Raw genomic sequence first — 144,179 nt, 5'->3', positions numbered from 1 at the left:
AACAGCAGCTTCTACCTCAAGGCCTGTCCTAAGGAAGGGGGCTTGACCCTTGTCCTTGGAAAAACCTACAGAGCACTCCTAAGCACATACTCACCCTGCTGAGTTGTTTGTCTGTAAATAACAGGAGAGGTCTGCGGTGCCAGGTGTCCCTGACTCAGTTAGGCTAGGTGAGGACCCATAGCAACCCCCCTAGCAACCTCCAATCAGCATGAGACAGGGAGAATACCTGGAATGCCAGATGACCCCCAAGTAGTTTATGGTGGTTGATAACAAGTTGGGAAACCATGTAGTTCAGCACATACACCCCTCATGGCCTAAACCAATCAGTGCAAAGGAATCCTCTTCTTGTACTAACCAATTACCCCTACCCATCTTGTTCCCGCCATTGAATGTGCTAATCAATGTTAAGAGTTATTGTTTGATTTTCCCACGGTATGGAATGATTTGCTGTGTGATGTAGTGACGTATAGAGTATCCCCAAAAACCTATAAAATCTCACTGAACAAAGGACGGGAACTCACTCCCTGGGACCGCTGCATCGGGAACGGTTGTGAGTCTAGGCTCGAGCTTGCAATAAAGATTCTTGTGTGATTGCATCAGATTCGGCTGCTGGAGATCTATTGGGGTCCCACGAATCTGGCATAACAATACTACAACTAGACCCCATTGAGTGCTCATCTTCTGGTGCCCAGGTTCAAGAGTTTTCCCAGGTGTAGGCTGGAGGTACAACTCCTGGGTCATTGGAAATGCACATACCCAACTCTCTTGAGAAATGTCCAACTGTCTTCTAAAATGGGTATACCAATATCCACTCCCACCATGTGGAATTCTCATTGTTTTGACCTGTGGCAGATAGAATAATTGTCCTATTCCTTGGAATCCATGAATGTGTGTCCTTACATGATAAAAAAGGACTTTACAAATGTGATTAGTTAAGGATCTTGACATAAAAAAAAATCTTTTCTAGCAGGCACAAGGTGACCATAAGGGTCCTCATAAGAGACAGGAGGGTCAGAGTCAGAGGAAATGTGATGCTGAAGTGGAAAGAGTGAGAGAGCTTTGAAAGCCACTACATTGCTGGTTTTGAAAACAGAGGAAGGGAACTTCTATAATTTAGCTCTTTCTTTTTTTTTTTTTTTTTTTTTTTTTGGTACCGGGGATTGAACTCAGGGGCACTCCACCACTGAGCCACATCCCTAGCCTAGCCCTACTTTGTATTTTTTTATTTAAAGTTAAGGTCTCACTGAGTTGCTTAGTGCTTTGCTATTGCTGAGGCTGGCTTTGAACTCATGATCCTACTGCTTCAGCCTCCCCAGCCGCTGGGATTACAAGTGTGTGCAGCCATGCCAGGCTTAGTTTAGATGTTGAGTGTCCCCCAAAGGCCCATTTGTTTAAAGGCCTGGTTTCCAGCTTGGTACTACTGACACAGGTATTCTACTTATCACAGATTAAAACAATGGGAACCCCACACATTGCTGGTGGATATTGGTATAACCATTTTAGAATACAACTGCACATTTCCCAAGAGAGTTAAGCATGTGCATTTCCTATGACCCAGGAGTTGTGCCTCCAGCCTACACACAGAAAAGCTCTTGCACTTGGACACCAGGAGACAAGTCCTCTCCTGTGTCTGCTATTTCTCAAAATAATCAGTTGAAACTAATCCCCATGCCAAAGAGATAAACTTTGGGTGGCATGTTGCATCCCCTATAGGCATATTCTGTGATGCCATATTCTGGTCTCCTACAGATATATTTTGGGCAACATATTCGCTTTCAGACCTCTTTTACCTCTCTTTAATATCCTCCATTTAAATATCTTACCTTTCTCTTCAAAAGATACCTAGAACCCTTGTATGTCTCCCAATTCATATCCTGTCTGTCTCTTACCACTTAATCAGGCTTATTTGCAGAATTATGTCCTCTCCTGTGGCTGAAGGTGTAGCTCAGTGGTAGAGTGTACACTTAGCATGTGCAAAACCCTCTGGGTTCGATCCCCAGCATATATTCTTTGCTCCTGATTTCCTTCAAATCTGGTTTATACACAAACATTGCATTAAGACCTTTCCCTTTTGTTTGTTTGTTAATTCTTTTGAGGTGCTAGGGATTGAAAAATTCAAACTGTTCTTGCTGAGCTAGGCAATGATTCAACAGGGATTTCAAACACTTAAATTTGATAGTGTTTGTTTGTCACTTCCTTGAGAAGTGACAGTCATTTTCCATCACAGTTAGGATCAAGAAAAAGTTCCATTAATGTTAACAATTTGCAACACTTGTCCTTTTGTCAAAAATAAAAGTGTAATGTTATGAATTTCAATAACTCTTTTCAGGAGTTTGCCATGGGATGACCAGAAGACCTCTCTATATATAGAGGAATCTCCTGGTTGTTCTCCATCTCATCACAAAGGACATTAATATTCAACTATTTGAGTTTCCACTCCAGTGCAGGAGCAACTTATAAGTTGCATTCCTATCCTAACAACTAAAAAGCTGAATGGGCTGAAAAACCAACAACAGGCAAATCACTATCTTAAAAATTAGGGATGCAGACAGACAGGTAAAAGGAATCATAATTTATCAGAGCAGAAACCTCCCTGGGAATCAGGGAAGGGCAGGGAATTCTGAACTGTAACTGACAAATTTCTGTAGGCTCAACATGAAGAAGCCAGAGAATTAAAAATTCCAGGGAAAGCCAGTCTTAAAGGGTGCCCACATACTTGTGAGTTTTACTTCCAGGAGCTTTACCAAAGTGAATATTGGTGAAAAATTCCCTCTGGAAAAAAAAAAAAGAAAAAGGAGCCATTTTTTAAATACGTCAGTGCTTCCTATTCTTATCAAAGTCTGCCCTCAGGAGAAACTATTGTACCTCAACCTGCTGGAGTTTTATCAGAGCTGAACTAACCTGGGGAAGAGAAATAAATACTCAACTCCTGCTTCTCTAGCCTTCTTGTCCCACCTAAGGAGAAAGAAAAAATAATCTGAAAAGCACTGGTAAATTTCACAACCCAGAAGCATATAAACTTACCAAGACTGAAAACTGATAAGAGGGCTTGGAATTCTGCCCTCTCTTGCCAGTGCGCCACTAAAAGTCCCTTCCCAGAAGTTCCTTCCACCCAGTATATCATGTCTAGATTTCAACAAGATATTGCATGTGTCAACCACAAATGAAATCAACCTAGTTGAGAACAAAGAAAACTATTTGGGGGCTAATTACGACTGAAATCCTGGAAAACACAGATTTAAGCAACCTTGAAAATGTGCTCTGATATTTCACAAAATGACAGCTGTATTTATAGCTTTTAACTACAAGGGGATTGGAAATTATACAACTTATTAGTCAAGAATTATGATTGATGCTGGCAAAAATTAAGCCATCTTAGAAAAAAGGGATTGGGTGCTATTTCAAACTGAATAGTTTGGGGAATAGCTCTGTTGCACAGAAGGTCAGCAGAGGTCAATAAACAGTGTTTCAGGAAACTACAGTTTGGCCCAGTCTGATTGTCAGCTCACATTGTTGGGAGTGGGGGACAAGTCTTCAGCCCATTTCAAAGGTTCAACTGCAGACATGTCTGAGACCTAATGTAATGATGGCCTCTCAACTCCATTTCAAGTGGCCCAAACCAATACCACTCCTGTTCAATTTTCTTACTTGACATAAAACATACTAAAAGGAAAAAACATAGTTTAAAGAGACTGAACAAACATCAAAACCAGACTGATGTTGGATTCCAACAACTAGCAGAGATGTTGAAATTATCAGACCAAGAATTTAAAATAACAATGACCAATATGTTATGGGCTTTAAGGAAAAAGTGGCAGCATGCTAGAACAGATGACCAATGTAATCAAAGCAATGGAAATTCTAAGGAAAAAAAGAAAAAGAAAGATATGTTAGCAATCAAAAAACTCCATAACAGGATACAAAAATCAACATGCAAAAATCAACAACTTTCATATAAACCAATAATGAATTCACTGAAAAAGAAAACAATCCTATTCACAATAGCCTTAAAAAAATCTTTTAACTGAGGAGGTGAAAATTATAGAAAGCTGAAGAAAGAAATTGACGAAGATACTAGAAGGTGGGAAGACTTCTCATGTTCAAGAATAGGCAAAATTAATATTGTTAAAATGGCCATATTACCAAAAACAATATATAGATTTAATGAAATCCCCCATCAAGATACCAATGATATTCTTCACAGATCTAGGGAAAAAATTCAATTGGAAGACTTGAAGACCCAGCATAGCTAAAGCAATTCTAAGCCAAAAAAGTGATGCTGAAGGCATCACAATACCTGACTTCAAATTATACTGCCAAAACTGCATGGTACTGGCATAAAAAACAGTCACATAGACCAATGGAACAGAATAGAAGACACAGAGACAAACTGTTACAGATGTTCCTTGACAAATATACATTGAAGAAAAGACAGCCTTTTTTTTTTGGGGGGGGGGGTTACTGGGGAATAAATCCAGAGGCACTTTACCACTGAGCCACATCTTCAGCCCTTTTTATTTTTTATTTTGAGACAGTGTCTCACTAAATTGCTTAGGACCTCACTAAGTTGCTGAGGCTGCTCTTGAACTTGCAATCCTCCTGGCCTCAGCCTCCTGAGTCACTGGGATTACAAACTTGTACCGCCACACCCAGCAAAAGACAGACAGCCTTTTTTAACAAAGGTGCTGGGAAACTTGGTTATCCACATGTAGAAGAATGAGACTAGTTCACTATCTTTTGCCCTGCACAAAAGTCAATTCAAAATGGATTAAAGACCAAAAATTTTGCCACTCCTAGAAAAAAACAGGGTCAACATTCCAACATATAGGCACAAGCAACAACTTCCCAAATAAGACTCCTAAAGCTCAGGAAATAATATCAAAAATTAATAAAGGAGATGGTGTTAAATTTAAAAGCTTCTGCACAACAAAGGAAACAACTAAAAATGTGAAGAGAGCTCTCAGCCTTAGCACTATCTTCATGGAAATCATGAAGGCCAAAGGAATAGAAATAAGGAATTCCAGAGACATTGGTACAAGTTTTTGGACTACCTCCTAATGTCCAGATTTTGTCTGAGTGGATTTAGAATTTACATTGCCATTCTGTTGTCAAGACCCCCACTGAGAGAAGACCCACTTTGCTCATAACAGCACCTATTGATCGTTTGCCCAGGACCTTTGGCATTCTGGATTAGTTCATTTCTCAACTGTGGCCAGTATAAAATGAATACAATAAGTCATCCCTTCTGCTGTTTTAGCTGAAGAATCAAAAAAAAAAAAAAAAAATGAAGAGAGAACCTACAGAATTAGAGAAAATCTTTGCTAGCTGCTCTTCTGACAGAGGATTAATGTTCAGAATATATATTAAAAAAAACTTACTACCAAAAAAAGAACCCAATTAATATATGAACAAATGAGCTAAACAGATACTTCTCAAAAGAAAAAACACAAATGGCCATGAAAAAATGTTCAGCATCTTTAGTAACCAGGAAAATGCAAATCTCACTTAAGTAAGAATGTTAGCCATGAAGAATGCAAACAATAATAAGTGCTGGAAAGGTTGTAGAGGAAAAGGAACACATTTACACTGTTAGTGAGATTGTAGATTAGTACAACCACTATGGAAATCAGTATGGAGTTTCCTCAAAAGACTAGGAATGGAACTACCACATTACCTAACTATGCACTCCTCAGTATTTATCCTAAAAAATTATAGTTGGCATACCATAGGGATACACACATACACATGTTTATAGCACCACAATTCACAATAACCAAACTGTGGAACCAGCCTAAGCCTGTCCATGAATGAATACATAAAGAAAACGTGTATACACACAATGGAGTTTTATTCAGCCACAAATAAAATGAAATTACGTCACTTGCAGGAAAATAGATGGAATTGAGGGCATTATGTGGAAGCTAGAGAGGAAAAAGAAAACAAAAAGATGGAAGAATCTCATGAAAATTGAAGAGATACCAGTAGAGGAAAGGGACCAGAGAGAGAAAAGGAGGGACGGAAAGGGGAAATACTGAGGAACTATACTGACCAAATTATATTGTTATGTCTTATGCATGTATGAATATGCAATAATGAGCACCACTCTTAGGTATAACTAAAATGCACCAGTAAAAATATGGAAAAGAATTCTGTAACATAACTATTGCATAGTATGCACCTTTGACAAATTAACAGGGGTAGGAGGAGCTGGAAGGTAGAGGAGGTTGAGCCCTTTGAAATGTCCTCAAGCTACACTTTTCAATTCATCCCACCTGCACCCATTCAAGGCTGTTGTTTAAAAGTTTCTTGGGTCATGGTTTCCAATGTAAATTTTAAGGATCCCTGAGGAATGGGATGAGGCTGAGGGCAAGGCCCCAGGGATCCCATTCCCACTTCACCCAAATAGCTCTGTGAAAGGATCTATTCTAGGAACACAGTCCAGATCCTGGTCAGACCTGCATGGGCAATATAAGCATAATCAAGACAGGGACATTCTTGTGGGAGGGGTGCAGGTGCTTCTGAGGTTCAGTCCTCATCCTGAGCCACAAAGTGGAGCAGAGCCAGAAGGACCCTGGCCCAGAAGTGGTGGGAAATCCAGTTCCAACTGTACCTGAAGAATGTCCGATTTATTTCATTTCACAAGAGTAAGGATTGTTTTATTACATAAAAATGGAAAGAGAACATCAAAGCAACTCTTATTTACTGCAAAGGCCAAGACTGATATACTTGTTCCTTGGAAAGCTTCTGCCTCTGAGGGGGTCAGGGAGAGGAAGTGCACCCTTGCAGCTGTCCTACACAGGAAAGATCCACACAGGGCCTCCGCACCTACTTCTTTTCATTAGTGCATTACAGTTGTACATAATGATGAGATTTGTTGTTACATATTTGTCCATGCACACAATGGAACAGTATAATTTGGCCAACATCACTCCCGAACACTCTCACCCCCCCATCCTTGTTCCCTCTCCTGTACTGATCTCCCTTTGATTTTCATGAGATCCGCCCCCACCTTTCTTTTCCTTTTTTCTCTCTAGCTGCCACATAGGAGAGAAAACAACCCTTGACCTTCTGAGTTTGACTTATTTCCTCAGAACCTCACTCAGCTATTTATGAAGATTGGAAAACCTATTTAGCAGCCAGCCTCAAGGAGATGGGCTATTAGCACCAGGCATATCAGGTGTCAAACCAGAAGGAATTCCTTACTTACATCAGGAAGGGTTAGGCTGAGGAAGGGTTGCGCCTAAGTGCTTTGTGAGTGCTATAGGCAGTTAAGTCCCCTGATCAGCACAGCCAGGACTATCTAGTTGCACCTTAGGGGCTAGGAGACCAAACATTTGGAACAAGTTGATGCTGTGGGAGGGTTAGGGGCTAGACAACCTCCCTGAAGGTTGTACACAATGCATTCCCCCAAAATGGCCAACTTTGCCTTACCAACGCAGATTTGCCTCGTGGTTCTGCCTCCTGGCTTAGAACATGTCTCCCTCTGGTTTTCATACTTAACGGTCTTGATCCTGGACTGCTGTATTTTCCAAGGACCCCTGGCATGGGAATGGAAATGCCTCTACTGGTCTACCTTTCTATAGAAAAATCCCCAGAGCAACAAGAGTTTTCGCAAGAGAAGTTCCCACTGGGATAACGTTGCCCCCCATTCCTGTACAAGTTCTAACACAGCTCTACTGTGGTCAGGGTCAAGGCCACTTGAGTCAAAGTTCTTTGTTCCCAGCATCACCCAGTGATGCAACACACTTCTTCTTTGCTTGCTGAGGGGTACAGTCTACTGATCTTTTCCATATTCTGCATACGCTAGTCGCTTTTTGCTAACCTCTCTTTTCTGATCATCACCGAACACTGGCGTGGGTATTACTGTTGTTCCCATTTTGCAAACAAGAAACTGGGACTCACGGGCTCTTACAGCTAGTAGGTGGTGGTTCTTGGAACTCTAACCCAGGCCTTTCTCATGCTGTTTCCTGTGCCATGTTGCATGGTTCCAAGGGCAGAGGTCTCCTGGGACAAGGATTTGGGGGTAAAAGACACACTACAATGAACCCCAGTACCTGTCTCCTCTAGGCTGTGAGAGTTCATTTAAGATTTGGGGGGTTGGGCTGGGGTTGTGGCTCAGTGGTAGAGTGCTTGCCTAGCATGTGTGGGGCATTGGGTTCAATTCTCAGCACCACATTAAAATAAAAATATTGTGTCCACTTACAGCTAATAAATAAATAAATATTTTAAAAAAATATTTGGGGGTCAACAAACATGAATTGTGCTGGGTTTACCAGGTCTCTGTGTCCTGAAGCTGAGAGTGCAGTGAGGAATGCTAACCTGAATGCACATAGAATTTGAATTATTCAATTCTATGATCTTAATCTTTCTTGGCCTGTTTCTCTCCCTGTCTATGAGGGGGCATGACAATCATGACAGTCAATCATAGCACTGTCCAGGGTATTAAGTGAGAAATTCCACTGAAGGACACCCAAAACAAACATGACCCTCCTTCCCGGCTCCCTGTTGGGGACCTGTGACCTCAACCTAGTCCTGCCAGACATGGAGTCACCAGCAACTCTCCAGGAAGGTTTCTGAGAAGGCTGACAATGAGGGCCACCTGACCTTGTGGCCTTCTTTGGAAGCCAAGATGGCTCTTAGCAAGAGGACCATTTGGAACCTACACAAAGCATGGAAATTTGCAAGAAAGTACTGGGGTTCTGAACTAAAAGGTAAGGGGGTCCCTAGCAGCACCAGCAGAACAGAGAACTCAGAGATGGTCAAAGCTAACTTTAGTCCCAGTGCTGCCACTTACTAGCCGTGTGAATGTGGGCAAGTTCCTAGTGCTCTCCAAGCCACCCTCTCAACATCAGTAAAGTGGAGTAAACTGAGTCCTCCTCATCAAATGAAGGAGAGGTAACATGTATAAGACACAAGGGAGACACACACACACACACACACACACCTGTACACACACGTTCGTGCACACAAAACCTCCCCAGCCCAGCAGGGCAAGCTCTCAGAGACTGGGTTTTGAATAATAGAAACATTTGTTTGAGAACAATTAACTAAGAAGGCTCAAAGCATTTCTTGGGAAGTATGGTTGGTGTCCTGCCTCCCATACAATGTATTGGGCCTACTTGGGGGATTAGTTGCTATGGTTTGGATATGATTTGAGTGGCTCCCTGTTTAAATAAGTTTTTTTTTCACTGTGACCAAAAGACCTGACAAGAACAATAAGAGGAGGGAAAGTTTATTTGGCTCATGGTTTCAGAGGTCTCAGTCCATAGATAGTCAACTTCACAGCTCTGGGCCTAAGGTGAGCATAGCATCACGATGAGATGGCAGAGAAAAGCAGCTCAGCACAGGGTAACAGGAAGCAGAGATCTCTGTTCACCAGGGACAAAACATAAACCCCAAAAGCATGCCTCCAGTGACCTACCTCCTCCTTCCATACCGTACCTGCCTACAGTTACCACCAAGTTGATCCATATCAGTAGATTAACCCACTAATTAGGTTTCAACTCTGATAATGTAATCATTTCACCTTTGAACATTCTTGCATTGTCTCACATATGAGTTTTGGAAGACATCTCATTTCTAAACCATAATACTCCCAAAGGTTTGTGAGTTAGAAGCTTAGTTCCTAGAGTGGCAGTATTTGGGAGGTGCTATAGACCCATTAAGAGGTGGGGTCTATTGGGAGGTCTTGAGTCATTGGAGACCCTGCACTTGGAAGAGGTTAAGGTAGATCCCAGGAGAGGGTTGTTATAAAAGCTGGAGCTTGTCCCCGCTCAGTCTGCTTGCCTCCTGTCCGATGATGTGATCACCTATTCCCACAGAGCTCCCAACATCGTCATCTGCCATGATGTGATACAGTTGAGAGGGCTCTCTCCTGAACTGAGTTAATGTGAGTGCTATGCCCCTGAACCTTCAAAACTATGAGCTAAATAAACCTCTTTTCTTATAAAATAGACTGTCTCAGGTATTTTGTTATAGCAACTAAAAGCTGACTGACACTGTAGGGTTTGGTTGGTCTTGAAGAGGAAAGAACATAGTCATGTGGACAATCTAAAGATGCTCATAGTCTATGGAGACCTCCTTTTTGTTTTCTCTTTTTCCCTCCTCCATTCTCCACTGGAAAGAGAAAAACAACATGCAGAGGGAATACGTGTGCTATCTTGCTGCTAATTGAGGCGGAAAGAGTGTTGAGCACTTTTGTCTTTCCAGAGGTTGATATGTTTGTCAAAATACAACTGCTGTCCCTCTTCATAGATTAAATGACTCATTTCTGCTCGAAATTTAGAGAAAAAAAAAACTCTATGTGAATAAAAAGCTCCTCGTGGGTGCTGTTGTTAACAATATTTGCTTTTCATCTAAATAGATCATAACTGTTTAGAAAGGTCTCTCAATCCTTCTGATTTCTCAGCTCTGAAATGTCAGCTTCCAAGAAGCAGCCAATGGGATCTGAGTTGGAAGTACTCATAAATTAGAGAAGGCCAGGGGGGTGGTGAAAGCATATCCGAGAAGCACTTCAGAGGGCTGGGCCTGGATTGTGTTGCCATGCCCCAGTTCACAGTGTGCTGCCCAGCTCACGGCAGACTTTCAGGGTGTGTTCATTGAATGAGTTAGCGAGTCAATGAATGAATTAGTGGAGGAAGCCGGAGCAGAAGTGGGAAATGCAGAGAAGCACCATGCTTAGCTGGGAAGATAGCAGTCATTTTCAGGAAAAGAGACTGGAGTGTGAGGTGGGGTGGCGGCTTGACTTGTTCATAACAGACCCCCAGCCATTCTTCCAAATTGGACCAAAGAAGGTACTTCAGTCAGACCCTGGAGAGGGTGATTCCTGAACCCCAGCCCCAGAGAGACGAGGGACAAGAGAGTGAGTATCCTGCCTCACCCAGGGTGGATGGCGATTTTGTATGAGAAACCTGTAGGCAAGCCTCTACTCCTGATTTTCTACCAGGTGTGGCCCCACCCGACTCTAGGTCCCCTCAGTCTGCTTGCTACCTATCTGGTGATGGGGTCACCTGTTCCCACAGAGCTCCCACCATTGTCATCTGACATGATGTGTCATCTGCCACCTCCAGGCTCCTGAAGTTTCCTCCCCTGCTGGCCAGGGGAGTGGACCTGGCCTAAGGAAAGCTGACTTGAGTCTGCCTCCCTGCTCTTCTCCCAGCACACTGAGGCTGATGTGATGATGCAAGAAACCCAGCTGGGGCTGAGGGATAAAGAATTCCTTGAGAAAGGGCAGGAAAGAGTAGGGAAAGGTGAAGAAGCAGCAGAGCTAGCTATGTGGGAAAAAAGAATAATTCACTCTTGGGGAGGATCACAAGCTTTCTGTGGGGGAGCCCAGGTGTGTGCCCGTCTGTGTTGGGCACTTCACAGGGTGGAGGCCAGCTTGCTGTCTCAAGAGTGCACACATGGGAATAAGGCATGTGAGCCATGCACACAAAGAGATGCACGTCCAAGCTACCAGTGCATGTGGACACATGTCCACCACAAGACCCCAAGAATGGTAGGAGTTTCTGGAAATCTCATAGGGTTGGGACCCAGGATGCTAAGGCCTTGGCCTTTTCTACTTCTGTGAGTTCCTCCAGGCTCTGGCTGTCACCAATAGGCCAGTGTGTTACAGGTACCTTCCATCTTGCTTGCCAAGAGTTTATGTGGGTAGTCTCAGACATCTAAACAGACCTCAAAGTGCCATTCCAAATGTGCCCCATGTTCATTACCATGGTGACTTCTGGAAGGAGAAATAGTATGCTCATTTACCAAAGAGACAATGAAGCCAAGTAGGTCAGTTTTCTAGTCCCTTATAGCCACAAACTGGTGAAATAACAAAATATCTTAAAAAAAAAAAAACAGGTGAAGACGTCTACAAATTGTGGGTTATATTCAAGTTTTCAAGACTTTGAAAAAAGGAAAATAGGAACTTATAAGAATCAGGATACTGATTTTGGGACCTCTTCATTTGCCCCAGGATAGGATTAGTAGGTGTGGGCACCTGGACTCAGAGGTCATAAGAAGTCTGAGCAACTCTAACAAGGAACCCCTACCCATACGGCCACACTGACCCCAAGGCTAGCCCCTGCCCCCATGTTCCTTGGGCAGGGGGCTGCAAGAAGAACTAGAATGTTCTGCACTGGGTAAACAGGAAATGGTAAAGACAAGGATGACCACACAGTAGTGAATCACTGAGATTTAACACACACCCAAGGAAAATAAACACCACACAAGAGGAAAATAGAACACCCAATGGAAAACAACATTCAAGTACCCAGAGTTAATTGAGCAAACAGAATAAGACTTCGGAATAAGTATAATGAATATCCCCAAAGAGATGTGAGTGCATAGGAAGCCAGAAAAAATATTCAATTATAAATTTTGACAGCATTCTTGTTGGAAAAAAGCTAAAACTATCTCTGCAGATGACATGATCTTGTATATAGAAAAATCCTAAGGAATACACACACAAAAAAATATACGCACAACTATTAAAGCTACTAAATGAGATTATCAAGATTACAGGGAACAAAATCAATACACAAAAATCGCTTGTTTTTCTTTTCTTTTTTTTTTTTCTTTTTTGGTACTGAGGATTGAATCCAGAGTTGCTTTAGTATTGAGCTACATCCCCAGTCCTTTTTATTTTTTATTTTGAGATAGTGTCTCACTAAGTTGGTTAGGGCCTTGCTAAGTTGCTGAGGCTGGCCTCAAACTTGCAATCCTCCCGCCTTAGTCTTCTGAGTTGCTGGAATTAAAGGTATGCACAGCCATGCCTGGCATCAATTGTATCTCTATACACTAGCCATGAATAACCTGAAAATGAAATTAGGAAAACAATGTTGGTTTGCTACATAACAAAATGCTACAAGCCTGGTGGCTTAAATGGAAATGTATTATCTCACTGTTCCAGAGTCCAGAAGTCCAAAATCAAGGTGTTGGCAGCGCCATGCTCCCTCTGAAGCTGCTGAGGAAAGATCTGTTCCAGGTCCTTCTGTCATCTTCTAGTAATTTCTCTCTGTGAGTGTTGCAGTGTAACTTCAATCTTTACATTGCATTCTCCTTATGTGTTTGTATTCACATCTGAATTCTCCTTTAATATAAGGAAACCACTCATGTTGGATTAGGGCCCATCTTGCTACAGCATGACCTCATTCTAAATCAATTAATTACATCTGCAGTGACCCTACTTCCAAACAAGGCTATATTCTGAGGTACTAGGGGTAAGGATTTCAACATGTGAATTTTGCAGAGAAACAATTCAACCCACAGTAAATTTCATAAGCAATAGCCTCAAAATGAATAAAATATTTATGAATAAATTGAACCAAAAAAGTTCAAGACTTATACACTGAAAACTGTAAGCATTGGTGAAATAAAGAAGAAAAATGAATGGAAAGACGTCCCATGTTCATGGATTGGAAGGCTTAATATTAAGAGGGCAACATTCCCCAAAAAGCAAATATAATCTCTTTCAAAATATCAAGTGAATTCTTTACAGAAATTGAGAAGCTGTTCCAAAAATTCAAAAAAACCCAGAATAGCCAAAACAATCTTGAAATAGATGCACAAAGTTGGAGGACTCAAATTTTCTGACTTCAAATGATACTTCAAAGCTACAGTAATCAAAGATGTACCATACTGGCACAAGGACAGACATATAGATTGATGAATACAATTGAGAGTACAAAAATCAACCCTTGCATTGACAAGCAATTGAGTTTTCAAAAGGTGGTCAATACAATTTTACAAGGGAAATAATAGTCTTTTCAACAACTGATGTTGGGAAACCGAATGTTCACATGCAAAAGAATAAAGTTGGATCACTACCTCTCATCATATTTAAAAATTAACTGGAAATATATCTGATGCTTAAATGTAAGAGCTAAAATTACAAAACTCTTAGAAGAAAACATAGGAGGGAATCGTTGACATTGAATCTGGCAAAGATTTATTGGTTTAAACATCAAAAGCACAGACATTAGAATCCTCATACATGGCTAGAAGGAATGTTAGACTGGTACTGCTACAATGGATAATAGTTTGGCAGTCCCGCCTCCCCTGCCAAAAAAAAAAAACCCGACATAGAAATAGTGTATGCCCTAGCACTTCTGCTCCTAGGTACATACCTAAAGGGACTAAAAGCAGGGACTTGAACAGATAGATACCTATTGACCAATGTTCATTGCAGTATTATGCACACACAAAGCCAAAGAATGGAAACAACTCAAGCATTCATCAGCAGGTGAATGGATAAACAAAATGTTTATCTACAATAGAATATTATTCAGCCATATGAAGGATGACACATGTTATATGGTACAACATAGATGAACCATGAAAACATTGTGCTAAATAAAATAAGTCAGACACAAAAGGACAACTATCATATGATGCCACTTATATGAGGTACTCAGGATAGCAAATTCATAGAAACTAAAGTGGATTAGAGACTACTAGGGGATGGGAACTGGGAAGGGGGAAGGATAGAGGATGTTTTGTTTCATTTTGGTTTGGGTAGTGCTAGGGATCAAAACCAGGGCCTCTAGGGCAAGTGCTCTTCACTGAGCTACACTACTAGCCCTGTTTAGGGAATTTTGTTTCATAAATACAGAGTTGCTGTTTAGCATAATGAAAAGGTTTGGGGAATAGACAGTGGTGATGTTTGTACAATATTATGGTTAAATTAATGCCACTGAATTATACTTTTTAAAATGGTCAAGATGGCAAATTTTGCTATATATATTTAACCATAATTTTAAAACATTAATAATGGCCAAGCACAGTGGCACACCTGTAATTCCAGTGGCTCAGGAGGCTGATACAGGAAGATAGCAAGTTTTTCAAAGCCAGCCTCAGCAAAAGTGAGGCGCTAAGCAACTCAGTGAGACCCTGTCTCTAAATAAAATACAAAATAGGACTGGGGATGTGGCTCAGTGGAGTGCCCCTGAATCAATTTTTGTGAGAGTGCCCCCTACAAAAAATAAAACATTAATAATATAATAATGTAATATGTTTAAATCATTTAATTGTAAACTATGTAAATTTTATACTATGTGACTTATATGGTCAATAAATCTGTTTTTGAAGACTGATAGAAAAATCAAGAGAAATTAAAATAACTGACTTCATAATGGGAATTTTTTCATACACTTCACTGAGAAATCAAGAGATCAAGTAGAAAAGAGGCAAGTGTACATATATGTGTGTATATGTGAGTGTGTGGAGAGAAAGAGAATGATAACTCCATTAAAGTTTTAAAGATTAATAAAATTAATCTTTGAAATGACACAAAAATTTCCCAAGATATAAACTCTTAAGTTTTTCTTTTTTTTTTTTAATTTTAAGTTGTAGATGGACAAAATACCTTTATTTATTGATTTTTATATGGTGCTGAAGATCAAACCCAGTGCTTCACATGTGCTAAGCAAGCACTCTAGCACTGAGCCATAATCCTAGCCCCTCAAGTATTTCTTAATCAAGTCAAAAAATTCAATTCATATTCACTGGCCTCAAAACAATAAGGTTAGAGATTAGTGACTCCCAAAATTACAAAACACACTTTAAAGTAACTTTCCAAAGAACATCAAAACAAATTACCAACCACTTAGAAATGAATGGCAGAGTGCTCCTCTTTTTTGAACTTCTGAAATATTTTCAAAGCGGTATCCAGAGACTTAAATACATTTATTTGAGAAAAGGAAGATTAGAAATGAATGAATTACCCTCCTAGTTCAAAAACATGTCTGCCAACATTAAAATAAGCCCCCCCAAAAAAACGTCAAATAAGTGATTGGTAGAGAAGAAAGCAGAAAGTAATGAAGTAGAAATCAAATATTCATTAGGAAAATTAAAATACCTCATACCATTAATGCATTAAAACCAAAGCAAGGCGCTGGGTCTGGGGCTGAGCCGTAGAGCACTCGTCTCACATGTGTGAGGCCCTGGGTTCCATCCTCAGCACCACATAAATAAAATAAAAAGGTATTATGTCCACCTTGAGCAAAAAATAAAAGCAGGCCCTTGGAACACAGTGGCACTGTGAATTTGAACAGATGCTGGGCAAGACTCTGCTGCAAATGCAAGTTTCCGCCTTGGTTTGTGCAACCTGGTCAGGCCCTTGGAAGCAAACTAGAGAAGACAGAAACAGAAAGTATCAAAAAGGTGAAGGAGGATAAAGGAAATTAAATAAGTCATGGTAGGCCAACATATATGTATTATAAAAAGGTTTGAAATCACAGTAATCATGGAGACATTTATAGGAAAACATGACTTATCAAAATGAGCAAGAAAATACCAGTAGATGAAGAATTATGGGAAGGAAATGCATAAAAGAGTACAAGGTTTACCCTGAAATGTTGCCTAACTTTTTCAGACAATGTGAATTTCTATCTAGAAAATTGAACTAATAAAATGTAAAAATAACCAGGACAAATTGAAAGTAGCAATCCCTACTACGTATCGGCAATGATGAATTATAATAATAGGACATATGCCATTCATGATAGCAGCACTGTTGCAATACTGGAGGTAAACCCAACAAAATTGGGCAGGATTTGTATGGAGAAAATTGCAAAATATGGTGTCTCTATTTTAATCAAAAATAAAAAAATAAACATGATGTATTCCTTGTTGGGAAGATTAAATATGGTACAAATGTCAGCTTTCCCAAAAATTTGTGTGGCATTTAAATTCAGCATCAACTACAACTAAACTGGATATTTCCTATGAAATTGACAGGCTAATATTCAAAGAAAAAAATACGCAATAATAGTCAAGACAGTTACAAAAAAAGGAAAGCAATGAGGTAGGAATTTTCTGTGGTACACAAAAAATATATAGTAAACTACTATAGGAGATGAAAATGTAAGGATAAATAAGTGAAATAGATATTCATTTTGAATGAGAATAGTGTCCTAAAACTGTTCCATTCAAGGAATTTCCTATAAACTAAAAGACCTCAAAAATATGGTTTATTCAAAACAATGGTACTGGGTTAACTGAATACACACTTATAATATCATAAAGGCAGGTATCTATCTCACAAACTAAAATCCAGATGATATGTTTATCAGAACTGTCCTAAAAAGTTTATAGAATTTAAAGAAAGGAGTTTAAAATATATTCATAAGTGAAGAAAAATGTATTGAAATGGGCACCATGACACATGCCTATAATCCCAGTGGCTCATGAGGCTAAGGCCAGAGGATCGGAAGTTCAAAGCTAGCCTCAGCAACTTAGGGAGGACCTAAGTCACTTAGCAAGACCCAATTTCTAAGTAAAATATTTAAAGGGCTGGGAATGTGTCTCAGTGGTTAAGCGCTCTGGGTTCAAGCCCCTGCACCGGCCCCTCCCCCCCCAAAAAAAGGAAAGAAAGAAAGAAAAAGAAAAAAATGTATTGAGGTAGAAAAGTCATTCTTTTTTAAAAAATACCTTTATTTTATTTTATTTTATTTTTATGTGGTGTAAGGATCAAACCCAGGGCCTTGCACGATGGTCGGCGAGCGCTCTACCACTGAGTCACAACCCCAGTCCAGAAAGTCATTCTTAATACACAAATCACTGATCTATAAAATATCCAGAGAAAAGATGATAACAGTTGAAATATGCCAATTACCCTAATCTGATCATTACACATTGTGTACATGTATTGAAATATAACACTGTACCCCAAAATGTGTACAATTAATGTATTTTTGTGAAAGAAAAAATAATTTGTATGATTATTATATGTTCATTTTTTTAAAAATAGTATGTCCAATAAAAAATAAAGGATTAATAATTTGTCCAAATCCAACTAAAAACAAGAAGTTTCTCTGTGATGAAAGACTAACTGCAAACTTAAAAGACAAGTTACAATGTGGAGACTACATAGCCACATTTAAAGGGCAAAACAGTCCTCCATAGGTCAGTGATGAAATCCAGCAACTCAGAGGTAAGAGGATGTGGACAAGCAAGTCAAAGAAGAGGAACTACAAACAACCAAGAGAAATGAAAAAATGTGCACCCACAAGATACAAGATACGTTTCTCACTCATCAGTTTGGCAAACACTGTAAATACTAATGATATTTAGAACTGATGGGAGTATTGTAAGTACAGTATTTTTGGAGACAAATGACCATAGCTACTAATATTAAAATGTGCAATCTCTTTGACCAAAAAATTTTCACTTCCAACACATATACATAAAAAAGGTTATACAAGGACGTTTATTTAGCCATATCTCTAAGAGCAACACAAATGTATAAAATAAAAAAACTAATGTCTATCAACATGGAAAAATGGAAATAAATGTTCACTATTCTATAGTTTACAAATGAGGTCATCCTATCTGCATTAATATAGATAAGTTCTCCAAAAATAATACTGTCTTAAGGAAGCAAATTGCAGAAGCATGAACATGTAGGACACAATTCACGTTAACCATTTTTGTTAATTCATAGATGAAGCCCAAAGCATGCCAAAGCAAATTAACTAAAAACAGTCAAGAGGGATGTGCACACCAAGCAGTAACCTCACCACCTTCGGTGAGACCTAAGGCTTGGTGACAAGGAGCAGGTGGCTAATGCAGTGAAATGCAGTAGGACTTCTGCTGCATCTGTATGGGTTCCTTGCTTTAAAAAACAGAACTGGACTGGGGATATAGCTCAGTTGGTAGAGTGTTTGCCTCGAATGCACAAGGCCTTGGATTCAATCCCCAGCACCACCACCAAAAAAAAATTGAAAAAAAAAAAATGGGGCTGGAAATGTGGCTCTCAAGCGGTAGCGCGCTCGCCTGGCATGCGTGTGGCCGGGTTCGATCCTCAGCACCACATACAAACAAAGATGTTGTGTCAGCCGAAAACTAAAAAAAAATAAATATTAAAATTCTCTCTCTCTCTTAAAAAAAAATAAAAATAAAAAACAGAACATGTTTGTGTATTATTTTTTTTCTTAGAATATAGTTGAATGTAGTAGAGCTGGGAATGTAGCTCAGTGGCAGAGCACTTGCATAGCATGCTCAAGACCCTGAGTTCAATCCCCAGTGACACATAGTAATAATAATAATAACAACAGTAACTTTTCTAGGTGTTGTGGCCACACACCCGTAATCCCAGCAGCTCAGGAGGCTGAGGCAGGAGTATTTCAAGTTCATAGACAGCCTCAGCAACTTACTGAGGCCCTAAGCAGCTTAGTAAGACCCTGTCTAAAATTTAAAAAATAAAAAACTTTAAAAGACTGGGGATATAGCTCAGTGGTTAAGCAACCCTGGTACCTCCCTTCCCCAAAAAAGGAAACACAGAGAGAGAGAGAGTGAGAGAGAGAGAGAGAAAGATCTGACTTGGTTCAGAACATAGTACAGGTGTATATTTCAAAAGCACCTGATGGTCTTGACGCTGTTGAATATGGACTCTGGGCTGTTTTCCCAGGTCGTGAAATCCCTAGGAGGCATTAAAAAAAGGTGAGAATGCAAGTGCTCTGCCAGTTCTTAGGAGGTACCATGTCCTTTTGGCCAAAGAAATCCTTGTCTTGTCTTTCCCCAAAGACACATTTCTCTTCCTTAATATCAATTGTTTGTGTGTGCGTGCAAAAAAGAAAGAGAGAAACAGGGATGCCGATGTTCATTTTCTAACTCTGAGACATCAATGTCCAGGTCTTTCCCATGACGCTGTCCTCTGAGCCAGTAGGATTGTGGATGATGCAGCATTTTGGAACAGAACATCTTTCTCTAGGTTCTTTGTACCCAAGGCAAGATCTGATGCTGACGTTTCTCTTATCTTACCAGAAGGGGTCAGCAGAACGTTTCTGACACTGCTCAGGACTCTGGTTTCCTCCTCAGGGTCCCTGGGTGATTTGTTGATGGAAACAATAAAGGCCTCGGTCAGTCCTCCAGTCAAGCTCCCAGGAGAAGCAGAGTGACAGTCCCTTCAGGGGTGCCACCTGGCCAACAGAAAACTTAGACCGATGGAGAGCCTCTGCTGGGATGTGAAGTGTGTGGTTCAGGAGGGAGTGTGTTGTTTCTTTTGCATCAACCTCAATTGCCAAGGTAAGTAGAGATTCAGTGGGACAGGAAAGGACAGTATATTCCTCTCATCACTCCTCTGTGGTAGAGACAGCTCCACTCCAATTTTATGGATTCTCAGAGAGATTGAGTCAATTCCCCAGGGGCACAAAGTCATGAATGACAGAGGCTGGACTTGAACTTGGGACATACAGCTCTGAACTCAGTCCTCATTTTCTCTGCTACATGTCTAAGGGAGCCTCCCTGGAGGTCTGTGTGTGCATGGTCTCCTGTGAACTCCTGAGGGCCCTTGGAGCTCTGTGTCTGGTAACTCCAGGAAGCAGTTAAGCTTCCTCTTCCAACTCATGGGCTCAAGGGCCTAGTGGCTGTGCTTGGACTGAGGAAGGGAACTCTTCCTACCTGGGGACCCTGGACCCTGGAGAAAGATGTTGCTGAAGTTCACTGAATGAACTGTGGCTGGTGAGGGGAGTAGCCCCAACAAGTCCAGGGAACACCCATAAAGCAGAAGCCTTTAGCCTTGGGACAGTGGATCCTGTCTCCTACATTTGGGCAGCTGGGCCACCTTCTAGAAATCCTGAATGACAGAGGAGAAACAAGAATGAGAAGAGCAGGTCTCTTCTACTGTTACCGCTGTTGACCGGTGACGAGTCCTTGCTTCCCCAATGTTGAAGAATAACACCAAAGAAGCACGCCGAGGCAAGGTCAGAGTAGAAATTAGAAGTTTATTAAAGGACAGCAGAAAAGACTTCTCCCGGAGGAAGAAGGGGACCCAAGAGGTGGAATCCGTGGAAGTGCGGTTGTCTCTCCATTTTATAGTTTCTTTCAGTGATGGAATGTAGGTGGGAAGGCCCGAGGGGTGGGACACAGGTGGGCCAAAGAAGTAGTCTGAGCAGGAAGGACTTCATTAACACTTCTTTGGGATGTACTTTGGCCTAAGGCCTTTTCAGGACTTCATTAACATTCCATGAGTTGTCCTGCATTTCCTGGAATCATTCTCAGCATGGCCTCCATTTTAGATTTCACTCGGTATTAGACCCGATTTATCCAACTACACTGACTACCTAACTTTAAATCTGGCTTCACTACCATCAGAAAAGTCCTCCCCAGATCCTGAGAGAGGCTGGTGGGAGGTGGGGAGAGGTGAGCCAGGAGGGCTTTCCAGAGCTGCCAACTGTTGCCTGCAGGGCAAGAATGGTCCACCAGGGATATTGTGTCACCCTCTTCCTGGGGTCCCACATGCCTCCTGTGGACACTCCATCACTCTTTTGGTCAATCTGAGATAGGAATTTGGAAAAAAGAAAAATAGACTGAGTCTCAAAAAAAGAAGTGCCATTGGAATGCAGGAAATGCCCATGAACTTTTGAAATGCAAAACAAGCATTGGAGAGCAGCCAAGCCCACACCCGTAGGCCACACCCTTGACCCATGCCCTTGCCTGCAAAAAGTAATGTGAGCCATACTCAAGCAGAGGGAAAACTGGCATGGAATTGTATAACTCCACCCTGACTCTACCTCTAGTCCAGTCCTAGAACTGTCCCTCTATAAAAACTAACACCCCACACCAAGGTGTTGCTGTATCTCCCTCTGGAAATAGCCAGCATTCTTCCTTGAATGTATTGAATTCCTTGCTCTACCTTCAAAAGCTGCTCACCCTCAAGATGGCCGGCATCTCGCCTTAAATGTGTACTTATTTTCCTAAATAAATCCATGTCTCTGACTGGCACATGCTCAGATTCCTTTCTTAACTGAAAGCCAAGGACCCCATTTGTCCACAAGCTGAGATATCACTCTCCAGGAACTCCTCGAGTGACAACCCTACCCTACCTTCTTGTGGGCTCCCTGCCCCTCCTGAATAGTCTCACTGTCACCTGAGCTCTCCTGCCTCCAAGCCAACTCCTTGAGCACTGTCTGTCCCTCTGCTTACCTTGCTTATGGCTGAGATCTCTGTAGAGTGCCCAGGTCACTCTGGTCCCAATCCATGCTTGAATAGATTGCTACTCACCTGGTCCCTGATTTCTGTCTATACCTGCATAATGGAGTTGCCTCTCTCATGGGGCCCAAAGGAATCAGCATAAGGAAGCCCCAGCCCAGGAGTGGCCTGTTGTGAGTTGTGTGAATTGTTCAGGGTCTCTGCTATCCCTCCAGCAGCCCTCCCCCATCAATATGGTACTTCCCACGCATGACAGAAAGCTGGAGATGGTGTTGCTTTGGCCAAAGAAGAGTTCTGAGTGGAAGTGGTCTCTGCCTCCCCCACCCCCAAGCAGAATATGAAGAGCTGTTATGCTCATCTTGTGTCACTCCTATCCCCCTTTCATGAGCCCATCATGTCCCAGGTGTAGTCTGCCTCTTTATCCAGAGTCCCTAATGATGCAGACCTCAGCAGATCTGAGGCCGACTTGCAGTGGACTTTCAATGTGGGTGAGAAAAGATCCTCTGCATCATAAACCACTGAAGTGTGGACTCATTTGTTCCAGCAATACATATTAGCCTGAGCTGGCTATAAGCATACAGAGGACCATGCTATTTCCTTCCCATCTCCCCTTTAGGGATGAGGAGTTCATTGTGTATAAGACTACAGATCTCAGAGGCAGAGAAGAGTAGGGTCTTTGACGAGTAGCAGCAGCAAGGGGCAGAGGTTGGAGTGATGGGGAAGGGATAAGCAGAGGAGAAAACTTGGATGTCAGGCTGGGGGTGGAGACTTTACCCAGAAGTCTTGGACCCCTCCAACCCTACTAACCCCTGCAGCAAAAAAGTTTACCAGTAGGTCTGAAGGTGATAGGGGCATGGGTTGACAATCTGGCAACATTAACTGAAATTGCATTCTTGGCTGTGTTTGCATATAAAAATAGTGCCCCTTATATCATCTTCCAAGATTTTCAGTAATGATGAAATTTTATGGGTGCCTTATTTGGGAGGAAAGATCAAGGGTCCCATTGTAGATGTGCAGGTGGAGGCCATGCCCACTATCCCAGGGTTTTATAGCACAGGCATGAGGCCCAAGGCAGGTCCCACGAGTACTTGGTTGGAAGCAGATGGTGTGAGTGCGACAATCAGAGGCTGGAGGCTGGGTGCACTGATTAGGAGTGGATGGGGTAGACCAGAGTCGGGCAGAACCACAGAGAGAAGGCCTGCATTTCCACCCCTGCCCCATGCTCCTCCACGGCAGTCCAGGCAATGGAGCAGGTCAGTTACAAGTAGGCTATACCTTTCTTTTCAGAGAATTAGAAGGCATCTCTCTGTGTGGTCTTAGCCTGCAGGAGGGAGATTTCCACTCAGTCCTCAACTGTCAGGGCTGGAACAGCAGCAGAAGTCTGCACTTTAACATTAACAAGGAATATCTCCCAGAAGGGATGCTCCCCTTAGAGGCACAGGGTAACCTCTTGAGGGACATTTATCTCAACAAACATGAAGCCCAGCCACAGAGATTGGAGTGGAAGGAACACAGACTTTTGCTCCTTGTTAATTTCATGGTTGACTTAACCTTTCTTAAGTGATTACAGCGCTGATGATGAAGTGCTTGGAAGGCTCTTACTTTTATTGCCAGCCAATCCTTCTCTTTCTTTATCCCAAAGGATTCTGACTCTTACTATGAAGCTCAAGGTCCCTTCATGGGCATCATCATTTGTGGGAATGTGTTTATTTTGCCTGAAATAGGATGTAGAGCATCAGAGACAGGAGAATGAATGATGATGGTCATGGTGAAGATGATGAAGATGATGATCACCTGCTTTCCCAAACAGTGATTGTGAGTCAGGCTGGGCTGTGTGTGCTTTTCATGTATTGTCTATTGAATTCTCTCAATAGCTCAGGTGGACACAGCCACCTGAAATGTGAGCTCCTGGGCAGTTTTTGTTTGTTTGGTTTTTTTTTTAGTGGTGGGGTGTTAACAACTGTAGCCAAGTGTTTGGAATAAGGCCTAGCATATAGTGGGTGATCAATAAATACTTGTTTTTCTTAAAAGAAATGTCATTATTATGGGAGACCAATCTTGCACCTGAGTCATTCCCAGGCTGGGTGATTAGGGCATCAGCAGCAGCCATGCCAGACTGCCCCACCCTTCTTGGGTTCGAGGCATGGACGGTGTGTTTTTGCATGGGCGTATCTTCCTACAGCCCCATGGGTGGAGCTATGCTCACCTGTTCCTTTGTAATATTATCCCTTGCCCTGTTTGGAATAGAATGTTCCATGGAAACACCCTTTTCGTGTCCCCTTATCTTACTCTGCCCTTGGGTGTGGCCTTCCTAGATGTCAGTCAACCTGCTGACAGCAGACATCATGAAGCTAGACTCAGCCCCCTGAAACCTGACCCCCTGCCTCATCTCATTTGAATAGCTTCTCAGTAAAAGGGGTCAGCATGTGTGGGCACGCTCTCTCTCTCTCTCTCTCTCTCTCTCTCTCTCTCACACACCCCCCCCCTTAAGGTTAGAGGAGCCGACCCTTAAGGTTAGAGGAGCCGTCACAGCAACCCCAAAGAAAAAAGGTATTTCTGTCTCTTGTGTGGTTGTTTCTCGCAACCCAGTGAGCCCAGTTCCCCTGGAGTAACCCCTGAGTGTTTTAGTTTCGAGCAACCCGGAACATTATCATCCGCATTTTATTTTATTTTAGAAACATGGGTCCTATGTTGTCCAAGCTGGTCCGAATTCCTGGGCTCAAGCAATTCTTCTGCTTCGGGCTCCCAAGTAGCTGAAATTACAGGTGCAAATAGCTAAGACTATAGGGATGCACCAGAGTGCTCCATTCATAATTTTAAAATGATGAAAATAAGACTTGGGAAATTAGGATATGTGCCCAAGGCCCCTTAGTTCATAGGTGGCAGAACAGGAATGAGAACTCTGATCTGTCAGATCCAAAAGGTTGAAGTCTGCCTTTGCAGGTGGGAATAATTCTGCCTCGCCTCATTGGTCAAGTTGGATAGAAAAGTTAGGGAAAGCATTTATCAATGGGATGGACTGTGATTTAGGCTGCACATTCATTTAGGAGCGCTTGCAGCAGATTACATTTTCAAAGGTGGCCACATGTAATAAGGTCATTCCTCCCTTGACCTAGGAGGCCCTCAGTAACTGCCATAACCAAAAATCTGTGGCTTCTGAAACAGGTCCTACAAGAAGACGTCTGATTCTGCTGACACTTGATAAGACCAATACTCAAGGGACAGAGTGATAGGAGAAGAAAGAACTTTATTCAGCAAAGAATAAAGTAGCAGGAGCTCTTGTCACAAAACAGCTTCTCAACTTCAGGGAATAGAAGAGTATAGATATGGATGAGAATAATGAGAGACAGAGACTGGCTAGTAAAAGGGAGGGATATTCATGTTTTTCCCTGGATTTGACAAGGGATCTTCCAGGAACTCAACTGCCACCTCTTTTCATCCTTTTATGGTCTAGTGTTTCTGGTCATGGTGATTGGTAGGTGTCTTACACCTTGAAGAGGAAGAAAAGAAACTAGGCAATTCTAGGTCAAATTAACCCCATATTATAGTTCTGAACAAAATATTTCTCAAATGATTGGCATGTCTACATGCCGAGCTGAGTAGAATCTGACCCAAAGGTTAAGACAGCATAGGAGACAGATACAACATAAATCTAAATATACCAAACATTTTCATCCCATTCCAGTCAAGCACAGGACATCTGAAGGCCCAATCAGTGTTTTCAGCAAATGTGTATTTTGAGTCCCTGAAAAGTAACCTTAGGTAACCATTAACATCATAACCCACACGTCAGAGGCATTATCTACAGAAAAACTAGTTGGAGATTAGTAGTATATTGCTCAGCTCTATGACCTCCAAAATTAGTGATTTTAAAGTCAATTAAGAACAAGTGAAGCTAGACTTTTTATTTAGGTGTTTCCATGGTAACTGTCCTACAAGACAACATGGCTTTGTCCTGGACCTCCTTCTCAGGACATCATGCATTTTGGGAGTCTGAGCTCACAATTATGAAGTCTGTCTCCACTGAGGTCAGTTTTTTCTTCTCCTATCACTCTGTCCCTTGAGTTATTGGTCTTATCAATTGAGGAATCAAGGAGTGGCCACCAGATGTAGATGCCCAAGGATGCCCAATCCTAAACCCAGCTGTTTTGGGATGGGGGCACTGTCATATGTGGAGAAAGAAAGGGAGTCATCCCCAGCCGTCCCCTGACTGATGTGGAGTGGAGAGAGATGGAATGGCTGCACAGAATCTGCCCAAATCTATGAGCCACCTAAGTGTTATTTCTTATGCTCTTAGTGGAAGTGTAGGCAGGTAAATGGAGCATGGACAGCTGCTCCACATCCTGCTGCTGTTCGAAAAGTCCCAGCCTCAATGCTGAATGAATTCTTTAAAAATCATGTTAGAGCATGTATAAATATACAACAGGGGACTTCCCCTTTAAGCGTAGGTAGAAAGAACCAATCAGATATAAATTAATAGGTGAGAGAAAGTAAATCTAGTAGAGCAAGGAGAATGGGAGAGGGGAAGGAGGAAGAGAGGGAAAAGGGAGAAATCATAAACTGAAATTGAATTCAGTGCATGTATGAGTTTGTTGGGATGAACCCAACTACTATGTATAAATATAAAGCTCTAATTTCAAAAAAAGAAGAAGAAAAGTTCTAGCCTCCACAGGATTCCTGGTAGCTGGATTTAACACCAGCACCTCACTACCTGTCTGCCCCACCTGTCTGCCCCACCTGTCTCCTTACGTCCCACACAATGGGCAACACCAGCCCTGGGGTAGCTGGCTTCCATCAGGATCCCTCCCTTTTTTTTTTTTTTTTTTGCCTCTGCAGTATCTTTTTCCATCAACTGGGTGGTCAACATCCACCTTAAACACTCTGTGCTGTGGGCTAAATATTGGTGTCCGTCTGAAATTCATGTGCTATAGTCTAATCCCTAATGTGTTGGTATTGAGGTGGAGTCTTTGGGAGGTCAGGAGAGCACAGCCCTCATGAATGGGATTAATGCTGTAGTGGCACCCCCTCCTCCACACACACACACAAAAAGAGTCTTCACTAAGCTTCTCCAGAAATATTCACCATAATTGATTTTAAAACTATAAGCAAAAGAGTTTCTACAAAAAAGTTCAATGTAGTTAAACTTCCTATTTTCCTGTAGCCCTATTTCACTTGGCCACTGGCTGGGAAGAAATCAACACTCCAGGTGCTGAACACCCCTTTACTTGTTTTTCACAAACATGTACCCAGTATAGTAGTTTGTAGAAGTGTGTTTGCAAATGCAAAATGTGATAAAAAAGACAAATCCTTTAACAAGGCCTCTGGCCTTGAGCTGGGCTTCACAGAGATGTCTACATTTCTAAGATAGAGAAGTTACCAATTGGGCTCCACGGTAACAGCTGGCAGGGGAGGAAAGAAGGGGGAGAAGAAGCTTTCCCCTTCTCAGGTGTTGTCCTTGAAGAGTTAACTTGCCCAGAACAGTGAAAGAAAAAGCTGCTTTTATGTGAACTTCTGAGCCCCTTCCCTTACATGTTGGGTATAAAATTCTGAAACTATCTGAACTCGGGGTTCGGGGGATTAATTGATTACAGCAAAAGCTGTTCCCTCTGAACCTGGCTGCAGCCAAATAAAATTGTTTCCTGCTATCTTCGGTGCCTTGCCTCCTCTGTCCCTTCAACAATGGCTATTATGGTTTGGATCTTAAATGTCCCCAAAAAGTTCATGTGTTAAAGACTTGGTCCCCAATGCAGCAGTGTTCAGAGGTGGGCCTTTGGACGTGATTGAATCATGAGGGCTTTGACCATTGGTGGATTAACAGTTTAATCTGTTGGTGGGGAGGGCTTTGTTATAAAATCAAGCTCTTTCTTTGCTTCCTGGTTGTCATGAGCTGAGTAGCTTTCCCTCATCACGTGCTTCTGCCTCACCACAGGCCTAAAAGCAACTGGTTCAAGTAAACATAGACTGAAGCTGTGAGCCAAAATAAATATTTCCTCCTTTAAGTTGATTTCTCCCAAGTATTTTGTCACAGTGACACAAAACTGAGTAACACAATGCCCAAGTAAAGGGGGTCTGAAGGGGATTTTTTGTTTTCTTTTGTGGAACTGGGGATTGAACCTAGGTCCTGCATGTGCTAGGCAAGTGCTTTGCCACTAAGATACAACCCCATCCCTTTTTAAAAAATAATTTTGAGAGAGGGTCTCAATAAGTTGCCCAGGCTGGACTCGAACTCATGTGATCCTCCTACCTTAACCTCACAAGTAGCTGAGATTACAGGTTTGTGCCACCACACCTGGCCTGAGGGGGATATTTTGCTCCTTCATAATGGGAAAACACAAGAATGCCCTATCTTTAAAGCAGAGAGAGAGGCTTCACCAGATTCCAAATCTCCTGGCACCTTGATCTTGCACTTTCCAGTCTCCAGAACTTGAGAGAAAAAAACTGTATTGTGTGGGGCTGGGGCTGTGGCTCAGTGGTAGAGCACTTGTCTAGCATGTGCAAGGCACTGGGTTCAATCCTCAGCACCACATATAAATAAGTAAATAAAATAAAGACCCATGAACAACTAATAAAAATATTTTTAATTGTGTATAAATTAGTCAATCTACAGTATTTTGCTAGAGCAGACTGAACAGAGTAAGACACCTTGGCAAGTAAGATATCTTTCACTTAAAAATATCCTCTTGACTCTATTTTTCTTATGTCTTTTTTTTCTCATTTTCAGAAAAATATTCTAAAAAAAAAAATTGTCTACATTCACAGTCTATGCTCACTCTCACCCTGTCACTCTTGAACCTGTTACAATTAATTTCATCCACCAAAACTGGTGGTGTAAGGTTTCAAAGACCCTCAAACCTAACAACTAATCCCACTGATATAACCTCTCGTGGGTTTTTGCATGGACTTACACCTTCCTATTACCTCCTTTGCCTATCTCCATAACACCCCTGTTTCTCTTCTCCTGCTGCTCCTCCTCATCTCCCTTTTCCTGTTCTACCTTATACCCCAACTTTGATGTATTGCTGTGCCAATGACTTAAGCCCTAGGCTCTCTCTCTCTAGATGCGCCCACCTATTCTCTAATCCTGACTCTCTCAGTATTACAAACACTGTGTGCATGTTTTCAGTTCAAGCTCAAATGGTGTAGGCTTGACATGACTGCAGCCTTGGTCATAACTGCCATTTTGCCTGCCCCAGTGACACTGACACACATTTCAAACCCTATAGGAAAAAACTACCAAGTTGTTAAGGTAGTTAACCCAGCATTTTGTGCTGGCCACTGAATGCCTAGATTTTCTCTTATCTGACACTTGACATATTAATAGATCTTTGGAAAGCCCAGGAACATTCTGGCTGGCCGTGGCCCACCCTTGTCTAGCTAAACATATAAACCCCTTTCTCCTACCTTGAATGCAGGGATTCTCCTGTCTTCCTGCCATCTAATATTTCTGTCTACAAGTCCCCATAAGTTGCACTTTGTGCCGTCCTGGATTTGTCCACCTCATTTTTCCATCTCATAACTTTCTGCGTTCAGCAGCCAGTTCTCAAAAACCAGATTTTTCCAAAACACATGTCCAGCCTGCCTGGTCATTGCTGGTTGGAGCCAGAATTTCAGCCTCCATCAAGTCATGATCCCTGTCCTTGAATTCTGAGAGACATTCGTGGGTTGTTTCTTTCTTTCTTTCTTTTTGGTAATGGGGATTGAACCCAGAGGTCTTAACTCTGGGCTACATCCCCAAGCCTTTTTATTTTTTATTTTGAGACACAGTCTCACAAAGTTGCTTAGGTCTCCCTAAATTACTGAGGCTGGCCTCCAACTTGTGATCTTCCTGCCTCAGCCTCCTGAATTGCTGGAATTACAGGAGTGCGCCACCATGCCCAGGTCTGAGACACAGTTGTAACTTCACATTCTCATGTTCCCAGTTTCTGATCTTCTCTCCCCAAATCTGTTCCTCCTACAGTTGCTTCCTTCAAAGCCACTCCATCATTCTGGTTCCTCTGACTAAAAATCATGGGACTGACCTTGATAGCCCCAATTCTTTCAAACAACTCCCTCTGGCTTTACTGTGCAGATATGGCTTGGATCCAAGTGCTGTATATCATACACCCTCACAACTACCACTCTGATCTAAGTTTCCCCCATCTTTCAATCGACCCCTCTCCCTGACCTTCCTCAAGAGGTCAGCAGGGTGCCTTCTGCCACCCTGCCATCTGTGCATCAAAAGTACTGGGTGCCAGGCACAGTGGCACACACCTAAAATCCTAGCACTTGGGAGGCTTCGGCAGGAGGATTGCAAGTTCCAAGACAGCCTCCGCAAAAGCGAGGCACTAAGCAACTCAGTGAGATCCTGTCTCTAAATAAAATTACAAAATAGGGCTGGGATGTGGCTTAGTGGTCAAGTGCCCCTGAGTTCAATCCTTGGAACCACCCCCACAAAAAAAAAAAAAATACTGGAGTGACCCTGTTGGAAGGTGAGCAGGAACCTGCCTCACTAGGAATGTACACCATGCCCACAAAATGGCCCTCTGGCCCCATCTCTCTTTGACTTCACCCCCTGATTGTCCATGGCTCTTTGTGCCTTCCATATGGCCTCCCTGCTGTTCCTCAAATGTCATATTCCCACCCAAGGACTCTTGTGTCCTCCCTATCTGGAATACTTTTTCCCCAAGTGCCCCCAAGACTAGTCCCCACAGTTGCTTTAGACACAGGTGTCATCTCCCAGGGAGGCCATCTCTGGTCCCCCTATTGAACAAGGACCCAGCACCCCTCTCCCACTTCTCCCTTCATTTGTCTTCTAGTCTTTTTTCAAAAAATGTGTGTATGTACGTTTACCTTTTTATTTGTCCTGTCCCCCACATGCCCTAGAATAAAAAGGTCATTGAGACAGGATTTCTTTTTAGCTCACTGTTATCTTCCCACCACTTAGAACAGTACCTGGCACATAGTAGGTGTTCAATAAAAGAATTTGCCCTGATTCTCTCCAGTGTGATGTTCTTCTTTGAACATTATTTTTTGCATGTCATTATCCAGAGTTGTCTATATTTGTGCAGTATCAGGATTTGGAATGGGTTTTCTCAGATATCCCTTTATGTGCATATTAAACACTTTTAACTCCAGATGTAACAGAGTCTAGGTGTACCTAGAAAGCAATATCTCTTCCTTCTTACTTGCCAGAGAAAGGTCTGGGACTCCAAAGGGTTATCAATGCATGAGAGTAAAGAACTCAATCAACCCTCTCCCTGACCTCAAACCATCCCCTGTGTTGGGGATCAACACTGCCAGTCATGGGTGGTAACTGAAAGGAAATCCCTGAAGTTTTTCCTGAAAGAAAGTCCTTTCAGTCAAGAGAGGACAAGTGGTCAGGCAAGGTGGAACCACCTGATATGTCAGCTGCTCAGGAGGCTAAGGTAGGAGGATCACAAGTTCAGGCATGGGCAACTTAACAAGACCCTGTCTCAAAATAAAAAAAATATATAAAAAATGGAGCTGGAGATAAAGCTTAGTGGTAGAGTGCCATTGGGTTCAATCCCCAGTACCAGAGGTGGGGGGAAAAAAAGGCACCGTGGAGTAATTTCTTTTCTTTCTTGTTTTGGTAAAGTCATATGAAGAGTTGATATTTAAAGCAATGGCACTTGGGAAAAGTCAAGATAACCGCAGAGAAGATAGACAAGAAGATAGACCTCTGCCAATACTAAGAATTATTCCTCTCTGAAACCCTCTACCTCCAGACTTCTTCCTGTGTGAGGGAGCCATGCCTGCTGCTCTTACAGAGGAGCTACCTCCCCCTGGGTCCTGGCCCTGTTCCTGCTAGGCACCCCTGAGGGTGGACACAGCTCAACAGCCCCCTGGAGGTATGAATGCCCAGACAGTGCCGAGTGCCTGCCTCATTTTGCTCTCTATGTGAAGAAAGCTACCTTGAGGAAGACAAATCCACATGAGTCCACCTGCTTAGAGTAGGGACACAGCCCCATCTCCCAGGTCAGAACAAGAAGGCTTCTGCCAGCTGCTCTCAGGTAGGCTCTGGAGCAGGGTGAAGTTCAGAGTCAAGGCATTTCTTGGTGGGATAGATGCAGCTCATCTTCTCATCTTCGAGGTATGATGACATGGGAGGGGAGGACTTGGGTTCCAGCCTTTAGAATGGAACCTGGTTCCTGATATGTGGGCAATACAAACCTGGTGAGAACCTAAGCCAAATCAGGACACTTTGGCAGGGAAGAGGACTTGCGAAGAACAATGAGCAGAAGAAGGTAGTCGCTTCATCTTTGGTTTTATCTGATGCACCTTATATGAAATAATTATTAACTGAACATCACTCTGTAATTGCAAAAAAAAAAAAAGACATAGTTTTGCTGACATTCTGAATGCTTCTAAGTAAATACAGTATTTTTATTTTAAAAGAAGAAGAAAGATGAGAAGGTGTGCTTTAATCTGTGCCAGGCATGAGCTGGTCATCAGTTCTGCTGCTGTTCCTGACACCGTGGCCCAGGGCCTCCATCAGCACTCTCCAGAACAGCCAACTTCCTGGGTCTGGGGCTCCCCTGGTCCTCACTCCGAAGCTCTTGATGACACCCTGATAAAGACAACAGGAGTTCAAATCACAGGGAAGTATAAGAATTCACATGACCTGGGTCCACCTCTATGAGAGTAGATTCTTAGGCCTTGGAGGAGAATCCCAATTACCCTAGGTGCCAGCCAGGGTTGGGATTGGGGCCAGACTCTATTTGGCCTTGAATTTCCTTTGCTTCTACCACAGGTAAGAAAAAGGGAAGTCACACACAAAGGCACCCCAGGTTTGGTGAACCCCCTTCAGGCCCTTTGTAACTCAAGTTCATGTTGGCCACTGCAGGCAGGCAGCTGATAGGCATTTGAAACACAGCTGGCCCCAAATGAAGTATGATATAAGTGCAAAGTAGACACTGGGTTTTGAATAGTTTATAAGAAAAAGGGATATAAAACATCTCATTAATAACAGTTATATCAAAGGGGTTGGGGTGCAGCTCAGTGGCAGAGCACTTGCCTAGCATGTGAAAGGCCATGAGTTAGGTTCCAGTGCTACACACACACACACACACACACACACACACACAGAGTCATACTGATTACATGTCCGTTGATGATATTTGGGATATATTAGGTTAAGTAAAACATTGGAATTATACCTGCTTCTTTTTGCTTTCACTAGAAAAAAAATTAAATCTACATGGGAGCTATACAGCCCTGGAAAACACCAAGATTGGCTGGGAGGCTCCTCCTGGACTGAGGGGTAAATGGGGACCTTCCAGGCAGGATGCTGCATCTCTTATGGAACCTGTCTGACAGTATCCTCATCCCAGCCTATGAAAATGAAGAGGCTGAGGCTTCTGCAATGTCCAACAAATGGGCAGCAGAATTCAGTGCAGACCCAGCCTGCCACCAACATAGCCTTCCACAGCACAGTCACCTCCCCTGCTGGGACATTTCATCTGTACTTGACCTGTTCCTGAGAGGCGGTACCTGTACCTCCCTTCCCCCCAAAATTCACCCATTTGGGGTGTAAATTCAATGGTTTTTTAAAGTTGATTTATAGAGCTGTGCAACCATCACCACAATCTAATTTTAGAACACATCCTTCACCACATTTGTATTCCCATTCTGTGTTAGTCAGCTTTCCACTGCTGTGAGAAAAATACCTGATAAAAACAACTGAAAAAAGAGGGGAAAAAAAACACCATTAGAGAGATTTCAGTCCATGGTCACGTGGTTCTATTGTTTCTGAGCCTGTGGTAAGGCAGAGCAATGTGGAGGGGAAAGTAGCTCACCTCATGACAGCCCAGAAGCAAAGAGGGAGAGGAAAAGGTCAAAGATATGCCTTCCAAGGACAGTCCCAGTGACCTACTTCCCCCAACTAGGCCCCCACTACAGGAAAAAGGAAATATCCATCTTGTGTCACTATCTTTAAATGCAAAGACCCTGAGATACTTCTATTAAAAGTATGTATTACCCAGTCTACACCTGCACTGGTATTTCTGGATATGACCCCGAGCATTGTGATCTAAAATCTCTTCAGGTGCTGGGGTGGAGATCCATGATAGAGCTTGTCTAAGAGTTCAAAACCCAGCCCTACAAAAAAAATTCCAGGTGATTTGAATTAAGTATCATTTTGCATAGATCTGACATGAAAACTCACTTTCTACCTACCCCTTATTCTTCCTATTACTTTTAAATTGAGAACTAATATTTTGAGTTAGAAAATATGACATTCTCAAGTTCTACTCCAATCTTTTGTTCCTTTTTATATGAAACATGTCACTTACTGAAGAATTCTTTAGCAATTGTACATTTTAATCTCACAATGTAGCTTGACAGATTGTTTTATTTTATCCAAATGGTAGTGCTTAGCCGAGTGTGGTGGCACACACCTGTAATCCCAGAGTTTGGGAGGCTGAGACAGGAAGATCACGAGTTCAAAGCCAGTCTCAGCAAAATCGAAGTGCTAAGCAACTCACTGAGACCCTGTCTCTAAATAAAATACAAAATAGGAATGGGGATGTGGCTCAGTGGTTGAGTGCCATGTTCAAGCCTCAGTATGCCTAAAAACAAAAAAACAAAACAAAATGATAGTGCTTAGATTATAAATTAGCCTGTTAACATACGGCTTATTTCTTACCTCTGTATACTGACAGCCAGAGTATCTTCCACTTGTCTGTGTGCTCCCATGTAACTGGATGACATACTCAGATCTGGTAGTTTCCCAACCTTGAGCCCTGGAAGGGACCAGCCATGTGAGCTTGTGGCTTATGTCATCTGAGTTCATGAAGACTGAAATCTCAGCATGCATCAGGCACAGGCTAAGTGCTTAACTCGTCCCATCAAATTATTTTCTGATTCATCCGGAAAGGCAAGAAGTGGCAATCAAAGGAAATCTGTTCCCAAAAATGGAAACAGGTTTTTCATTATAAATGCCTTCCTTGCTCTGGGCTCAGTTCCTGAAAACAATCACTGGGATCATGTGTTGGTCCTTGAATTTCCCTTCACGACAAAACAAATCCTGGAATTGACCCCAGAAAAGGTAAATCAGAGAGTTTTCTTTGGCCATTATAGGGTTTGGGATTTGTTCCCTTGTGAAATTACTTATTATAAATTACTAATATTCCTAATGTAAAATCTAGGGGGGGGTTGTGCCTGTAATCTCAGCGGCTTGGGAGGCCAAGGCAGAAGAATTATGGGTTCAAAGCCAGCCTCAGCAACTTAGTGAGGCCCTAAACAACTCAGTGAGACCCTGTCTCTAAATAAAATATTAAAAAGGGCTGGGGATGTTGCTCAGTAGTTAAGTGCCCCTGGGTTCAATCCCCAGTACAAAAAAAAAAAAAAAAAAAACCTAAGCAGGGAGAGGGTGTATAACTCAGTGGCAAAGCCCAGGGTTTCAACCAGCAATACAAAAGAGAAAAATCTGAAAAGTAAAACCTAAGAGGCAGCTGGTGGCCCAGTAAAAGATGTCACGAATGAACTTTTCCTCATTCCAGAGTGCACTTCCTTGGTCAAGGTGTCTGTGGGTCTGTCTGTGGGTGTGGGTATATGATACACACATATACTATTTTTGTACTGAATCAAATAGAAAAGCTGGCTTTTAGAGCCGGGATAATCCTTTCTGATGCCTCTGACGCTGATCCAAGGATCCCCATAGGATGCCAGTGGTGGAAATCAACACTTTTCTTTTTTTCATGGGAGAAGTCATGGTTCTGAGCATTTCTGACCTCCTTCCTTAAAGCCAACCCTGGCATATCCACAGGGACAAGACACCAGATTAAAAGGAACATGAGGTAGCTCCTGCACAAAAGGCAAGAAACAAGAGTTTTATTTGGTAGGTATTCTAAATAGTTGGTCACATTGCCTGCAAGTCATGTTGGTACTACCCACCCCTTCCGATTCTTTCCTCTCATTTATGGGTACCTATCATCTACCTACCAATCTTCTATTGGTCAATCAACGATCAAAATCCCTAAATATTTGTTTTGTTTTTGTCAAGGGGGTTACTAGGAACTGAATCTAGGGGTGCTTTTCCGTTGAGCTATATCCCCAGTCCTTTTTTTTTTTTTTTTTTTTTTTGAGATAGGGTCTGACTAAGCTACTGAGTCTAGCCTCAAACTTGTGTTTCCCCCGCCTTCAGCTTCCCAGGTTACTGGGAGTGTGCACCACCACACCCAGCTTCAAGGTCCCTCAAGTTTTAAATGTAGATATTATAGGTTTTAGAACATAACCTTTAACAAAGAAAGGAAACTCCCTTGTAGTTGACTAAGAAGTATTGTCTGTTTCTCGTGTGTCCATGGCTACATCAAGATTTGGATTTTATTGGGTTTTTTTTTTTTTTTTGGTTGTTGTTTTTGTTTTCCTGGTCCCTTAAAAGCAACATACTCTGTTTATTTTTATAGTGGTTATCCTTTAAAACTCATATTTATTTACTTATATTTCTTTCTTAAACTGAATAGTATCTCTTTCCCACCACAAAAATAACCTTAGCAAACTCTCAAACTCCTGCCATATCTCCCACTCCATACATCCTGTGTCTCACTTAAAAGTTTCATGTACATTTATAAGACGTTTGCCACATGGAGGCTAAGGGAGGAGGATGGCTCATAGTGTCTTGTCTTACCCTGGATGTTATGTAAGGTACATGCGTTCCTATGAGAACTGAAAAAAGGAATATCAGTATTTTGGTTTTCATTTAATAATCCAAGATATTGAACACTGTTTTCATAGCAGTCAATGTGTGTTGCTGGTTCTGTGAATTATCTGTTGGTGCTCTTTGCTATTTCCTTTTTTAAATTCCTCTTAGTATTTGTTATGTAACACTTGTTGATTGTAGAAAATGTCTGTTAGTCAGCATTTTGTCACTGTGACCAAAATACCTGACAAGAACAACTTAGCGGAAGAAACATTTATTTGGAGCTCACAGTTTCAGAGATTTAGTCCATGATTGACTGACTCCATTGCTCTGGTCCCAAGATGAGGTAGAACATTGTGGCAGAAGAGGATGGCTGAGGTAAGCTGCTCTAATCATGGTGACCAGGAAGAACAAGAGCAGGTAAGGGCCACCACTTCTAAAGCCTGCCCCTGGTGACCATGACCCTCTCCAGCCATTTCCCATCTGTCCACAGTTACCACCCAGTCTATTCAAGCTCGGTTGGACTGATTAAGTTATAGCTCTTATAAAATCTAATCTTTTACCTCCGAATAGTCCTGTATTGACATGGGAGCTTTTCTGGAACATGTCATTGTGGGGAGCCACCCCGGAGCCATTTGAGAAGTCTTCACTTGGCCTTGAGCCAAGGAGATTTTGGTTCGGCATTGCAAGCTATTTTGTGGTTCCTCCCACTTAATGGATTGCACAATGCACATGACCTCTATCCTGGCTCACCTAGGAAGACTGATCCATCCATAACTCCCCAGTTGGGCGTGACCCTTGGGAACCGGAAAGCCCACCTCCTACTTTATTTGGTGAAGAACATTCTGTAGAAAGCCTTTGAAGTTCCATATAAATATATATTCAATAAAATATAAATAAAGCAAACCGGGCTCTAGCTTTCTCTTTCCATTGTGGAAGTCGACCTCTGAGGTCGAAGAGCCGTCCAGCCCTCGCTTTCTAAAATTACTTTCTGCTTAGTGTTTTTTTCACCACCTTCTTTTCTTAGCTTTATTTCGCAGCCAAGCCGCTTCATGCAGAGGAAACCCAAATTCCATTGCCTGCGTGGGACATGGGTGAGATGTCATATTTAAGCTATAATAATTAGTAAAAACCACCAGAAGCAGTGGCAACCTGTAATCTCAGCCACTCAGGAGGCTAAGGGAGGAGGATGGCAAGTTTGAGCCCAGCCTCAGCAAGTAAGAGAGACCTTATCTAAAAATAAAAAATAAAAAGAGCACTAATGACATGCCTCAATGCTAAAGGACCCCTGAGTTCAATTCCCAGTACCACCAAAATATAATAACTAGTAAAAAAAAAAAACAGAAAGAAGAAAAAATGGTAGTCACCTAAAATTCCCCAATGCAAAGCTTAGTTATGTGACATGCTTTATTTTGTGGCCTTCCAGAAGGTTCTTCTCAGATGTTTGCCACATGGACCTGGATGTCCACAAGGCAATTCCAACACCTCCCTTTTGGGAGGATTAACAGTTGTCCTAAACAAACCCTGAGTAGATACAGTGTGAACATGAATAAGAGTTTGTTTATCCTCAGAAATTTCAGGTTTATAACTTTCTGCTCAGCATCCTAGGGAGCAGGATGGCCCAGAATTGCTGCTTTGCTCCACCTATCACAACCATGTTCTGGACTGCAAAGAAGAGGAAGGGAAGAAGGGCCCACACACTCCCTATTAAGGAAAATAAACCATAAACAGTCATTTGGGTACATATCAATGGATGGATAGTAGTCACAGGGTTATCTCCAGCTGAAATGGGGGCTAGAAAGGTACTTTGGGGAGGGAACATGGCTGTCACATTGAAAGCAGTGTGGTTGGCAGATATGATGGAGCATACCTATAATCCCAGCTACTCAGTAGCAGAGGCAGAGGAATGGCAATTTCAAGACCAGCCTCAGAAACTTAGTGAGACTCTATCACAAAGGCTGTGGTACACGCCTGTAATCCCAGTGACTAAGGAGGCTGAGACAAGAGGCTCATGAGTCCAAAGATAGCCTCAGCAAAAGCGAGGCACTAAGCAACTCAGTGAAACCCTCTCTCTAAATAAAAAGTGTCCCTGAGTTCCATCCCCCATACCCCCCAAAATAAATAAATAATAAACAGGGTTAGGAATGTAGCTCAGACTTAGGTTCAATCCCCAGAACCAAAAATTAATTAAATAAGATACAATTTTATCTTTTTTAAAAAATTTATTTAATTTTGGTACCAGGGATTGAACCCAGGGATGCTTAACCACTAAGCTACATCCCCAGCTCTTTTAACTTTTTGAGACAGGGTCTTGCTAAGTTGCTTAGGGCCTCACTAAGTTGCTGAGGCTGGCTTTGAACTTGTGCTTTTCCTGTGTCAGACTCCTGAGCCGCTGCAATAATGGGTGTGCACCAATGCACCCAGCTATATGTTTATTTTTATTTTTTAGTTCTTTTCTATTTTCCTTCCTTCCATCTCACTGTCTCCTTCTGTTTGTTTTAGGTTTTGTTCTCTACCTTTGTTCTGCTTTTTTTCTTGGGGGTGGGGGGAGGGGTTACTGAGTTAAAACAAGGGGCACTTTACACTGAGCTACAACCTCAGTCTTTTTTTTTGAGATAGGCGCTAACAACCTCAGTCTTTTTTTTTTTTTTTTTTTTTTGAGATAGGCGCTCACTGAGTTGCTTGGAGCCTTGCTAAGTTGCTGAGGCTGGTCGCAAACTTAGTATCCTGCCTCAGCCCCTGAAGTCACTGGGATTTCAGGTTTGTGACACTGCACCTGGCTCCTTCCTTTCTCACAAATGAAACTGAGATTATGAACCAAACGGCACAGCTGAGATACTTAAGACTGTAAGTCTGGTTTGGGGTGGATCTTTCAGGGTAGGGGCCGGTTAGGACTTCAGAGTCTAGGGTATAAACTTGTTTCCTACTTTTTACTAAACAGTTGATGCATCTTTCCAGAAGTCTCTGGAATGAACACTAATGCTGTCAGGGAAGATAGGAAGACTGAAGACTGTGCTGATGAAGGAAACCCAAAGGCAACGTCCGTCTGCGTGGACCCTGAGCTGTGGACGTTGCCTTGGCGCCCCCTTGTGGTCTGAAGATCACATGTGCTCGTGCCTGGGCTGATTCAAAGCAGAAGTCCGCAAGGTCGCTTGTCCTGGAAGGAGGCGTGGTTTCTGCCTCCCTGAGGTTTTCCTGTTCCCTTCTCAGGCTGATCATCTGTTGGATCATTTACTGGGCACACCTGTATAGCATCAGTTAGCACCCTGAAGATAAAACAGTCAACAATGGAACGCAGAGAAAGATTATCATCAGTATGTAGTTGCTCTTCAGGCCAGAGCAGATGACTCCAGATGAATCCCAAGGAACAAATCTTATCTGCAATTTGAAGAATGAGAAACATCAAGAATAACAGTAGTCACATTCTGCATTCTGATCTCTCTTTTTTGTCTCTTTTTATTTTTTATTTTTCCATCCTGGATTTGTTTATTTATTCTAAGGATTGAACCCAGGGGCACTTTACCATTGAGCTACCCCCCAGCTTTTTTTTTTTTTTTTTGAACAGGATCTCACTGAATTGCTAAAGGCCTCATTAATTTAATGAGGCTGGCCTCTAACTTACAATTCTCTTGCGTCCACCTCCTGAGTCTCTGGGATTACAGGTATGTTCCACCATGCCCAGCAAGTTTCATCGTGTGTGTGTGTGTGTGTGTGTGTGTGTGTGTGTGTGGTGCTGGGCACTGAACCCAGGGCTTTGTGCATGCAAGGCAATCACTCTACTAACTGAGCTATATCCTCAGCCCAAGTTTCATCATTTTTAAATCAACCAAGAGGATCAACTGATATTGGTCAAATTATATTGCTATAATGTGAGAATATACCAATATATAACAACAAATCACATCATTATGTACAACTATAATGCACCAATAAAAAATTTGGTATAAAAAAGAGCAAGTGAAGCTAGAGGATTTACTTAGGTTTTTTCCTCAGTAACAGTGATTTTTTTTTTACTTTTAGTACAGAAGTATGGCTATACAACATTCTTTTCTTTGCTTTTGGTAGAGTATTTTATAAACTGCATGAGATATTCAACATTTTATTATAAAAATAGGCTTTATACTAAGGTGAATGTGGCCAGCAGTAGGTTAACATCAGAGTTCTGATCACATTGAAGGCAGACAAGGCTGAACTATGATGTTCAGTAGGTTAGGTTATTAAATGCATTTTATTTACATTATTTTCAACTTACAATGGGTTTATCCAGGTATAAATCTATCCTAAGTTGAAGAGCATGTATACCACTTTAAGACAGTCAAATAGTCACAGTGTTGTGGCCTTTGGGTTACACTTTGGGTATCACTTCCCAAGAAAACCTAGATGCCAGGCAATGAAACTAGCAACCTCCAAACCATTAGGTCTAAGGCAAAAGAAAAGCGTCAAATAGAGCTATAACAGGCAAGACCGCCTCCAGGTAGGCAACATCTGCACCCTGGTCTGCTGCCATCCAGTTCCGGCTCAGTGAAAGGCCAGATACACAGAGCAGCTCCCACCAATGTCCCCAGAATTGTTAAGGTAGTACATAATTTGGTTTTAGAGACCTGATCCATTGTGGTGTTTGTCACCTAAAAAGTCACCTCATGGTTCAGTCCACTTGCCCAGGAACAAGATACTGCCACCAAGGGAACCTGAGTAAGTCCCAAAGAAAAATGAGGACAAGCCCCACTAGTCAACTGGTCACATGCTTTAATCACAGATAAATTACTGGCTTCAGAACATGCTACCTTGAGCTATCCCCAGCCTGCAGCAAAGACCAACACTTATCCTCCTTGGAAGTCACTCCACCTTTGTGCATAGCAGTGCCCTTCACATATCCTTGAAGCTATTGTGGGGGTCATTAGGTCATTCATGCAGGACCCTAAATGAGACACAGAAGCCATGGGTCTTGAACTGCTTCCCAGGACCTTATTGCCGCAGTCCGACTGCAGCAGAATAACCGGGGGGTGACAAACAACTTGTGTAGATTGATACAGCAGGAATGGGAGCCGTTTATTGCAGGACAGGAGCAGTATTTATACATTCCACACAGCTTATCTAATTAGCATAAACTAGATACATCAGTCAACCAATAAGGAATCTCCACACTTAATGGCTCGCTTTTGTTACTTCTCAATCCACTCCCTCTGGCATTTTGCCAGGCACCATCCAGACTTGTTTATGAACTCTAACATTCTCTGGCAAAATGCCAGGCACCACCTGACTTGTTTACAGACTCTAACACCTTATCCCAGCCCAGTTTTTGAGAATCCCCAGTCTCTGCCCCGTTAGCTTCTGGGAATGGGAGAAGAATGGGATCCAAGGGGGGCTTATCTTTGGCCTTAAAGAGGAGGATGGCTCTCCTCAGGTGATTCTCACCCTCAGGGTTTATGGACCTCTTGAGAGCTGAACAAACTGGTTATCTTAGAAAATGCACATCATCCCATAATTCTGAATACATCATCTCCCTACACAAGATTGAATGTGATTCCAAGCATGGATCTCAAGTCAAGACTGTTTGCACAGACCCACTCCTGAGGACTGTTAATGGTCCTCAAGGCCCTAAGCATGAGGAAGGGGCCAACCAACATTGTCCAGGCCTCCTGGGACCAGATAGGGTGTCTGTCAGCCAGGCAGCTAGTTGAAGTTAGTTATTTCATTAGCCACCACGCTGTTTCATGATCACACATCAGGAAAATAGTCGAGGACTTGGAGAAAAGTTATTTCACTGCCTGCCACATGGCCCAAGTGATGAGAACAACTGTTCACCCAGGGGTCATCCAGGCAGGAGTTGGTCTTGAACACTGGGGCTGTCTTTTAGCTGGGCCAAATGCTGGATACTCCAATGGTCAGCTGGGGTTAGGATGATAGTGCACAGGACAAGCTCATTCTAGGGCAAGGATGTTACTGTCATTTGATCAACATCAAAGTGCCCTGGAAGGAGAACAGAAAACCTGCCTTACCCAGATCCAGGCATCATGAAAGCATGAAGACAGCAGAGCTCACCCCTGGGAGGAGGCTGAAGGAGTTCTGGGAGGAGGTAGGTGTCTCTGAGCCAGGGAATCAGGGGACACCTGGAGATGTATCTCAGGATGGATGCAAACCAAGCTTCATTCACTGCTCCACTGGCTCTCCCCACCTCCCTGCCCTGTCCACCTTCAGCGAGGTATTTTGGAAAACCAGAGAGAGCCTGAGAAAATCAGAGTTAATGGGAACAACAAGAACCCATGCAGTTCCAAGTGCTATTGCATTTGGAGATAGGGTGACCTCTCAATGACTGTGAAAACAGTGACCATGGGAGCAGGCACTGGCCTCTGCTGGGTAGGTGGGGGACAATAAACCCTTTGCTCACCCAACACTGACTAAGCCAACTATCCCACTCTACCAATAAACACTCAGCATCCATTGGCCCCTCCCTCATTCTACTTTGGTGGAAAAGGGACTCTATTAGAACTGAGCACAAGCCTCACCACCTTGACCATTACTAAGGAGACTGAGGCTGAACCTGCCCTCCCAGAGAGAATAAGCCTCAGGTGGAAGCATGAAGTAGTGAACTTTAGATGCAGGCAACAGAATTTCTGGAAGCCAGAGAACAGGGATAAACTTTGACTCACAGCACCTGATTTCAGATGCCAGTTCGGTCACGCTCTGGCTGTGCAATCTCGGGCAAATAACTCTATATCTCTGGCTTCCTCTCACTTTCCAAAAATTGTTGATTGTCCGTTTTGAATGAGTAGAAGTGCCAAGTGCTCAGAACGTCAACAAGGAGTTCTCCAATGTTGGTTCTCCTGATAGATGATGTCTTTGCTATGGAGGTCATGAGAGAACTTCGTTTATACTTGGTGATCCTGCCTCCCTCACCGCACCATCCTGAGTGCCAAATGGGATGACAGGTAGAATGTCTTTTCAAGGGAACATTGTAATAAACTCCTGATTTCTCAAATATCAGGTCTAGAATTGCTATGACAATTGGTGCCCATCTAGAGGTTTGCCACAGATTCTCTTGGAGCACATTAAAATAACAAAACAAGCCAGAAATGGTTTCATACACCTGTAATTCCAGTGACTCAAGAGGCTAAAGCAAGAACATCACAAGTTGGAGGTCAGCCTGCACAACTTAGTGAGACCCTGTCTCAAGAAAAGAAAAAAAGGGGGGAGGGGAGACTAAGAATGTAGCTTAGTGGTAAAGTGCCCCCTGGATTTAAGCCCCAGTATCTGGCTGGGCCTCACCCATACTAGGCAAGCATTCTATCACTGATATACATCCCCAGCCTTATTTTTATTTTACTTTTAAATAGGATCTCAATAAATTCCGAGGCTGGCCTCAAACTTGTGATCCTCCTGCCTCAGCCCCCTGAGTAGCTGGGATTATAATTACAGGCTTTACACCACTGCATCCAGCTAAAAGTATTCTTGAAAATAATAACATTTACACTAAAGTTCTCCATCCCCTGGAGGAAAGGAAGAAGGCCTTCAACAGGCCCAGATTCTATTCTAAGACCATCATATTTTCATGAAAATGTTGCAAAGCATTGCCTTCAGAGACCACTCGCCCCAGGAAGACAAGGTCAGTTTGGGGTCTAGGATTTCCTTCAGTAGTTGTTTGAGGCCCAGGTCTTCTTGGAGAATGATTTTATGCTGTTCAATCTTTGAAGCACTTCAATGTTGAGATGTGCTTCTCTGAAAACTGTCTAGCAATTGGCAATGTCTATGTCCTCCTTGCCCAGAGCTTACCCTGCAGCTGGCACTGGAGTAAGGAAATATGGGCTCTCTGTTACCAGGGACACCTGCCTGTGTTTCAGAGAAGTGCATCTTTTCTATCAGTTTTTACTTCACTATTTGACTATTTCCCTCCTTTTCTTGTGTTTATTTCTTCAGATGATCTTTCTGGTTCCTTCTTTTTGTGCACGTTTAGTTCCTTTTTTTCTCTTTCTTTATAGATCTAAGGCCTTCTCCACTGCTCATTCCAGCCCTATGCTTCCTATCATCCCTGATCTATGAATCTCTACTCTTGGCTTGACTTCTTGGAGCCTCCTCCTCCTCCTCCTCCTCCTCCTCCTCCTCCTCCTCCTCCTCTTTCTTCTCCTTCTTTTTGTACCAGGGATTGAACTCAGGGGCAGTCGACCACTTAGCTACATCCCCAGCCCCTTTTTGTAATGTATTTAGAGACAGGGTCTCACTGAGTTGCTTAGCACCTTGCTTTTTTGCTGAGGCTGGCTTTGAACTCATGATCCTCCTGCCTCAGCCTCTGGGACTGCTGGGATTACAGGCGTGTGTGCCACTATGCCCTGGCTCTTGAAGGCTTCTTAGGTGATTCCCTAAGTGAAGCCTGTTTCCAGGCAAATTTGTTGTGCACACAACTAGTCGTCAAGGACTTCCCTAATTCCAGTGGATGGGCCAAAATAGTCTTCTTGACTCAGATGTGATTTTTCTGGAAAGGTTTCATGAACTTCTGCAAGTTGGCCAACTTTACTGTTTTGGCCTTCTATTCACTTGGCAATAGTCTAAGTGCTTGCATTTCTGTATAGATGCTTTGAAACTTTGGTTGGATTCATCAGTGATTCACTTGACATCTTCAATAAAGTGGAGCTCCAAGAATAAAATGGTAATATGTGAGGACTTCTGGTTTCTGATTCTACATGTAAGGAGCTTGGAGGCTGTCCTTCAGCAAATAAATGGACAAATAAACTGTGGTGCATGGAGATGACAGAATATTGTTCAGTGCTAGAAAGAAATAAGCTATGAAGCCATGAACAGGAGGAAACTTAAATGCATATTACTAAGTGAAAGAAAACAATATGAAAAGGCTACATATTGGCATGATTCAACTCTTTGACATTCTAGAAAAAGCAAAAATAGACAGTAAAAATATCAGCAATTGCCCGAGGTTAGGAAGAAGAGAGGAATGAAAAGCAAAGATTTTTTTTAAGACAGTGAAAGTGCTATGTGCTTGGTGGGTCTCTTGAGATATATGTCTGTACGTATATGTGTGTGTGTGTGTGTGTGTGCGCCTCCATGACAAATGCCAGACATGTCCTGGGTGTCCCCAAGGGACAGAGCTTCCATGTCCTCTCTGGGTACACCATTCTTCCAGCACTGTCATGTATTCACCAACCTGGAAGCTCCCCAGACCCACAGCTTAGGGATTGTCATGGAGGTTTCATTATGTACTATGACTGATTAAATCATTTGTCATTGCAATCTCCAGGCCCTCTCCTTTCCCTGAAAATTCCTACCCTCTATTCATACGATTGGTTCCACTCGGTGACCAGCCCCTATCCTAAAGCTCTCAAGAGACCCACCAAGCACAGACATGCACTACTATATCAGCTCCTCTTATATACTCTAAATCATCTCTAGATGACTTATAACTCATGCAATGTAAATGTTATGTAAATGGTTATTATAATGTATTGTTTGAAAAAAGTCTGTACATGTTTAATACAGTCAGTTTTTAAAAAATATTTTCTGGGCTGGGGTTGTGGCTTAGAGGTAGAGTGCTCACCTAACATGTGCAAGGACCGGGATTCGATCCTTAGCACCACATAAAAATAATTAATAAAGGTATTGTGTCCAACTACACCAAAAAATAAATATTTAAAAAAATATATTTTCAGGCTGGGGTTGTGGCTCAGTGGTAGAGTGCTTGCCTAGCATGCACGAGGCCTTGGGTTTGATCCTCAACACCACACAAATGTAAAATAAAGATATTGTGTCCACCTAAAACTAAAAAATAAATATTTAAAGAAAATATTTTCTATCTGTCATTTGTAAATCAAAATTATATCATGAGGGGGCTGGGGTTGTGGCTCAGTGGTAGAGTGCTTGCGTAGCACATGTGAGGCACTGGGTTCAATCCTCAGCACCACCTAAAAAAATAATTAATTAATTAATTAATGGTTAAAAAGAAGAATGATCTTTAAAAAAAAAGTTATATCATGAGGTTTGAAGAATCAAATATTTCTCTAAGTCACAGAAAAGAGTGACTCAATCTTTTCCCACGGTCAGATCTGGAGCACATCATTTCCAACTTGAGTTCTTCCATCCCTGAGCTTGGTCAGGTAGTGTTTTATCTCCTCAAAAGTCACAAGTCTCGGGCTGAGGCTGTGGTTCAGTGGTAGCGCGTTGGCCTGGCATGTGTGAGGCACTGGGTATGATTCTCAGCACCATGTATAAATAAATAAAATAAAGGTCTATCAACAACTAAAAAAATATTTTTAAAAAAAGTCACAAGTCTCTGGTTTGCAGAAGTGATGGCTTTATCAATGGGCATCATTTGATGAATGCCTTATCCTGCTTTTTTAAATCCTTGTGGAAATATCTTGCAGTAATGCTCTGACTCATCTATCTGTGTTTCCTTCACTTCCTAGGTGTGCAATGTCTTTAGAGAGATCCTTTGCTGGTTCCTTTCACCTAACTCAATGTATGAAAGTGAGTTTTTCCTGAACCAGGTTTTCACAGGATGTTTGTCAGGAGCAATCCAGGGCTGTTTCCTAGGCTCATGTAGATTTTGCTGTGATTGAAGTTTTGTACGTTGTCATTTTCCTCACCTTTAAAGAACAAATGAGATATTTTGAACATGAAAAATTATAAAGATAAAACATAAAGAGTTCTAAAAAGCTTGGGCATGGTGGCACACATCCATAATCCCAGCAGTTTGGGAGGCTGAGGCAGGAGGATTACAAGTTCAAAGCCAGCCTCAGCAAAAAAAGTGAGGTGCTAAGCAACTCAGTAAGACCCTGTCTCTAAATAAAATATAAAATACAGCTGGGGATGTGGCTCAGTGGTCGATTGCCCCTGAGTTCAATCCCCAGTACCCCCCAAAATAAAAGATTTTTCAAATTATGTGCATGTTTAAATATGTCACAATGAATCCCACTATTTTGTATAATTATAATGCACCAATAAAAACTATTTTCAAAAATAAGGGCCAGGAGCTGGGGGCGGTGGTGCATGCCTGTAATCCTATAGACTTGGAAGGCTGAGACAGGAGGATCATGAGTTCAAAGCCAGACTCAGCAACTCAGCAAGGACTAAGAAACTCAGCAAGGCACTAAGCAACTCAGAAAAACCGTCTCTAAATAAAATACATTAAAGGGATGAGGATGTGGCTCAGTAGTTAAGCATCCCTGGGTTCAATCCCTGGTACCAAAAAAAAAAAAAAAAAAAAAAAACACAGGACCAATAGGGGAAACAGTAATAAAAATATATCCTGGACTAGGGGTACAGCTCAATTTTTAGAGTGCTTACCTGCTTAGCATGTACAAGGCCCTGGAGTCAATCCCCAGCACCAAAAAAAAAATTTATATATACATATATATATATATATATATATATATATATAGAGAGAGAGAGAGAGAGAGAGAGATCTTTGCAGGGGGGAAAGTAAAAAATATAAAAAATAAGTCTAAAATTAAGGACTCACGGTGGTACACATGTGTAATCCCAGTGTTGAGAGTCTGAGGCAGAAGGATTGCAAGTTTGAGGCCAGTCTCAGCAACTTAGCAAGACCCTAGGCAACTTAGTGAGACCCTGTCTCAAAAAATAAAAAGGGCTGGGGAAGTAGCTCATGATTAAGCACCCCTGGTACCAATAATAATAATAATAATAAGGACTCAGCATATAAAGCTAGACACACTATTACCTCAGACAACCTGTGTCTGCCTGAGTTTGCATCTTAAGGGTGCAAACTGATGACCTTGGAGATGAACACATTCCCCCAACCATAGGGCTTCACTCTTACTCCCAATTGTAATCATTTCCTTACTTTCCTTTGTAGTTTTCCAACATTTGTGTTGTAGTTTGAAAGAATGCATCAGCTGTCTCTGCATGCCCTTTACCATTCTCTATACATGATCTTGTACCTGTCTCCTCTCAGGTACTTATAATTCAACCTCAGCCAAGCAGCCAATCTCTTCAGACAAGCCTTTGTGATGTTGTCTTCCTTATGATTGGACGCTAAACTTGGAAATAACCAAGATCCAAAAACACTTGGTGCTTCCTGGACAGCCAAAAGTTCCCCTCACCTTACCACCTTGGCATGGTAATCAAACAGAAGTGAGGTCCTAGAAATAATAGGCATGATGACATCCTTTACATTTAATTAGCTTCACATTTTTTAATTGCACAACATTAAAAAGATGACCTGCTGACCTGTTTATCCAGCCCACAGGGTAGAAAAATCTCTAAAATCTAAAAGTGTAGTTCAGAGGTTAATTTTTCACAGGCAAAATGTACAAAATATTAATAGAATGTTATATTAATAAAAATGTCCTAGAATTCATACACTTTTCAGGGTGATTAGAAGGCCTGGAGCTGTGTCAATGTCCTTGCTATCTTCCCCCTGGGAACAATCTTGTAAAATAGTTCTGTATCAAACCCCAGAAGGGATTTCTCACCTTCATTCTTCTATTGCTGGTTATTGTAATCATTTAACCAGGCCACTTAGTCTTGACATCATTGGATGATTTCTGCTTTTTGGCCATGCTTGCCAAAAGACCCATTTTAAACTAAAGGCCAGAAATTACATCTTTAACAAATGGTGGTCTCACAGCCAGGATTGTAAGGACAGGATTGGATATTCAGCAAATGATGCCACAAGAAATTTATGGTAGGAAAAAAATAGATTGTTGAAATTTTTTATAAAAAAGAAAGAAACTTATGGTAGGCCAGATGCCATGGCATGTGCCTATAGTCCCAGCTACTTGGGAAGCTGAGGCAGGGGAATAGCCTGGAACCCAGAAGTTTGAGGCCAGCTTGGGCTACATAGCAAGATCCCATTTCAAAATAAATAAAAAGAAACTGATGGTGATACAGGCTTCTTCGCACCAGCTAACATGTCCCACAAGATTTGACTGGGGACTTGAGTGAGGGCTTCTAGGACTCTTAGGGTAGAACAGAAGCAAGTAAAACACCAGACTCTGTAGCTGGTGGGCATGGACTTGATTTGGGAATCCATGGAGGTAAGCATGTTGCATTGGGCATTAGCACCACATTGCCCTCAATGTGAAGTAAACCAAGTCACATAGCTCCAGGCAATGTGCCCTCACACTAACTTATAAACTCCATGAATAAACATGATGTGGCTTTCCATCTGCATTTGCTCTGGTGATGGAGAAGAAAACACATTGACTTGGTAATAGCTAAGTGAGCCTGCTGTCCATCTCCTGCCCCACAAGTGAGGTGCCTGGGTAGGTGGGGTATGCCTGGGCAGATGCAGGACAGCCCAGCTCTACTAGCGACACCTCTGCAGACTCATCTTCTGCTTCAGACCTGGTTTTCAACATCATGGAGAATACTTATATTTCTAAGTAATGCCCATCATGGTCAGTCAGAACAAGACTGCTCCTCTGCCAGAGTAAAACAGGAGGAGTTTGAGAGCTAGGCTAAAAACCAGAGAGGTAGCCCTCACAGCAGCTGGGATCCTGGCTCAGGGTGTGGAGGCTGGGTACTCTTGAATTCAACTATATCACAAGCTGGCTGTGACCACACTGTACTTTCATTTTGCCTTTGTATGGAACAATGATAAAAGAGCCTCCCCTTGGCTTGTGAATTTTAAATAAGTTACTATGTGCAAGGAGCTTTAGACAGCATACATCATGACTGTACTTGTGGTATGGTCCCTTCTTTTTACTGTTGATGGAGAACTGAAGGAAGATGCCTTTGAGCTCTGGTGACTGGTATCCATCTCAGCCCTATCTGCAGGTGAACTGAGACAATAAGTAAGTGCTTCATCAAGGGTCATTGATGACATTGGAAGCAAGCTCAAGAAATCATCTCAGTATGTTTCTGTAGCCAAAGCAAGCCACCTGCCAAGCCTAATGTCAAGGAGGCTGGAAGTCCACACCCATCACTATGATGCCATATGGCTAAATGCTACTACTGCAGGAGAGTGAAGCATTCAGAGCAATCATTCAACCTCTACCTTGAAGCTAAATGCTACAGCACATGCTGCAGTAGTATGTCTTCCTTTGGAGTGTTGTCTATGTAGGGGTGCCTTGGGCCAGTGGACAGTTTTAGATATGATGGTCAGGGAGGGTAAAAGTCCTGGGATAAGAATAGGCTTATCACATTAGAATAGCATGGGGTCAGCGTAGCAGAGCAGGGAAGGAGAGGAAGATGGGGAAGGGGCCTACAGATCACAGTGACACGCTCTGATTGATTTCATTGTGTAGAGAAAGCCAGGCACAGTGGTGCACACCTATAATCCTAGAGACGCAGAAAGCTGAGGCAGGAGGTCACAAGTTCAAAGACAACCTCAGCAACTTAACCAGACCCTCAGCAATTTTAGTGAGAACCTAACTCAAAATAAAAAGGGCTGGAGATGTGATTCAGTGGTTAAGCATCCTCGGCTTCAATCCCCAGTACCAAAAAATAAATGAATAAAATAAAAATTGCAGAGAGTCCATTGGGAATTAGAAGGCAGCAGTAAAAGCCTATCTAAGGCTTTCAATAGTTTAGATGCCAGAATAAAGACTAGAGCAGGAGCAATGAAGATGGTGAAAGTCTGATGGGATTTGACATGCATTAAATAGAAAATGGGAGAAAAACAGACTAGGCCTCCAGGAGAGCCTAATCTTTTTGTTTGTTTGTTTGTTTGTTTTGTTTTTTGAGCCTAGATCTTTTTACTGAAATGGAGAATACTGATGGAGGGCTGTGTTTCTTGAGCTATGATCATCAGGAACTCTTATTTTGAACATGCTTGATTCAAGTTGGTTATAAGATACTCAAGCATGGATGTGCACAAGAACTGCCACTTGAGTATTGCATTCACAAAAATGATAGAAGTTTGTAGAGTTAGCACAGATGAAATTTAAAGCTACTTCATTTAAGGAGGATTAAAAGATTAAAGAGGGAAAAGTCCAAAGGCTGGACCCATGGCACTGCCACTGTTGAAGGTAGATAAAGTGAAACTCATGGAGGCCCATTAAGAAATGACCAGGGAATGTCACCTCAAGCCAAGTGGGGAAAGAGTTTCAAAGGATAAGGGAGAGTGAGGTCAGATGGAAAGCTGGGAAATGTGGGTGTGAGATGGCTAACCTATGTATTTGGAGGCAGTACAGTGACTAGTAACCCTGAGATCTGGAGCCACATGGGTGTTTAAGGTGGGATACAACATGTCATAAAGGATGGTATATCATAAAGGATGCTTCCAGTATCAAGGATGGGAAAATCTAACCAATGTAGTTTAGATAATGGGATATGATCTCCAAAGTCAGAGATCTCTTAACCACACAAGCAGGGCTCCTGGCAGACTTCTCCTCATGGTATAGATGGCACAGGAGCTCCACACATCACTTATTAAGGAGGATATTTTTCCTGATTCTCTCTCTCTCTCTCTCTCTCTCTCACACACACACACACACACACACACACACACTCACACACACACCATACTCTTCCTCCCTTGCTCCAGTCTTGCTGGACAGAGCTGGACCAAACTGTCAATCTGATCCAACTCTAATCCCTGACAAAAGGAAAGGCCCTCAGAAGACCCTGCTCTCTGTGAACTTGGCTCAGATCACCCAAAGAATGGTATTGCTTAGAGGGGAAAAGGATTGATTCTTGGGGAAGAAATAACTTTGTTTTCAGAAATAAGGAGTGAAGGCCCTAGGAAACCATGGTCCCTGCAAGAAAGTGAAGAAACCATGAAAGAGGAAGAGATGCAGGCAGAGACAAAGTCACTAACCAACAAGGGCAAGGGCCCCTCAGCCCCTCACCTGTTCCTAGGGTATCTGTGCTAGGATCTCCCTGTGTGAGACCACTTCCTGCAGGAAAAGCAGCACAACTCTGCTCACCATGGGGACACCGAGTTCTAGGCAGAATTGTGGAGGGCGGGGCAATTAATACCTTTGTGACGCACCTTGAACAGAGCCTCTGATTTGTTGTTTGGGTGGGGGCGGAGCTGAGGAAGGCAGGAGGGGCGGGGCTGAGAGATCTCCGGAAGCTGGGATACTGGGACATATCTGTGGTTCAGGTAAAGGCTCTGCCTGGGTCTGGCAAAAAAGAGACTTAGATCCCTTCTTACCACCCTGTATGGACATCACAGAGCAAAGGAGCTGTAGAAAAGAGACAGAGGCTTCAAATACACCCCACAGGTAATGTCATTGATGCCCAGCTTGTGCCACCCATAGGCCACTTCTTGGCCCGCAAAGAAATGTACACAGGAACCAACTGGAAATGGGTTCTGGCTGACAGATGACAATGAAGGAATTCGGAGTATCCTGGCCCAGCCAACAGCCTTGACTCTGGAGCTGCAACATACACCAGGATGTCTCCAATGGAAAGGCCTGAAAGAGCTTAGACCGGATTTTGAGGCTGCCAATGAGGTAGTGATTGGGGCTCAGAGCCCGGCAGAGAGCTCTCTTCGTGACAGAGGTGCTAGTGGTCCTCTGCCTGAAAATCTGAAGCCTGGTTCTAATTGTCAGGAGGGTTTTGAGCATATGATTTTGGGAGGCATTTTTTTCTGGAGAGTTCTTTCTATGGAAGGGGGGAATAACTGAACCACAGATGGAGCTAAAATGTAAACAAAAATTTAAAATGCTTCAAACCTTGTCAGACAGTGAAGAAAAGCCCCAAATAGTAAACCCCCTATTTGAGGAACTAAGGCACAAAGCACACAATTAAAAAAAAAAATCTCTTCAAGGAAGTGTCTGGGCTTAAAGATTTGCTAATATTAGAAAATCTTCTTGCTAGTTTAAAAACCAAAAAGAATTTTAAAAATATACTATAAAGCTGTTTATCTATGGAGTAATTGAAGATTTTATAAAGAATTTTACAGGCCAAAATCTTAGAGGTTAAAAGGCCCCATCACCCCACAAAGCTGAACTCCATCCAGTTCAGATGGAAAACACTGGCTTGCAGAAGATGCTGGAGCAGTTAAAACAGGAAGCCCCAAGCCAGCAGGAGCCAGTGAGAACTCCCAGAAGTTTTCTTCCAGAAGCTTTGCCTTACAAAATAAATGATGTGAGATTACAAACAGTTGCAATGGGGAGCAGAAACCTGGCCTGACCAGAGAGAGAAGATAAACATCACAAGAGAGTACAGATGTCACCACACAAAATTTTTCTTGATGAGGGTTGAAAAAGGAGGCAAGTAGTTCCAATGCTATGTGAGCCACAGATAGCAAGGTCATGATACATTGTAGAGGCCCAAGTAAGACTAGAGAGTAAATACAAGATCTTATGGAGAAGCTTTATGACCTCCATCAACTGATGTTTGGGGTTCTGCAACAGAAGCAGAATGCACATCTACTTGAGATAGCTACATGTAATGCATGGACCTTCACATGTCCATTCCTGCAGCTCCATGCATGGGCCTCTACAGAGACTTCCTCGTGCTTACACTTGTTACTTTCTTGAGCTGCTGTAACAAATTGCCAAAAACTTAGTGACATAAAAGAACAGATTTTTTTTTTCTCACACAGTTCTGGAGGCCAGGAGTCTGAAATCAAGGAAACCAAGTTGTCATCAGGGCTGAACTCACTACAGAGGCTCGAGGGCTAAATCTGTGCCTTGCTCCTTTCAGCTTATGGTATCAACTTGTTTGAATTCAGCTTGACATGACTGCATCATCTGAAGTCTTAACCACATGTCTGATTACCACTGGTTGGTTGATGCTGCAAAGCTTTCTAGCATACTATAAATAGATAAAACAGAGCTGCGGGTATAGCTCAGTGGTAGAGTATTTGCCTAGCATCCCTGGGTTGGATCTCCAGCACTGCAAAAAAGAAAAAAAGATAAAACCATTATAGTGCTGTGTGGAGCTTTTCAACAGGACCCTGGCACTAGGAATGTGCCTAACTCTTCTATATTATTAACCTAAGATAAACTAGGTCCATTCTGACTTGGATGAAGACATTTTTAGTCCTAACCAAGCACCACATTTATGTCAGTATATCTCCCAATGCACTCCCAATGCTATCTTCAAGCGCAAGCAATCCTGACTCTGTCTGCCTTTTTATTTGATTTTATGGTACTTTAGGGATCTGTTCTCATATACTGGTACCAAGTTGTTCTAGAACATGCCAGCAACCTGGGGTTTGTGTCTGCATTTCGTAGTCATGTGGCCTCTTCTGTGTGCATCTAATCTCCTTTTGTCACTCTCTTATAGGACACTCATAATATTTAGGGCCCATCCAGATAATTCAAAATGATCACATTTGAAAAACACTAAATCTCAAATGCAAAGACACTTTTTCCAAGTAAGATCATGTTCACAGGTTCCAGGATTAGGACAAGGGTATATCTGGGGAGGATGTAATTTTCAGCCTACCATATCTCCCAGTCTTTCTCCTGGGTTTCTGATCACCAGCTAAGCAATTAATCCCTGTCCATGTGTTAACATAGTGTATAACCATAGTCTACTTCTTTTCATACATTGAATGACTAAGTGCATTGCCAGAATTTCTGCCCATTGGGAGGATTTTCCCTCACCATTGTTTCTCAAGGTTTCCTCATGTTCGGCTATGGTACAGCAATGTTTTTTGCTTACAACCACCCAGCAAGCTAGCCTGTCCAAGCTTGGTCCCTTTCCTCCCACCTGTGTCAGGACACTTTGCACAGCTCCAGTTCAGAAATGAATAAGAGAGCAGCCCTGATGCAATATTAGTGGGTGATGCAGGGCCCGGACCATCTGCTGTGCAGTTTATATATGTCATCTGGCTCTTTCATGCCCAATCTGGGATGAAATACTACCATTAACTGTGGGCTGCTCTTGGGTCCAGTGACCTCTTGACTTGATGAGTCTAGCAGAACCTGGCTCAAGCCAAGTGGCTCTGGCTGTCACTTAAGATGTCTCTTAGAGGGTGTTCTCTCCCCCATCAGAATCCAGGAGCACTCTAGGGGCTATTTTGTTTAAGCAGGGGGGGCTTGGGTTGGATGGCATATATCTATAATTCTCAATTATACATGGTATGGCCTTGATCCAGAAACCTAAGGGTCTACATTGTGATACTCACATTGGTACTTGCCATAAATAGCTCTAAATAGCATCTTTTCTTATCACAGAAATACAGTAAGTTCTGTCAGATTTTACGGTACAAGGGGTACAGCTGTTTACATTGCCACAACCTGAACTTACTATAAGACCCCTTTCCTGCTCTGGATCCCAATCAAAGCCAACAGCCCTTCATGCAGCTCAGTAAATGAGCCGGAACAGCATCTCCACCCATGAAATTTGCTATCTTCAAGCCCAAGCAAGTTTACCATGCATGTTACTTTTATCTTGTTGATGGGGGATAAAAAAGAATCATCTATACTGGGCACAGTGGCACATGCCTGTAATCCCAGCAACTCATGAGGCTGAGGCAAGAGAATTGCAAGTTCAAAGCCAGCCTGAGCAACTTAGTGAAACCCTGAGCAACTTAACAAGACCCAATCTCAAAAAAAAAATTATATATATTTTTTGGTTATATGTGGACACAATATCTTTATTTCATTTTTATGTGGTGCTGAGGATCGAACCCAGTGCCTCACGCATGGTAGGCGAGCGCTCTACCTCTGAGCCACAACCCCAGCCCCTCAAAATTTTTTTTAAGAGAATTTTAATATTTATTTTTTAGTTTTCGGCGGACACAACATCTTTGTTTGTATGTGGTGCTGAGGATCGAACCCGGGCTGCACGCATGCCAGGCGAGCGCGCCACCGCTTGAGCCACATCCCCAGCCCTTCTCAAAAATTTTTAAATTAAAAAAAAAAAAAAAATGGGCTGGGTATAAGTTCCCTGGGTTCAATCCCTGGTTTTAAAAAAATGCAATCAGTTTACTTTGGAGGGAATGTTCAAGCATATCCTAAACTACCGGACCCCTAAAATCTCCAGTGATGAGTTTAGCATAGTGGAAGAATATCTAAGGTCAATATATGCAAATTAATTGTATATGCAGAAAATGACTCAAAATGGATTATCAATCTAAATGTGAAAGCTAAAACTACTAGTTCAAAGCCAGCCTTAGCAAAAAAAAAAAAAAAAAAAGAGAGAGAGGGAGATAAAGAGAGAGAGAGAGGCGCTAAGCAACTCAGTGAGAACCTGTCTCTATATAAAATACAAAATAGGGCTGGGGATGTGGCTCAGTGGCTGAGTACCCCTGAGTTCAATCCCTGGTACCCCCACTAAAAAAAGACACCCAATGTTTTAACAATTCAAAGAGTAAATGACCAAAAGGCATGAACATATATTTCACCAAAAAGGATATACACTGGCATAACTCATGAAAAGATATTCAACATTATTAGCTATTAGAATAATGCAAATTAAATCCACAATAAGATATCACTATAAACATACTGGAGTGCCTAAAACTATGCATGACACAAGCTAGGCACAGTGATGCATGCCTATAATTCCAGCAACTCAGGAAACTAAGAGAGGAGGACTGCAAATTTGAGGCCATCCTGAACAACTTAATGAATTGCTATTTCAAAATAAAATAAAAATAGGGACAGGGCCAGGCGTGGTGGCACATGCCTATAATCCAGCAGCTCAGGAGGCTGAGGCAGGAGGATCGTGAGTTCAAAGCCAGCCTCGGCAACTTAGCGAGGCACTAAGCAATTCAGTGAGACTCTGTCTCTAAATAAAATACAAAAGAGGGCTGGGGATGTGGCTCAGTGATTGAGTGTCCCTGGGTTCAATCCTGGGAACCAAAAAAAAAAAAAAAAAAAATTAGAGATGGGGATACAGCTCAGAGATAGTGTGCTTGCCTAGTATGGGGCAAAGCCCTGAGTTCCATCCAGTACCACCCACATACATACAAAAGAATATTTTTGTTTTATTTTATTTATTACATTGCTAGGAGATAGTGTTCAATGGAGAAAGAGTGAAGATGAAGAGCCAGGTGCTGTAGCTACTGAGAAGCTCAGGCAGGAGGATCATGAGTCCACAACTTAGAGACTGTCTCAAAATTAAAAATAAGCAGGGGGCGGGGGAGCTGGAGATGTAACTCAGTGGTAGAGTGGCCCTGGGTTCTGTCTCTAGTACTGTAGGAAGAAAAAAATAGTGTGACACAAAATAATGCACACATTGCTCAAAGTAATTAATACAAAATGGTACAGTCACCCTGGATACAGATGGTAGTTTCTTATAAAACTGAACATACACTCACCATACAACTCAACATTCACATATTTGGAGTCTATCACAAAAAAGTAAAAACTTGGGGCTGGAGTTGTGGCTAGTGGTAGAGCGCCTGCCTAGCACACATGAGGCACTGGGTTCGATCCTCAGCACCACATAAAAGTAAATAAAGAAATAAAGATTGTGCCCATCTACACTAAAAATTCTTTTAAAAAATGTGAAAACTTCGGGCTGGGGATGTGGCTCAAGCGGTAGCGTGCTCGCCTGGCATGTGTGCGGCCCAGGTTCGATCCTCAGCACCACATACAAACAAAGATGTTGTGTCCGCAAAAGAAATAAAATAAAAAATAAATATTACAAATTTTCTCTCTCCCTCTCTCTTTATTTATTTATTTAATTTTTTTTTTAGAAATTGGTTGTTTATTCTCCGTAAATTGGTGCTTATTCTCCTTATTTCCACCTTGCTTATTAATGTGTGACTGCAGAACAACTCAAGACCACTCGGTTGTTGTTCCTACCCACTCAGTGGCCTGAGCAGTGGGAGCTGCAGGCCAGTCTTCAGTGGCTGGCTGGGCACTCCAGTCTTCAGTAGGGAACTGCTGGATAGGCACAGAGGGCACCTGCACACCTTCAGACCAGTCTGCAACCTCAGGTTGAGTAGCAGTGAACTCAGGAGCTGGAGCAGTCCATTCACCCTGAAATTCCTCCTTGGTCACAGCCTTTTCAGCAGCAGCCTGCTCTTCCTTTTCAATCTCTTCAGGATCTCTGTAGAAGTATAGATCAGGCATAACCTCCCATGGGTGCTCACGGGAAATGGTGCCACGCATGCGCAGAACTTCTCGGGCCAGCATCCACCACATCAGACCCACAGAATGAGCTCCCTTGTTGTTGCACGGAATGGCAATGTCCCCATAGCGCAGAGGAGAGTCTGTGTTACACAAAGCAATGGTAGGCAGATTGACATAGGCCGCTTCTGTAAGAGGCTGGTGGTCAGCCCTGGGATCAGTAACCACCAGAAGAGGTGGCTCCCGGAAAGCTGCCTGGATCTGGTTAGTGAAGGTTCCAGGAGTGAAGCGGCCAGCAATAGGGGTGGCTCCAGTGGCAGCAGCAAACTTCAGCACAGCCCGCTGGCCAGTATTCCTAGAGGATATTACACTGACATCAGCAGGGTTTTCAATGGCAACAATGGCACGAGCTGCCAGCAGAAGCTTCTCCCAGGTCCTCTTCAGATTTATGATGTAGATGCCATCGCTTTTCCTTTTGTAGATATACTGTTCCATTTGGAAATCAAGGTTGGTGCCACCTAAGTGGGTTCCTGCTGCAAGGAATTTGAGGACATCCTCCTCCTTCATTTGCAGGACATCAAGGGCTCCGGACATTGTGACAGTTTCCCTTTAAAGTTACGACGGGAATCAAGAACAACGCCCTATGGATCCCTCCCTGGGCAGCGCGGAAAGGCTCCCTCTCTCTTTAAAATAAATAAATAAATAAATAAGGTTTAAAAAAATGTGAAAACTTATGCTCACTCCAACCCTTGACCATAAATATTCATAGAGGCATTATTAATAATTGCCTTAACTGGAGAGAAACTCAAATGCCCTTCATGGATGAATGGTTAAACAAATTTTGGCACATTTGATACCATGTAATATTTCTTGGCAATAAAAAGGAACAGATTATTAATATGTTCAACATCTTAGAAGGATCTCAAGCAAATTATGCTGAGCAAAAAAAAAAAGGTCAATCTATAGTCTATCTATATTGACTATAGGATCACACCTATAGTCCCAGAGGCTCTGGAGTCTGACACATGAGGAACTCAAGTGCAGGGCCAGCCTCAGCAATTTAGTAAAACCCTAAGCAACTTAATAAGACCTTGTCTCAACAAATAAAAAGGAATGAGTATGTGGCTCAGTGGTTAAGTGCCCTTTGGCTTAATCCCCAGTATCCCCCTGACACTCAAAAAAAGGAAAGAAAGAAAAAGAAAAAAGCCAACCTTGGGGCTAGGATCATGGCTCACTGGTAGAGTGAGTGTCTAGCATGCATGAAGCCCTAGGTTCAAATCCCAACACCACACAAAAAAGAAACCCATCTAAAAAGAGTACATATTGCTTAATTCCATTATGAACTTTTTTGGGATGAGGCCGTACTGGGGACTGAACCCCAGGGGCTCTACCACTGAGCTGTATCCCCAGCTCTTTTTTATTTTTTACTTTGAGACAGGACCTCCCTAAATAGCCAAGGCTGGCCTTGAACTCACAATCTTCCTTTCTCAGCTTCCCAAGTGATGAGATTACAGGTGAATATGACCGTTCACAGCTTGTATAACATTTCTGAAATGGGAAAATATAGAGCTAAAAGTCAAATTAGTGGTTGCCAGAGTAGGGGTAAAGGAGAGGGACATGGATGTAAGTAAAGGAAGTACTCTTGTTATGACAAAATTGTTCAGTATCTTTTTTTTTTTTTTTTCAGTACTAGGAATTGACCCAGGGCCTCATACATGCTAAGCACATGCTGTACCACTGAGCTACATCCACAGCTCCATATCTTGATTGTGGTGCTGGTTACACAAATATTTACATGTGGTAAAACTGCATTGACCTAGTCACATTCATATACACAACACATCACAAATATGTATTAACTGATGAAATCTGAATAAATTCTGGACTATATCAATTTCAGTTTCCTGTTTTTCATATTGCTTCATAGCGAAGTTATTACCACTGGGTGAAGAGTAATTTACATGAAACTTCCTTATACATCTTTTTTCAGTTTCCTGTGGATCTATAATCATTTCAAAAAAAATTTTTTTAAAGTTAATACATTTTTTTTGTACCAGGGATTGAACTCAGGGGCACTCAACCACTGAGCCATATTCTCAGCCCTATTTTGTATTTTATTTAGAGACAAGGTCCCACTGAGTTGCTTAGTGCCTTGCTAAGTTGCTGAGGCTGGCTTTGAACTCATAATCTTCCTGCCTCAGCTTCCTAATCCACTGGGATCACAGGCATGGAGTACATGCATGCAAGATGTACCCATCAGTACATCTTATTTTTAAAGAGGCTTCCTCACCTTCTCCTCATTATTGTCAGTCTTCTATCACAGGCAACAATTTCTTAAAATAGCACCAAGAATAAAACCATAAATGCTCAGCGTTTGAATAAAATACAAATAAAACCTCCAGAACTCCATGCCTTTCTCCAGGATCATGAGTATAGTGACACAGATCCTTCAAAAAGACATAAATAGTATAAAGAGCTTGGGGTTTTCCTGAGGGGCCTGGGAAGCAAAACTTCCTCAAAGTCTCTCTATCCTCTAGTCTTACACACTCACTATGGATGCCTATTACCAAAAAGACTGACCAGAGGCTGGGGGTGTACCTTAGTGACACAGCATTTGCTTAGTATGCATGAGGCCCTGGGTTTGTTTCCCAGCAAAGAAAAAAAAAAAAGACTGATCATACCAAGTATTGGTAAGGATGTGGAGAAACTGAATTCTTCCCTCAATGCTGGTGGGAATGTAAAATGCTACAACCATATGATTTAGCCAGGTATACTCTTAGGTATTTACCCAAGTTTAATGAAAATATATGCCCCACAGGAAGACTTACACATTTAATATTTATAGAGGTTTTATATGTCTGGCATAATGGCACATGTCCGTAATCACAGCAGCTCGGGGGTGAGGCAGGAGGATGGCAAGTTCAAAGTCAGCCTCAGCAATTTAGCAAGACCCTAAAACTTAGTGAGAAGGGTTTTTTTATATGTATATAAACAAAATATTAAAAAGGGCTGGAGATGTGGCTCAGAGTTTGAGCAACCCTGGGTTCAATCCAGAAACCCCTCACCATCCAAAATGAGTTTTATTTGTAATAGTTAAAAACAATCTGAATGTTCATCAACAGGTGAATTGATAAATTATGACATATTTAAATAATAGAATACTATTTCAGAATAAGGAGAGAAATCAACAAAGATGGATCTAAAAACAACTATACTGGTGCAAAGAAACCAGATAAAGGAGTATAGACTATATGGCTCCATCTATATAAAAGTCTAGAAAATGTAAACTAATCAGACAGAAAGCTGCTTGGGTACTGGCACTGGGGAGTGGGTCAGCAGGAAAGGGAGAAATGAATTACAAAAAACCTCTAGGGCTTTAGGGACTGAGAATGTGGCTCGGTGGGAGAGGGCATACAGAAAGCCCTGGGTTTGATCCACAACACCACCACCACCTTAAAAAAAAAAAAATAGTACTATGAAAGGAAGGTTTAGGGTTAATTTTCTTGACTATTCTGATTTCATGGTCATATACACCTGTCAAAAAACTCTTCAAACTTTATGTTTTACATTGATTTTTATGTTTGTTTGATTTGATGATCATATAACATCAAATGCTGGAATGTCTTGCACAGGCTAGGCAAGCACTCTATCATTGAGCACTAACCAGTCCAAATTTTACAATATAAATATAGTCAGTTTCAGGGCTATGAATGTAGCTCAGTGGTAGAGCACATGCATGCACAAGGCCCTGGGTTCAAATCTCAGGACACATCTCCTAAAATATATATAGGCAGCTTATTGTCTGTCAAATATTACTCAGTAAAATTATAACAAGAAAAACCTTCACAGGGGCTGGGGATGTGGCTCAAGCGGTAGCGTGCTCACCTGGCATGCGTGCGGCCCGGGTTCGATCCTCAGCACCACATACAAACAAAGATGTTGTGTCCGCCGAAAACTAAAAAATAAACCTAAAAAATTTCTCTCTCTCTCTCTCTCTCTCTCTCTCTTTAAAAAAAAAATAAAAAACCTTCACAAATGTGGGAACCCCCTGAACCCATAGAATTTGTCTCCATTCCTCTGAAGTGTCTATACCTTACAAAGTCTTCAAACATAATTTCCATGCTTCTTTATCTTCTGTACCAATTAACCAATTGCAGTGATATTGTCAATGCAATGGGTGAACAGGATGGTCTGTAAGAGTGTTCTTACATTAGTAAACTCTGTCATATCCGACTTTATGTTCTGCCTCCTCCCATCTAGACTGACCCAGCCTGAGAGTTCATCATTTTGTTTTTGAGCTCTATTAAGCTCTGGGCCACATTCTCGGCATTTTCAGCTCTCTAACAACAAGAAATAAAGTCTCTTTAAATGCAGCCTGGAAAGTCCAGTGGCTTTGACACTTAACTCATCACCTAGTCATGCTTGCCTTTGTCTTTCTCAGTCAACAGTCTCAACAGCATCCATCCAACTTCCAGACCTTATCATTAGTCCTGCCCCAGAATCTTTCAGAAGCTTGATATTACATCCCATCCCAACTCACCAACTGTGAAAGTCCTGGTAATTTCACCTACTACAGCATGCCAGGGCATTTGTCCCTCAGAGGTGGGGACCAGCTGGGGGTGCAGCTCCAGAATCCCATTTTAGAGTCTGCTTCCTGTAGCCTCCCTGGACCCACGTGCCTTAGATTAGGTTCCCTGGGAAATAGAACACACTTGCCATGTGCAGCAGGAAGTTCACTGGAGACTATGCTCAGGAACAGCACCTATGGATGGTGAGGGGAACTGACTGGTCAGAAGCAGTGTTGAGTCAGGATGTACCTCCTTTCACTTCACAGGGAGCTCTGGAATTTGGCCTGGTTGTTGGTCAAAGATGTCCTGCCTGGAGGCAAGAAACATCTATATTGCCAAGCCAGGGCCAAGTTTCCAAGAGAGGGGACATGACCTTGGGGCAAGGATAATTTCAGGAAGAGACTGCTAACTGCCATCAGCAGCCACTGTTCTCTGTAGCTGCAGGACTAAGTGCCTATACCTTGAGGGGTTCTTGGCCATGGGTCCCTGCTCCCACTGCCATTCCTTCCCTGAAGTTTCCCCTGGTGCACAAAGCACAGATTTCTCTGAATATCCCTTCCAGCACCATCATCCCTTGCCCCTCTGTGCAGCTCCAGGGCTCCACAAGGGATATGTGATACTGAGGATGAGTATACTTCCAGTTTCTAATCCCATGAGGACCAAACTGCCAGACAGTACCAAATAGCATGGAAAGGAGAGTGGAAGGGGCAATCAGGCTGAGCACACTATGGGTTTGAACTGTCCTGGGACAGCTGGCTACCTGGAATAGACACTAGATTGGGGGAACAATTAGAGCTGAGGTAAAATAGGTAGGGAGTAATAGGGGAAAGTGATGTTAAAAATTTTTACTGAGGAGCTGGATCCTGTTTCAAAATAAAGATAGATGAAGGTAAAGTGCCCCTGAGTTTGATCCCCAGTACCACCAAAAAGAAAGAAGGGCAGTGGGGGCTAAGGACATGGAAAAAGAAAGAAAAAGGTGTACTGAGAATTTTAGAATTTGGAATTTTGCTCTTTTTCCGGAGTGAATACCCATACTTTACAATGGAGTGTGTTGCCATTGTTTTTTAGATATAGATATTTAATATATCACATGAGATATTCAACACTTTATTATAAAATAGACTTTATGTTAGATTACGCTACAGTTGGAGTAGATTGCCCTACAATAATCGAATTGTAGGGTAACCTAAATGTTCTGAGAACATTTAAGGTAGGTAAGGCTAAGCTACAGTCTTATGGATTAGATGTGTAAACTACATTTTTTTACTTATAACATTTTCAATTTATGATAGGCTTGCAGGGATGCAACACCATATAAGTAAAGGAGCATCTGTATAAAAATGCATAGCATGGTTAGACAAATACAGTAGTTATAAAAATATTAAAGGATAAATTTAAAAGTGTAGAATAGGACTAAAATCAATTCTAGCCAGGCATGGTGGCTCATACCTGAAATACCAATGATTCAAGAGGCTGAGGCAGGAGAACTTAATTTTCAAAGCCAGCCTCAGCAACTTAGCCTAAGCAACTTTGCAAGACCCTGTCTCAAAATAAAAATATTTTTAAAAATTGGGGATAAAAATGATGGTTCAATGGTTCAACAACCCTTGGTTCAGTTACTGGTACCCAAATAAATAAATAGGTCTGAGGATATGACTCAATGATTAAGCCCCCAGCTGAATTCAGTCCTCTTACCAAGTAAAATAAAATAAATATATTTTTTATTTTTTAAATCAATTATAATTAAAGAAAAGATATACACACATGAATCTCTATAAATTGAAAATTATGCATTTCCTATATTCAGTGGTTACGTAAATGTTTAGATGGGTATATATAGAAAGAGTGAGAGAAAGAGAGAGAGGAAATAAAAATACTATGGGCCTGGGGATGGAGCTCAATTGGTAGAGTGCTCATTTGGTAGAGTGCCTGGTCTCCAGTCTCAAAACTCAAGAGACAAAAAAAAAAAAAAAAACATATTTGCTTTTTTTTAAATTAATTTTTTTAGTTGTTGATGGAACTTTATTTAATTATTTAATTTATATACAATGCTGGGAATCGAACACAGTGCCTCACACACACTAGGTAAGTGCTCAACCACTGAGCCACAAACCCAGCCCCACATATTTGCTTTTTTAAAAAGTTGGGGTTTTTTTGTTTGTTTGTTTTCGTTTTGTTTTGTTTTGGGTACTGGATGGAACCCAGAACCTGGAACATGCTAGAGGAGTGCTCTATCACTGAGCTAAACCCCAAGCCCTCACATTTCTTGACAGATAAGCTGTATGTAGTTATTAAATAAATGTATATACAGATATTTAATGGTTAGTTAAGTTTAGCTGTGAAGGCACCTGGACATTAAACAAACATGTTTTTTCCACCAAAAACTCCAGTTGGCTCAAGCTGCAAGTGGTCCTGTTCAGTCCAGTGTTAAAGGTGCCCGCAGGAAAACTGAGAGCCTGTGGTCCCCCTTAACCCATAGTCAGTGAGGACATTGAATGGGAAATGCAAGAAAGTGACAGCCATGGTATGAAATGTATAATAAGCTCTCTCCTAAAACCTGTACAAAAATTACTTCTTTCACTTTTACCTACCCTGAGGTAGATTATTCTACCAAGTTCAAGTAAAGGAAACTAGAGCTCAAGAAAGAACAGCTGGCACACCAGTAACTTTACAAATCATCACAATGAAATGAGATTGGGTAGGCTAGACCTGATCTTGAAAACTTCAGAGCTTGAGGATATAGGTCAGTGATGGAGCGCTTGCCTACTACATACACGAAGCCCTTTGTTCCATCCCCATTAGACAGAGAGAGAAACAGAGAGACGGCACGCCAGAGAACAGGCTTCAGGTTTGAACAAATTTCTAGCCACCGAAATCTACTCCGGGTGCAAATGTCCAGTACCGAGAGGAGCTGCTGGGAGGGTAGGAATGATGCTGAGACAATCCTTCATCGCCCCCTTTTGGCCATTGGAGGTAAAACTGGCCGATCTCCCACAAATGAAAACTGCCAAAGGATTCCACACCCTCAGAGGCTAGGCCCGGGAAAGCGCCCCAAGTGAATGAAAAGCCCTCACTTTATCACTTTGTGTCTGGTGGTACTGTGTCCAGAAGAGGGAGCTATTGAGCTTGGCCTGGACCAAGGAAATTCCAGCGAGACAAACACTGGGAGGCATTGAGAAACACTTGGAAATGCAAAGACGCAGAATAAAGATGGAAACAACTCAGACTTCAAGAGACAGACAGAAGAGCTCTACTCTGTTCTTCCTCTGAACTTGTAGCCAATCTACCCACCCTAGTCTCTCCCACCTCAATTCTAGAAACTCCTGGAAGCTTCATTCTGGAATTTGTTGGTACAAATGGGCTTGTTGTGGGACTTACCCAGGCTGGACCAGGATTATTCTGGTAGGTAGGGTTCAGCTTTACTGCTTCCCAAGTTCAGCTGTTATGTCTCTGTACCTCTGTTATGTCTCTGAAAGAGAATCTTTCTTTCTTCAAGAAAGTATGTTTGTCTTAAAAAGTGTGTGTGTTTGTGTGTATGTATATGACATATACCTATGAATGACATATATATCAATGACAAAAGTAAATATATATGAATGAATGATATACATATATGAGTATTTATATTCTTTCTATATATAAATGTATGTATATATGTTTGTACATTCTTTTTGTTGTTTTTGTTAATAACACCAACTCAACATGATGGCGCACAGTTGTAGTCCCAGCTCCTTCGGAAGCTGAGGCAGGAGAATCACTTGAGACCAGAAGTTTTAGACTCCTACCAACATAAGGAGTTAAGAACTTGGGCTGGGGGTAAAAGCTCAGTGGTAGAGTGTTTGCCTAGCATATGAGGCACTGGGTTTGATCACCATAGATCCCCAGGATAGTTTCCCTCCCCAAAGAAGTGGCCTCATGGGGCCCCACATCAGCACTTAGCAGGCTCTGGAACATGCTGGAAAGTGAATGGGGAGGGACTAGAGAAAGTTAGAGATGCAAACTCCCTCCCCTGCAATCTGCACTGAGAAACTTTCCCCTGCACTCTCATACCTTCCCCCACCTCATGCACCTGCCTCAGGCCACATTCCGGTTTCTTCCACAAACACTGCCACTGCTGAGGCCAAGATTCTGGATCCTGATTGCCTGAATTCTAATTCTGGTCTGACCACTTAGTAGCAAGTGATTACCTCTCTGTGCCTCAGTTTTACCCCATATATATGGAATACTGATAGCATCAATTTCACTGAAAAGAATGAAGAACAGGGCTTTGGAGTTAGACTGGCCTTAGGGAAGATACTTCAGTTTCTCATCTGTAAAAGCAGCACAAGGGCTCTAAACCCTTAGGTGGGAGGTATCTAATTAAGCTTAATGCAAGACTTAAGACAGGAGGTTTAGCTACAGTGACTTTCCAAAATTCTCCTCACCTCTTCTGCACACAGTTAGCTCCTACCTCTCCTCTTGGTCCCTCCCTCCCCATAGAATCCTGTCTGCCTATTTTATGGCTGCTAATCCCCCCAAATAATCCCTCAATCCTCATCACACACAGACTGCCCAAACAATGGATGATTGCCAGTCCTGGAGAACAGCACCCCCCAACACACACACACACACACACACACACACACAGGCTGCCCTGCGTCTAGCTCTTGATCCTTCAAAGAATCTCTCTGTTCCCTCTTCAGAAAATGGCTGTACCACCTCCATCAAACACCTCCCCTGTCTTCCCCAAATAGCCACCCTTTTGCCTCTTCAAGGGGAACAGCAACCTTAGAAGAATCTTAATTATGCTAACAGTGCCCTAGCTGATTTTCTTGTGTATCCTAATGTACAATCAATTGAATAGGTTATACCCACTGCAGCTGAAGAGCCTCATTGTTACCCAGATAGTGGAAGCCTCCCTCAAGAACCCCATCACCTCACTTTGATTCTTCAGGGTATGGGATGGGGCAGAGACAACCCCAGTCTGAATAATACAGTTACCTTTAAAATTGTGTCTACTCTGTACTTCCATATTTAGTTTTACTACATATATAGTCTTGAATTTTACTTATATGCTATCTTTGCATCCTCCTTTCAGTCATACTCTGATATTTACATTACATTAGGTATATGTGACTCCAGTCCACTCAGTTTATGTGGAATAAGGTCCTTATTATTACCCACAAAAAAATATGGTAATTATCTTTCTCTGCTCAATGGAGAAAATGTCTTTTGTTAATGGAGATTTGTGTTGTTTTTCTTTGGCTGTTTGGTTTAGTTAAGTATTGTTTTGGTTTTTCTATTAAAAACAGTCTTTATATGGAAAAGGGGGGGAAAACTGTTCTTTTTTTTTTTAATATTTATTTATTTTTTATTTTTAGTTTTTCGGCAGACACAACATCTTTGTTTGTATGTGGTGCTGAGGATCGAACCCGGGCCGCATGCATGCCAGGCGAGCGCGCTACCACTTGAGCCACATCCCCAGCCCGAAAAACTGTTCTTGACAAGACCTTTTCTGCCCTCCTGAAATTTATTTAAATCCCATGCACCCCCACAACCTGACCCCCTTACACACAGCCAGTCCTCTCCTGCTTAGATCTCTACCTATGATCAGACTCCTATGCCTAGCTACCATACATGGCTAGAGGATACCCAAGTTATAGACCCCTCTTTTCAGACCCTCCCCATGTTCTTTCCCCACACTCAGGCCTTAAAGCTGCCCCTACAATCCCCCACAGCTGAGGCCCCTCCCATGCCCAGCCCTGCCCCCATCCCTTAGGCCCCCAAGGTAGTTTCCCAATGTCCCAGTACCTCTGCATTCCAGGCCTTCCACACCTGCAACCCAGTCCATCCTCCCCGATGTCCCAGCCCCCACCCCACATCAGGCACTCCCATAGTCTTGCTATTCCCCAAGGAACAGGGCCTTCCCAACTGCTGTCCCTCTCTCTGCTCAGGTCCCCACCTCATACCCAGACTGCCCCAAGCCCTCTTCAGGCTAGACCCACTTAGGGCCCCCTCCAAAAGCCTTTGGAGGTTTGGTGGCAGCAATGTGGCTAATGAACCTGTCAATTCAAAGACCAGGCACTGCGCAGGAAGACTTCAAACACCCTGGAATCTTGCTGCTCATTATTGAAAACACTTAATAGAGATTTTCCCAAATTTGACAACATCCAAAACTTTTGAGACATTAACAATAATAAATGGTGAGGCTGAAAGCAAATTTTCCCTTTATGTGTGTGTGGGTGTGTGTGTGTGTTATTGGGCATTAAACCAAGGAGTACTCTACACTGAATTATATCTTCAGCCCTTTTATTATATTTTTTATTTTGAGACAGCGTCTTGTTAAATTGCACAAGCTGGCCTTGAACTTTGAATCTTTCTTCCTTAGTCTCCCAAGTTGCTGGAATGATAGGCATGCACCAGGAACCATGTTTTCTAAGCTTTCAATAAAATTTTTTTTCAAGGAAGGATAGTAGAATGAAATAGACATTATTATTACTGTGTGTATATATGTGACTACATGACCAATATGATTCTGCAACCTGTACACTCAGAAAAATGAGAAATTATATCCCATCTGATTCAAATGTATGATATGTCAAGGTCATTGTACTGTCATATGTAACTAATTAAAGCAAATTTAAAAAAAAAAAAGAAGTACATCAATCACATTGGAGGACCCATTGTCTTCCATTCTCTTTCTCATAAATTATTCTAATATTCTAAGTTGCTGTATGAAGCAATGATGGTGATTATGCATTAATAATGTGACAGGCAATTAATTTTTTAAAATTTTTGGAATTTTCTTGTTTTTTTTTATTTGGGGGATTTGTTCTAATTGGGTTTTTTTTTTTTTGAGGGGGGGTACTAGGGATCGAACTCAGGGGGCACTCCACTACTGAGCCACATCCCTAGTCCTATTTTGTATTTTATTTAGAGACAGGGTCTCACTGAGTTGCTAAGCGCCTTGCCTTTGCTGAAAATGGCTTTGAACTCTCGATCCTTCTGCCTCAGCCTCCCCAGCATGTGTACCACCATGCCCGGCGAGGATTTTTTTTTTTTTTTACTTTTACTTTTTACACAAGTGGTGTGCAACTTTTCATTTCTCTGGTTGTACGTGATGTAGAGTCACACCATTCGTGCAATCATACCCACACATAGGGTAATAATGTCCATCTCATTCTACCACCTTCCCCCCCCCACACACACACACACCCTCCCCTCCTTTCCTCCTCTTCTGCCAAATCCAAAATTCCTCTATTCTTCCCTTGTCCCCACCCCCCAATATGAATCAGCATCCACTTATCAGAGAAAACATTTGGCCTTTGGTTTTATGGGATTGGCTTACATTGCTTAGCATGATATTCTCCAAATTCATCCATTTACCTGTAAATGCCATAATTTCATTCTTCTTTAAGGCTGAGTAATATTCCATTGTGTATATATACAACAGTTTCCATTCATCTATTGAAGGTCATCTAGGTTAGTTCCACAGTTTAGCTATTGTGAATTGAGCTGCTTGCTATAAACATTGAGGTGGCTGTATCACTGTAGTATGCTGATTTTAAGTCCTTTGGGTATAGACCAAGGAGTGGGATAGCTGGGTCAAATAGTGGTTCAATTCCAAGTTTTCTAAGGAATCTCCATTCTGCTTTCCAAAGTGGTTGCACCATTTTGCAATCCCATCAACAATGAATCAGTATGCCTTTTTCCCCACATCCTTGCCAGCACATATTGTTGCTTGACTTCTTCATTCTGACTGAAGTGAGATGAAATCTTAGAGTAGTTTTGATTTGCATTTCTGTAATTGCTAGAGATGTTGAAGATTTTTTTTTTCATATATTTGTTGATCTATTGTATGTCTTCTTCTGTGAAGTGTCTGCTCATTTCCTTAGCACATTTATTGATTTGGTTATTTGGTTTTTTTGGTGTTAAGTTTTTTGAGTTCTTTATATATCTTGCAGTGCTCTATCTGATGTGTGTGTGGTAAAGATTTTCTCCCATTCTGTTGGGGCTCTCTTACATTATTGTTTCCTTTGTTGCAAAGAAGCTTTTTAGTTTGAATCCATCCCATTTATTGATTCTTAATTTTATTTCTTGCACTTTAGGAGTCTTATTAAGGAAGTCAGGTCATAAGCCAACATGATGAAGATTTGGCTTGCTTTTTCTTCTGTTAAGTGCAGACTCTCTAGTCTAATTCCTAGTTCCTTGATCCACTTTGAGTTGAGTTTTATGCAGGGTGAAAGAAAGAAATTTAATTTCATTTTGCTGCATATGAATTTCCATTTTTTCTCAGCCCCTTTTGTTGAAGAGGCTATCCTTTCTCCAATGTATGTTTTTGGCACCTTTGTCTAGTATGAGATAACTGTATTTATGTGGGTTTGTCTCTGTGTCATCTATTCTGTAACATTGGTCTACATGTCTATTTTGGTGCTGATACTATGCTGTTTTTGTTACTACAGCTCTGTAGTATAGTTTAAGGTCTGGTATTGTGCTTCACTCTTCTTGCTTAGGATTACTTTGGCTATTTTGAGTCTCTTATTTTTCCATATGAATTTCATGATTGCTTTTTCTATTTCTATGAGGAATATCATTGGGATTTTGATTAGATTTGAATGAAATCTGTATAACCCTTTTGGTAATACACATTTTGACAATATTAACACATTTTGACAATATTAATTTTGCCTATCCAAGAAAACAAGGGAGATTCTTTCATCTTCTAAGATCTTCTTTAATTTCTTTGTTTAGTGTTCTCTAGTTTTCACTTTTTTGTTACATTGATTCCCAAGTGTTTTTGTTTGTTTGTTTGTTTGTTTTTTGAGGCTATTATAAATGGGGTAGCTTTCCCAATTCCTTTTTCAGAGGATTTATCCTAATGTACAGAAATGTACTTGATTTATGGGTGTTGGTTTTATATCCTGCTACTTTGCCTTCTTTTCCCCCTTTCTTTTTATTATTAAATGTCAATGTTCTATTTTTAAGTTTCTCTGTCTTAACTTTTGACCAATCCATATTTGATTGATAAGAAGCCAACGAACTATGAATCCAGAAAAGGATATTAAGCAGTATGTGTTGGTCTGTATTTGTGTAATTATTTCAGAATAGAATAATCCACTATTGTAAACAGTCTAAGTAAAACCAGAAAACCAGATTTTCTACCATATTAATTAAAGTTTATGGTTACACATACTTACAAAACTTTTACATCTATGGGACTGGGGTTGTGGCTCAGAGGTGGAGCATTTGCCTCACATGTGTGAGGCCCTGGGTTCGATCCTCAGCACCACATAAAAATAAATAAAGGACTTTATTTTATTTATTTTACTAAAAAAATAAATATTTTAAAACAAACTTTTACATCTAAAGAATTTTTATATTGAAAAGATATTGAAATTAAGAATTTTGATACTGCCTGGTTATTTATTCATTAATTTTATATTTGGGGTAGAAATTTGTAATGTTTAAATATGTCAGCAGGGCTGGGGATGTGGCTCAAGCGGTAACGCGCTCACCTGGCATGTGTGCAGCCCGGGTTCGATCCTTAGCACCACATACAAACAAAGATGTTGTGTCTGCCAAAAACTGAAAAATAAATATTGAAATTCTCTCTCTCTCTCTCTCTCTTTAAAAAAAAAATATTTTAAGAAATAAATAAATATGTCAGCATTGATTTGCATGTAATGGCCCTTGATATTTTTATTTAGCTAAAATACCAAAAGGTATATTAATTTTCTTCTAAAATTATTAACAAAATTATATTTTGTTTCCATACATGGTAGTTGGCTTATCAACTTTCATGGTTATTAAAATCCATGATTATTAAAATTTTATAGTTATTAGTCCTTTCTTTTCTTACTCAGGGCCCCTCACATGGTAGCAAGGAACCCACCACTAAGCTAAACCCTCAACCTTTTTATCTAACTTTTAATAATTCTAAATAAATATGAAGCCTAGCGTGGTAGCATACACCTATAATCCCAGAGACTCAGGAGGCTGAAGCAGGTGGATCATAAATTTAAGACCAGCCTCAGCAATTTAGTGAGGCCCTGTCTCAAAATAATAAATTTTTAAAAAGAACTGTGGATAGGATTAGCAGTAAGTGCCCATGGATTCAATCCCTGGTACCAAAAATAAATAAATAAGTAAATATAAACTTCAGACAAACCTGGTACATTCACAAGTTTGTGTTCTTTTCTTAGAGATAACCCCCATATTTTGCTGAATTCAGCTCCCACTTCTGGATCTGCCTTCCTGTTCCTGGGGCAGGACTGTATGTTATTTTGAGGGATAGAAGGGGACACTGCTAATGGGCACCATGTTTGCAGAACAGTAGCTTTTACAAGCAATGCCAATTTTTTTCCAAGGTAGGAGCACCAATTAGAAATGGAAAGAGCCTAGTAGAAGGTATTAGTCATTACTGTTGGTAAACAGGTAGAAAATGGCAAACTCCTCCATCCCTCCAGGAAAAACCGGTTCTCCAGCTCCTCTGTGGTATCCATGATGGCTTCGGATCCTCAGCATGGAAAATCCCAATGTTGTTCATTAGAAGTTAATATATTAATATTTTACTTAGAGGCAAATAATAGCACTTAAGAATTTATGTTTTGGCTGGGCATGGTGGTGCCCCTGGCTGGGTGCCATGGTACATGCCTGTAATCCCAGTGATTTGGGAGGATAAAGCAGGAGAATTATGAGTTCAAAGCCAGTCTCAGCAACTTAGGAAGACCCTGTCTCAAAATAAGCAAAAAAAGGGTTGGGGATGTGGCTCAGTAGTTAACCACCCCTGGGTCCAATACAAAAAAAAAAAAGGTACATTTGTAGTCCCAGATACTCCAAAAACTTAGGCAGGAAGTCACTTAGGTTCAGTAATTCAAGTCCAACTGGGCAACATAGTGAGACCCTGTCTCAAAAATAATATTACTGGGGCTGGGGATGTGGCTCAAGCGGTAGCGCGCTCGCCTGGCATGTGTGCAGCCCAGATTCGATCCTCAGCACCACATACAAAGATGTTGTGTCCACTGAAAACTAAAAAAATATATATATATATTAAATAATAATAATAATAATAATATTAATAATAATAATAATTTATATTTAAAGGGACAGGGGTTGTGGCTCAGTAGTAGCACGCTCACCTAGCACGTGTGAGGCCCTGTGTTCGATTCTCAGCACCACATAAAAATAAGTAAACAAAATAAAGGCATTGTGTCCAACTACAACTAAAAAATAATAAATAATTTACATGCAAAGTACAAGACATTTTAATTTTTATTATTGAAAAAAGGTTATTATGCAGCACTAAAAAAATAACAAGATCATGGCATTTGAAGGGAAATGGATTGCATTAGAGCAGATTATGCTAAGTGAAGTTAGCCAATCCCTAAAAAACAAATACCGAATGTCTTCTCTGATATAAGGGGAATGACTCAAAATGGGGTAAGGAGGAAGAGCATGAGAAGACTACCACTAAATAGGGAAGAGAGGTGGGAGGGAATGGGAGGGAGAAGGGGAATTGCACGAAGATGGAAGGACACCCTCATCATTATACAAAATACATGTATGATGATGTGAGGGGAAAAAAAAAAGAAATGTGTCACATTAGATTGGGTAGAGAGAGGTGGTGGGAGGGGAGGGGAGGGGAAGGGGGGATAGGAAGGGCAGCAGAATAAAATAGACACTAGTATTGATGTATGTATATACGTGTCTGTATAACCAATGTGATTCTGCAACCTGTACACTCAGAAAAATGAGAAATTATACCCCATTTGATTCAAATGTATGATGTGTCAAGATCATTGTATTTCATGAGCAACTAATAAAAAAATAAATAAAGTAAAAAAAAAAGAAAAAAAGGTTAATCTTAATTGTTCATGTCCCACCTGATAAAGAACAAGGATTTCAGGTCCCTTTTCCCAATTTCACCCTCTCTCAGTAGGAAGCAGCTTGGAGATGTTGTAGCCCATTCTTCCAGAGAAATGAAATGTAGAAATTGACAGTGGGGGAAATGAAACAGTCCACTTTATGCTTTAAATATAGCCCTTGCTGGGCTGGGGTTGTGGCTCAGTGGTAGAACACCCGCCTAGCACATGCAAGGCCCTGGGTTCAATCCTCAGCACCACATAAAAGTAAATAAAATAAAGGTATTGTGTCCAACTACAACTAAAAAAATAAATAAATAAATATTAAAAAAATATATATAGGGGCTGGGGTTGTAGCTCAGTGGTAGAGCACTTGCGTAGCATGTGAGAGGCCCTGGGTTTGATCCTCTGCACCACACAAATAAATAAAATAAAGGTATTATATCCATCTACAACTATAAAATATATATATATATATATATATATATATATATATATATATATATATATATAATCCCTTGATGCTCTGCCACTGACACTTATTTTTTTAACAGACATGTTTCTTTTAGTCTCTCTCCCTCCCTAATCCCTCCCTCTCTCTAATCTCAAAAGAAATAGGATTACCTTTCTTCCCCATCCTAGACAGAGTTATCTGTCCCTGAGCACATACTCACCATAGGAAGGTGGGTATGGCACCTACCACAGGAAGGTGGGGAACAGCACCAGATTTCAGAAATGACTATCTCATCTCCCAACAAGTGAATTACAATTCCAGACAGAGAACATGTGGAATGTAACCTTTGAATCACCTCTTTAACACCCTCCTACCCCCCACCACTTCCCACTCCCATTTTCCCCATGGGCAGAATCACATCCTCTGGGACAGGAGTCCCCTGTGTTTCTCCTGGGCTAGCAAAGCAATAAAACTTCTTTTTCCTTTTTCTATTAAAAAAAAAAAAAGGTAATACTGCTTCCAAATTTCTTAACATAATTGGATTTTTCCATATTGTTTACTAAATTTTAATTTTTTCATTAGTTTTTTTTAGTTTGGTAAACAATGCTTTAAGGAACTTGTTATTCTCTTTTGTAGTCTGATTTAGTAGAATGTAACACAATTCCCTTTGTTTAGTGTAAAGCAGAATAACAAATGACTGCAAAATGTTGCAGTTTTTAAATTAGCTACTGCTGTGTGTAGACAATAAAGACTTTGTCAAACTCTGATTGCACTGAAGTCCAGATTTTAGGTGGCCACAAATTCAATGAGTAATTTATTTAACAGACAAGCTTCTAGAAACTACAGACATTCATTCCCACTTGTATGCTAACAAACAAAGCTAAAAGCAGCTGAAATGTTAGACTCTACAAATTGTACGGCCTTTGGTCTCTGAAGTAGCATGTTTACATTCTTTCAACTTTAAGCAAGTGGTTCTTCTTATCAGACACTTAATCTCATTATAACTAACTTATTTTGATAAAGATATAGATAAAGAAGTTAGAAAGATATTTCTTGGAATGAGAGCCTCTGGTCTAAGATAGCTTTTTCATAATTAAATTCTAATCTACAGTGTAGGGCTGAGGGGAGTAGGAGCACAGGCATGAGTTCCTGGGTTCAATTTCCCAGCATCTGTTCTCCTGCAATAAAATCTTGGTATTTTTTTTTTAATATTTACTTTTTAGTTGTAGTTGGACACAATACCTTTATTTTATTTATTTTTATGTGGTGCTGAGGATCAAACCTAGGGCCTCACACTTGCCAAGTGAGTACCACTGAGCCACAACTCCAGCCCCCTCTTGGTATATATTTAACTTCTTTCTTCCAGGTTTTGGGAGTTGAACAAAGGGGTGCTTTACCCCTGAGCTACATCTCCGCTCTTTTTATGTTTTATTTTGAAACAGGGTCTTGCTGAGTTGCCAAAGCTCCCTTAGCCTTCTGAATAGCTGGCATTACAAGAGTGTGCCAATACACCTGGTTTATAGTTGGCTTCTTTGGCTCAGCTTAACTGGGAAAAAAATAACATGGCGAAATTTTGAGTTTAGTTTACACATTTTTTGTTTTTGTTTTTGGTGCTGGGGATGGAACCCATGGTCTATACCACTAACCTACAAATCTAGCCCTGAGGCAGTTTTCTTACTTGGTTAGTGCTATGATTTAAAAATGATGTGTTCCCCAACATTCTTGTGTTAATATAGATGAAATTGTTGCTGAAAGCTCTGTCCTTTTCCTGACACTAATCCAATAACAAGAACAGTTTTGAGAAAAAGGAAAAAGAAGGTGTATTGCTTTGCTAGCAGAGGAGAAACTCAGGAGATTCCTGCCCCAAAGGCTGTGATTCTTCCTATCTGCAGGAACAGGGGTATTTTAAAGAGGTGATTCAAAGGCTACATTCCTCATGTTCTCTGTCTGGAGTTGTAATTCACTTGTTAAGTCGGGAGACAGTCATTTCTGAGATCTTCTGGTAACATCCCCAAAGTCTAGATTACTTTGTTCCTATGATGGGTACACAACTCTGCCTAAAATGAGGAAGAAAGGTAATCATGTTTCCCCTGAGATTAGGGAGGAACAGGGAGAGAGGAAGAGAAAGAAACATGTCCATTTTAAAAATAGTCGCAGGCCAGGCACATTGGTGCATGCTTGTAATCCCAGTGGCTCTGGAGGCTGAGGTAGGAGGATCATGAGTTCAAAGCTAGCCTCAGTAAAATCAAGGTGCTAAGCAACTCAGTGAGACCCTATCTATAAATAAGTAAAAATACAAAATACTTTTTATTTTAAAAACATGGTATATACATGGTACATTTATAATGATAACAACTTTTCAACAGTTGGCACTCTCGTGAAAATAAAATGTACGATTACATAAAATATTGAACATTACTATCTGCATAAAAATCATACACCCCAAAGAGAAACATATTTTTTAAAAATGTGTATAAATTTTATCAACTTATTAAGAACCATTGAATTGTACCCGTTATTTATTTCTAAGCTTACACAACAACTTTATTTTTGCTGAGTATTTATTTATTTTTAAGATAACCTCTTTATTTTTAAGTTCAACCTCTCAAGTAGCTTGAACTACAGGTATACACCACCACACCAGGTTGAACTGTACATTTTAAATGAGTCAAATGTATGGTTAGAGAGTCACATCTCCCTAAAACTGCTTTTATATCACATTAAAAATAAATTACAGTGGCTGGGGTTGTGGCTCAGCGGTAGAGCGCTTGCCTCGCACATGAGAGGCCCTCAGCACCATTAAATAAATAATAAATAAAATATTATTTGTTTATCTATATATCTAATATTTTATTTATTTATAAATAAAAAGAGATAATGTGTTCAATTACAACTAAAAAATAAATATTTAAAAAAATAAAAAATAAATTATATGCACAGCTGTGCATAAAGAATGCACAGATCGCTTAAATCCATCTCTGGGGACAAGCAGCCACCTCCAGCTATGTTATTGAGGCACACCACCTAACCTCACTGCACCTCATTTTCTCATCCAAAAATTGGGGTGATGAGGCCTCCCTCCAGGGTGGTTTTAAAACAGAGCAGCTGTTTTGAAAAGTTGTCTGTGGCAGTTACTTTTGCCTTGCCTGCCCCGCCCCCTCTTATTCTTGTAGGTTCCCTTCTTTTTGCTCAGCATTCTAAATTCTAAAGAGAAGCCCCACCTAAATAGTTAAGGTGTAATCCGCTAAATAATATTTCACTAGATTTACAGAGCAGAGAATATCTGATAACCTTTGTAGCACCCCTTCTCAGATTTTAATTCTGTCTAAAAAGGACTATAGGAACAAGCCACAGGAAGTTGAGGTCCATTTCACAATCCCACTGATAAAAAGAAAGAATACCTACATCCTGGATGAGAAAGACCCTGCAGCACATGGTATTCCTGCCAGACTCTTCCTTTCCCTCCCTATCAAAGCCCTTTGTGCCCCTAAGTCCCTAAGACTGAGCTTTGAGGAGAGAAACTCTCCATTCTATCAAGATTACCAGCCCTGTGTGTTGCCCAAAGCTTGGTCCTTGTCCCTGATGCCAATCCAATAATGAGGATACAGTTTTGAAGAAAGAAAAAAAAAAAAGAGTTTATTGCTTTGTTAGCAAAGGAGAAACACAGGGGACTCTTGTCTCAAAGGATGTGTGTGATTCTGCCCATCAGCAAGAACAGGTGGCTTTTAAGAGGTGATTCAAAGGCTACATTCCTCATGTTCTCTGTTTAGAGTTGTAATTCACTTGTTAAGTCGGGAGATAGTCTTTTTTTTTAGGGGGGGGGATGCTAGGACATTGTGCATACAAGGCAAGCACTCTACCAACAGAGCTGAGAGATAGTCATTTCTGAGATCTTCTGATGCCATTCCCAAAATCTGGATTACTTGGTTCCTATGGTGGGTGAGTACTCAAGGACAGATAACTCTGTTTAGGATAGGGAAAAAAGGGTAATCCTATTTCCCATGAGATTAGGGAAAGGGAGAGATTAAGGAGGACCAGAGAGAGAGGAAGAGAAAGAAATATATCCATTTTAAAAATCAGTTGCATGTGGCAGAGCAGGAAGGGCTATATTCAAAACATAAAGTGGACCACTGTTACATGTCTTATCCCAATAATTTGTGAGGCTGAGGCAAGAGAATTACAATTTTGAGGCCAGCATTGGAAATTTAGCAAGAGCCTGTCTCAAGATTAAAAAAAATAATAATAAAGACAGCTGGAGATGTAGCACAGTGGTAAAGCACCCCTGAGTTCAAACCCCAAAATGGAAAAAAAAAAAAAAGATTGCTAGCTCTCAAGCCTGATTTCTTCCTACTAAACTTCCTCTCACAAATATTGGCCTTTGATTCAGGCAGCTCAGATCTTAATTCTAGGAACAGTTGTGAGGATTATATGAGTTAACACAAAGAAAGTGTTGAAAAAAGTCAACCAGATAGCAAGCACTCAGTAAACATAAGGATCATGCACTAGGCTAAGACACAGAAAGTATTTGACACTTGACAGGTGGTCAATAAAACCCTTTCAAGAATAAAATATATGAAGTTAGGTTCTATGGGTGAAAGAGTAAGGAAATATAGACCGAGGAGGAAAAAGAGTGTGAAATAAACTAATGCTAAACAAAGAGTTTATGCAAATCTCAAATGGACTATGATTGAAGTCAAATAGTATGGTATTCAGATTCCACTGGCTCTAGTAAGAGTCACATAACTTTTTTTTTAATCTTTTTTTTTTGTAGTTGTAGATGGACAGAATGCCTTTATTTTGTTTATTTTTATGTGGTACTGAGGATAGAACCCAGTACCTCATGCATGCTAGGCAATCGCTCTGCCACTGAGCTACAGCCCCAGCCCCATCACATAATTTTTTTACTTTAACTTATTTATATTAAAATATGCCAGAAATTATATTTTTGCAATTATTTAAGTTTATGCTAAAAACTTTAAATAAATTAAAGCTATGCAAAAAGTATTATAGTTCTTCAAAAACCTTCAAAGATTACTTCAGTACATGGATAAGGAGAACAGGGAATGCTCCAGAAGGAGTAGCAATGTGCAAAGACTTAAAAGGTCTTGAATTGACAAAAGACTCTCGAGTTGCTTGAGCTTATCAAGCATGGGGGAGAACTGAGGGAGAGTTCAGAGAGGGTGGTTCTAGCAGAGCCTTGAAAGCCAAAGCTTGTACTTTGTGTGACTAGCAGAGGAGGAAAACACATGAGTCATAGAGATATTTAGGAAGCAGAAAGGACAAGCATTGTTTTATGATTGGATATAAAGACTTAGGGGGCAGGTAAAATCTAGGATGATGCTCAGGGTTTTTGTTTTTACCACTTGGATGGAGGATAGAGAGTAGGTGGAGTAGTCTAAAGAGGAAACCAAGCGTTTATTTTGGGAAATTTTGAGATTTAGAAGCCAGTGAAACATTCATGTGGTGACAGGAGACAGAAGTAGGCATGGTGGTCTAGAGCTGAGAAGAGAAAGAGAGAAGACTGGTCAAGGAGGATGGTCAACTCTCAGATGCTGCTTGGTACTGGGGATTGAACCCAGGGGCGCTCAACCACAGAGCCACACCCCCAGCCCTTCTTATTTATTATTTGAGACAGAGTATTGATAAAATGCTTAGGGCCTCACTAAATTGCTGAGGCTGGTTTTGAATTTAAAATCCTTCTGCCTCACCCTCTGGAGTTACTGGGATTACAGGCATGTGGTGCCACCACCCCTGGCTTAAGAGGAATTTTTAAAGACCTAATTATCCATCCATAAGTGTATCCATTCATTCACATATTGCTCAGTAATTTATTCATCATTTTGTTCAATATTTATTTCATACATATATCCACTTCCTGCCACGAGTCATGAGAGCAATGCCATGAATAATAAGCAGTCAATGGAAATGGGAGAAAAGGGAGACGAGTGATCAAAATAAACACACCAATGCATGGAGTGGGCCCCTCCACGGGGGCAATAGAGGCACATGAGCAGGAAAAGTATGCCTAAACAGGGCAGCTACTGAGTTGCTCACATTGGGAAAGGATCGGTGCCCACGGTGAGGGGATAAGGTCTAGGATGGAAAGAAAGGACTGAATAAGGGAGATACGGAGTTGCTTGTAGAACTGGATTGAATGTGGCAGGGAAAGGGAGTTGTGTTGCATAACCTCCTAACAGTGTTGGTCCACTGACAGGCTGATCATGCTGAGTGATATGACTTTTGAGCTCATAGTCCATTGTCTATTCCTTTTGATAAGAGTCATAGCCTGAGAAGGAGAACCTTTTCAGGTGCTCTCTTCTTACCCAGGTCTTCATTCTTACTCTCCTAAACAGCTCCCCAAAGGACGTTTTCAAATGCAAATCTACTAGTATCTCCCCTTTGCTGGAAACTCTTCCAGGATCTAAGGCCCGTTGCTGGGCATCTGGCCTCACTCACAGGATCTGCCAAGGGCGCACTCCGCCCTGCCTGCCTCATCCACTATGCTGTCCCTTCATGTCGACTGCCCCTCACAGCCTCTAAGGCTATGATTACTAAAGACTACCACCCTCAAGGTAGACCGCAGACCCTCAAACGGGTGAAAGAACACACAAAAACCCCCACTGTGTTGAGTACGTAGAGGAGCGCCCCACGGGCTGCGCAAGCGTCGTAGGTGGCAGCTTGACAGGCACTTCCGTTGAACCAGAGGAGCCAATTCACTGGGAGAGGGGCGGAATCATTTCCGCTGCAGGAAAGCCCCACCCACATTGCCTGGACCTTCGCCTCAGAGAAGGCTTCACCTGAGGACCCGCCTCAACCGACATTCCTTGTGCTCATTGGCTATTTGTCACCAATGAGCCAGCTCCAATTGGCTGTCTTTTGGCTCCTCGCCTAGGAGCCTCCAAGAGGCTTATGGGGTTGTTTGTGTGGGCCTGATTGTGCGCAGTAAAGGAGGCTAGGCCCTCCCTTGGGTCCCGAGGGGCGTGGCTGCCTTCGAGACCCTCAAGTTGTTTCCGTATCCCCTTCTCCAGTGAGTTCAAAGCCCGCCTGGCAAAGGGCAGCTTCCGGCAAGTGTCCAACCCTCCTAAGACCCAGAACCGGAACAGCGAACCCGCGTCCCAAGGGACGGCCCCCTTGGTAGGGCTCTGCGCACCTCCCGCCCTCAAACAGTTAGGCAGGCGAGAAGTCAGCTGCATCTTTCCTGAGGTTCCTCAGAGAGAGTGAACCCCAGATCTGCTTACCTGGGCAGTCATAGGGAACCTGAGGAAGAGGGCACTGAGAAGGGGTCAGACCTCATCCAAGACAACTGGGAGAGACCCCAGAGGAGAGACTCCTCTGCCCTTCCTCCGGTTCTCTCAGGAAGCGTTTATTTTTTTTCCTCTACTAGATCCCTCAAAATAGACAATCTCAATTTTCTGATGAGCAATCATGCACAAGCAGCAAGAGGCAGGGGCCATTAATACTCTCAATACATATTTATGGAATGAATGCCTTTCAGGTCAGGATGTAAATAAAGTTCCCTAACCTCAGATTCAGAGGCACCGCTAACACATATTTTAGAGTCCTGTTAGTTATTTGCTGCATGCATTTCAACAACCAACTTATTTTTATCCCTTCACCCATGAAATAGGAACAATGAATGACCAAATCAACTTTGATCCCCTCCCCTCTTTTTTTTTTTTTTGGTGTTACTGAGGACTCCAAAATCTAACACATGCTAGACAAGTGCTTTTTCCACTGAGCTGCATTCCCAACGACCAAATACTTAGAGTATTTGTGACAATTATTTCTGATTATACTGCCTGTGCTTAGCAGACAGTTGCATGGTGAGGGCTTAGTTTGCAGGAGCTGTTATTGTAGTTGATCTTGATACACAAATGATAAGATCTGCAGCCTGAAAGAAAGGGAACCACCATGAGAGACCCCTCCAGAAGGAAACTGTTCTAGAGAAAAGAAAGATCTTGGGCTAGGTTACACTACACCCTGGTAGGAGAGTGAGGACTCAGCCCACAAATTTCCATTTCCCCTGCTAATTTCTATCCTATCAGGCTACAGAGAATAAGCAGAAAGAAAGAAGGCATTTGTAAGTCCCAAGTGCCACCTTCACTTTGGAAGGTCTCCTGGAAGGGACCTCAGATCCACATCTCCAGAAGACCCTAGCATTTCCCCATTACTTATAACTTCTGCCCTTTTCAGGGATGCATCATTCCATCCCTATTGCCATGAGGTATTATCATCACCTTTTTAAATATTTTTTTTTGTTTTTTAATTGGAGATGGACACAATACATTTTATTTATTTTTATGTGATGGTTAGGCTTGAACCCAGTGCCTCACATGTACAAGGCAAGCACTCCACTACTGAGCTATAATCCCAACCCTTATCATCACCTTTAACAGGTGGAAAGAAAACTTGTCCCCATCCAAGGTAGGGGTCCAGGAATTAGGAACCCAGGTCCTGTGTGTAACTTCTGCAAGCACAATGATAAGTCACCACCATCTACAAAGTGGCCTGGGCACTGGGCACTGTTTCTGTCCCTTCTGAGAGGCCCCTAAGGCTGGCCACACATTCAAGGGCCCACAGCCACACCTTTTATGCTGAAATGGTACAAAGCCAGTTCCTATGTTAATAAACTTATCTTTTTAGATATTAAACCCATTACTTGTAAATGGTCACAAAAGTGGGTGCAGGAAGCTTTCAAAGCTATGTATATTAAGAAATGTTTACTAGGGCTGGGGATGTAGCTCAATGTTAGAGTTTGTGCTTAGCATAACTCAAGGTCCTATGTTCAATCCACAGCAACACCAAAAAGAGAGAGACAGTGGAAAGAAGATCAACAAAGTTTTCAATTAACTGTCCTTTTATCCACTAGGACAGTTTAGAATAAATGATAGCCCTCTCTTGGTGATTCCTGAGGATTTGGACTGGCAGTGAAGTCTGTTTTCAGAAGTTACTTTCCCTGCTTCCTGAATATGCATTCCTTATCAGAGCCCCTGGAGCCTTGTATTGGGGTCTGATTTCTTATCTACTACTAGGGGAAGCTGAGTGGAAGGCAATGAAACCTACAGGGAAATCAAGGGCAGCTGGTGATAGCTAGCCAGTGCACCTGAGCTGGGTGGGCACAGATCAAAGCCTGAAGGTATCAAAAAATATCAAAGAGAGAAAACTGCTTCAACTCTTCTCCCTCCAGAGCCAGCATTGTCAACGATACAAAGAACTTGGAAGGTGGAGGAGTATGGAATCTAAACAACACTACTTACAGGCTGGGGTTGTGGCTCAGGGGAAGAGTATGTGCCTTGCAAGTGTGAGACCCTGGGTTTGATCCTCAGCACCACATAAAAAAAAGTAAATAAATAAAAATAAAGTTATTGTGTCTATCTATAACTAACAATATTTAAAAAAAAAGAACATACACCTGTATCCCTCCCATCAGTCACTGTCATCACTAGTCTAATACTTACCAAAATGCACTTTTCCCTCCCTAAATGCACTTTTCCTGTCTCCAAACTCTATTTTTAGCTCTGTGAAGAATATAGATGCAGGCTGGAGTTGTGGCTCAACAGTAGAGCACGGGCAAGGCCCTGGGTTCAATCCTCAGCACCACATAAAAATAAATTAATTAATTAAACATATTTTAAAAAAAGAATATAGATGCAACCTCAAAAGCATCCATTTTCCTGGGGTAAGGAAACAAGACAGGAATTATTTAAGATTGACCAGAGGACATGGCTACTATTTTGCCTGGCATATAGTGAGATTTCTCCTACTTTCCAAGATATGCCAAAAGTCATAGGCATCAGAAAGCTGAGATTGTCTATTTTGATGTCTCTACATGTGCATGTGAGTTTCTCTCTCTCTCTCTCTCTCTCTCTCTCTCTCTCTCTCTCACACACACACACACACACACACACATTCATACACAGAGGCTGTGTATGAATACACATACTAATTAGTTTTTTGGTTTGTTTGTTTATGCAGTACTGGATATTGAATCCAGGGGTAATCTACCATGAGCTACATTCCAGCCCTTTTGTTTTTTGAGACAGGATCTTCCTAAATTGCTCCTGGTTGACCTCGAATTTGATTCTCCTGTCTTAGCCTTCAAAGTAGCTGGATGTGCCACCACACCCAGCAATGGGAGAGACTTGAAAAGACACAAGAGACTCAGGCAGAAAAAGCAGAAGTTAAGAGAGACACGTGCTGCTGTGTGCAACCCTAATACCACCATGGAGACCACCATGACAAGATAGCCCTTTTCAGCAATCAAGTCCTCTACACCAGGCTTTCACTTCTTGTTTTTTTTTTTGTTTGTTTGTTTGTTTTTGTTTTTGTTTTTAAACAGTGCTAGGTGTTGAACCCAGGGCCTCCTGCATGCCAAGCAACAGCTCTACCACTGAGTTATATCTCTAGCCCCCCCTTACTATTCTCCCTTAATAAATTTAAACACAGAGACCCAGCAGGGCATGGTGGTGCATGCCTGTAATTCCAGTAACTCAAGAAGCTGAGGCAGGAGGATCATAAGTTCAAAATCAGCCTCAGCAACTTAGTGAGACTTTGTCTCAAAAGAAGAAATAAGAAGGGCTAGGGATGTGGCTCAGTGGTTAAGTGCCCCTGGGTTCAATCCCTCATATGAAAAAAATAAAATAAACACAGAGACCCAGAGAGGTTGAACCCCCCTCCAGTGTCACACATCTTGGAAGACGGGTCTCAGGTTCAAACTCTTACCACTTCAAAGCTACCAAACTCTACTTCCCACACTTGGGGAGAATGTCAGGGAACACCCAGAGATGTGAAAAAAGAAAGAGCAGGAGACAGACACCTAGAATGTCAGTGCCAAGAAGGCTCAGATCCACTCTTCAGGAGACTGGTGCCCAGAAAGGCCAAAAGCACAGCAAGGCAGCTGCCATAGGTGATAACAGGTGAAAGTGTCACTGTCATAACTGCTGAGGTACGGTCCTGACATCACCCTAGACTCCTTAATTTTCTTACCCATAAAGTGGGAATAATTAGAATATGTACCTCATAGGACACTGTGAGCCATGAGATACACATGAAATATTATGTGAAATAAGCTCAAGGAAAGAGCTGGGCTGAGTAAGTACCAAACTCTCAGAGACTGTTTGGATACCTCTATACTATGCCCAGAGTGGAGGAGCACACAGGGGCACAGGTCATGAAGGCAGCAGCAGCCACAGCAGGCCTGGCCCACAAAGTTTGCCCTTAACTAGTGTGTGTACTTCTGTTTCTGAACACATGTGGTAGGCACAGAAGGGCCAGTTGAGAGTGCCCCCTCTACCTGTGCCTCAGCTGTTGGACTTCTTGCCCAGGAAGCCCTGCCACCTGCAGCTTCTGAGTCCCTGCAGATTGGAGCATTTATGGACATTTCATAATTTTTTCCACAAGTGTGCCAGCATCCTATTCAGACTGATCTATGCTTTTTTTCAATTATAAACATGTCTGAGAAATTTTTGGTGGGGGTGGGGTACCGGTACCAGGGATTGAACTCAGGGGCATTCAACTACTGAACCACAGCCCCAGCCCCTTTTTAAATTTTATTTTATTTAGAGACAGGGTCTCCTCACTAAGTTGCTTAGTGCCTTGCTTTTGCTGAGGCTGGTTTTGAACTCACCATCCTCCTGCCTCAACCTCCTAAGACACTGGGCTTACAGGCATACGTCACCATGTCAGTCTGGGGGATATTTTCAAGTTAGTATGCACAGAATTGCTTCAGTCTTTGCAGAGACTGCATGCTTAGGTAGAAAGTGTGCCTGTTTTTTCCATACCCTTGGTCATGAAATCTTGGGCAGAGGTCATAGACAGTGCCCAGGAGAAATCCCCATCTGTCCCCATCCTGCTGGGGGCCTCCCAGGGAGACAGAGAACCCCATGTCTCTGAATGAGAGATGCTTTCTACCGAGCCCAAAGGTTTCTCAGCCACTTAGTTCCCAAGGATACCTTACCAACCCCAATTCTCTATTCCCAACTTCCCCTACCTTCCCTTGCCCTGTGCCCGCCCTGAGCCCTCTCATTGATGGCAACTCTCTCAGTCCCCAGTAAACACAGGGAGAAGTAATGTCAGCCCTCCAGCTTGCTTGATTCTGTGCAGAGTCTGATGAATCTCCTGGAGGAATCATGTAGACGGTGGGTCTGGGGTTCCTCCTACCTGGCATCTCTACTTTCAGAGTGTGCCTGCCCCTCCCAACCCCTCCCCCAACTCTGGGTCAATGGCCTGGTAGAGTGTTCTACTCATAGAGTCTCTGTGTTCTGTCCCAGTTCTGTCCTAGTGGAGTGGAGAGCATCCCCTCTCCAACTTCTACCAACAACTTACCCATCTGGCCTTTCCCAGCAAGTCCAGGCCAGAGACCTCCACTTCCTTTTCAGCCATCCCCTTTACCTTCTAGATAAATTGTCCCTCATTTGGCAAAGAAGAATCAGGTAGGAAGAACAGCAGAACAGAGGCCTGATGAGGTCATCTAAAGGCATGTGTGTGACAGGGTGAGTTTGGCCAGCAACAAATAGAGCCAACTGTCTTCCTCCTGGTACTGCACCCCCCTCCGCCCAACTCCACCCCACCTCTGTGAGGTAGGCAGTTTCTGATTATGACCAGAGTCATATGTTATGAGGGCCTGGTCAGAGGGGAAGCAATTCAAGGAGTATCCGTCAGCCCCAGCCCTCTCCATCCACGAACACCCAGTTCAAGTAAAAGCAATGAGACCACTGAGCAAATGGAGCCTCAAGACCAGTTCTCAACTTCTCAACCACTCTACTGTCCCCAGGACACCCACACACAGAAGCCTTGGAACCCCCCACCCCATGGCAACACCTGTCTGTCCCCTCAATCACACCCCTCTGGACCATCTTTTAGAATTTAGGTGAATTAAGGAAGCTGAATCCTCCAGAGAGGGTCTGAGTCCTAGCCCATCCCTCTCCCTTTCCCCCTCATACCTCAGCTCTGAGCAGGCCTGGGACCCCAGATGGCCGTGCTCTGGGTGTGGCAGGTGAGCTGTCTCCTTAAGATTAGCACATGGGGAGGGGTGGCTGCAGGAATCCAAGGAGTCTGACCAGTTCCCTCCAGCCTGCTGGTGTGTTGCCCTGGGCGGGGCCCCTGGGTTTAAAGAGCCGGAACCCACCTGGGCTGTCCATAGCCCAGCAGGCTCCTCAGAACTCTGTGCACCTGGTTCAGGTGAGCTCTCGGGTGAGCAAGCACTTGCTAGGATTTTGAAGCTGCTAGGTGGAGGGGGGATGACCTGGGACCCATGTTCATAAGGGATGGGGGGTGCGCCAGGAATTTGAGTTATGGTATAGAGCTTAGAGGTTTTGAGGTCGGAGGCTGTAGCAGCCTCCTGGAGCTTGAGGCGTCTTACTTTGTGATCGCTGTCTGGATGATGGGTTGGAGGCTGGAGGAAAGAGGAGCCAGCCTTTGGCTGAAGAATATATGAACTGGAGATAAGAGCCTAAAAGTTCAGAAACTTTGGCAGAAAAGGGTGGGGGGAGAGGCCAACGAAGGGCAAAAGAAAGCCAGATTCTCAGACTGGCCTAGCATGTAATGCACTCCCACCTACTGCATTCAGAAGCCATGCCAATAGTACCTCCTCCTAGGGTGAAAGGACCCACGTGTTTGTTTACATATATATGTATTATAACAGGTTTTCAGTGCTAGGCATATTTCTTAGGCTAGACAAATAGTAGTTCATTTCATTCCATCGTTATAACTTACAAGGTTGCTATTATTTACAGGACCCTGAAGCCCAGAGAAGCAACTTGCTGAGTCACAAAACTGGTAAGTGGCTCAGAGAGGACTCAAGCCCAGCCAGCTGGCCTGGGATCTGTGATCTCATTAGGAGGCCAAAGCTGGGCATAGCAGATAATAACAGTGGCTTCAGAACTGAGCCTGTGACACGAGCCTGCCGGTGGCTAACAATATGCAGAAAGCTGGGAAGGGCTTTATCTCAAGGACTCAGCCACCTTAGAGACAAATAAATGGGATTGTGGGCAGCAACTACCTGCCTGAGAAGGATCAGTGTCCTACCCTCAGTGGATCTTTCTAGACCATATCATCTACATCCTGAGAGTGGAATCTAGGGCTGCCTGGAGCAGAGATGGGGGGTTGGCTGAAAGAGGAGGTCCTCACTGCAGCAGTCCCTTTTCCTCAGAGATGAGTGGCTCACTCCTTTTTGCCCTTTTGCCCTAGGTGCTGGGATTCTAGGGCTGTCTGGGAACTCAGCCAGAGAGTTCCAGAGTTTGGCCACCCCAGCTCAGACCCTTGTGAATAGCCAGGGTCTGATAGTCAGCACCCTCCAACCCTGACTTGGAAGAACAGCCACCTGATCTTGGGCATCTTGTTTCCCCTTTCTGAATCCCCCCCCCCTTTTTTTTTCCCTTCTGGAAAGGGAGATAATGATAATATCTTTCTAATGGGAAGAAAGGTGCTGTAAATATCTTATCTCCTCAAAAGCCTTCTATAGTCCTTACTATGTACAGGCACTGCTCTGAGTGCTTAACTAGAATTAACCAATCCACATAACTCCTCTAGGCAGTCTAGATGAGAAAACAAAATAGCCCAGAATCACCCTATAAGCAGGTGCTTTTGTCCAGGTTTGTATCCTACTCTCACAACGGGGCTCTGCCCTTCGCTTGCCCCCTCTTGCTAATGGGTTACACGATGAGCCTTGGGCAGATTTTGGATTGTGGACCCCAAACCACCTCTTTCTCCCCGTGTGTCTCACCCTGCAGTACTGCCTTACAAGTTGTGACATGGAAAGAGTGACCTGGGCCTTTCTCTTGGTGCTGGCAGGTAAGTCCTCTCAGCCTCTTGACATAGTTGTCTAGTCATCTTACTCACTGACCAAGGCAGTAAAGATCAGACAGCCTCTCCTAAAAGGAGGGTAGGTGTCCAATAAATGTGTTTACATTTAAACTGTCAACTGAAGGATATTTTAGTATGGTGGAATGTGGACTCTCAAAATTGTTCTAATGGTTCCTGAGTCATTGAACTGTGGAAAATTGACTATCTGTGGCACAAACAGAAAGGCATGCCCTGGCTGGACATGGTGGTACATGCCTGTAATCCTAGCAATTCCAGAGGTTGAGGTAGGAGGATTGCAAGTTGGAGATAAGCCTTAGCAACTTAGTGAGGCCCAAAGCAACTTAGTGAGACCCTGTCTCAAAATAAAACATAAAAAGGGTTGGAGGTGTAGCTCAATGGTAAAATGGCCCTAGGTTCAATCCCCAGAATAAAAAAAAAAAAAAAAGAAAGGCATGTCCTGTTTTTTTGAGAAGGCAGAAAAGTCACCTGTTTCTGGCAGAAAGCTTCCCAGGAAAGGTTAAACAGGTACCAACAAGTTATCTCATTCAGAATGCAAGAAAGAAGGCCCGGTGTGGCGGCACACGCCTGTAATCCCAGCAGCTAGGGAGGTTAAGGCAGGAGGATGGCGAGTTGAAAACCAGCCTCAGCAAAAGTGAGGTGCTAAGCAACTCAGGGAGACCCTGTCTCTAAATAAAATAAAAAATAGGCCTGGGGATGTGGCTTTGTTGTCTAGTGCCTCTGAATTCAATCCCTGGTAACCCCTCAACACACACAAAAGAAAAGAATAAGATAGAATGCAAGAAAGAATAGCAGGAAGGCTGAGAAATAGGAAGCCTGTGGGTGTGTGGGTGTGGGGGGGATGGGTATGGTGAAGGATTCAGGGTGGGAAGCAAAATCCCAGGAGTGTTGGAGCTGGAGAAGGTATAAAAATGCATCTGGTGGTTCCAGAATCACCTCCCCAACTGACCTATTTGGACACCAGTGTCACTTCCTCTCCTTTTCCCATCCAGGCCTGCCTGTCTTGAGAGCCAACATGCTGTTCGGTGAGTGAGGCCCCCAGCTGCATGCCCACTCTGCCCCATGTGTTTCCCCTCTGAGACCCCACATCCTGTCTCCTGGTTCTGGCCTTTATTCTTTCTTTATTTTCTTTTTCCTGCAGATAAAGATAGTCCCTTCTACTATGGTAAGAGCTGATATCCCCCACCCTTTTTCTATCCTGGGCCTCTTTGCCAGACAAGTTGGCAAAGGGTGGTGTGGAGACCAGTGTAGGCAAAGCGGGGCGGTAGATTCAACCTGTTTTTTGTGAGAGTTGCTCAGGGCCTCACTAAGTTGCTGAGGCTGACCTTGAACTTAGTGATTCTCCCACCTCAGCCTCCAGAGTGTCTGGGATTACAGGCATGTGCCACCAAGCCTGGCTTCCTCATAGTGTTTGACCTCATCAAATACTACATGATGTACTATCTACTGGTTTCATATCTTTTCATTGCCTGGAATGTAAGTGCCGGGTGGGCAGGCATTTATTTATAGTACTCCACCCAAGCAAGTGCTTATAAACACCTTTTTTCTTTCTTTTTGGCTGGGGAATGAACCCAGAACCTCCCACATGTGCTCTACAACTGAACCACACCCCCATCCCCATAAATATCTTGTGAATGAATGTGAGTCCACAGGTTGATGTGAGCTCATTCTTTGTCCTCTCCTAACTATCTCCACCTCAGACTGGGAAAGCCTGCAGCTGGGTGGGCTGATCTTCGCAGGTCTCTTCTGTGTCGCTGGATGTGCCATGGCCCTGAGTGAGTGGTGGGGCTGTCAGAGTGGGAGAGTTGGGGGGAACTGACTCCAGCTGGCTCTCACACTGGCTCTTCCTCTCCTAGGTGGCAAATGCAAATGCAAGTGCAATCAGACCCCCAGGTGAGACAGGGACACTACTGTGTGCACTTCCTGCTGAGCAGACTTATTTCTTTTCTTTTCTTTACTTTTCTTTCTTTCTTTCTTTTTCTTTTTCTTTTTTTCTTTTTTTATGAGCAGACTTATTAGGTGGTAAAGTAGTAAGGCCTGGGAAGCAGCCTGGAGGTTACTCACTGAGATTACAGTGGGATTTGTTATTGACAAATAATTTACCCAAGGGGCCCCAAATCAGAGAAAGCTCTGCTCATTGTAGAAGGGGCCTTGCAGCAAGCAAGGTGTGCCCCCAGAGGGAGGGAAACCAGGAGTCCTGGGGAAGGAAGATAGAAGATCCTCAAAGCTAACCTGATGCTAATCTGGTTACATCCTTTCTCTAGTCCCTTACCTGAAAAAACCACTCCACTCATCACTCCAGGTGAGCTGGGCTTCTGAGGAGTTGGGAGAGGGAAGGGGTGACTGCATAGGGATGCATCTCTGAGGCCGGTCCCAACTCTTTGCAGGCTCTGCCAATACCTGCTGAGCTCAGGACCAGCTTGGAGGGACTCCTCATGATCTCAGCCTTTGCCAGTGGCTGCTCCTGTCTCCCCACTGGAGGCCTTACCCTCTGGAATGGTCTCTCTTCCAGGATGGGCTGTTAGGTGCCCTTCTGATCAGGGGGCTGTCCAAAATTTATTTATAAATTAAATTGGTTTTCACCCTCAAGCGATCTTGTGATCCTCTCTAGGTCTGGGAGGAAATGACAGGGGGCATCCTGCAGATTGCTCCTTTTAGCCTCCTATGTGTCTGGAGGCCCACTCATAGAAAGATTTTGAGACCCTTCCCATTGTTGAACCCCTTCCCCAATATATACCATATCTCCCATTCTAGCCAGCCCCATAGGGATCCATGCACCACATGAAAAACCACAATGTTTTTATCAAAAAACTTTATACTTTTCACCCCTTGCCTAGAAACACTAGAAGTCCTGTAACCTAGAATGACCCTCAGTGGCTTACCCTTATTCAATGAGCACTCTCTAGCTGGCACAGCCCAGGAAATGCAGCAATTCCTTCATTGACCTGTCCACCCCAGGAAAACCCTGTATCCCCCTAGACCAACACATGATATACCCATCCCCAATTTCCTGAGAGACCTCACAAAGAACTCCATGCCAAAAAGCCATGCATGATGCACTTTAGAAACAAAAGTCATCTATGCAAATCTGAGTTCCTTGGTATATCCAAAGCCTGCTCCCTGAAGGCCTCATTTTGTCTTCCTCCACCAGGAGGTGTGTGGAAGTGCCTGCCAGTCATGCATTCTCGACATGCCATTTGACATGCTGTAGTGGCCCAGGCAGGTCCAGGTCCAGTGGACAAAAGGCTACAGCATTTGCAGCGGGAGCGGGGATAAGCTCTGTGGTGGACCAGTTTTCCAGCCAAGAGGTGACACAGGAGCTGAGTCCTCAGAGGTGAAAGGTTAGAGGAGCCACACAAACCACCTTCATAGAGTTTGTGCATGCAAACTACTGGAGGGCATGATGACCTCGCTGATTCTCAGGAGTAGAAAAAAGGCAGTGTGACTGGAATGCAGGTGATAAAATCAAAAGGGAGGCAGGTGCGGTGCAGCGCTGCAGGGAGCACCTTTCTCAGGCACACAGAGAGCCGCTAGCTATGCAGCAGAGCCCTGTGGGAGGGCTGGAGCAGGAGGATTGATGGGCCCTCATGGGGAGGCCATCCCAGTAGAGCCCACTCAAGGTGGCTTCCAAGCCCACCCTTCAATCTTAGAGGGAGTGGTGCAAGAGTTCCTCTCATCTTTAGACTCAGGAGAATGTTGGTGTGATGGATGGCTTCTGAGAAAGGAGGAGGGAAAAAAAAAGCTCTGCCTGATCCAAGTCTGGGTTAACAGGAGGGAACCAGCCTGTCAAGGTGAAAGGAAACAGCATGGCACTCTGACTCGGAGAAACCTGGATCACCACAATCAACAAACCTTGAGAAGCTCTACTGTATGAAATCCTGTTAAAATGAAACCCCACCCTTGCTTGGTGCACTTGTCACTGACATGAGATGCAGCCTCCATTTCCAACCAGAGCATCTAGCATGGGGGGACAGGTTGCTGGATATGGTATTCCACATGCATCTTCAGGTTGTTCCTGCTGGGCTTCATGGTAGTGGAGACCTGTTACATCCAATCCTGCTTTGGCTTCGTGCTTTATTTTTATAAATGTCACTCGAAATTTAAATCCCACAATTGTTCCATTTCTTTAAGAAACTACTCTAGGCTAGAAGTCACACAGTGCCCTGTGTGTAGCCCCCTTATCACCATTAGTCAATAAACCTGACCAGTGACCAATTGCAGGCTTATCCTTACATTGTCAAATATGACACCTGTGAAGGGGATATCAGGGAGATTGGGTTAATCATGGCGTGTGATACTGTGCCGGGAGGCAGTGTGCTGGTGGTACGAGAAGATGCAGGGTGAAGTCAGTGTTAGTGCCATATGGATGGACAAGGGCGGGCCATATGGATGGACAGGGGAGGGCCATGGGATTGGGCTGCTGAATCCCTAGGGAAACAAGCTTTTATGTTTCCCTCCTTGGAGTAAGGAGTGAAATATGTAGCCATGAGATTAGAGGCATCTCTCTCCAGGTTTCTCTTTGTGAGATTACTCCCTGGGCTCATCTTCTCCTAGATGAAGGGCTGCCCAGGAGAAAGAAAAGGTAAAGAATAACTTCCACTATATTCAGCACTTATTATGTGACAGATACTGTTATAAACACTTTGTGCATGCTAATTCAGTTTTCCCAGTAACTTATGAGATAGGGACTCTATTTTCCTTGCTGTTCATAAGGGGATACTGAAGCACTCAGAATTCTCACAGGCAGATGAAGTACACAGATAGCCTCCAACCCATAGCTTCTGAGCTATGTTTCTGAAGGACTGGGTTGTTTCTGACATTTATACTGTCCCAGAGAGAGCCCAGTAGCTGGGCCTACTAGGTGATTATATATTTCTTATTTTAATATGTGTTTAATTAATCTTTTGCTGCTTGGTTAATAAGCTTGTTGGTCAATAAGTTTATTTAAAAAAAAAAACTTTCGTAGAAAACTGTTTGGTTTAGCTCTCAGCAGTCTGTTCCTCAGCTCTGGGGAAGCTTGCCTTTTTTTTTTTTTTTTTGAGCTCCCTCTTTTATAATTAAACAAATCTTATTTTTGGATACTTTATTATCTATTATTTATTTTTATCTTGATTTATTATTGGTCTTTCACGATTTTTATAGGCATTTACAAAGACATATCACTCAGAAGATAAACCAATTCCTGACCTACCATCAAGAAATAATCAAGGCTAAAAGCTTACTAGTCTTTGAGAGCATTTCCTCTCTCTTTTACATGTGAGTTGGCGACCAGAATTCAGGCTATGACAGAACTCAAAGGTGACAATTGAGAAAAGGATTTTTTTTCCTGATTACTGTATAATAGGATTTATTTATATTTATATACAAAGCTAGGGGTATAGCACTTGCCTAGCATACATGAGGCCTGGGTATCAATCCTCAATATCACAAAGATTAATAAATAGCTGGGTGCAGTGGCACACGCCTGTAATCCCAGTGGCTCAGGAGGCTGAGGCAGAAAGATCCTAAATTCAAAGTCAGCCTCGGCAACTTATCAAGGCTCTAAGCAACTCAGTGAGACTCTGTCTCAAAATAAAATATAAAAAGAGCTAGAGATGTGGCTCAGATTGAACCTGGATGGGTTCAATCCCCAGTACCAAAAATAGATAAATAAATAATGCATAAGAAAATAAATATCAAATTCTGGACTTCCTAATCTTTTAATTAGATCTGTTATTTTTGTTCCTGTGCTATTTTTTTTTCAATTAAACAAAAACTTTGCATTTATTTTGAGATAATTAGATACTTACATGAAATTGTAAAAAATAATGCAGAGAAGTACTCCCAGCCCTGGAAACTTCTTGCATAACTAGAGTACACTATCAAAACCAGGATACAGACTAGGCACAGTGGTACAGGCCTGTAATCCCCGCACCTCGGGAGGCTGAGGCAGAAGGATTACAAGTCTGAGAACAACACTGGGAACTTAACAAGACCCTTTTTCAAAACAAAAATTTTTAGAAAGTGTTGGAGATGTAGTTCAGTAATAAAAGTTCCCCTGGGTTCAATCCCTCACACCAAACACCAGGATACACCAACTAACCTTACTGAAACTATACCAGTTTTACCTCATTCTTTTGTATGTGTAAGTATGTTTAGTTCTGTGCAGTTTATGTGTAGATTTGTGTAGCAACCACCACAAATCAGAGGGATCCCTCATGCCAACCTTTTAGAGTCACACTTATGCTGGGCGTGGTAGCACATGCCTGTAATCGCAGTGGTTCAGGAGGCTAAGGCAGGAGGACCACAAATTCAAAGCCAGTGTCAGCAATTTAGCGAGGTCCTAAAACAATATATATATATGGTGCTGGAGAAGTTTCTCAATGGTTAAGCACCACTGGGTTCAATTCCTAGTACCAAAATAAAATAAAATAAAAATATAGTCATATTTACCCCCCCTCCCTATCAAAACCCCAGGCTTAACCCCTGTCAATTAGTAACCTGTTCTTTATGTCTATAATCTTATTATTTCATGGATGTTATATAAATGGGGCTGGGGATGTAGCTCAGTGGGCCCTGGGATCCATTCCCAGGGCTGGAAGCAAGGAAAGAAAGAAGAAAAGGAAAGAAAGGAAGGAGGGAGGGAGGAAAGGAAAGAATGGAGAGAGATGTTATATATAAATAGAATCACATAGTATGTTTTTTGTTTTGTTTGCAGTACTGGGAATTAAACTGGGGCACACTACCACTGAGCTACATCCCAACCCTTTTAAATTTTATTTTGAGACAAGGTCTTGCTAAATTGCTGAAGGGGCCTTGAAATTGTGATCCCCCTGCCTCAGCCTCCTTAGTAGCTGGGATTATGGACTTGCACCATCACACTTGGCAATATGTGTCCTTTTAAGATTAGCTTTTTTTACTGAGCATAATTCTCTAGAATTCCCTCCCAGTTGTGGTGTGAATCAATAGTTTGTTCATTTCTATTGTTAAGTAGTCCAGGAAAGTGCTTTAGAAATAAGGGTCTTATGTAAGAAACTAAAGAAAAACAGTTTTAAGGTTTATTCTAAGATCATTGGCTTGAGAACACTGTTCTGTTTCCCAGAAGGTTGCAGAATCCTACTCTCATTATTATTATTATTTTTTAAGACTATAAACGCAGGATAAGAAGTGAGGGTTAGCAGTTAACATGAGAGATGATAAACAGGATGTCTCAGGGTTCTCTGATTAAGTCCTGTGCCTGGCTCTATAGAGGAATCACTTAAGTCCCAACTCAGCAAGTGGAAGAATGTTCATAAGGCAAGGTCATATCAACTCTGCTCAAAATGTGCTTTATTTATTTTATATATATAAAAAAATTCAGTCGGGTGTTGTGGTGCACACCTGTTATCAATCCCCTATAGGCTCAACAGGCCTCATCATTAGAGCTCCAATTTTACCTTCTGTACTCTCACCATGCCTCCCAGTGTAGCCTTAAGGCACGGGGGTACTTTAGTCCCTCTGCTGCACATTTCCCCAACCCCCCAGGCTTTCTAGGTCACCAATTCCCATCCTTTGGACCGTCTCAGTAGGTTTCTCTGAATCTCTAAAACTGCAGCACCAAAGTCATCCTTCCAACCACTGTTGACGTCTCTTTGTACATAGCCCAAACTATTCCATTTATTTGTTGCTATGGTCCCCCACTCCTACCAGAGTGTAAATTACAATTTTTCATTTGCAGAATGAATTCTCTTGAGTTTTGGCTCATGTGTTTGCCATTCTCAGATCGCAGTTTTGTGATTTCCATTAAGTACATATTGGTTATTTTGAGGTTTTCAAATTCTCAGGGTAATTTTTTAAAAAAAATCTGGTGCCAGGCTAGATGGCTTATGCCTGTAATCCCAGTGATTCAGGAGGCTGAGGCAAAAGGATTGTAAGTTCAAGGCCAGCCTCAGCAATTTAGCAAGACTTGTTTCAAAATAAGAAATAAAAAAAAAAAAATAAAGGGTAGGGGGTTGGGGGTGGGAACACTGGGGATGTGGCTCAGTGGTTATTCAATCCCTGGTTAGGGAAAAATATTCTGGTTGCACTGCTTCCACCAGTTCTCCAAAAGATGAGAATATCATGTGGTTCTAATAGCTATCCCATGCCTACAATTTATGTACATAACGTCTAATAATCAAAAGTATCCAGGAGGATTGCAAGTTCAAGGCCAGTCTCAGCAATTTAGCAAGCAAGGCCCTAAGCAACTTAGTGAGATCCTGTCTCAAAAGAAAAAAATAAGAAGTGCTGGGGATATGGCTGAGTGGTTCAGTGCCCCTGAGTTCAATCCCTAGTACAAAACAAAAAAACAAACAAACAAAAAAAACCATTTTATTTTAAAAAATGTTTTTGGTATGAATATTTATTTTTGAAAACACTGAACACAGATGTGCTTAACCACGAGCAACATTCCCAGCCTTTTTTGAGAAAGGGTCTTGCTAAATTGCGTAGGGCCTTTGAATTTGCAATCTTCCTGCCTCAGCCTCCTGAGTTGCTAAGATTATAGGCATGTACCACAGCACCTGGCCAGAAAAAGACATTTTTATTTTTTGAATCAGGAATTGAATCCAGGGGTGCTTAACCACTGAGCCACCTCCCCAGCCTTATTTTGTTTTTTATTTAGAGACAGGGTCTCACTAAGTTGCCTAGGACCTCGTTTTTGCTGAGGCTGTCTTTGAACTTGCAATCCTCCTGCCTCAGCCTCTGGTGCCACTGAGCCTGGCAAAACTGTCATTATTTGTGAATGATATTTTTATTTATTCTGTGGTCCTGGGGATTAAGCCTAGGGCTTCCTGCATGCCAGGCAAACACTATCATTGAGCTACATAATGTCATATGATTTTGTATGTAGAAAATACAAATAAGCTGGACACAGGGGCATATGCCTGTAACCCTAGCTACTTGGGAGACTAAGGCAGGAGGATTGCTTGAGTCCAGGAGTTCTAAACCAGACTGGGAAACATAAATGCACCCGCCAGCACCTGGCACATGAAGTTGGTCTTACTACAGGGTGACTTGGTCTCCCATGCACTGGGCCCAGCTCTGATGAATTCAGTAGTACTCAGGGGCTGATTTTTTTTTTTTTTTTTCTTTTTTTAAGTGGGTGGCTGCTGGAGATTGAACCCAGGGTGTTTTACCACTAAGCTACATCCCTAGCTTTCTTTCTTTTTTTTTTTTTTTAACTTTGAGACAGGGTCTCATTAAGTTGCTGAGGGTGGTTTGAACTTTTGTCCTCCTGTTCCCACCTTTGGAGTTGCTGGAATTACAGGCATATGCCACTGTGCCTGGCTAAGGGCTGATTTTTTAATAACTACTAGCTCTCTCCTGCAGAAGATGTGGCCTTGATTCAGACACTTGGGATTTGAACTGTTTATTTAGCTTTCTCAGTCACCACATAAAATCATCTTATTTTTTGGTAGTACCAGGAGTACTCTACCATTGAGCTTCATTTGCAGCCTCCTCTCCTTTATATTTTGGTCCTACGAATTGAACCCAAGGGCGCTTTAACTACTGAGCTTTTTACTTTTTTGAGACAGGATCTCACTAAGTTGCCCAGGTTTGACTTGAACTGAGAATCACCTGCCTCAGCCTCTGAGTCTCCGGGATTATAGCATGTGCCACTGTACTCAGCTGGAATCATTTATGAACACAGGTACCTCTGTGGTAGGGCCTGCTCTGTCATTTGTAGCAGATGGCAGAGCAGCTGACAGAACTCTTGCAGCCTTCTGGCAATTGGGCAACAGTTTTTCAAGTGTCAATCTTTCTTCAAAATCCAAAATGTCCTACCACAAATTGTTGCAAGATGCAGGGCTGGGAATATAGTGGTAGAGCACTTGCCTAGCATGTGTGCTGCTTTGGTTCAATACAGCAGGAAAAAAAATTGAAATTTTTTGGTCTCTATACATGTTCCTAACCTCAAAAGTTGCACAATGCTGATTTACTTTCCTGGATGGGGAAAACCATTTGGGTTGTTCTTGGTCTTTCCTACCATTGTGACTCTTCACAAACCAGGGACCCAGTGAGAGATTGGCTTTCTGGAGTACCCTTGCCCACTCACACTTGGGTTTTGACATCATAATGGTCTATAAAACCTGTGAGACACAGTTATCCATCCAGAGAATCCAAGGCCACTCTACCTTTCTGGAATTGTTCTCTAACAAAGGGGTCATCAGGGAATAATGGGTCCCGATATTCATGCTGACTTAGACCCAATGTCCAACAGCCCCGAGAGACTGGGATCATTCATTCCTAATGCCCTGGCCCTGGAGAGAAATATAGTAAAATATTGTGTAGTTGTAATGGTGCCATGCCTTTCCTCAACTAATCATGGTCTTTGGGTCTGAGAACTGGTTGTAAATAGACCAAGATTCTGCTAAAATGGCTGACATCAGGGACCTCAGGATGTAGCTCAGTGGTAGAGTGCCTGTTTCAATCCTCAGTACTAAGAACATAAAACCAACCACAAGAAAAACATGGTTGATGTCAGTTGTTTCCAGTCTTCTCCTTTGGCTATTTTAGCCAAGATATACCTTCATTAGTTGTCCTCATTGCTAGCCTTTGCCACACATCCAGGATGATCAAGGTCCCTCACTGCCATTACTACAATCATGTTTACCACCCCTGATGGCCAACACTACCTATGTGTGGAATCCTTGGGCTGATCTTCCATTAAGCTTCTCAAAATGCTGATGCCACTCCTCTAGCACATCCCTCTGTATCCATCCAGTGTCCCTGGTCACTTCCAGAAAATATTCTTTGCTGTTTTCTCTGGCCCCAGGCTTTCAACAGAGACCATTTCCTAGCTATGTGCCCTTGCCACTAAGCTGTAATATGGGAGATATTCCAATCAACAGATGTCATAAGGCCTTTTCATATGCTATGATCCTAATTGATTCGAATTTGTAACATCAGGCTCCTCAGAATCTTTGATGAAAATAAACTTCCTCTTCCTTCTGTACCAAGTGCATCTCCCCGCCCCTCCCCCCCTGCTAGGAATGAAACCCAGGGCATCCTACATGCTAGGTAAGCACTCTACCAGAGCTACATCCTCACCCCCTATTTCCAGTTTTCTACAACTGGGATTGACTATTAACATTTTTCTGGTACTGGGGATTTAATGCAAGGGCACTTAACCACTGAGCCACACCCCAAGCCCATTTACACTAGAAAAGACAGGCAGAGTGGTAAGGCTGGCTTTGAACTCCCACCACCACCATGCTCAGATGGGTGGACAAACTTTTATTTCAGGATTTGGAAAGTGAGGCAAACCTTGTCTTCATATTTTTACTATGACCAAGTTGAGACCTGCTTGGGGAGAGCCTGTTTATTAAATAAAGCCCTATGCATATAGCTCAGTGATAGGACATTTTTAGATTCCATTGCCAGCACTGTGTAAAACAGTAAAATCCTTTTTACTACAGCTCTTCATCTTTGAGGGATTCTAAGTTCCTGGTAAAGTTGATGCATCTGAAGACTTAGATTGTGGATCAGGTTTACCAACCCATTCTGCAAATGAGACAACATAGGGCATACATCAACCTGTATGTTAGCATGATTGACCTTCCAATGATAGGCCTACTTGTTACTGTAGGTTCCCCACTCCAAAGTCTACCAAAGTTCCTGGAACCCATCCTTATGAATACTGAAAGCAGGTTCTTTGAAAGCCCACTGCCCAATGAAAGTCTTTTTCATGGCAGCCCAAACCTCACCTGGCTCACCTGGAATTGAATTCCATCAGTTCCTCTAATGCTCCTTTACAACCTGTGGATCTCTGCTTCCCCATGATGCACTGTTGCTCCACATCTGGAGCATGGTGAAAATCAGGGTGTTCCAGGACCCCCTCCCACAGTACCCACTTATAGCCCTATACTCATATATTAGAGGCCAATGCTCCTATCTTGTTGTGCCATTGGAGAACCCACAACACTGGAGAAAAGGCTGGCTCGTCAGGTGGGCCTGTGAAGTCCAATGAGGCCTGAGATTGCTAGATTCAGGTCTATAAGTCACCTTTTTTTTTTTTAACACAAAACCCCTAGGGACTTCATCAAGAACATTTTCTTTGCAAAAGCAGGAATTAGGACACCAGATGAAAATCCTTAAAATAATATTTTGACTTATGTGAAAAACAGGGTTGTGGCTCAGTGGTAGAGCACTTGCCTAATCACGCGGTAAGGAACTGGGTTTGATACTCAGCACCACATTAAAGACAAAAGGTATTGTGTTCACTTATAATTTTTTTTAAAATGTGAAATTTGGGAAAATAATAGCAAAGCATTTTTACACAGAATGCTTCTAAAATAACCTCCATTCACATTCTTAAACTCCTAATGGTTTAAGTGTTATAAAATGAAAAAAGGTGTAGAACTGCCTGGAAGTGAATTTGGACATAGTAATTTTAGTAGCAATTTGAAAAAAGGCCTCAAATTTAAGAATATGTACAAACCAGCTAGATACACAACACATATCTGTAATTCCAGCTCCTTGAGAAGCTGAGGGGGGAGGAATATAAATTCAAGATCAACTTGCTACAAGGCCCTGAGTCAAAATAAAGGCTAGGGATATATAGCTCTGTGGTAAAATGACTGAGTTCAATCTCCAGTAATACAAAAAGTAAAAGTATGCACATCCTGTAAAAATCTGTCATTGCTAATTCTAATTCAGGAATGATGTTCCTATGGAAATAATCTTAAAAAAAAAAAAAAATCCAGAACATTTAAACAGCACATTTTATAAAACATGTGAAAAGAGCTGTGGCTAACGGCTCTAGCTATGAACAATATTGAACTCTAGCATCATAGGGAAAAGTGGGATATTGCAAACAACTTAAGTACGGAGCACAAAAAATAGAAAACAAAATACACAAATGCATGCAAGTCAAAGGTGGCTGGGGTTGTGTCCTTCTTCATATTTGCTGGGATGTTTCCAGTCACCATTTCCACCATGCACATATTGAACATTTTTATTACTTTTATTTTAACCTCAATTCTAAGAATATAAAGATCATATATTTGATAACTAAGTAATTTTCAAATTGACACTAAAATACATTAGGATTAAAATGAGTTCTTTCCAACCACCCATTTTGCTACCTTTGCTGAGTAGATAATCTGTGCCAGTCATTGTGAAAAAGTCTTTATTTTAAGAAAAAAATTTAGTTAACAAAAAATTTAACAAGTTTCACTTAGCAAAATACACCCAAAAGGAAATCACAATACAAAGAAAGCTTTAAGTCAAGGCCTCACCAATTCCTACAGTATTAGTATTGTGTCTCAGTTCTCAAAACTAACTTTAAAAAGCTTAATCTTAACCTAAAAATTTTAAATGAAGAAGGAAAAAAATAGAACAAACAAACATGAGAAATGTTTCTCTTTGAATTAGGGATCTAGCACCTTTGAGTTCTCCAAAAAAGTACATCTCCCCAATGTGTTCACTGTGGTGTTGTGTAAAAGATCCACATTTAACATACTTAAAACTACTTTAACTCAGATAACATCACTCTGAAGTATACTACCAAAATGTTAATCAAGAAAAGCGGAAGAAAATAGTTTTTAGTTTACTCAATATCACATGCTAGAAGAAAAGTTTGCATGAGAAAACACTGAAGAGGTAATTTTTTAATCCAGATTTCACAAACTCATGGTGCAAAATGGGTCCCACAGCTTTCTCTAGTTATAAACTGCTTTCACTGCTTGTTGGCTGCCTGTGAAAATTTGATTGAAATAACTCAAATGTTACTACAAAACTAGTCATATCCACCCATGCTGTTCTGACCGCTATAGCCGGCCCCATAACAGCCACTCACTGACTGGCTCTCCAGGCCACTATAGGTGGCCTGGGCAGCTGACACCCCCATGCCCTGCATCACCTGGCTGCTATAAGCCCCATTGCTGGCCCCTGTTGTTGAATTCAGGAAGAGTTCTATGTATCTGTGCTGCATGTTGGCCCTGTCTTTTGACATAGCTGCCACAGCTTCTTCATGGGTGGCAAACTCAACATCTGCTTCGCCCGTCACTCTACCATCAGGGCCAATCTCAATATGGACTCTCACAGGGTTGAGTGGAGAGAAGAAGTTGTAAATGTCGTTCTCTGTTGCTTTGTAGGGCAGCCCCCTCATGTGGACACAGTGGCCAGTGGTGCTCTGCACTGTGAATTCACCATCTCCATATCTATGGTCATACATTCCTGAGAGACAGTAACTGAGGTCTCTCCCAAACAGGTCGGTGGTAAAGCCGTAGCCATCACTCAGGCCGCTGTACTCCTCATAGCCCCCATAGCCTGCACTGTAGGCACCAGACCTCATCCTCTCCAGGCCCGCCTGCTTCACGATGCCAATGTACCTCCGGGCTGTGCCTGGCCGGTCATAGGGCCCCGGCCGCTGCACAGACATGAACTTCAGAGGCGGATCAGAATATGACCTAACTTCCTCCTGACTGCTCTTAAACACTTCGATATACCTATGCCCTATTCTCTCCTTGTGCTTCCCTAGAGCCTTTTCAGCTAATTCCTGTGAGGCAAACTGCACGAAGGCCTCCCCTGTAATCTTGCCCTCAGGGTCCACAGGCAATGTGATCCCGTTTGGCACAATTTCCAACCCTGAGAAGAACTGAACGATTTCTTCCTTTGTGCATCCAAACGGGAGTCCCCGAAGCCGCACGAAGCCGTCATTGGCAGTGTCGGCGCTGTTTGGACCACTGTGCTTCAACACCCAATCCATCTCGGTTCTGTGTGACTTGAACACCTCGATGTATCGGTGTCCCATGCTTTCCCTGTCTTTTTTCAGGGCCATTTTTACATCATCTTCTGATTCAAGTTCAACAAAAGCCTCACCACTCTGCCTGCCTTCTCTAGTGTAAATGAAATGGACACCTGCAACCCCATCGTGAATTGTGCAGTCGGAGAGAAAGTTCTGCACGTCCTCAATTGAGCAGGACCAGGGCAGGCCACGGAGTTTGACCACAAAACCTTCACCTCCCTCAGGGCCCAGCATCATGGACACTTGACAAGGCAGATGTCAGACAAGCTTGGGCACAGGTTTCTGTGGCTGGAGAAAAAAAAAAAAAAGGCAAAAACAACTTTACATAACTTTTCATTACTATGCAAAACAATATGCAATAAATAATGTCCCCATTTTTTTTTTAATAATGCAGAAGGTTAAGGATGAGTGAAATAGAAATAGTGAGATGTACCACATGCACCTGGAATCCAAATGACTTGGGAGGTCAAGGTAGGAGGACCAAGTAGGAGGCCAGCCTAAGCTTGGTAACTTAGTCAGACCCTGTCTTAAATAACAAACAAAAGGCAGGTATGTGGTGGTACCTACCTGTAGTTCCAGCATTTGAGAGGCTAAGGTGGGAGATCGCTTAAACCTAGGAATTTCAGGGCAGCCTGTGCCAGAGAGAGAGACCAGCTTCTTAAGCTACACCATATAATTCAGCAATCCCACTACTGGGTATATATCCAGAGGAAATTAAATCAGTTGACCAAAGAGACATCTGAATTCCCATGTCCACTGTAGCACTATTCACAATAGCCAAGAAATGGAAACAAGCAGAATGTCTTGTCAACTAATGAGTAAAACAGATGGAATTCTGTTGCTTAACAATAGAAGTGGATGGGGCTGGGGTTGTGGCTCAGAGGTAGAGTGCTTGCCTAGCATGCGCGAGACACTGGGTTTAATCCTCAGCATCACTGTGTCAACCCACCAAAAAAAAAAAAAAATTTGAGGTAGAAGTGGACAATACATGAAATAACCCAGGAAAGATAGATATGTGTAGAATTAAATAAGAAGGGGGGGAAAAAAAAGAAAAGTTGATCTTATAGAAGTTAGGCAGAAATGGTAGTTTCCAGAGATTGGGAAAAACTGACCAATGAATACACTAAGTTAGTTAGATAGGAACAAGTTCTAGTGTTACTACACAGCAGAATATGACCACAGACAGTTACATACAAAAATTCCAAAGTTTTCACCATGAAAAAACAAATGTTTAACAGGTATGTTTAGCCTGATTAAAATATTATACATGTATGGGGTGTATGTATACATACACACACTTGGAAATATCACATTACTCCACTAATAAGTAGTTTTGTTTTATAATTGGTAAAAAAATGAATTTGGAGCTGGGCATAGTTTGCATGGATATAATCGCAGGGACTTGGGAGACTGAGGCAGGAGGATTGGAAATTCAAAGCCAGTCTTCACTTAGCTAGGTCTTAAACAACTTAGGAAAACCCCATATCAAATAGCTTGGTGAGGTTGTAAACAATTTAGTAAGACCCTCTCTCCAAAAATACAAAGGGCTGGGGATATGGCTCAATGATTAAGCTCCCCAGCCCCCAGAGACAATCCCTGGCACCCAATAAAATTTGGGGTTAGGGTGTGAAGGTCGGTGCACAGCACATGTTTTTGTACAAGGCTTAGGTTAAATCCCTAGCACCAAATAAAAAATAGCTCTTTTGGGGCTGGGGTTGTGGCTCAGTGGTAGAGTGATCACCTAGCATGCATGAAGCACTGGATCTGCTCCTCAGCACCACATAAAAATCAAGACAGTTAAGTGTTTTTTTTTTTTTTTTAAATACTGGGGTGAAACCTTTTCATTATTCTCCCTGGGTGGGGTGGTATACTCTAGTTACTTGAGACCAGCATCAGCAGCTCAGTGAGACCCTGTCTCAAAATAAAAGGCTGGGGATGTAGCTCAGTGGTAGAGCACCCTAGTTCCAATCCAAGTAAACAAAATCATCAGTATTCTCCTCAGCAATAATGCTGTCAGAATACAAGATAACAAGTATGATTCTGTTCTCCTGTCACTTCAACCAAATGCAAGTCTGAAGCCAAACTGAAAGACAAGCAGAAATGTCTGTATATGAGGTATAATAATAAGCATACTGCAATTTACAGTAAAAAATATTTTAAATCATCAATGTACAAGATGACACTGAAGTATATGGAAATTTGTGGTGTATATTTCATTCAGTAGTAAAGTGTATATTTAGCATGTATGAGATCCTGGGTTTAATCTCCAGCATCAACCTTCCCCCCCAAATCAAACAAAAACTGGTGGCTTTCTTAAGAAGTGTAAACTATCATGTAGAAAAAGATTTGAGGAAAGGGGAAAAAAAGGGAAATTTATGATATATGGACTACTGAGCTGCACAGGCATCAAGGAAAATCAAATTAATGACATTATATTAGTACCATAGTGATATACAACTCATTCAAAACCACCCATGCTTAGCAGGTTAATTTTAAAATTCTTCTAAAGTTAAAAAGGCACACACTACATTGTGTAAGAATTTCACTCACCTGTATCTACATCAGACCACAAATGACAAGAATGCTACCTGCATGCTTACTTGTAAATGAAGAATTGAAAAATAGCCTCTCCACATCCCCCAGTAATGGTGTAAGGGCACAAAAAAACACCTCTATATGCAATAACCTGAAAATATCACCAAGACCTAACACTGAGAATTTATCCACATTATCACGATTTAGAATGCAAATGCCACATGTACTTAAGGTGTTACCCTTGCTGATGGGAAAGGGATGAGGGGGGACTAATCTGTATTGCTCTCCTATGCATAAACATATCAACTGCACATACAAATTGAATAAACATGTACTTCCTGAGCACTACCTCCTAGGCCTTACTGAAGACCCCGTAACTGGCACTGGTCCCCTCAGTGCAACAACATGCTGCTGTGGCAAAAAGTACTAATAGCTCTCCTCCTACACTAACAATTTAGTAATCTTTTCAGGAAACGTTTTTATTGGACTCCTTAGGGTGATGACCAAGAGTGAGGCTTCCTAGGGGCTGGGGTTATGGCTCAGCAGTAGATTGCTCATCTAGTACATGGGAGGCCCCGGGTTTGATCCTCAGCATCACAAATAAATAAATAAATAAAAAAGTGAGGGTTCCTTGAGCTCTTCCACTCCCATTGCCCAGTCAGGCCCAACACTCTGTCCTGTTGTCCATGACCTACACTCTGGATATACTTCTCACTTATGGAAGAATCTGGAAATACTACTTTCTGTTCCCAGCCTTAGGTCTAGCCACCCTGGAGAATACATAATTCATCTAACATATCATTTCTTCCTGGATTCCTATGTCCAATGACCTAGGGATCTCCCCATTCCCTAGGTACTATTACCACCAGTTGACTTCCACAAGTCCAAGCATAACCCTGTTGAAATCCCACTCTGCAATCATATCTTCTCAAGTTCACAACTGCCAATGTTCTTCATAGACCCCAGCTTCCTTATCCACACCCCCTTCTCTCCTTATTTCTCATGACCCAGCTTAGGCTTCATGAACCATATTTCAGTCCCTTCTAAAACAGAATTTGCATGTACTTCTTTATTATTTTATATGCCAATAAAACCAGACCCTTGGAAGATTCCAAGTATCTGTTCCATGGCTGTAGCAGGAATCTATAAAACAAAAAAAATTTGCCCCTTCTTATAGCTGATATCCTCACCCATACCTCTGTCCTGGACAACCACCTAGAGAAGTTCTTCTTCAGAGAATTGAAGCCAGGGTGCTTACCCCTGACCTACATCCAAAACACTTTTCTTTTTTGCAGTGTTGGGGATCCAAGCTGGGGCCTCACACATACTAGGACAAACACTCTAGTACTCTATCATTTGAGCTACATATATTACCAGTCCAATTCTTTTCATTTTTGGGGAGTGCCTAGCTAAGTTGCCCTAGCTGGTCTCAAACTTACAATCCTCCTGCCTCAGCCTCCCAAGTAACTAGGATTGATTATACACATGCATCACCACTAACATTTAACTCTCCTCATTTTCACTCATTTCCACTTTATTTCCTAATGATAAAATATGCTTCTGGCAACCTATTTAATAATAAGCCTGATGTATACATACAAATGCATAGCTCCCCTGTACCAAAAATGAACTCATCATTTTCTCTATCTCTATAGCCTTCCAATAACAGCATGAATGGCCTTACCTGCAACCAGAGGCATCAGAAAATAACTGAATTCTTAACTTCTCCCAGCCTCTCAAACCCTTATGTTATCTCATTTTCCACAGGGCCCTCATTCCTAAATCCTGTTCAGTATTTCTTTTTCTTTCTTTTGATACTGGAACTCAGAGGCAATTTACCAGTGAGCTACATCCCCAGTCCTTTTTACTTATTTTGAAACAGGGTCTCACACCAAGTTGTTTGGGGCCTTGCTAAGTTTCTGAGGCTGCTGGCCTTTATCTTGCAATCCTCCTGCCTCAGCCTCCCAGGTTGCTGTTATCACAGGCATGTGCTACTGTCTCCTGCCCTGTGTTATTTCTTGATTTCCAACAACAGATATAATCATGATGGGGTTAAATGCCAATAAACCTATCATCATAAGTTGGACATATCCTAAAATGCCTTTTAATACACTTAAATATGCTTAGCATATTTACATCAGTCTATAGTTACACAAAGTCCATCTTAAAATAGTGCTGAATGGGGCCTTCTTTACACCATCAGAAAGTTGAAAAATCATTCAATCATGATAAGTTAGGGACCATTTAAAGGTTTTTCACAGCTGGGTGTGATGAAGCATGCTGTGATCTTAGGAACTTGATTCAGGAGGCTGAGGGAAGAGGATTGCATGTTTGAAATCAGACTCAACAACTTAGCAAGATATTCAAGCATATTAGCAAGACACTCTCTTACCAAAAAAAAAAAAAAAAAAAAAAAAACTGTAGCTTAATGGTAAAGCACCCCTGGGTTCAATCTCCAGTACCAAACAAAATAAAAATATAAAAAGTTTCTCACAGGTATATACATTGCATGGCAGAGTAAGAACTCATTAATTCCCTCCTTTACCAAAGGAAAGAATTTTCTTTCTGCATTTCTTTCATATCCATCTATTAATTCCAATACAAAGGATAGCCTATTTCTAGCTACCCTTGTCTCATTTAAAAATTTTTTTCCAAGCATAGGCTGGGGATGTAATCCAGTGGTACAGTATCTGCTCAGCATGTGTGAGGCCCTGGGTTCAATCCCTAGTACCAAACAAACACTCCATCAAAAAACCCAACCCAGGGCTGGGGATGTGGCTCAAGCAGTAGCATGCTCGCCTGGCATGCGTGCGGCCCGGGTTCGATCCTCAGCACCACATAAAAATAAATATTAAGTAAAGGTATTCTGTCCAACTACAACTAAATAATAAATATTAAACAACAAAAAACAATCCAACCCAATCATAGCTCAAGCTTTTGTTTGTTTTATTCTGATACATACACCCCCAATCTCAGGGATTTGACACACATGGTAATTCTCCCTCCAAATATACCCTGCCCAACCTTCTTTCTAGCTAAATCCTGCTAATCCTTTAGGTCTCTGCTCCAATAGCTCATCTTTCCAAAAGATCTTCCCATTATCCACAACCTAAAACTCATAGTCCTACATTCCCATAGTACTCTTTTTGTGGTTTAAAGTGTCTTAAAAACTGCATTGGATATCTACTGGGAACAGACTCTGTTCTGTTGTCCACTGTGACCTCATCCTCATCACAGGCCTGGCACAGCAGGACCAAGATTAGCAAAGGATTAACTGGCCAATGTGGGGTCAACAGCTTCCTCAAGAATGCAGCAGCCTAGCTAGGCTGAAAAGACATGCAAGAGAAGCATAAAACAACACAGACATTTCAAAGAATGACTTAAAATGACTCCTAGTAGAAACCCTTACAGATTATAAATGTTGCTTCAGATACAAAGTGATTTCCTCTCTGAAGGTATGAGAAAAAAAGCACTTTTTTGCTGAACCATCCCTACATTTAATACACCTATTGCTCATTTTTACTCCAGAATCAGTTTTATACCCCATTTTCTAGAAGCCCTTAACTTTTCATTAACTAAAACTCAGTTGAAAATAGTGGAGTCCTGTTCAAAGTTAGATTTAAAGTAGTGGCAGAAAGTACTTTAAACTTCTAAGAAAAACACTTTCTGTTTAACAAATGAAATGTAACTAAAAAAAAAAAAAAAAAAAAAGACTTTTCTTACCTCAAGGAAAGATGGATGCCTTCAGTGGGAGACACTTAAAGTAGGTAACAAATTGTCCTAAAACAATAACAACAAAAGAGATTATTTGTTACAAAGAGAGAGAGATAACTTTAAGCTCCAACAGGCCAGAGAGACCCTTTATATCCCTGGGTGGACACAGTTAAATTTCACAATACCCATCCCAACAGCAATTCGAAAGTTTACCTTTTCATAGGGTAATATAGAGAACAGAAGGGAAATACCCCATGGGAGAAAATTGAAATACTGATGAGGAAAAAGAGAGCATGTCTAGAGATGAAAGTGGCAGCTTGCCTTTCACTGGGATGGGCACCCTGACAACACTATTTGCTAGAAATTGTTTTACTTAATTTACAGTTTACAAGAATCCCTCTGGGGGCAGTGTGGAGACACTCAAAGGACTCTCCCAGTTTTATTTGGTAACTAACTTTGAGCAAAATGTATTTGATCTGACATTGATCTTTTAATTATATGAAGAGAGATGTTGAAATATGGTTTTCAATAGGAAAAACAACTACATTCTCAGTCACCTGAGAAAGCTGTCTCCAAAGAACTAGGCATGGGCTGAAGTCTATGGAATATTTCTGAGAATTAAGTAGTATTCTTAGTTTTGAAAATGTGAAATGGGAAAGTCAGTTAACCCTGCTGAATCTGTCTGTAGTCTTAGAACAATTACATCTGCCTTGTCTTACAAACTTCCTGTGATTATTTCTTAAGATACTGCTGAGGGACTATACAAATGGAAAGTAAGAGTTATTGGGAAACTTATTAAGAAATGGTAGTTTGGGGTTGGGGCTCAGTGGTAAAGCACTTGCCTACCATGTGTGAGGCACTGGGTTTTAGTCTCAGCACTACATATAAATAAAGTCAATTGACAGCAACAACAAAAACACACACACACAGACACACACACAAAGGAAAAGGTAGTTTAAAATATACCCTGGAATCAAGTTTTCAAAACCCTTCAACTTCCCATTTCCTGTCTCTTGCAGGCAGAAAAACCTTACAGAGTAGATCCATTTCTGCCCTTGTTTATTCCAGCTCCAAAGATTTTTCTAACTTAGTCCACCCACTAACACCTGAGGCCCCTCTGGGAGACATACAGCTGGAAGCCAGATCACTTTAATTCCTTCAGAGAAGTTTTTAACACTTGAAACGCACTAACACTGTGTGTGTGGGTGTGTGTGTTTAGAGGCAGATTAAAAGACCCAGTCTTACTGCTAACAGCACAGCAATTGTAATTGAGTGTATTTAAAACAAACAAAAACAACAACAAAAAAACACCACCGCACAAAAAACTTCTCCCGTTTTCAGATTTAGCTGGGAGGACTTTGCATAACTGCCCCCTGGAGACAAGATGGTGTGACAGTGTAGCCAGCCGAATTCTAGATCGATGGTTCTCAAACCTGAGCACGCACATGGATCACCGAGGGGACTAGAGAAAACCCAGAAGCGACTGGGGACTGATATTGTCCTGCGTTTCTAATAAGCTCAAAAGAATATGCTCTTCCCACTCGGTGATACTGGTTAGACTGGATTTACACCGCCTTCAGGTAGTTCTAATCAAGATAAACAGGGTGCGCATTTAAATCCTTGGCTAGTTGGGTTTATCAGCCGAGTAAACAGGGCAGTTCAGGCACCACCCACGTTGTTCTTTTGTTTAGGACAGGGGCTCGGGTGGGACCCTGGCCTCGCCCTCCTTTCTCATCTTAGCGTCCCCAGCAGTTTTCACTAGGAGCCCACCCCTCCCTCTATTTTGTAAATCAGTTTGAACCTCCCGGTGGCGGCGAGTTTCCAGCCAGGTTATTTTACTTAAAGTTCTACTCAAGTCAAAAGTCCACAGGAGCCGAGGCCGTGAGGGCCACGCCGCGGACTTTTCTGCTAAGACTTACCACTGAGGAAGGTAGGGCTGATTTCTTTCATCAAGTAAGCGCGGCTCGCAGCCAGAGAACCTCAAATTCCACCGACGCTTAGAAACGTAGAAGGCTCTGGGGAAAGTCCAGGTGCATCTTTTTGTTCTTAACCTGAAAAGGAAGTTCAAATCACTGGAGCAAGTGCTTTCTGTGAGGGTCGAAACCCCAGGGGCGCGGCACTGTTTTGGCGGGAAGCAAGGCCGAGATCCGGTGACAAGGTGACGGCGTTCCCTCCGGCCTCCACCTGACGAACCCACAGCCCGGAGAGCTCCGGCCGGGCAGGAAGGTCGGCCCGGGCCTGCGCGGGCTCCGGCTCCCGCTTGGGCGGGAGCTTCCGGGCGGGGGCGGGGCGAGCAGCGGGGGAGGGGGACTCACTGCCTCTCGGGCGGAGTGGGGGAGGAGCTGCTGGAGCTCCTCCAAGGGCCAGCGGGCGGCAGGGGAAAGCTAGGGAGGACGGAGCTCACCCGCCGCGTGGGGGTGGGGAGAAAAGCGCCCCGGCGGCGGCAGTGGGAGCGGGTTGGCGGGGGGGGGGGGGGAGGGGGGAGAACGGGCGACGGGCAGTTACAGGCCGGAGAACTTCCCGGCGGCTAGAGAGTTACCAGGTCAGGTTTGCGTCCCGAGGTCCGGGAAGGAAAGCCAGAAAGGGGTCTGGGTAGGGAGGGGAGAGACAGAGGAAGAGCGCTGGGGGGCAAGTACCCCCGCGCGGCTCACCACGCCCGGACTAGGCCGTCGGGTCCGAAGTACGGGAGCAGAGGCCGCGTGATCTAAGCCGGAGGCCGGACGTGGGTCACGGGGTGCAGAGGAGGAAGTGCGGCCGCCGGGCCCGCCAAGATGTCACCAATGGGAAACGCGTTCCTGCAGGTGCGGCCCGCGGCCCGCGCGGTCGACCAAGGCAGGAAGTGGGGGTAGGAGAGAAGAAAGCAACCGGGAAGACAGTTCTCAGTGAGTTCTAGAAAGGAGCGAGGCAGCAACCGGTCAAAGTCCACAGTACCAGCTACCAGAGAGGGGAGGAAGCGTGGAAAAGAAACCATCAAATTAAAAACAAATGATCTCTGAAGGAGGTTAGATTCTACAGTGGAAAGGTGGAAGCAATATTTTGTACATTTGAACATGGACTCACCTATTTTAAGACACCTTTAAAAATGCTGTTAATAAAATAGTTGCTTGTCAGCTATAAATTTTATGAAACTTAAATTCTACTTCAAATGAGCCACTAGAATTATAAAGTAATCGTGGTAATGGGCAGTGACTATTTTGTTAAAGAATTAGAAAATAAATTTTGTTTTGTTATTGTGGATTTCTTTATTTCTTGAAAAGACCCTCGTCTGGGGTGGTTGTGGCTCAGCGGTAGAGCTAGCTAGTAGGCGTAGCAAGTGTGAGGCCCTGGGTTTGATCCTCAGCACCACATAAAAATAAATAAAGGTATTGTATTCAACTAAAAAATAAATTTAAAAAAAAGACCCCTCATTATGAAGAATAGAAATATTTACAGATGAAACCTGGTGATGTATATGTTTATTTTCATTATACTTTCATTTGACATTTAAAAACCGTCTTGGGAGAAAGGATGGTGCACTTAACCACTAGGCCACATCCCCAGCCCCTGTTAATATTTTGTTTATAGACAGGTTCTCACAAATTGCGGAGGCTGACTTTGAACTCCTGCTCCTCCTACCTCAGCCTCGAGGGCGGCTGGGATTACTGTCATTTTTAAAAGAAAAAAGTTTTCAGAATTATTTACTAGAGATAATCACCACTTTGTACGAGTTATAGGGAAAAGGTACCAAGAATATTGTGATGCAGAAGGGAAACTCACAATAGTAAATCAGCCAGTCCTTCCACAGAATAGCTCCAAGGGGGGGGGTGGTGGTGGAAACATGGCATTTATCTATGGAAAAGCTTTTAAAGATTTCAAGAACAAAACAAGTCAAGGGACATATTTTGCCCCCTCCCCCCCACACACATAGGGGTTGAACCCAGGAAAATTCTATTTCTGTGCTATACCCCTAGCCCTTTTTATTTTGAGACAGTATTTCCCTACATTCTTACATTACCCAGGCTGGCCTTGAACTTACCATCCTTCTACCTATACCTGTGTGTGCTGCTGTCCAAGCAGATTTGGCTCGATTCAAACTGGTAAACATTTGTAGGGCAATAAGGGAAATTTAAACATTGACTAGAAATCTAGAAATTTACACTTTAGGTCTGACAGAATTGTTTTAAAAAATGAGGAAGTTAATTTTTAAGAGATACATCCTGAAATTGTCTGATTGTTAATTGAAGCTGGGTGACTGGTGGTACATGGGAGTTCATTTTTATTATACTTTTTACTTTTGAATGTTTGAAATGATATAAAATAACAAGCTATCAACCCTAATTCCTTGCTTATTCTTAGTATAAAGGATTCTCAGGCTTCAAAATCCAGCTATCTCAAGTAAAGTGAGAAAAACACTAAAAATTCCCACATTCAAGGAGTGAAACAATATTGTGAAGGAAAATTAGTCACAAAATTGGCTTGTTTTCAGAAAGAGTGCTCTATTTGGTAATGGTCTTAACTGATAAGCATTCTTTAAGTGTGCTTCTTAAAGTCCTCTTTCAAAAATATTCTTGGTAATTTATATGATCAGTTTGCATTTTACCATGTATTTCATCTGGAATGTATTTGTTGCACTTGAGTGGTTTTTTTGTATGCCTTAAATTAACAGTTTTGTGACTAAGTCAAGGCAAGTGTTATTATCAATCAAGTTATGTTTTGTCTTGTGAGGGTGAAGAGGAAGAAAGAATATGTACAAATGACTTGAGCCAGGGAAGAGGAAAACTGCAGTCTGAGTACAATGAAAGGAGGCTGCAGACAAGATTCTTTTTCTTTTGTACAGGAATTGAACACAGGGGCAGTTAACCACTGAGCCACATCCCCAGCAATTTTTATATTTTATTAGAGACAGGGTCTTGCTGAGTTGCTTAGGGCCTAAGTTGCTGAGGCTGGGTTTGAACTCGGGGATCCTCCTGCCTCAGCTGGAATTACAGGCATGCGACACTGTGCCTGGCCAGACAAGATTCTTCATATCCTTGAAGGCCCACTGTGACATTTTATATTCTAAAATCAGTGGAAAGTTTTGCTTTTTAGAACAATTCAGGTGCTATATGGAAATGAATGGTGCACAGGGAGCAGTGGTGCATGCTTGTGATGCCAGCTGAAGCAGGAGGATTGAAAGTTTTAGGCTGGCCTCAACAGTTTAGTGAGATCCTAAGCAATTTTTTATATCATTTCAAACATGTAGCTCAGTAGTAAAGTGCCCCTGGGTTCAATCATGGTAACCCCAAAAAGAGAGACTGGTGAGAACTGGAGAAATGTGAAAGATTTTGAGTGACAGGCAAAAAAAGGTGCCAAACTTTAAAAGAGATTTGACTATTCAGCAAAAAACGTGCACTTGGGGCTGGGATGTGGCTCAAGCGGTAGCGCGCTCGCCTGGCATGCGTGCGGCCCGGGTTCGATCCTCAGCACCACATACAAACAAAGATGTTGTGTCCGCCAAATACTAAAAAATAAATATTAAAAAATTCTCTCTCTCTCTCTACCTCTATCTCTCTCACTCTCTCTTTAAAAAAAAAAAAAAAAAAAAAAAAAAACGTGCACTTATAAGATGGTGGGAAAGACGGGCATAGTCTCCACCTTCATAAGTCTACAGAAGAGCGGAATACAGGAAATCAATAAATGAAAAGTTTTGATGGGGATGAACTCAGATTGGGGTTCTATGTGAGTGATGGGGTGGAAAACAGTAATAGAATTTCATGTGGAATGAAGGTGAGCATCCCCCTCTCCCAAATAGTTATGGTTTAAATATAGAAGGTGGAAGCTCAAATATAATGTTTTCCCTTTGTACCCTGCCTACCTATTCCTCCTGGACACTTGTTAGAAATTTTTATTTTTCATGTAGCCCCTTGTCACACGGTTCCTTTGTATTAATATTTTTGTGGTAAATTCTTTTGGGATACAGTATGTGCTGCTCATATTTGTTCTCCATATGAGGTTGGATGGGTCTGAGGAATAACTTCATGGTGGTATATATAGTATATGAGCAGAGCCTAGACTATTTATTTATTTATTTCATTGTAGTTGGACACAATACCTTTATTTTATTTTTATGTGATGCTGAGGATCGAACCCTGGGCCTCACATGTGTGAAGCAAGCGCTCTACCACTAGAGCCACAACCCCAGCCCCTGGACTATTTATTATTACTGTCTTCTGATTCTGCCAGAAATTGTATTTAATGGCCTCAAAAATTCTCTTCCAACCCAGCAATTTTTTTAAAGTCCCAAATGAGCGGCTTTTAAACATATCATGCAAGTCTGGACCAGCTTCATCAAAAACATGTACCCACATACATCATTATACTTAACTTTTCAGGGGGCTGATGGATCTGAAATGAGGAGTCTGAGCCAATCCGTACACAACACTATCGTAAGAGTTATAAAGGACCAAGATGCTATTGTTTCATTATGTTAACATTTCAAATTTTACTCCTTCACTACATTTTTATCCAAAAGGAATGTCATGATCCACTATTTTTTAACTCTGAGGAGGCCCTTTATTTAGTATACTAAGTTAAATCTGGGATAATACTACTGTTTTCTTCAGTGTTCATTTTTTCAATTTTACCTTACACTATATTTTTTGCATATCTGTATTAAGGGGCTGGGGCTCAGTGGAAGTGCACTTGCCCAGCATGTGTGAGGCACTGGGTTCAATTCTCAGCACCACATAAAAATAAAGATCTGTCAACAACTTAAAAAATATTTAATAGGAAAAACTAAAAACTTTACATCTGGGATTGATGTACTTACTGCTGAAGTACATCCCCAGTCCTTTTTTGAGATAAGGTCTAGCAGTTGCTCAGGCTGACCTGGAACCTGTGCCTCAGCCTCCTGAGTTGCTGGGACAACTAGTGCCTAGCTCGTCTTAAATTTGTTCTCCACTGAGAGAAAAATTTCCTCATTTGGATTCATATTGGTAGTTCTTACCCCAGCTAATAAAATCACAGCATACCTAAGAAACATGTTTAGATTCAATTAAAGAAAATACAACTGAAAGAAGCAGAGGTGGGGGGGTAAGGATCCTAAACTACCACGGCCCGAGTCAAGGTTTCTTTACCCTTCTCCCCTGAGCAAAACCACTAACAGCAGTCAGATCCTGGAGCTGGGCAAGCCTCAAGAAGTCTGTGGTTTGGGTTCCTTGTCTCCAGAGAGACCTCTGCAATGCCAGCCCATAGTCCCTTCAGAAAAGTTGTTCCTTGGGGTCTAGGAGGGATGGGCTTCCTCAAAAAGCCTTCACAGAAATCTGACACTTTATCTTATCTCTCATACTGGCCACACCAAGAGTCCAGACAGGAACTATAGCTCCTAGTGATTCCTTGTTTCTAACTTCAAAAGAACACAGCATTGTCCTGGGGGATGCCATAGAGAAAAGGAGGAGGAAAAGAACTTAGAAACTTGGCAATGAAAGAGTGAGGGGCTCTAGCTCCCAGAGAAAAATATATATATTTCTATCATAGGCAGGCTTCAGGAAGCAATTCGTGCTGAACAAAACCATAAATATTTTAATAGGAAAAAACCCAATCGAAACCAAGAGTAATTTCAGATACTCCATTACAGAATTTTTAAAAACTTTCTGGAGCCTGGTGTGGTGGTGCACACCTGTAATCCCAGAGACTCAGGGAGGCTGAGGCAGGAGGATCTTGAGTTTAAACCTAGCCTCAGCAACTCATTGAGACCCTGCCTCTAATAAAATATAAAAAAGGACTGGGGATGTGGCTCAGTGGTGAAGCACCCCTGGGTTTGATCCCTGGTACCAAAAACAAAGACAAATTTACAGCTACCATAAATCATTAAATTCATCCCCAATTACTACCAAAGGGGGCGAAAAACCTTATTGATACAAAGGAAGAGTGGCCTAGAAAAATCAAGTAGAAAAAATAATCATGAAACAGAGGGAGGGGGAAAAAAACATAATGGAGTGGAGATTTAGATAATATACTTTTAAGTCAGTTTTCTCTATAATTTAGAAATTTCACCAACATATGGCTGGATTGTGTTCTTTTAAAAATATACTGATAGAGCCAAGCTTACTGGCACACGCCACTGCCTAGTGGCACAGTGCCAATTGCTCAGAATGGCTGAGACAGGAGGATCACAAGTCTGAGGCCAGCCTGGGCAACTAACTTAGTGTGATACCCTATCTAAAAAGAAAAAGGGCTAGCAACATAACTCAGCAGGGGAGCGCTTACCTAGGATTAGAGAAACTTTGAATCCAACCCCCAGCAACCACACATACACACAAAAGCAGAAGAGGAGCTTAGACTGGAAAATAAAAGAATGGGGATGTCAATGATGGATTTTTTTTTTTTTGCAGTGTGTATATATATCTACAGTTAAGACTTAAAAGAGACAGACAAAAATTTATAAAGTCAGCACCGCATGAGATGTCTTGTAATAGAAAGGGCATACTTTCTAATAAGAATTTAGGGGTTATAAATTTTAGTATACCTTTTTTTCCTTAATAATTGATTGCTGCCTTTTCTGTCTCAAGAAATCACATGGATATTTCACTAACTTACAATGTTCTGTTGCTTTGACCTGAACTTTTACACTTAGATTTATAATCAACCTGAAACTGATTTTCCATTTCCAAAAGTTAAATTTACTCACAAACTCGAATGCCAAAATCCTAAGCAAATGTTAGCTCAAATCCAGCAATACACAAAGCAATAACATTATGCCAATTTGGATTTCAGGATTGCAAATGTACTCAACCATTTCAAGGTCATCACTGCAATTTAACACTGATTTATCAATGGAGACAAAGTATGAAGTAAGGTAATTTTTAAGTGTTTTATAAGACCTACTAAGTTAATGTGTCAAGAAATAATTAGAAGGGCTAGAGATGTAGCTCATTATTAGAATGTAGGGACATATTAAGAACCAGTATGAAGGGCTCCCACTGGCCAGACACTGGATCACTAGAGAATCAAAGAATCTAAAAAATGCCTGAATTACAACACATCCTAGAGGGGCACGCCTGTAATTCCTGCAGCCAGGAGGCCAAGACAGGAGTTCAAAACCAGCCTCAGCAAAAGCAAGGCACTCAGACCCTGTCTCTAAATAAAATACAAAATAGGGCTGGGGATGGGATGCAGCTCAGTGGGCAAGTGTCCCTCAGTTGTTCAATCCCTGATACAACATCAACAAACATGTCCTGTATGTTAAAATCTATGACTTCATTATGAGACTAGAAAAATTTTCCACCTTGGGCACATGGTAGAGATTATAAATCCACTTCATTATGCTGAATATTGGTAAGCATAAAAAAGAAATCAAACTGGGGGCTGGGGTTGTGGCTCACTGGTAGAATGCTTGCATGCCATGCATTAGGCACTGGGTTCAATCCTCAGCACCACATAAAAATAAAGATACTGTGCCTACCTAAAACTAAAAAAATAAATATTAAAAAAAAAAAGAAAGAAAAAAGAAATCAAACTGGGCACTGTGGCACATTCCTGTAACTCCAGCAACTTGGGAAGCTGGGGCAGGATAATCACACAAGTTTTTGGCCAGGCCTTAAACAACTGAGTGAGACCCTGTCTCTACTGCCCCAGTACCAAAAAGGGGGAAAAAAAAAACAAAACAAAAAACCCTCAACTGGCCCTTCAAATAGAAAGTATAGCTAGGAATGGTGGCCCAAACCTGTAATCCCAACTACTCAGAGCGATTTAGCAAGACCCTATCTCAAAATAAAACAAAGTACATCTTAAAAGTAATCAAATGATTAATAAAAGAAAACTGATCACTTTAAGATGTATTTTATTTTGATGACTAAGAAAAAATTACAAGGCTGGGTATGTGCTCAGTGGTTAAGCACCCATAGGTTCAATCCCTGGTAACCCCCTCCAAAGAAGGAATATAAAAATTAAAATATAGCTAATTTGTGAAGCAAATTGTTATATGCATTTATGAACATGACACAGTGAACCCCACTCTTATGCATAACTATAATGCATTACTAAAAACACTTAAAATACATCACTATTTGGAAACCACTGAAAAAACCAAGGGTCTAGGCAGTAATCAGCAAGAGTTACATCATAAAAGAGAACACTAATGAATTAAAGCCACTGGCAGGACCACAGCACCTCAAATGAAGTACTCTTTACAAACTCATCAAAATCAGAACACCTTATACAGGTCTACTACCATTTTATAGGAAATACAAAACGCAGAGACTTAAAAACATCATAGGAATTTAATAAACACCCAGCATGGAAAAGGAAACTTTACAATGGATCAACCTGATATTTTCAACAAACGTCGAAGGGAAGATCTTTTAAGAAAAGGGATGCTTTAGATCACTAACATATAGCAGCCACTTACCACAGTAGAAATGTGATAGGTATAAAATTGATGTGCTATTAAGAGCAAATTCATACTGGGCTTTGAAGGTGTCACATGAAAGGAAAACTCGCACTATATTTCTAGTGGATAGTATTTGCTCTTATTAAGAAATAAGATAATAAGACATTTTATATCTACCAAATATAAGGTGTGACCTTGTTTGGATCCTGACTCAAACCAACCACCTATATAAAAATATTTAAAGCTGGATGGGGCTGTAGCTCAGTGGTAGTGCTTGCCTAATAGGCTGGAGGACCTGGGTTCAATGGGGGGGGGCTGAGGATTAATACACAATACTTTTGAATTAAATACCTGGTGTCAACAAGTGTGATAGGGTATTATGGTTATGGTCTACGAGCCTTTAGAAAAGGGAGGAATGTTCATGAATAAGACTTACTGAGGGCCATGGGTAGAACTCAAGAGTGCTTGGCTTGGCATAGGTGAGGCCCTCAGCAACAACAAAAATTTAAAATCTTAAATAACTGGTCTGGCATTTGCTATAAACTAGGCTTGTCTTAACTGAGCTCAGTTCTCCCTCTGCCCATCTTGCTGGCCTCCATAAGAATCTCCGCTCAGAACAAGGTGAGGATAGGGGCCCAGGCATAAGTCTGTCCCTGTCAAACCTAAGTCCCAGTTCTCCACCCGCCCCAACTACAGGATTAATAATAATCCCCTTTAGAGTAGTTATAAGCACCTGATTAGAAAATGGGTTAAATTACCTAGCTCTGTGCTTGGTAAGGGGCTAATTATGGTTAAATACCACAGCCCCTCTCCTGTCTCTAGGCTGGCAATGATTGGCCACAGGGGATTAAAAAAAAAGTCACTCTTTACACAATATTTTCTCTTAAATCAATTTATATTTTTACCTTAATATTTTATGCTTAAAAGCTCTGTAACACCATCCTGAAGTGAAAATTGGAGTCACTTACAGCTTAAAAAAGAAAAGAGGCTGGGGTTGTAGCTCAGTGATAGAGCGCTTGCCTAGGACTTGTGAGGCACTGAGTTCAATTCTCAGCACCACATATAATAAAATATAGGTCTATCAACAACTAAAAAAAAAAATAAAATTAAATTTAAAAAAAGGGCTGGAGGGGGCGGGAACTTTTGTAATCTCAGCTACTCTCAGCTGACGGAGGCTGGAGAGCAATTTAGCAAGACCGGGTCTCGAAATTAAAAGGGCTGAGGATATAGCTCAGGGGTAAAGCACGCCTGGGTCCAATCTCTAGTGTTACACAAAACAAACAAGAAACCCAATTATTTAATAATCATTAAAAATAGAAATTTAGCCGAACTGCATGACCAATGTGATTCGGCAACCTGTATACTCAGAAAAATGAGAAATTATACCCCATCTGATTCAAATGTATGATATGTCAGGATTAAAAAAAAAAAAAAGAAAGAAAGAAATTTAGCCGAGTGTGGTGGCGTAATCCCAGAGACAAGGGCACAGGCAGGAGGATTCCAAGTTCAAAACCAATTTAGAAGATCCTGTCTCAAAATTAAAGAATTATTAAAAGGCTCAGTGGTTAAGCGCCCCGGTTTCAATTCCCTGGAACCAAAATATAAAAAAATAAAAAGGACTGGGGTTTTAACTCAGTGGTTCAAACTCCCTCCCCCACAAATTTAGTGGGAGTGACAGCAGTGTGTTGGGGTCGATCGTACAACAAATAGAAATCTACTCTTCTTCATTTATTATTTTTGATACCGGAAGACTGAACCCAGGGCGCTCTACCACTGAGCCATATCCCCAAATCTTTTTTAGTTTTTATTGAGACGGGGGTTACGCTAAAATTGCCTAGGTTGGCCTGGAACTTATGCCTCAGCCTCCCGAATCGAATCGCTAGGATAATAGACGTGCGCCACAGGGCCCCGACTACTTTTGTTTTTAAATAAAATAAATCTTTCCAGAAATTAGCACTGAAAACACACTTCTTACTTAAAAAAACCAATATATCTTTGTCTAACCTGAGGTATTTTCATTCTTATTAGAAAATCAGAAATATTTAACTTTTAAAAACTTGATCACAGTGGACAGAACGAATTATATTAATCGACACTCTTCGGATGACTTTCTGACTTAAAAGATCCAGTCTTCAAACTCCCAGCCCACCAGGTTCAGCGCCCGCCCGCCCGCACCCCTCCCCCCAGCTATCCAGCCCGCCCGCGACACTGGCGGCTGCGGCAGGCTCGGCCACATGGCTCCTCCGCGCGCCCGCCCCAGCGTGCTCTGGGCCCCGGCGGCAAGCAGAAGCCCCCGGCGACCCACCGCAGTTGCGAAAACTGGGAGACCTCTAGTCCTAACTGCCTGCGGAAGGCAACGCCGCTGCCCCGGTGGCTGCGGGAGGAAGGCCTCGGGCCCTTAGTCCCGTCCCGGACCGGCGCGTAGCAGGGCGGTATTCCCGCGGGCACCTGGGGACGCGAGAGGGGATTCTTACGCACCCAGGGGCGGTCTGGAAAATTAGCCGACAGAGTGGTCGAGCCCCGAGCGGCCGGCCCTCTCCGGGACGCTCTGGGAGGGAGGAGGCGAAGGTGCAGCCGAGCCCAGGTCGAGCACACAAGTTCCTGGGAGCAGCGAGGACCAGCAAAAATATTCAAAAACACAAAGAAGTAGATCAAAAGCAAGAAGAAGTGACCAACTAAGATCCTGAGTCAAATATTTTCACTCAAAACGCAATTACGATACCTCTAGAAGCAGGGGACAAACGCAGAGACCGGCGCTCCGGGAACACGCGCCGCCACGAGGAGGAAGAAAAGGCCGCGGGAACTGCAAGCGGAGGCTGGGGCCCTGCGTGGGAGGGGGGCGGAGTCGGCCTCCCTCCCCCAAGTCTTGTGCAACTCGCAGCGGCTCCAGCCACGTGAGCGTCCGCTTTCATTTCAAAGAGCTCTCCAGTACTCGGAGGGTCCCGGGCTTGCCCGGAGGACTTACTCTCGCAGGCGAACGTAGGTTTATACTCGCCGCCGGCAAACAGAGGCCGAGAAACCCGCCAGCCCCGTCCCAGGGCATACGGCCTTCGGCAAACCACCGCTCCCAAACCCCGAGTCCCAGTCAAGGATGGGCCTCGAGTGTGAGGCCTTGGCCATAACTCATCTGTCTGACCCCAAATTCCAACCCCGCAGTCCTACCCTAGTGGGACCAGTCCCCTGTAGGCCTCTGGTGTGCGCCCCTAGACCTCGGATCCCGCCTCCCTGACCACAAATCCCAACCTCACCGGCCCACTCCAGTGGGACCAGTCCGCATTCCGCACTCCGCCTCCGGTGTGCGCTTGCAGACCTCAGAACTCGCTTCCCTAACCCCAAATCCCAATCACGCGGTACCATCCCCAATGGGCCCAGGGCCTCCCATCCCACCTCCGAGTGCGGTCCTACGCCACGGATCTCGGATTCCGCCTCCCTGACTCCAAATCCCAATCCCAAATTCCCACCGTTAGTGGATCCAATTCCTGGTCGGCTTGGTTGTTTGGCCCTAGACTTGGACCCCCAGTCGCCCGCCTGGTCGGCCCTCACCTTGGGCGCCGATTCTCCACGCTCCCGCTCTCACACCCAACACCTAGGCCGTCCCCCAGAGCACCTAGAGAAGGGTGGAAAGCGGGGGACTTGGCAGTTGTAGTTGAGGCAGTTGAGGCTTGTTTACCATTACCATGGAAACCCCCGGCAGCGCGCTCGGGGCGGGGCTTCCAAGGGGCGGGGTTAGGCGCGCGGCAGGCCCGGGTCTTCGGCTCCCGCCCGTCGAGCGCACGCGGCGCTTCCGGAACCTCACCTGCTCCCGGCGTTCCCAGCCCAGGCCCGGCCCCACACCCCGGATACTCGGAAAACAATCACCCCAGGGGCCCACGTCCCCGTCCCACTGCCAGCTGCCGGCGTAACAGCGAACTGGCCTCCCTCGAACCCCACCTTCTTCAGGAAGACACGGCGCAGTCCTGCTTCCACGACGGAGCCGGAAGGACGCAAGGACCAGGATGGGGTGGAGCCTCCGCGGCAGACGTCGGAGGGCGAGACCGCGACGGCGCCATTGTGACGCGCCCAAATCGGAGCCGAGGATTGGCCAGTCGGGGGTGGGGCGGGGTCAGGGAAGTGGGCCCGTCTCTGGCGGGGGGGGTGAGTACAGTGGCGGCGCAGCCGCGATTGCTGGAGGGAGGTCCCAGTGACCGATCACGGACCACTGGAGGACACTGATCACTGGGTGAGCCCTGCTGTTCATCGAAGCGGAAGCCCAAAGGAAGCTTGATTTAGAGATCAGCGTGGGAGAAGAAAATGAGAGTTCTTATTCAGGAAGAAAAGAGAGCACATAAAGCCATCTTTGAAAGACAGGGCCGAAGGAAGGATTTATCTGGTCGAAGATGCTCACGTGATAATCACGTGAGTTGAGAAGACCCCCCAGCCTTAGAACGTGATTCAGAAGATCCCGGAGGAGTGCAGGGTTTTTAGTCATAGAGCACTTGAGCTTGACAGACTTGGTGGATAATGGCCTAAGGCAGAGGGACAAATTTTCTTGATTTGGCTAGGGCTAGTAATTATTACCATTTTATTTTGCGGTAGTGTCATGATAAGATGTCAGGGCATTTACCACAGGTTAAGCTGAAAATCTTTTAATCATCGGAAAAAATAAAGGATTCGTAAAATAGTGTCAGATTACCAGTAGATGATGATCATAAAGGAAGGAGCAGTGTTTCAAAAGAAAAAAAAAAGCTGATTTCAGGAAACAAGAAGTGTAAAAACAACTGTCAAAAGGTGGGAAATGTTGGGGCTGGAGTATAGATGAATGGTAGAGCCCTTGCTTCGAATGTGAGGTCCTGGGTTCCATCTCTAGCACCTGGAGGGGGAAAAAAAAACCGGTGGCCAGGTAGTGCAGAGCTGTAATCCTGGCTACTGGGGAGGTCGAAGCAGAAGGGACATGACTTCGAGGCAATTTAGCCAGGCCAGGTTCAAAAAATAAAAAGGGCTGCATACGTGGCTAAGTGGTTTAAGCCCTACTGGATTCAATCCCCAGTGCCACAAAGAAAGAAAAAGAAATTGTCTAATGGGAAAAATTAAGTGATTTGAACAAAATTGTAAAAAAACAGGTCCTACAAAAATTAGGTATTCTTGGAGCTATAGCTCAGTTGATAGAGTATTTGCCTAGCATGCACAAAACCCTGGGTTCAATCCCCATCGACACACACACACACAAATTAGATATTCCTGTTCTAAGCAAGAGCTCTACCACTGACCTACATCCCCAAAACCCAGATAGGAATTCAAAATAAGAAACTTTAGAATAATTCCATTACAGCTCATGCTAAGGAATAATCTCTGGAGAGAAAATGTCAAATCAGTCAAATATCAAGAAACATGTACTCCCCCCAAAATCAATGCTTATAGATGGCACATGCCTATGGTTTGGGAGGGTGAGGATCACAAGTGCAGAAGCCAGCCTCAGCAATTTAATGAGGTCCTAAGCAACTCAGCAAGACCCTGTGTCTAAATAAAATTCAAAAAAGGGCTGGGGATGTGGCTCAGTAGTGAAGTGTCCCTGGGTACAATCCCTAGTACCAAAAAAAAAAAAAAAAAAAAAATCGCTTTAGGATTTGGTGACTACTAAATAAGCTCCAAGAAGTTATGTTTATATAATCTTTCTGTAATATAATCTTCCCTTTATAAGAGGGCCTCTGAGCCAAATAGGTTCTCGGATCCTCTCATGTCTGCAGTTATCCATAGTCTGGGGTGATGGTCTCTGAATGCAAGACTAGGGCCTTGAGGCTCCTGCTGGTCCTAGGGGTCCATCCCTGGTGTTTACTGTGATATCTTTTTCAGCATTGAACAGTCACATAGAGGAACTCTTCCAGAGTGACGGCTGGAATCACTCAATACTGGTGCTATGGGTCCAGGCCTTTTCCACAAATGTTTGGCCTCTTCTGGCCAACTGCCAAATCTTTATTTTACATCTCCATAAACGTGTCTCCTCTAAAGGGCTGGGGCTGTGGCTCAGTGGTAGAGCACTTGCCTAGCATGTGTGAGATACTGGGTTCAATTCTCAGCACCACATAAAAGTAAGTAAATAAAGATATTGTACCAACTACAACTAAAAAAAAAGTATCTCCTCTAAGCTGTGAAATCTAAACAGATGTATTTAAAGTGAAAGCACCCACACAAAGATGCACCTTTGAGATTTGTGGTTTAAAAAACAATTAAAGGACTGGGGTTGTGGCACAGCGATAGAGTGCTTGCCTCGTCTAGGGCACTGGGTTCAATCCTCAGCACCACATACAAAAATAAGTGAAATAAAGGTCTTGTGTCAACTAAAAAATATTAAAAAATTGAATTCTTTACAAATGAAGATCATTTCAAGATGCTGCCTCTTAAAGATTGACCTGCCTGTTTATTTGCTATACATAAATATATTTTTAAATTTAGTACCATTCAATAATTTTTTTCAGTTTATTTCCTTCCCACCCCCACACTGGGGATTAAACCCAGGGGCACTCTACCACTGAGCTCTACCACTCCACCACTCCCTTCTCTATTTTGAGAAGGATCTCAATAAATTACTGAGACCGGCTTCAAACTCATTTCCCTCCTGCCTCAGCCTCTTAAGTCATTGGGATTACAACTGGGTACTACCATGACTGGCAGTATTTTCAGTTAAAAAAATATTGCTGGGTGTGGTGGCGCACGCCTGTAATCCCAGCAGCTGGGGAGGCTGAGGCAGGAGGGAAATGAATTTGAAGCTGGTCTCAGCAAAAGCGAGGTGCTAAGCAACTCAATGAGACCCTGTCTCTAAATAAAATTCAAAATAGGGCTGGGGATGTTGCTCAGTGGTAAAGTGCCCTTAAGTTTCAATCCCTGGGCTGGGGATGTGGCTCAAGTGGTAGCGCGCTTGCCTGGCATGCGTGCGGCCCGGGTTCGATCCTCAGCACCACATACAAACAAAGATGTTGTGTCCGCCGATAACTAAAAAATAAATACTGAAGTTCTCTCTCTCTCTCTCTCTCTCTCTCCCCTCTCTCTCTCTCTCTCTTTAAAAAAAAAAAAAAAAAAAAAAAAAAAAAAAAGTTTCAATCCCTGGTACCAAAAAAAAAAAAAAAAAATTTTTTTTCTTGAGCCAAGGTATATAAGTTTAGTGGCAGAGTGCTTGCCTAACATGAACAGGCCCTAGTTTAGATCCCTAACACTGCAAAAATAAAGAAACCAGACAAGGCTGTGACTGCTGAATTTACCTGCTTCCCTCCTGGGTTATCTTATACTTCATCTCTGCCTACTACAGCATATGACCTTAGGGAGAAAGGTAACATATGGACAGAGCCTATTCTGTCATGATTGGACAGTTAGTTCACTTTCTCAAATCCTTCATCATCCTCTCAAACAGGAAAGGAAAAGAGAAAGGGCTTATAAAAGCCAGTCTGAAAGTCACTAGGATGTACTGTGTAGTGGTTCAGAGTACAGATCCTGAGGTTGGGCACAGTGGTGCATGTCTATAATCCCAGTGACTCAGGAGGATGGCAGGTTTGAGATCAGTTTCAGCAATTTAGCAAAGTGAGACCCTGCCTCAAAAAAAAAAAAAAAAAAGTCAGATGGCTGAGGATGTAGCACTGTAAAGCGCCCCTGGGTTTAATCCTTACTACCAGAGTATAGACCCTGGAACCAGAAAGCAACATCCTTAACCCTATGCTCAGACCTTCCATCTAAAAACCTTTGGAAAATACAGCTTGGTGCCTTATTTCTTCTACTAAATGAAGATGAGTTCTTATACACCTACTGCTGAGTTCTTATATGGTTTAAATGAGATTAAGACAAGTCAAAGCACATTGAATGTGAAATATCTTAGTTACTATTACTGCTATTTAACAGATACTGGTTTTAACAAGAAACTTCTCTGGAATCTGTCCTGGGAAGGTGGGAGAAGTGTCAAAGCTTAACAGGTAAAGTGATTTTTCAATGGCTATGAACTGGAACATTTTCATAGACTCAAGATACTCCAAATCTCTGAACCATCTATTATGGATGAGTTGTTTGTAGAGAAGAGTTGTGGTTTCTTTCTTTTTTTTTGGGGGGGGGGGGCGGGTGTACTGGGGATTGAACTCAGGGACACTCAACCACTGAGCCACATCCCTAGCCCTATTTTGTATTTTATTTAGAAACAAGGTCTCACTGAGTTGCTTAGCACCTTGCTGTTGTTGAGGCTGGCTCTGAACCAAAGATCCTCCCGCCCCAGCCTCTCTGGAGCTGCTGGGATTACAGGCCTGCTTCACTGTGCCTGGCAAGAGGAGGTTTTTTGTTGTTGTTGTTGTTTTGTTTTGTTTTGTTTATTATGTTATTTGTTTGTTTGTTTTTTATGGTGCTGGGGATTGAACCCTCCCCCCCTCTCTCTTTAAATTTCAGTGCCTATAAATAATGTTTTATTGCCCATAGCTTTTATGTCACAGTAGCAGTTAAATAATCACAACAGAGACTATATGGCCTACAAAGTGTAAAATATTTACAGAACATTTTCCAATCCATGCTATATAATATTAGTAGAATAATGGCCAAGGATCACAGTTTAAATAATGTGAATTAAGATTTTCTGTATTTAACCTGGTAAGAATTAACTTTTTTTCTTTATTTTTATGTGGTGCTGAGGGTCAAACCCAGTGCCTCACATGTGCTAGGCAGGTGCTCTACTGCTGAGCCACAACCCCAACCCCAAGAATAAACTTTCAAAGAATGAATTAATTGGAATAAATGGAATTAAGCCAAAATAGGATTATACAGATCTCTAAGACAATATGATGTATGTATTATTTAAATTTGTTACACTGTGTACTGCTTGACATTTTTATGACTTTTGATTCCCAAATATTATGAGTCATTGGCAGAATGAGTATCTTCACAGAGAAAACTACCAATTTCAATATCTAAACAGTTAAAGAACCTCAGATTCTCTAATAAAAAGTATTCCTTGCACCCATGTAAAGGAGTTATAGAAATTAATAAGATTTAAAATTTCCGTAATAAGATTTTAAATGTCTGACATGTTTTAGGTTTAGCAGGGAAAGCTGTGTGGGAAACTAACTGGAAATCAAATATGTGAAATTAATGGGAAAATATAGAAGAACTGCATCAGTTAGCAGATCTTCCAGTAAGAAAAACCATGGCCTTGTGTTGGTCTTTTATTTTGTAATATATTAATTATGGAAGTAGGTCATCTTGCAAAAATGAAAGTAATTTATTTTAATAGAAAAGTTTTGATTGCTTTTTTTTTAAGGCCGTACACAACATCAGTTTCCATAGCTCCTTTTGATTACAATAATACACTAACATACAAATAATGGATACCATATAGTACTTAGCATGAAACTGTCAATTTTTCATCCTCTTGCTTTTTTATTTAGAAGCCACAAACATTTAGAGTCAAAACATATGAACTGATATAAGATCTGCTGTTGTAATTGGTATAAAAGTCTGGGATAAGGCAGGTGCAAAGCTAATACAATGGGGTATACTGACTATTTCCTAGGACTATGTGTGTGTCAAACATGGAATCCATGCCTCTTGCATGACAGGCAAGCACCATACAAGCTTGTTCAATTTTCTTTTCTTTCTTCTTCTTTTTTTTTTTTTTTTGTGTGTGTGTATGTGGTGCTGGGGATTGAACCCAGGGTCTTGTGCATGGAAGTAAGCAATCTACCAACTAAGCAATATCTCCAGCCCTCAATTTTCTTGATCCCTATAGAAAAGTGTACCTTTGAAGCAGCACCCATGTTTATTTTAAAAAGTGCACAACTGGGGTTGGGATTGTGGCTGAGTGGTAGAGCACTTGTCTAGCATGTGTGAGGCAGTGGGTTCCATTCTCAGCACCGCATGTAAATAAAGGTCCATAAACAACTAAAAAAAAAATTTTTTTTTAAAGACACAACTGCCAGGAAGGCTAATTTCAGAACACTTTTCAGTTCTTTCAGAGCACTTTACTATGTTTTAAATCTTAGGAATTATGACACCCCCTTGAGCTTGCTTCTCACTTGCCTGAATTGGTTTCTTGTCCAATAAAAAACACTGCTATGGCAGGACCTGGTGGATCTCACCTGTAATCCCAGCTACTTAAGAGGCTGAGGCAGAAAAGATTGCAAATTTGAAGCCAGTATCAGCAAATTATGAGACCCTACCTCAGAATTTAAAGGTCTGGGGATGTTGCTGAGTTATAGAGTGCCTCTTGGTTCAATCCCCAGTACCATACATACAAAGATGCAGCTGTGCTAGATGTGGTGGTGCATTCTTGTAATCTCAGCTACTGAAGAGGCTGAGGCAAGAGGATTGAAAATTCGAGACCAGCTTCAGCAATTTAGCAAGACCTAGTCTGAAAATAAAAAATAAAAAGGGCTGGGGATGTTGCTTAGTATTAGAGCTGACTGTCTAGCATGTACAAGATCCTGAATTCAGTCTCCAGCACTGATAGTGGGCAGTGTTGGTAGAGTAGCTGTTCTTATTTTATTTTTTGTTGGGGATATGAGGATACAAATCCCTAGGCCTCCCACATGCTGAGCAAGCAATCTACTACTGACCTATGCCCCAGCCCCACAGAGTGACAGCCTTTGTCCATTTCTCCAGCAGGAAGGACTAGCAAATGAAGCTCTGGCTCGGATGCTAGTGAGCTAAATTCTAGATTTCCATTGGGTTATCAGTTTAAAAAGGAAAAAAAAAAAATCCAGGTGCATGCCTTTAATCCCATTGACTCAAGAGGCTGAGGCAGGAGGATTGTAAATTCAAGGCCAGATTCAGCAATTTAGACCCTCACTCAAAATAAAAAATAAAAAGGGCTGGGAATGTAGCTCAGTGGTAAAGTGTCTATGGGTTCAATACCCAGTACAAAAAAAAAAAAAAAGTCATCAGTTTTTAAATTTTTTTAATATTTATATTTTAGTTGTACACAATACCTTTATTTGGTTTATTTGTTTTTATGTGGTGCTGAGGATCAAACCCAGGGCCTCACACATGCTAGGCGAGCACTCTACTGCTTTTTTATTTAGAAGCCATAAACATTTAGAGTCAAAACATAACTGATATAAGATCTGCTATTGTAATTTGTATAAAAGTCTGAGATAAGGCAGACATACAAAGCTACAACCCCAGGCCAATTTTTTTTTTTTTTTTTAGTTTTTTAATTTGATCATAAATTTTTCTCACTGTATAGGTAGATGCCTTCACCTCTGTGGAGCGTCAAGAGAGTCAGAAAACTTCATTTGGATGAGAATTTGTTGGGTCAATTTGCAGCTTCTTTTTTTTCTCTGCCTGAATCTCATAACTTCCTTTTTTTGTTTTGTTTCTTTCAGTGCTAGGATTTGAACAAGGGGCACTTTACCACTGAGCTACATCCCCAGCCCCTTTTAAATTTTGAGACAGGATCTTGCTCTATTTCCGAGGCTTGCCTTGAATTTAAAATCATTCTGCCTCAGCCTCCCAAATAGCTGGGATTACAGGCACGCACCACCAGGCCCTGCTAGTTATTTCTATTTAAAAACCAAACTATGGCCTGGCGTAATGGTAAACACCTGTAATCCCCGTGATTTAGGAGGTTGAGGCAGGAAGATCAAAGGTTTAATCCTTGGCACTACATACATGCACGCACGCATGAGCGTACGCACGCGCGCGCACACACACACACACACACACACAATGGCATTTTTTAAAAATATTTTGTAGTTGTAGGTGGATGTAATATCTTTATTTCATTTTTATGTGGTGCTGAGGTTTGAACCCAGTGCCTCACATGTGCTAGGCGATCACTCTACCACTGAGCCACAACCCCAGCCTCCACAATGACATATTTTAAACACACAGAAAATACAGATATCATAATAAATTTAAGAGATTGACATTTTGCTCTATCTCGTATTTTTTGGACAAAGGATTACAAATAGGGACTGAGCTTGTAACTGAGGTAGAGCACTTGCCTACATGCTTGAGAGCCCTGATACAAATCCCCATCACTGCAAACAAACAAACACTAAAAACAAATATTACAGATAAACCAGTGCTCTACATTGATTTACAACTCTCTTAAATACATTACTGAAGGCCAGGGGTGTAGCTCAGTGGTACAGTACTTGCCAATCATTCACAAAGCCCTGGTTCGATCCCCTATATTGCAAAAATCAGAAAAACCCATCACTGAAGCCAAGCATGGCCAGGTATGGCATTACAGGCCTATAATCACAGCTACCTGGGAGACTGAGACAGGAAGATGACAGGTTTGAGGCCAGCCTGGGCAATTTAACCATACTTTGTCTCAAAAAAAGAGGGTTGAGGACATAAATTTCCTAATGTTCAAGAGTCCTTGGGTTCAATTTCTGGTAATAGAAAAAAAATCACAAACAAACCCATTACAGTAGGAGCCTGATAGTGGTGGTGGTGGGGTGTCAGATGAAGAGTGAGTATGCATGAGGTCTTTGACTTGAATCTCTAGCACCACAAAGGCATTACTGTAAATACAATTTCCAAAAAGAATTTATTTTCAGACAGGGTCTCAGTAACTATTACACAGTCTGGCCTCAAACTTGTGATCCTCCTGCCTTAGCTTCAAGAGTAGCTGGGATTATTAGGCATTTGCCATTGTATCTGGCTCTAAATACAATTTCTCAGTGATGAAATATTCAAAATTTCAGAAAGAGTGTGAAGATAATGTCCAGTCATTGGGGGGAGTATAGAAATTTTAGCATCTGGGAAGTAACAGAATTTGTTCTCTGTTTACATAAATTTCTTTAAAGAATACTGCTTCCTAGCTGGGCGCAATGGCACACTATAATCCCAGCCACTCAGGAGGCTGAGGTAGGATGATCACAAGTTTGAGGCCAGTCTCAACAATTTAGCCAGACCCTGTCTCAAAAAAAAAGGACTGGGGATACGGGGATATAGTTCAGTGGTAAAGCATCCCTAGGTTCAATCCCCAATCCCCAAAACAAAAAACAACTACAAACAACAACAACAACAACAACAACAACAAAACCCAAAAAACCCTGTTTCCTGTAATGTAGTTTTTGTATGGGGGTGTGCAATGCCCTGACCCAGTTTTTAGACCCTGGCTAGAGGCCAGCTAGTTCTTCCTCTTGTGCTGCTGATTAAGTCCACACCCTCAACCATCTCCCTTATCAGGGCTTCTACACTATGGGCCATTATTCATGCACTATAATCATCCAGGGCCATGTACCAGACATCAGGGACAGCCCTGTGCCTCAAAGCCCCCTGATGCTACTCAAATTGCCAATCCTCAAGATGTGTGCTCTAACCCTTTCCTTCCTGCAGAAACCACAACCCCTGAATGACCCTGTATGAAATACTGTGCTCTGCGCCAGGAACTGAGCACTGTAGCCTGTCCTTATCCATGGTTTTGCTTTCTGGGTTTCAGTTACCAGTGGCCAATTATGATCCTAAAATATTAAATGAAAAATTCCAGAAAAACTTATAAATTTTAAAATGTGCCATCTTCTGAGTAGTCTAATGAAATCTGGAACAATCTAGCTCTTTCCTTCCTAGGTCTTAAATCATCTAGTGTATCATCCAGTGTATCTCTTTATATGACAATCCTCCCTCCTCTGATGGCAAATACACAATATAATAAGATATTTGAGAGGGAGACCACATTCATATAATTTATTATATTGTTATGATTTATTATTATTGTCAATCTCTTACTGTGCCTAATTTATAATTTATAATTAAACTTTATCATAGGTATATGTGTAAAAACAGTATATATATATGTTTCTGAGATTTTCAGAATCCACTGGAGATCTTGGAACATATCTCCTGCAGATAAGGGAAACTCTTATAAAACTCTTTCTGGTCTGTATCAGCATTGAGCCTTACCATAACTCATTCAAGGTGGTGTTTGAAACAATTCCTCCCCTCTGCAGCTTCTATTTCATAACCACTGTGGCTGGATGAGTAGGAGGGAGCCTAGCCCTGAGGTCTCTGATGAGCTCCACATTCCCAATGGAGCACCAGCCATTAGCAGGGTTGGGAGAAAGGAGGGTGGCTGGTGAATAGTTCCTGAGCCTCACTCAACCTAGGAAACAGTACCAGAGGATAGAAGGTGAACCCAAGCCATGTAGATTCCAGGCCTTCCTCTGAGAGCTGACTATGTGTTAAGTACTTTGTTACCTAGGCTTTTGTCAGAAAGATATATCTATATCTATATATCTATATCTCCACTTGGCATTTATTAAGCAGAAATTAAGCCCTGCTAACATTTTTGTTTTGGCTACTTTATGAAAAAAGGGAATTGTAAATTTTATTCTGGAGAAATGGAACAACCTTGAGATCTTTATAATAATTCCATAATAATTAGTTGATTTTGAAGTTTTCTGACAGTTTGTAACAAAAATGGAAAAAAGGTGGTACATAAACTAAAAGATCAGTTGAATAAAGAGGGTTGACTTGTGGGTGACAATGAGAGAGGGTAAAAAAGAAAGAAGGCATAGGGTTGAATGACGTCACCTGTGGATAAAGAATAAACCAAAGCTTTCCTCAAAAAACATAACTTGCACCCAGCGCAGTAACGCAGACTTGTAATCCAGTGATTTGTGGCAAGAGGCCAATTTCAAGGCCAGTCTCAAACTTAATGAGACTCCGACTTAAAAAAAAAAAGGGCTGGGGTCTGTAGCTTGGTGGTAGAGGGACCCCTTTGTTCAATGTTCAATTCCATATATATATATATATATATATATATATATATATAACAAAACAAAAAACAAAACAACTCCAAAAAACAAATAAACATAACTTGCACCCCTGAAATGGGGAGCCACTAACTTGCCTGCACTCCTGCTCTTCTCAGGACATCCCCAGAAGCAGATCTCAGATTTGGCAGCTTGAGACCCGGCAAGTGTGGCTGCGCTAAACTACAAGCCCAGAATTCCCTTCCCCGGAGTTTCCGGCTGGGGAGGGGGCTGTCCGAGATTCTGGCCTGAGATTTGAAGGGCGGGACTCGCCTTTCCTTCTCCGTGAACTAACTGCAGCGGCTTTCGTGTTCACAACTGCGCCTTCTGCTTTTGGCTTTTCCCTTCATTACCACTCCAAGGCCAGGTGTGAGTGTTGCTTCGTGAAGAAGGCCCCGCCTTTTACAGGATGCCCACATTGTCAAGGGCAGAGGCGACAGACGAGAACCCTGGTGAGTTCCAGCTTCTTCCTGCTGTCCCCCACTTCCCTTCCTGATGGTCCCTCAGTTGCCCAACGTCAAATCTCTGTAACAAATCATTGTACACCTTCCCTGATGGATCTGTTGCACTCTTTGGACCCTAACAGATATGCAGGATGTCACTACTGTTGTTAAGTAATTAAGTGTGTGTGCGTGTATGTGTATAATACTTATCTATTAGATATTATATATATCTATATCATACTTCAACAACTATGGGTTTAACGACATGAGTGAGGTTTTTTTTTTTGTTTTTTTTTTTTGTACGGGGGGATTGAACTCGGGTCCTTAACCACTGAACCACATCCCCAGCCTTTTTAAAAAATTTTTTGAGACAGGTCTTGCTAAGTTGCTTAGGCCCTCACTGGGCTCACTAAGGCTGGCTTTGAACTTTGGGTCCAACTGTCTCTTGGGATTACAGGTATGTGCCACCACGCCTGGCTTATGACTGAGTTCTTGAGGCCATGCTGTTGAACACCCTGGGAAAGATAAATTTACTGATTAGATATGTGGTTAATCCTTGCTGCCTTTCTGAGATGTGGAAGGCTTCCGGTGATGAGGGAGAGATAATCTAGACCTTTTACAATAGTCTAGTATTCATTTTCCTGATTGATGTAACATGGTATTGTAAGTATATAATATGTAACTACAGACATTAAAAAGTTCTAGAAGGCTGCACCTAAAAATGTTAACAGTCTACCCTTCCCCTGTTCAGAATATTAGACAACTGACTTCTGTTATTCCAGCTCTTCTTCCTTCACTTTTCCCTCCAAATTCAGGGGCATCATTGCAGCAAACTCATTTGTAGGACATCTGGGTGCCTTCTTGAAATAGATTGTCTTTCTTGGCTCTTATAAGTCTCAATGGCTCCTTCCCAATGTCAGTTCCCCTCATCATTGGCAGAATCTGAGAAGCAGTGTACTTCTTAAAGAAGCAGTTTTTAAGCTTTTCTGTACAACTGTTTTAGAGATAATGGGGAAAAATGATACTAAGGACTATGAGTCATTGACTTTATTATGATTCATCAATTTATATATACTTCCATGTAGAAAGAACACTATTGGAAAATAACTGGTGTAGAAAACTAAAATCACAGATGTTTTAAGAAAGGGCCAGGGATATAGCTTAGTGGTAGAGCACCTGTGCAAGGCCCTAGCACTTCAAAAATACATAAATAAGGGCTGAGGTTGTAGTTCAGTGGTAGAGCACTAGCACGTGTGAGGAACTGGGTTCAATCCTCAGCACTACACATAAATAAATAAAATAAAAGTCCATTGACAATTAGAAAAACTGTTTTAAAATACATAAATAAATATCTGTTACTTGTTCCTGGAACATATTTATTTTTGCACTTGGGAATAGACTGGTTAATATTCTAGACATTTTTGCAAACCAAATAATGAAACTCACTTTATACCCCTGCTCCACCCTTCTTTCCCTAGAAAGGAGGCAAAGGTCCTCTTAGGTGGTTACACAATATCTAGCTTTAGACAGTCTAATTTCCTTCCCCTGTCCCTCAGAACTAGGCACGGTATCTTTTCTTAAAAGATTTCACGCTGCAAGAAGGTGAATAGCTATGTGCACTTAAAGTATTTAATGTTTGTTTAATTATATCTGTAGGAATCTAAAAGCAATTTGAGAATTGTCTATGGAAAATGTAGATTCTGTTTCTGCTTCCAGAGCATGACTATTTCTACTCACATGCCTGGCAGCCATCTTCCCAGTGCTATGTGGGACAAGATTTTTTTTTTTTTTTTTGGTACTCGGGATTGAACCCAGGGGTGCTTTATCACTGAGCTACACCTCCAGTCCTTATTTTTCATTTTTTGTTTTGGGACATGAAGTTCTTGAATATCTTGCTGATTTGGATCTTGGATTGCCAAGGCTGGCCTTCAACTTCTGACCTTCCTGCTTCAGCCTCCTGAATCACTGGGATTATAGGCCTGTATCACTACACCTCATTGGGACAAGATACTTACGTGATCACTAGTTCTTACAGTAAACCTGAGAGATGGGTAGTTTAATCTCAGTTTCACAGGTGAGGGAATTGTCTAATGTCATCTAGATAGGAATGGCAGATCTGAATTCCAGCTCTTCTTCTGAAATTTAGGTAAGACTGTCAAACCCTCAAGTCTGTGTTCCTCTTATTTATTTTTCATGTGCTGGGGGTTACATCAAAGACTTTGCCCATGCTAGGCAAGAGCTCTTCCACTGTGCTACAAACTATGTGTTCCTCTTAAATACTACTGGACTGCACCTGGACACCAACAAGCCTAGTTTTATGAGGCCCCAAATATGCACAGATTTTACTTACCATGATTTTGCCAAGTAACACTAGTTCCCCAACAATATAGTTCAAATTTTAGTTACTAAAATATACTAACTAGGCTAGGCATGGTGGCACAGTCCTATAATCCCAGAGGCTCGGGAGGCTGAGGCAGAGGATTACTAGTTTAAAGCCAGCCTCAGCAATGGCAAGGTGCTAAGCAACTCAGTAAGACCCTGTCTCTAAATAAAAATGTTGGAAGCTGATCCAAATTCATAAAGGAGTATAAGTATAGATAAGAATGTTCATTATGTATTATAAATTGTATGGTGAAAAGAAGAGGCAAATTTAAACTTTGGTTTATATGTATATAACATATCTTTTATGTTATTATTAATATATTATAATATATAGTTATTAATATATTATAATAATGTTATTATTAATATATTAAGATACACAGTACTACAGAAATATTAGTTTTACTAATTTTTTCATTTCCTTATACATTTATAACAGACATGGAGGTTTTAATGTTTCAGCAAGTTTTTTGTGTGTATGCTATCCTGTTGATTTTTTTTTTTTTTAATTTGGGATTTAACCCATGGGCAGTTTTTTTCTTTTCTTTTTTTTTTTTGGTAGATGGACACAATACCTTTATTATTTATTTATATGTGGTGCTGAAGATTGAGCCCAGTGCCTCACATGTGCTAGGCAAGTGCTCTACAATTGAGCTATAACCCCAGCCCATCATGGACATTTTTACCCACTAAGCTACAACATCCCCATCCCAAGACCTTTTTTTTTTTTTTTAAGTTTTGAGACAGGGTTTTACTAAGTTGTTTAGGGCTTTGCTAAGTTGCTGAGGCTGGGCTTGAATTTGTGATCCTCCCGCCTCAGCCTCCTGAGTTGCTGTGTGCCACTGTGCTTGGATGGGTTTTGGGTATGGAACCCAGGACTTCACAAATGCTAGGCAAGTGCTATATCATAGAGCTACACCTTCAGGCTCTTGGCAAAAATTTTTGAAGGTTACAGAACAATCATAATTTTTCCTATTAATCAACAAGATTGCTTTGTACGGTTTCAGTTTACAAGTTTATTTTTACAGTCTTTTTTTTTTTTTTTTTTTTTTTTTTAAAGATAGAGTGAGAGAGGGAGGGAGGGAGGGAGAGAGAGAGAGAGAGAGAGAGAATTTTTAATATTTATTTTTTAATTTTCGGCGGACACAACATCTTTGTTTGTATGTGGTGCTGAGGATCGAACCCGGGCCGCACGCATGCCAGGCGAGCGGGCTACCGCTTGAGCCACATCCCCAGCCCCTATTTTTACAGTCTTTTGCTAATATGCAAAGCAAGGACATAAACAAACATACACAGGACAAAGAATCAGTTTGCCTTCAGAGAAGAATCATTAGAATTGGACCCAAGCATCTGGTTTTCTTCTCTTACTTTTTTTTTTGTGATACCAGGGATTTAAATCAGCAGAATTCTAGAGATGAGTTACACATCCCTGGCACTCTCCTCAAGTTGATGAGGCTGGCCTTGAACTTGTTATCCTCCTGTTTCAGCCTGAGTCACAGGAATTATAGGCATGTGTATCTAGTTCTATTCTGGTTCTGTGCAGTCGTTTACTTCTTGGATTATTGTGGAAAAGTCATTTTTAACTTCCATGGCTGAATTTCCTCAACAGTGAAATAAGAGGTCTTTCTCTTCTGTCCTGGCTAGTCTGACTTCTGCCTTTGTCCTCTAAGATAGGACAAAATCACCTGATTCAATCTACAATGAATTCATGAATATTAAATATATAAATAAGTCTACTAAAATCTGTAAAAGCACTGAAAAACAATTTGGTATTTCCTGTAAATGTGATCTCTAAACTCATCATTTCCTATGGCGATGTTAGCTGAGTGTCATAAAGTTGGTTTTAGTTTCTCTTGACCACACCTGCCAGCAGCCCCATTTCCCTGACCTAGCTGCTGTCACTATGGCTCTTTGTGATGCCAAAATGCACTCTGGGCAACTGTGCCCCTTACAGGTATCTTTATGATTATAAAAAACTTAGCAAGCCAGGTGTGGTGGCGCATGCCTGTAATCCCAGCAGCTCCAGAAGCTGAGGCAGGAGGATCATAAATTCAAATTCAGCCTCAACAAAAGTGAGGCACTAACAACTCAGTGAGACCCTGTCTCTAAATAAAATACAAAATAGGGCTGAAGATGTGACTCAGTGGTCAGGTGCCCCTGAATTCAATCCCTGGTAACCTCCCCCCAAAAACCCCCAAAATTGAGTGATGTAGAAAGGTTAGTTTTTGCTCTATGTTTTAAGTGTATTTATAAGGTCTGAAAATTTTCTCCAAGGACTAATAAATGAAATTAATTAATTATTTTAAAGCAGTTTATTTTAAAAAGTGGTTTATGCTGGGTGCAGTGGTGCATATCTATAATCCCAGCAATTTGGGATGCTGAGACAGGAAGATTACAAGTTTGAGGCCAGCCTCAGCAAATTATCAAAGCCCTCAGCAAGTTAGTGAGACCCTGTCTCAAAATGAAATAAAATAAAAAAGTAAATATACTGGGGATGTAACTCAATGGTGAAGTGCCCCTGGGTTAAATCCCCAGTATCAAAACAACAACAACACCTCCCCCTGGATTTATTTATTAATTCAACATTACTTGAACATCCTGTTAGGTATGGGACCAAGCTAGCCTCTCTGGATGTAGCAGTAACTAAATTAAACTTGGTCGGAACTTCCCCTTGATTACTGGTGAGCAACAAATTTACCTTTCTTAAATAAAACCGGAAATTTTCATTTAAAGTACATGTAAACCCCTATAGAAGAAAGCATTTCTCCCCCTGTTACTGGGAACGATCTTAGTGCCTTGCATCAGTGCTCTTAGTAGTGAGCTACTATCCCCACCCACCTAGGAAAACATTTCTTTTTTTTTGGTACTGGGGATTGAGCCCAGGGGTGCTTTACCATTGAGCTACATCCCCAGCCTTTTTAAATTTTTCTATTTTTATTTATTTTGTACTGGGGATTGAACCCAATGGTGCTTTTACCACTGAGCAACATCCCCAGCACTTTTTATATTTAATATTGAGACAGAGTCTTGCTAAGTTGTTTGGACCTCGATAAATTTCTGAGGCTGGCTTTGAACTGTAGATCTTCCTGCTTTAACTTCTTGAAGCAGGCATGCACCACTCTGCTTGGCTCTATCCTTTTTATTTTTTGAGACGGGGTCTTGCTAAGTAAGCAGAGCCTCCCTTATTTGCTGAGGCTGGCCTTGAACTTGCACTCCTCTTTCCTCAGCTTGCTGAATTGCTGGGGTTACAGGTGTGCACAACTTTGCTTGCCTAGGAAAAACATTTTTATTAGTGGGCAAATACTGAGAACTTATTGAGCATTTAATGGTATGGAAAATACAGAGAATTAAATTATTCTGCACTTACATTGAGAGGGCTTCCCACCAAGCTGAGGGATAAGTCAGATACTATGCCTTTTAAGGAAAGGAAAAAAAGTTTTAGGAGCCACATATAAGAAATGTTAAAAAAAAAAGGTTCTGTTACATCAGAGGGTAATGAAATGTACAAACTAATAGAAAAATAATACAACTCCAGTCTTTGTCTAAGATAAATGTATATTGAGCACCTGTTGCCTACACTATACTAAGAGTTGTAAGTAAAAACCAACCACACTTAAGCCATCAAGGGAAGAAAAGTCAGAGACTTATCAGATAAAGGAATTCTAACCCTCCAGAATAAGTCAAGAAAGTCAATGGCTTAGAGCAGAGAGGGAGTCTGGGGCATCCTTTGTACAGTGGCATGTTGAGGATAGAGGGATTTCCAACCTTTTTTCCTTTAAGTCTGAAGTTGCTCAATGTGATACAGGGGGCTTTTAGTCACACAGGCCTGGTGAGAACTTGAAACATGGCTAGTGCCACTGAGTATCTTTGTAGTTACTTTTAAATTTTTCTAGCATTATTATTGGTGCTGGGGATTGAACCCAGGGCCTTGTGTATACTAAGCATGTGCTCTGGCATTGAATTACACCCCCAGGCATGCATATATGTGTGTGTGTGTGTGTGTGTGTGTATACGTATCCATATATATGTGTGCACAAATATATACATAGTATATGTACGTATACAAACATATGTATGTATACACACATATATGCCTGGGGATATGGATATATATATACACACATACACACACACACACTTTTATTTGGTACTAGGGATTGAACCCAGGGGCAATTTGTCACTGAGCTATATCCCCAGCCCTTTTGAATTTCTATTTTGAGACAGGTTCTTGCTATGTTGTCCAGGTTGATCTTGAACTTGTGATCCTCCTGTGTCAGTCTCCTGAGTACTTGGTATTTCAGTAGTTGGTATTCTACTGCACCTAGCAAAGTTTACTATTTTAACCATTTTTAATTATACAGTTCAGGCCAGCCCTGGAGGTATACATCTGTAATCCCAGTGCCTGCAGCAGGAGGATTGCAAGTTCAAAGCCAGTGTCAACAATTTAGCGATTTAGCAAGGCCCTAAAGCAACTTAGACGCTATCTTTAAATAAAATATAAAAAAGGGCTGGTGAATGGCTCAGTTGCCCTGGGTTCAATCCGCAGTCAAAAAAAAAAAAGTGTACATATCAGGGGTGTAAACGACACACTGTCTTGAACTTTATGTTGTTGTGTAACCAATCACCAGAATGCTTTTTATCTTGTAAAACTGAAACTCCTCACATATTTAACAATGCCATATTTTCTCATCCCCCAACTTCTGGCAACCATTTTATTTTGTCCCTATGAATTTGATTATTCTAGGTACCTCATAGAAGTGGAATCATATAGTATTATTCCTTTTGTGATTGCCTTAGTTCATTTAACATCATGCATAGAATTCATGCATGGTGTATGCCTATCAAAATTTCCTTCCTTTTTAAAGTAATATTCCATTTTGTGTATATATCACTTTGGACTTCCATCTTTTGACTATTATGAATAATGCTATTATAAACATAGGTTTATGGGAGAGGAGGGGAGGAATAGGGGGGATAGGAAGGGCAGCAGAATAGAATAGACATTATGATTGATGTATGTACATTCCATGTATGTATTTTATGTCAAAATACATTCTGCTGTCATTTATGACTAAAAAAAATAAAAATAAATCGTATGGTTAAAAAAAAAAAAACAACATAGGTTTGCAAATATCTGTTTGAGTCCCCTACTGGATGAATAGTCAGTACTACTATTGC

General features: G+C 42.0%; 3 protein-coding genes and 2 long non-coding RNA genes across 12 annotated transcripts; 2 read left to right on the top strand and 3 right to left on the bottom strand.

Annotated features, from left to right (window-relative positions):
• Positions 1 to 32,256: 32,256 nt before the first annotated feature.
• Positions 32,257 to 35,207, bottom strand: LOC124102194 (uncharacterized). Its single transcript, XR_006854813.2, has 2 exons — positions 34,559 to 35,207; positions 32,257 to 32,482 (listed from the first exon to the last, which is right to left on the bottom strand). It is a non-coding gene; the product is annotated as an uncharacterized LOC124102194 (long non-coding RNA).
• A 22,848-nt stretch (positions 35,208 to 58,055) lies between these two features.
• Positions 58,056 to 59,103, bottom strand: LOC124102192 (small ribosomal subunit protein uS2-like). The gene has a single exon (XM_046458383.2). It carries the CDS (start codon positions 59,035 to 59,037, stop codon positions 58,150 to 58,152), a length of 888 nt encoding a protein of 295 aa, XP_046314339.1. The 5' UTR covers positions 59,038 to 59,103; the 3' UTR covers positions 58,056 to 58,149.
• A 6,928-nt stretch (positions 59,104 to 66,031) lies between these two features.
• Positions 66,032 to 69,210, top strand: LOC124102196 (uncharacterized). Its single transcript, XR_006854814.2, has 2 exons — positions 66,032 to 66,413; positions 68,372 to 69,210. It is a non-coding gene; the product is annotated as an uncharacterized LOC124102196 (long non-coding RNA).
• A 19,164-nt stretch (positions 69,211 to 88,374) lies between these two features.
• On the top strand, positions 88,375 to 94,230 carry Fxyd4 (FXYD domain containing ion transport regulator 4). 3 transcript variants are annotated; one of them, XM_046458384.2, is made up of 9 exons: positions 88,375 to 88,484; positions 89,039 to 89,081; positions 90,035 to 90,095; positions 91,118 to 91,150; positions 91,267 to 91,290; positions 91,826 to 91,900; positions 91,982 to 92,018; positions 92,390 to 92,427; positions 93,897 to 94,230. In XM_046458384.2, the coding sequence occupies exons 3-9, from the start codon at positions 90,056 to 90,058 to the stop codon at positions 93,941 to 93,943; spliced, it is 294 nt and encodes a 97-aa protein (XP_046314340.1). In that variant the 5' UTR covers positions 88,375 to 88,484; positions 89,039 to 89,081; positions 90,035 to 90,055; the 3' UTR covers positions 93,944 to 94,230. The 3 variants fall into 3 exon arrangements, with proteins under 3 accessions (XP_046314340.1, XP_046314342.1, XP_046314341.1); XM_046458386.2 differs by lacking the exon at positions 93,897 to 94,230 and adding an exon at positions 92,513 to 92,714 and having other exon boundaries at positions 88,388 to 88,484; XM_046458385.2 differs by having other exon boundaries at positions 88,429 to 88,496.
• Positions 94,231 to 103,237: 9,007 nt separating this feature from the next.
• Positions 103,238 to 125,513, bottom strand: Hnrnpf (heterogeneous nuclear ribonucleoprotein F). Of its 6 annotated transcripts, none has more exons than XM_046458377.2 (4): positions 125,402 to 125,513; positions 113,043 to 113,174; positions 111,133 to 111,189; positions 103,238 to 105,162 (listed from the first exon to the last, which is right to left on the bottom strand). In XM_046458377.2, the coding sequence occupies exon 4, from the start codon at positions 105,109 to 105,111 to the stop codon at positions 103,864 to 103,866; it is 1,248 nt and encodes a 415-aa protein (XP_046314333.1). In that variant the 5' UTR covers positions 105,112 to 105,162; positions 111,133 to 111,189; positions 113,043 to 113,174; positions 125,402 to 125,513; the 3' UTR covers positions 103,238 to 103,863. The 6 variants fall into 6 exon arrangements, with proteins under 6 accessions (XP_046314333.1, XP_046314338.1, XP_046314334.1 ...); XM_046458382.2 differs by lacking the exon at positions 125,402 to 125,513 and adding an exon at positions 125,015 to 125,152; XM_046458378.1 differs by lacking the exon at positions 125,402 to 125,513 and adding an exon at positions 124,194 to 124,301.
• Positions 125,514 to 144,179: the final 18,666 nt, after the last annotated feature.

This window comes from Marmota monax, unplaced genomic scaffold (genome assembly GCF_021218885.2).
Source record: "Marmota monax isolate L192 unplaced genomic scaffold, Marmota_monax_Labrador192_F-V1.1 WCK01_AAM20220418_F8-fsc00161, whole genome shotgun sequence".
In the NCBI taxonomy this organism is placed as follows: Eukaryota; Metazoa; Chordata; class Mammalia; order Rodentia; family Sciuridae; genus Marmota; species Marmota monax.
The sequence above is the reverse complement of the archived record's forward strand: the minus strand, read 5'-3'. Positions and strand labels throughout refer to the sequence as shown.

Bases quoted from the DNA above. Each gene is read 5' to 3' on its own strand.
- Hnrnpf (XM_046458377.2), bottom strand. From the start codon at position 105,111: ATGATGCTGGGCCCTGAGGGAGGTGAAGGTTTTGTGGTCAAACTCCGT.
- Fxyd4 (XM_046458384.2), top strand. From the start codon at position 90,056: ATGGAAAGAGTGACCTGGGCCTTTCTCTTGGTGCTGGCAG. The intron at 91,151-91,266 runs GTGAGTGAGGCC...TTTTTCCTGCAG, and splicing joins GAGAGCCAACATGCTGTTCG to ATAAAGATAGTCCCTTCTAC. The intron at 92,019-92,389 runs GTGAGACAGGGA...TCCTTTCTCTAG, and splicing joins AAGTGCAATCAGACCCCCAG to TCCCTTACCTGAAAAAACCA.
- LOC124102192 (XM_046458383.2), bottom strand. From the start codon at position 59,037: ATGTCCGGAGCCCTTGATGTCCTGCAAATGAAGGAGGAGGATGTCCTC.